The 144179-nt window shown below is 38.5% G+C and overlaps 2 protein-coding genes and 1 long non-coding RNA gene across 12 annotated transcripts; 2 read left to right on the top strand and 1 right to left on the bottom strand.

The window, feature by feature from the left end:
• The first annotated feature begins 15003 nt into the window (after positions 1-15003).
• On the top strand, positions 15004-106465 carry C1H21orf91 (chromosome 1 C21orf91 homolog). Of its 7 annotated transcripts, none has more exons than XR_001294378.2 (7): positions 15729-16226; positions 16324-16453; positions 28192-28725; positions 31907-31969; positions 37183-37315; positions 38940-39233; positions 46089-46378. XR_001294378.2 is itself a non-coding variant. In XM_067299684.1 (6 exons), the coding sequence occupies exons 2-5, from the start codon at positions 16330-16332 to the stop codon at positions 37275-37277; spliced, it is 816 nt and encodes a 271-aa protein (XP_067155785.1). In that variant the 5' UTR covers positions 15729-16226; positions 16324-16329; the 3' UTR covers positions 37278-37315; positions 106412-106465. The 7 variants fall into 7 exon arrangements, 4 of the variants coding, with proteins under 4 accessions (XP_013810797.1, XP_067155763.1, XP_067155785.1 ...); XR_001294377.2 differs by lacking the exon at positions 46089-46378 and adding an exon at positions 42447-42867; XM_067299684.1 differs by lacking the exons at positions 38940-39233; positions 46089-46378 and adding an exon at positions 106412-106465.
• LOC106494974 (uncharacterized) lies at positions 25537-26962 on the top strand. The gene is made up of 2 exons (XR_001294379.2): positions 25537-25793; positions 26213-26962. It is a non-coding gene; the product is annotated as an uncharacterized lncRNA (long non-coding RNA).
• On the bottom strand, positions 69245-107484 carry CXADR (CXADR Ig-like cell adhesion molecule). Of its 4 annotated transcripts, XM_067299626.1 has the most exons (9): positions 107377-107484; positions 88323-88492; positions 87412-87616; positions 86860-87015; positions 84625-84747; positions 84186-84324; positions 83626-83812; positions 77097-77198; positions 69245-69952 (listed from the first exon to the last, which is right to left on the bottom strand). In XM_067299626.1, the coding sequence occupies exons 1-8, from the start codon at positions 107417-107419 to the stop codon at positions 77136-77138; spliced, it is 1086 nt and encodes a 361-aa protein (XP_067155727.1). In that variant the 5' UTR covers positions 107420-107484; the 3' UTR covers positions 69245-69952; positions 77097-77135. The 4 variants fall into 4 exon arrangements, with proteins under 4 accessions (XP_067155727.1, XP_067155735.1, XP_067155720.1 ...); XM_067299634.1 differs by lacking the exon at positions 77097-77198; XM_067299619.1 differs by lacking the exons at positions 69245-69952; positions 77097-77198 and having other exon boundaries at positions 79557-83812.
• Between the last annotated feature and the right edge of the window lie 36695 nt (positions 107485-144179).

Genomic DNA, 144179 nt, shown 5'->3' on the forward strand with positions numbered 1-144179 from the left:
TAGTCCATACAGTACGTTTTTTGTTTACTGAAATACAACTTTATAGGTGACATATATTTACAGACTGCAGGTAGGTAGCATTCTCCCATAGCTCCATCTACCTTTAAGACTTCTGATAATCATGACAACACAGCATTTGCAAACCTTTATTCTTTTCTGAATGTTATACTGTACATCTTAGGATAATGGAAATTTGTTATGTTTATGATTCATCTATCTGAAATGGTTTGTCTTTTAAGTTGTGCATAGAAGAATGAAGAATCATTCAAAGAATGTGGAAAATTAGCAATGGTTTGGGATGACGATAAATATCCCTCTTGGATTGGTCACATATATAAGCTGCTGACCACAATATAGGAAGTCTAGAATACATGAAAAACACAAAAATTGGCATGCTAGTATTATGGTTTTTATCTCATCAATTATGTGGTGAAGTGACTAAATGCACTGGCCATATTTAATTAACCTTTAACAGAGAAGTCACAATTTTTCTGTTCATGACACTGACTGTTATTAGGACATCATGCATTTTTGGAAATAAGCTACTGCAATTATCCTGCTATTGCGTGGGCTATTTTGGCTGCTTGTATATGATAATGGGCTGCCCTGGCTGGAAGATTAAAAAAATAAACCAGTGGAGGATGGTGAAGACAACATCTTGGATGAAGAGGATGCCGAACTAATTGTTACTGCAAGCATTTCCTCACATGGACAGCTGTATATATAGGTAAAAAAATTTAATTAAGTCTCTGCCCATTTTAACATGTTCCATTGTATTTTAATGTATTTAAATGTATTTCTAGACTAATATGAAGATATTTTTTGGATTGAGGTTAATTTCTTCCAGGAATTCTAAAACAGACAGAAAACTGATGAGGATAGTAGTAGATGCTGAGAGAATAAGCAGTACTAGGACAACAGTTGATGTCTGTAAACATTTCAAACTACTGTCTTATAGAGAAAGGACAGGAAACTTTGTGGTATAGTAGTTCCAGGAAGGAACACAGGGTTCATTCTGCCCCATCCCTCACAATAGCTGAGAACAATCTTGTAGAAACAGCACTGTCCACTGGTCACTCCCAGGCTAGAAAGAATACATTGAAAATCCCACCCTGGCAGAGATTTAGTCATGCTTTGTTTATCTGAGGAGCATTGCTGTCGTGGAGGTGGAGCTGGGTGGCAAACATTAAAGAGCCAGCTTGGGGAAGCTGCATCACAGCAGTAGTTTGATCAGTTTAAGAACAAGCCTTGGATCAAAGTTTGCCTCAGCATAAAAATGTTTACAACTTTCTTTAACAGCAAATATGCTCATTCTCTGAAATGTCTCTTTTTCCAGCTGATGCATATATAATGGTACAATTCAGTTCTAGCAAACTGATCTTTGATTACTGCCAATGTATAAATATAGCACTTTTATGTTTATACTAATATTACATGCTTTACATACTACACAATACACTACATTAAATAATACACATTGCATAAATATATTTTTCATTTCCTCTTGTAAGCTAATGTCAATAATCAATAGAATCAGATCATGAAAATCTAATTCTTCGTTATCCTGGACTGTGTGCAAGCATTAGTATCAATGAATACAAATGTTGCCAAATTAAAGCGTCATGTTAGGCACCCACTCATTTTGCCAACATGTCCTGTGGCACAGAGTAATGATAAATGGTCCCCCACTATTGTTAATATTCATTTTTGTAGGTTGCCTACTATTTATTAATTGATTCTACTACCTTTAATTTTTATAACAAAACAAGTAAGTGTGTCATGGTGACTAAAAAAGCAGCATTCAAACACTGTTAAAGTAAGTCATGGGGATTTTGTAGTTTAGGTCCTTTTCTGAGGTTCCATGTAGGAGTGAGACAAATTATTATAATTTTTGATACACTAAATCCACCCAGCAATATCCAGAAGCAAAAACTAGGCATTTTAGGTTAGAATTAGCATATTTTTAACAGTGATGATGGTTAACCATCAGACTATTTAGTAAGTGATGCTTCTCCATAATAATGGAGAAATGAATGTCTTAATAAATATTGATGGCCTTTCTAAAATCCAGAGCTCTAGCAACTAAACTAAACCAAACTAAATCTTATTTTCCGGAGAAAATGAGACTTATGTGATCTGAAGACCTATCATTCAACCCTAACAGTTTTAGTAGCCCTAAGTATACTATTTAATATAATACAGGAAATAGGGTATAGTAACCACTAGTGACTACATGTGAATAGTACTATGGCATTTAGAGTAACTATTACAGAAGCCTTAGACAATTTAGCATTAGCTAGGCTAAGCAAAAGTTATAGGATCAGAAAACATCAGAGGTATGAGACAGTTGTGAGTTAAGGCTTCCCTTGACAGATTAGAAGCAACAGCCTGAGGGCCAAGTAGACAATAAACTTGTAGCCAATTTGCCATGTGTGAATTTACCTCATTTTGTTTAAGATGGTCTAATTGTATTGGACCACTTATGTAAACTAAGATATTTTTATACTAGTGATTAAGAAAATAAAGAACAAGTCTAGTACTCCAAGTGAAGTTAGATAAATTAGGTCATATTTCCATCCTAGCAGGTAATTTTCCTCCTAGTGTTTCACTAATATTAAAATTTTTACTTTACAAAAATTTTTACTTTACTCTTGATTTTAAACATCTACCTTTCTTCCTTCACATTTTGTTATTTTCATTCTAATTTCACATAGCCATCCTTTGATTACATTTCATAGTACTGAAGAACATCAATTTGCCATGTCATATCTGTATGACACAAATTTTTACTCTCATTATATTTCATGATTGTTAAGTAAAAATCTTTTTGTCTGTTACCATGAAAGCCAAATGTCTTCAGAGAAGATTTCCTGAACACATGTGATTTCCCAGTTAATTTCTGGGGATCAACATACCACATTACTTCATTGTATGTTTGTGTATAGTTATGTCTACATGTTCAAAAAATGCATCTGTCCATTCATCCTCCAAAACCACAATTAATAATTTTTAGATCTTTGTCCAATTTCAGTCATATTTTGCAAAGAAACAAAAATCACATTTTTTTTGCAAATTTAATGAAAATGTGCAACTAGAGCGGTGATATCATATCAGTGCCCTGATTCAGGAAAAGAGTGCAGTGTTCAGATTATTAAACATTTATTAAATACAAGAGACATATGAGAGAAGAGATGTTTTGAAGTTTGGCATGCAGTTTGGCAGTTAAGATGGTAGTCAGCAATCCATCTCAAGTCCAGTTACAGAAGCAAGTATCGTATCTGAATAGACGACACATCAAAAGTACAATGAAGAAAATAAGGCAAATTCATTTCCTTTTATTTCAGAAGTCTGTCTGTGATATGACAAGACAAGTGGGTATAGTTATCTGTCTTGAACTTTTTCTTATCTCCTAAAAGTGTTTTTAGAACTGCTGAAAAGTAGAAGTATCACTACAGACCAGATTATTAAACTAGATGTTTCTTGACTTCTTAACCCAAGATATCTTTTATTCTCTTCAATAGTCTGACTTGTACATCATTGGATATATCTGTTTGAGTATTTGTTCAACAAATAAAGATTTGTTCAACAAAAGTCGAGGGCTTTTGTAACAATTAGGGCCAGGTGTTCAAATGTAAATTTAAGTCATCATTTTAAAAAGGTTGCATCCATATGACACTCCCAAAATGTCAAGAAGAGTTGTGGGTGTCTGCTGCTACTTCTGACAGACGAATCAAATTATCTGTTTAGGAGGGCAAGACTAGGTAATACAGGAAATCCACTGGATTGCATACTTTCTTGAGGAGACATACAGTTTCAGGCTCCATAGCAATAGTTACCACAGCCCCTTTTCTATCACAAAGAATTCTAATGAATAAAAGCACAGAGAGCAGGGAACTCGGCATTTCTGGAGTCAGTATTTTCTTCCCTGAGGCTGTAACGTTCATGGTGATGAGAAGGTCAGCAAATCTCTTCCCACATGACTGTCAGACATCGCTCCTGAAGCTTCAAGGGAAAGAGTGACCACTAAGTTTAATTTCCCTACCACAGATTCTTATTTGAACTTTCTATACAGCCCTTCATCCAGTCAAATAGAAGTGATGATCAGGCCCTGCAACATTCATATCATAATGTCAGGAATCTAACTGTGGCATCTCAATAGAGAGAGAAATAGAGAAACATCCCCCAGAAAGAGGTTCAGATGAATCAGGATTTCTGTAGAAGATTTTTTTTAAAACAAAATAATAAAATCAGAGTATTTTTTTCTAAGTATTAAGGTATTTTAGGGTTAAAAAAGAACTAGACATGATGCTCATTAAATGAAACCAGCAGGCATCTGATTTGAAATGGGATTACTTCTCTGATCCTGCTGTGCTGTTTTCATGTACATGGAATAGATTAACAAAACAGGTTTTTGGTTTTTTTTACTCATTCCAGTTCAGAGCTATCAGTCACTACTTTTTCCTGACTTTGCTGACTAAAACTTTTAATGAATCCATCAACAGAAACTAGGCCACTGTCAACAATGAGCCTAATACTATCTGACACTCTTTAGAGATTAAGGCTCAGACTGCACATACAGTGATGTGTCATTTTAATTTTAATTAAGTAAAAAGACACAACTAAACACAGTCTTAACTTCTCATTAAGTTTAATAGAGAAAACACATGTATTTGGCAGCTGCATGGGCCACTGCCTACATTTTTTAGAGGCTGATAAACTGGCTTGATATAAAGTTAGTCAGAAATCTGGCATGTGCGAGGATGGAAAGCCAAAGCCCACGTGGAGTTGAATCTAGTGAGGGATATGAAGGGCAACAAGAAGGGCTTCTACAGGTAAGTCAGCAGCAAAAGGAAGAATAGAGAAAATGTGGGCCTAAAGCTGAATGGGACAGAGGACCTGGTGACAAAGGTCATGGAGAAAGCTGAGGTATTGAATGCCTTCTTTGCCTCAGTCTTTACTGGTAAGACTGGCCTTCAGGCCCCTGAGACCTGTGGATAAGTCTGGAGCAAGGAATACTTGTCCTTGGTGGAGGAGGATTAAGTTAGGGAACATTTAAACAAACTGGACAAACACAAGTTCATGGGACCTGATAGGATGCTCTCACAAGTGCTGAGGCAGCTGGCTGATGTCACACTGAGGCCACACTTGATTATCTTTGAAAGGTCATAGTGATTGAGGGAGGTTCCTGAGGACTGGCAATGGCAAATGTCATTCCAATCTTCAAGAAGGGCCAGAAGGAGGATCCAGAGAACTGCAGGCTGGTCAGCCTCACCTCAATCCCTGAGAGGGTGATGGTGCAAATCCTCCTGGAAGACATTTCCAAATACATGAAGGGCAAGAAGGTGACTGGGAGTAGTCAGGATGGATTTACAAAGGGGAAATCATGCCTGAGAAACCTTCTACAATGAAATGATTAGCTTGGTGGCTGACGGAAGAGCAGCGGATGTTGTTTATCTTGACTTTAGCAAGGCTTTTGACACTGTCTCCCATAATATCCTCCTAGATAAGCTGATAAAATATGGGCTAGATAAAGGGACAATGAAACTAGTAAAAACTAGCTGAACTGCTGGGCTCGAAGGACTGTGATCAGCAGTGCAAAGTCCAGCCAGAGCCAGTCCCTAGTGGTGCACCCCAGGGATCAATACTGTTTAACATCTTCATTAATGACAAGCATGATGGGACAGAGTGCACCTTTTGCAGGTTTGCAGCTGATAAAATCTGGCAGAAGTTGTCAATACAACAGACAGTTGTGATGCCAGTCAGAGGGACCTCAACAGGCTGCAGAAATAAGCCAACATGAATCTAATGAAGTTCAGCAAATGGAATTGCAAAGCCCTGGGAAGGAATAACCCAATGCACCAGCACAAATTGGGGCCTAACTCGCTGGAAAGCAGCTTTGCAGAAAAAGACCTGAGGATTTTGGTGGACACCAAGCTGACAATGAGCCAGTTATGTGCTCTTGCAGCAAAAAAGGCCAGCAGTGTCCTGTGCTGCATTAGGAAGAGTGTTGCCAGCAGATCGAGATCCTTCCCCTCTCCTCAGCACTGGTGAGGAGTTGGAGTGATGTGTCCAGGTGTGGGATCCCCAGTAGAAGAGAGGCAGAGACATACTGGACTGAGTCCAGCAATCTTATCAATGTGTATATATATATGGCGGGGGTGGGGAGAGGGCAGGGAGGAATGATGCCAGACTATTCTCAGTGGTGCCCAGGAGGAAAGGCAATGGGCACAAACAGAAATACAGAAAAGTGTGTTTAAACATAAGAACTTTTCTTTTATGGTAAGGGTGGTCAGACACTGAACAGGCTGCCCAGAGAGGTTGTGGAGTCTCCATCCTTCAGATGGAGACTGGAGATGGATATTCAAAACTCAGCTGGACACAGCCCTGAGCAACCTGCTTTAGGTGACCCTGCTCTAAGCAGGGGGTTGAACCAGGCTATCTCCAGATGTGCCTCCCAGCCTCAACTGTTCTGCATAATCCTGTGTTTGATTGGAAATGTTACAGAGTGTATTGTACCCAGAGGATCCAAAACTGACAGCCTGCATCTATTGTGCAAATTGTCTTGATAGGGTTTTCCTGTCTCATCTCCTATGTCTAGGCATCTAAAAGGCACTAACAAGGCTTTCTTCTAATATTGCAATATGGCACTAACTGGTTCCTGCTGATATAGGTAGTTTTGGAGTGTACAGTTAGTGTAAATGCATCAAACCATATCAATCAGAAATGGAGGAAGGCAGGGCTGAGCCATTTACCTGGCCACAGGGATCAACAGCACTGATGCTACAGTGTAACTGTATGTATATAGACAAAAAGTCTTCATAGCAGGTAACCCTAATGAAATGAATATTCTGACAGGATCCCCATGTGCATATTACTGCTAAGCGGTGCTTGCTTTTGCAAGTATATTTCCTCTGATGCCCACTGTTTTTTTTCACTGAAGCAGTTTGTGCATCTATTTATAGATCTATAGTGTATATATACAGTATATAAACTATATACTGCATATATATTAAACATGGAGATGCTGACAGCAACAAGAGGCAGGAGTAGCAGCAAACAGTGTCACTGGATGAATGAGTTTCAGATTCTGCTGCACCAGTGATTGGAATTAGTGTTGTAGTGAACTACTTGAGTATTTCAGCTTGGCTGTACATTTCTTAAGACAAGCCCTATCATCACAGAGACTCTGTACCACTTGGAGAATTATGATCTTTGGAACACAGAGTGTGGAGAAGATGTAATTCAAACAATAGCTTTTGAAAGAAAAAGTGGTTCTCATTTTTTTACAAGCTTCACTAAAACATTTAAAGTTGTATGATTTTACACACTGTACAGATATTGATTTTTTCCCCATTTTTATCTTTTTTTTTTTTTTTTTTTTTGTCCTCTTCAGTTTTAACTCTAGGAAATGAAAGGGGGAAAGTACCACTTAACAGCTCAGCCCCTACTGATAGCCTATCAGTGAGCAGTTTCAGGATTAAAAAACTGGAAGGACAGTAGCATCGAGATGTGATTCTCCTTGTGTTTTCTGCTATATAAGACTATAGTATGAAGACAGAATAGCCTGTTTTGTATTCTGATAAAACAAGTAACGTTATCAGTTCTCTAACCAAGTATAGAGCATTTGCTAAGGTCTTGAAACACCCACATACTTCAGAAGCAGTACCTCCATTTGTATTCTCCTTCATGCTACTCTTTTTTCAGGGAATGCCTGTAACTAAAGGAAATTAAATTAGGTAATTACTGTGAATAGATAGTGATATGTAATAGTAGATAGTGATATATGTCTTCCTGTTCTCTAAAATAAATAACCATCTCATTCAATATTTTGCAGGTTGATATTCCAACATGTGGAAGGCCACTCAAGTTTCATAATGCTGTAGATAGAAGGTTAGCCCTGCAGTGTTGCTGTTGTTATAATGCATTATTACAAAAACTTTCTTTATCAAAAATCAGGGCTTACTGTGCTCCTGAGTGGTCCTCACGTTTGGGAAGCCAGTGAAACTCTGGCACTTCCCCAAACTTCTTGTGTAATATTATATATCTTTATTAGCCAAACCTTTAATGAAACTTGTATTCAAACAACATGAGACTGCAGACTACTTAAGACAGCTTTTAGCAGGCCACAGTTAGGAACCACAAGGTTTTGTTAATGACTGCATACTCATTTGTAATAAAAAGAACAATGTTTATGGAATAGGTTTACAAAAATACAAGGTATAGAAGAACTGGATATTGGTATTGGCGAAAAGAATGAAGGGTATAGAAGCAAAATGATTGTATTTTACACGTTCAACTCTAGTCTCTGTGCAACAATGCACAGTTAAGTTTTGGGTGAGATAAGACCATGAACTAATTCCTTTAAAGTTTACAAGGAAATTACAATAAAGGAGGAGGTATTTTGTAAAAAGGCGAAAGGTGATTGTGTAAGAAATCCACTAATGAGGCAGTGAAGACTAGTATTACATGAGGCCTGATGGTCAATGAAACAATAAAGCTGATTCAATTTAGAGTAAATCAATCAGAAGCTTTTAAGAAGACAATATGTTTGTCTTTGATTCTGATGAAATGAAGAATACAGAAGAGAGACACAGACACATTATGTCAACATGGAAGATAATGCTCGCGGTGCAATTTTGTATGAGCTTTAGAAGAACACAGTGAAAGTAGCAGGAATTAGAGAAAGAAGCTGATAATATCTGAGGTGTGAAATGACAGGGGCCTGGAGAACAGTAGCAGCTAAGACAGTCAGCAAGGCTGAATCTTCTGACTGATAGGTAGGAAGAAACAAGATAATATAGACACAGTCTTCATGTATAGAACCAGAGAGCGCGCTATGCTGAAAGCGTTGTTCAAATTAAAGTCCTAAATGACCGGAAGGATAGTGTGGCATTCACAGTAAAAACAGGTAGAAATGGAAGTTTGTGAGAGGAAAATCAGGACCTGAACATACTGTGCTGAGTTTAAGCTGTGGTAGCTGCCCTCAAGGAGATGGCAGAAAGGCACTGATTCAGATTGAGCGTGGAAAGACAGGTCAGCAATAGAGATGAAGATCCATGAGTCGCTAGAAAAGGATGCAAGTCAATGCCAAGTTAAGAGAAGGAGAGATAGGGCTCACAGCTGGCAAGAACTTTGGCAGATGTATGAAAGTTCCAGATTAAAAGCTGATTAAAAAGAATCAGCTGCTTTAAGAGAAATAGGAAAGAAGTAGAAGGAAAACTAGACAAAAATCAAAAGCCAATGTGAAGATTTGATTTAGAAACAATGGAATTAATTATGCTATCGGATGATATTGAGAAGTAAGGAAATATTAAGGTAGAATCCTGGAATTAAGGAATCCTCTGTATTAAGGTAGAGTCACGGAATTTGGGCAGGAGGAAGGTGTGTTGAGCTTGTGAGAACACTTTCAATGATTTGTTGAAATCCAAAAATTTGTGGTTTGTGAGGATCAAAGAAGAAAACAAGGCTATTCCAGAAACAAGACTATGGCATTAGACAACACATTCAGTTAACCTGAAAAGTGTAAAAAGCTTTGTTGATCATTAAAGGGGCAAGACGCATTATAAAGGACATCATTAAATCTGTGGATGAAAAGGAATGCATAAACACCACTTAGAAATCAAGCACTATGTCATCATTATTATCAGTCACTGAAAACTTGTTTATGGGATTAGGAAATCTTGTAAGTGTGTACTTCCAAATAGAAAATCAGGATAAACCACTTACTAGCAAATTTTTTACCAGCATGTGAAGAGACAGAAGTCATTCCTCTCCTCTGTCTCCCATTCATGATTTGTTTGAACAGCCACATACAGATTTATCACATCTCTGATCCACTGTAGCCAGCAGCCTGCTACAAGCATTTGTAAGACACACACCGCTGTTGCTCCACCCTAGTTTGCTGTGACTCAGGAGTAATTTCAGGTTGGCTCAGCTTCCTCCTTTCTGTGGCCTACTAGATGCATACAATTGTAGATGTGCTTCTTTAACCTCAGATACAGGACATCACTTTTTATGGACTTTTTTTCTTTCATTCTAGTTGAATTAAATTTTCAGGGGCAATCCTGAAGCCAAAAAATGTAACATTGAGCAATCTCTGCTTTTCTAGCTTGTATACTAAGATAACATCTGTGAATAAGACCAATAGTATTGAAGTTAGCTTTTAATATTTTCCTTAGCAGTGTCTCTTCAGGTTTGGTGCTGAGATTACCTGGGGTCACAATATGACTACATCTTCTTCTGTTGCTGATTAATGAACAAAACTAAACTTCCACAGGAGCAGATCTCAGTTTAATGAAGGCACACAATTCAGTGAATGCAAGAAGGCAGCAGTATAATGATAAAGACTAGTGGCATGATAATACTTTAAAACACTTTAATGTCATAGGTAGTCTGATAAGAATCTATAGAATGAGCAGCGGAGAAATTGCATGGGTTTATATGGCAGAATCAGAAAAATACAGAGGAAAGTGACTGGAAGAAACAAGTAATAAAGGGTAGAATAAAAAAACAGAAAAAGACAGAAGACAGACTGATACCTTCCCAGGTGTTCTTGCAGTTGGTTTAAATAGTCTCTACTACTGCCTTCTACTCCTCATTCCTGCCATCTTGCCACAATCACTGTTGTGCCAAAATAAATGTCTGGGCAATCATGCAGTGAACTGGACAGGGACGTGACAGATATTGGTTACTTTTCAGCACATTTCCCAACAAAAATTAAAATAAAAGGAAACAAACAGGTAGGAGCAAGGAATACTTAAACTGGCACTGCTGCCAAAAAGAGGATCATAGGATCATAGGCTGAAGGGAGGACAGACAAAAAGGGACTGCATAAATGAGCAGAAGGACTAGGAGCAAGAGCTAAGTGCAGTGATATTCCATCTAATCTGATGTAATTTCAGAGTGCTGGTGGAAGGGCAGTCACAATTCCCACCCCAAATTCCCTTACACCAAATCTAGCAATCATGCGGCTGAAGGTATAGACATTTCAATGAGCTGATCAAGAAAAGTATTTTTTTCTATTGGATCCCCTCACTGACTCGGTTCACCTTGCAGCAGCCGTAAAATGATCAGCTACAACACAAAGGAAATGACAGGAAAGTGGGACTGCCTCTTTTGGATTAAGTTTAATACCACACACTAAGGGGGGGGGGGGTGGTTAAGAGCAGTCAACAAAGGTTTAAAATAAAATGGTACAGAAAAGGCTGAGCACTGAGTGAGATAGGAAGAGGACTGGAAGAATAGGAATAGATAATAGATTACAAAATAGGGAACTAAAGGTAGGGGGTAGAGGAAGGTATTCCCATCTCTGTATATATTCAGCCTTCCAGGGCTGAAAGATAAAATAAACTAGGAAAGGTTAGAGAATACAGAAACGAGAGAGCTGTAAAAAAGGCAGAAACAAGAAACTAAAAAAAGAAAAACAACAACAAAAAGGAAGAGGTGGGGAAGATATATCTGTGTTTATTAGCTGCAGACAAAGAATTGCCTGAGGAACACTGAGTTCTGTAGAAGTGACTGGAAAAGCCCCAGTCATCTGACCTACAGAGGAAAAAAATGGGGGGTGGGGAATAGAATGAAGAGAGCAGAGAAGAAAGAAGAATATGTCAGACTGATTTTGGAATGATACTGCTTTCACATTACAGCATGTTACTTTTTAGATATTTTCAAGGGTGCAGACCTCATCTAGATTACGAGTTTCAAATTCAAATTCTCTATAAATATTTTTCCTTTCCTGCCTCTCTTTCAATGTATACACACACACAAACCTACACAGATAGTTTCATGTGAGCAGTGCCAACACTATTCATTATCTCTATTGCAGATTTGCTGCAGTATTTTGATAAAGCCTAAGCAATCCCACCTCTCCCTTCCCTCCTGTTTAATATTGCATATTTCAGTAAAAATGTCTTTTAAGTCTAGAACTTTTAAAACTTTTAAGCCTACATCTCCACTTAGGAGGCTTGATATCAATACATCCTTGAAAGATTGACATAAGCTTTCATGTCCAATTTTTAGCTATTTAGGGCAAAGCTCCTAATGAAGACCAAGCCATGATTTCATGATACAGGAGGGACACTAATCATTTTCATCTATGCATTATCCCTTCAACTGCATTCCCACTACTGCAGTACTGACTGTACTGTGAAGCAAAGTAGGGAATCAATCTGGGTTAGAGTTAATTTTCATTCTTTTAAATCACCGATCAAGTTCATTGTGTAGTCTCATATGCACTGAACCACAGTGAGGAAATAGTGTGGGAACATGACCAAGCAGCTGGGGGAAGATGAAGCAGTGGGGATTCGTTAAACCATGATTACTGCCAGAGACTCACTATAATGAAAATATGATCTCAATGGGGGAAAAAAAAAACCACAGCTATGAAAATATTTTCCCAAGATAGTAAACCATTAGCTAGAATAATGTGCACTGACTAAGGGTCTTGGGGAAAATGTGTATATGTCTATATACACATAAACCATTTCACAGCACTAACTAAGACTGCACAATCTTCATCTTAGCATTTGCCTTTTTTTTAATTTTGCCTTTGAAACATTACTTTTATCTCACTATTTTAATACAATGTCCTCAATTATTTTAAAGTCATTTTTAAAAGGAAAGCCATTCCACTATTTAAAGCCATCCCATCTCCCACATGTAGTTTGTTAGCAAGATTCATGACTTTTTTGCCAGTGGATTTCACAGCTGATAATGCACTGTGGGGTGAGGAGACTCAATAGTCTTTGGATTTACATCAGAGTCTGGATGGAAGAATACTGCAATATTTATAGAACTTACAAGCCCATACCATTGTCTGTGAAGTCTCTCCTTCCTGTTTTTAAATCCTTTACCCCAGGCTTATGTCCTTTTTCTGTCTTAATATTGCTTTTGCAATGAAGTCAGGCTGTTTCTTCTTTGCCACTCTGTGTATATCAGAAAAGCAGACAATGAGAGCACAAAGGAAATACAACCCCTCTCTGAAGTCTTGTGTCAGCCAGCAGAAGCAGCAATTTGAGGAAGATTTCTTGAAGATCTGGAATGAAGTATGCTCACTCATCCTGCAACAGAAGCAAATCTTAAGTCTACTCATTGTTTAAGAGTGAGCTGTGAGGGAATGGAGTCTAAAACAGAGTGGGATTTCTTTTTTGAAAGAACTGAAGAAAATCCCACAAGAAAATACAGTGAAAGAGATAATAAATACTGTGGAAATAAATACTGGGTTTCAAGGGAGAAGATTCTGGAAAATTATTTAGCTCTTTCATAAATAATCCTACTTTGATATGTAGTAATGTGATATAGGTAATTTCCATGAATTGGGGAAATTCTCAAGAAGATATGATCTACCAGTTGTGGTTTATCCCACTAAGTGCAAGCACAGAGCTGACTTGGTTTTACTTTCAGTTTAGATCATACTTTCAGCCTGTACTTGGTATTTTCCATCACGTCAAATGTGTATGCATGTGGCTTTAACCTTGTTTCCCTCTCATGCATACTCTCACCTTCTGCTCCTCTTATTCCTTTTACGCACAAATAACTTTTAATCTTGTTCAACAGTAACTTTTTTATTTCCTACATCCTTAGGCACATAAAATGAAAAATAACAATCCCAATTTTTTTTTTCCTTAGAAAGCTCAAGTTAGAATACTCCCATCCTGAGCCATGAAAAAACATAGTTAAAATTCAGCATAGATTTGCCAGTTTTGTGTATGCACACGTGGCGGCAGATCTTGACTTTATTTTCTCCCTGCCATTCAGCATTCGTTGGTCTCAATTCCTATACACAAATGAATTTTTGCATTTCTAACCCAGCCTAACATGAACCCCAAATGTACTGTGTATTATATATCACCAGTTAATTAAATGTAAATGTATACTGAGATAACTGTAGGCTTTGGCCCCAAATGAGATATGAGTAGCACCAAATTGCTTATTCCCATTCTGTTTCTGTTCACTGATCAGGGCAGTGTACCATGAAAATAGCATCCAAACTGTAAATTCAAACTGTAGAGGAAAGACACCAATGCATTCACTATGCTATTCAAGGCATGGTTACCCTAAAGTAGCAAAGAACATACAATGTAGCAAAAAAAACAGGCACACAAAAAATCATTCTCCTAGAAATTTTAAAATGCTATAGAAAGTACCTTTTACTTAAAATTGTTTTCTCCTTGCAACTTAATTTTCATATTATTTCTTACATAAACAGCTTTCAAAAAGGGGATACCAGACACTGAAGGGATCAAAATGGGTAGTCATACCAACCACGCAATTACAGAAAGACATGTGGCATGAGCATGCTGATGAATACAATAAAATTTTTACTTGTCTTTCCTCTGATTTTAACCCCAGTCTTAGATGTGTGAATGCTACTAGAAACCAAGCTGCTCTGTGCTACTGTGCTTCAGCACACAGCTCACCCTGCCCTGCTTTGCAGGATACACTTTGACAAAATCTGTAATTGTAAATGAACAGCCCGATTCCAGAGATTGCTCTTTTGTACTGAAACCAACTGGCAAGGAATAGCCCTATGCTCCTTACATAGTGCTAACCTTTTAGCTTCCACAACAGGGGACTGAAAGCAGACTCCCAGCTGGAAACGGTCCCTGGCCTGTGCTAACTCCCGAACCATTCCTGGAAACTCTCTGGAAAAGTGCTAGTTGGTGACAGCCAAAAACCATACTGGGACTCTTCTAACAGTTAAACAATGCAGATGACTCAGTTTCAGCATGCTTCATTCATGGGTATAAAGGTAACCTCTCTGCATCTTTGCTAAAGTTTAATAATAGATCTGCAGAATAATTTGTTTGGCTCAACAGTACACTAGGCTGTCGCTGGACACATGAATTATTGCAAGGGTGATGAGTTTGTGGCAAGGTGTCCACTGCTCCATGGTAACAGCTCCAAAATAAGCAGCAATTACAAAGGTGTCTAGACTTAAATGAAGAGGAGGTCAACTACCTCGCACTCACCCAGGGCCACAGGGGAACTACGAGGAGTGGCCTGCAGGCGACAGCTCACAGACTTGTAGGGACTTATTTCCTAGAAGCCCCATCTTTTCGCCCCGCTGTGCGCGCTGCAGTGTTGTTATGTCCAGCCATTCACCCACGGCCTGGACCTGGCCCCTCCATTTAGTAACGCAAGCAGCGGACAAGGCGGCCTGCCGCCCTGGCCAGAGGGAATGAACTGCGTGGCCGAGCACTCAGGGAAGCCGAGGCCCCCGGGCCGGGCGTCACTGCCGCTCCTGCAGCCCGGCGCCCCCCGGGGAAGCGCTTCCCGCTGCGCCGCCGAGGCGGGGCCGCCATCAGCCACCAACGGCCGCTCACGGTGCCGCTGCTCTCCCCCACCCCCTCCCCGCAGTAATTCGCCCCGCGTGTGGGAGGCACCGTTTCAGGGCTCCGGGAGAGCCCAACTGCTGCCGGGGGGGGGGGAGTTCGCAGCCCCAGGAGCCCCGCGGAGGCGCACTAGCCCAGCCCGCCTCGCCGCCGAGCCCGGGGCAGCTTCGCGAGAAGCCGAGGCGTGGCCCAGCGCGGCCTTGCCTCGCGCCCTGCTCCTGTCGCCACCCACCCTCCCCCCGTCCCGGAGGAGCTGTGGTCTCGGCCGGAAGCGGCGGGCGGTGCCTGGCGCCCAGCTCTGGCCGCCGCGGCGCTCGCAGCCGAACAATAGTGGAGTGCGGCGGAGGGCGGACGCAGCGGTGAGGGGCTCGCCGGCCAGGGCCCGGGCCGGGGGCGCAGGGGGCGTCCCGCATTCGGGGCGGCGGCGGCGGCGAAGCGGCCGCGCCGCCAGTTCGCGGAGGGAGCGAGGGAATGAGGAGTATGAGGATGGAGCTTTGGAGCGGGACGGGACTGGGGCAGCGGCCGAGGACGGGAGGGGGCTGCGGGTGTGGCGGCGCGAGGGTCTGGGTCCGTGCCGGCGCCCCCGCCGCGTGGCGGGGCTGCCGCCTTCCCCTGCGCTTGGCTGCGCCGCTCGCTAGCTGACTGAGCCTAAAACTTTCCCGGGACACGCCCGCTCTTCCCCCCTCCCCAACCCCCCTAGGCTTGTCGGGGCGCTGCCGCGGGCGAAGGGGCAGCGGGGCGGGGGGTGCGGGCGAGCGCTGGGTGCGCGGCGGGGGCCGTTAAACGGCTGAGGCGGGGGGCGGCGGCAGCGGCGCGTTGCTCCTGCTCATACTCGCCGTGGTTGTAGTTGACGCGGCGGCTGGACGCCCGTGCTTCCGTTTGCAGCCTTAAGAGGTGCGTGGTGACTGAAAACTTGTCGGCAGGCGGTGTTCAGTGCTTCGTATTGATGGCGTTTGAAATAACGGTTTCGGTTTTTATCACCCTTCTGAAGGGCACTATGAATGAAGAGCAGTTTGTTAACATTGACTTGAATGATGATAATGTCTGCAGTGTCTGTAAACTGGGGACTGAAAGAGAAACGCTCTCGTTTTGCCACATTTGTTTTGAGCTGAACATCGAAGGTAAGATTTTAAGTAGAACTAATTCTGCATACCTTCATAGAATGCTTAGCTTCGAGCTGAATGCAAATTAAGCGTTTTCTTAAGTTTTGGTAAAGTTTTAGGTTTGAAAACTTGTATGTTTACAATTTTTCTTGCTGACCAAATTATTCTTTTAACACCTTCTAAGTAGTTCATTTCCATTAAATATGTTTTCCAAATGCTTGTTTTCGTCCAAATGAAAATATATTATTTTATAAAGATGTATGGACTTTTCAGGAGCTTCTGAAATTCTCTAGCATTAGTTTAACCTTCTGGTGTTAATCCTCTCATGTTAGTTCAGATCGAAGAGAATATATGTTTTCTCCTTGTTCAAGGTTTTGAGGGATCTGTGCGTTAACTTACTTAAATTGAAAATCTCAAAGTATAGCAAACTCTTTATTGGAAGCAGATCATTGCTTCACCTTCACTGGAAATAATCAGAGCATTGTTTTGTGCTTTCATAGGATGATGATACACATATATGATAAAGTTGTATTCATTGTCAAAGCTCCTTTAAGTTTTTTGCCCTATGAATATGTTAAGCAATACAAATTGCAAAGTAGGAATTTTGGCCATCTTTCAGTAGATGATTCCAGGAAGTATAATCTCTGGGCTCCAAAATAGTATGGGTTCAGTAAAATATGTCTGTATCTCTTTAGAATTCTAAGCCTTCTTTTGTTTTAGAATTTGTCCATCTTGTTGTCTTTTTTTTTTAATGTATAAACTAAATGCTGGGCATGAATGAATAGCTGATTTGGGGGGGTTACTTTTTTAGTCAAATAAGAATTTTAAAATTATACTGATTGTTTGGACAACCAAGTAATTTGTTTCAGTTATATAAAGTGGTATTTGCCAATTCTACATGCATGTGACTACCTAGAACAATCCAAACTGGTCCGGGAAAATTGCATGTGAAGTTCTTGAATAATGTGATTATAGTAATAGACACATTTCCTGATGATAGATAATATTTGCGTCATCACCATTTGATATATATGAAAGTAAGTTGAAGGGCTCGACATAGTCTTTCTGAGAGGGAGTACTTTGAGATGTGAGCAGTGGGTCCCTAGTGCTCTAGTTGCTCATTCTGAATCCTAGAAACATAAAACTGACTGGAAGGGAGGGAGCCATAAGGATGAGTATTAAATATACTGTTCCTATTGTGTATCACATTTTTATGCATATATAGGTAGCAAAATTTTGTTCTCATCTCACAAAAATCTGAAAATTGTATTATCAAATCAGAATCACTTTCAAATACTTGCCCAGTATTGTGTTTTGATTAAAAATTAGTGATTTCTCTTTGGTGTTCATTGCTAATAAAGAGGCAATATACATTTTAATCCAAACAGTACTTTTATACTTCAGTAGTAATTTGCATGCTTTGTTTTTGTTTTGAAAAGGCATGCTTGTGTGTTTGCATTGTCTTATAAAACTCATAGCAGCTGTCGAACATAAAACAGGTTGGTAGCCTACTTTTGGTAGCCTAATTCTTTTATTGTTTTAAAATGACAGGTTTGCAGTTCTCAATACTGAATGGAATTATGACACTCTTTTCTCTAGGCTTTAAGATTAGAAAAAAACATAATTGGAATTATGTACTCCAGTGACATTCCGAAACTAGTTTTGTATGGGTGGAAGTGTTGATACAAATAAAACAGGGTGCATTCAAAAGTTGCTGGATGGTTTCTGTGCTCTTTGAGATGAATTGTGGACTTGTCCAAGTTACCTGCAATGGGTATTACCTTTAAAAAGTGGTCACGTGTTTTAGGTGGAACAGCATATATTTATTTTAAGGAACTTTAAATAGATTTGACAGTAGCAGGGACTTAGACTGCTGCACAGTTTATTTGCATAATCTCCTAAAATTTCAGTAAATTTAAAAGAAGACTACTTGAACTGAATACTGACAAAAGCATATATGAAATTACATGAGACAACTAAAGTTTAATTTACTATCTTACTGTGCATAATAACAAATATTAATATTTTAATAATTATAGTGTCAAAAATACCTCCTTTTTTTTGATATTCTGTCCTCTGTGCACAGCTTTGAGGAAGATATACTGTTACTACTTTTGTAGGGAGAGGAGGCCAAAGTGTGGCGCAGAGGTTGTGTAAGTGACTTTAGGAAGAATCTTCATAAGGATTTTTAGCAGAACTATGCTGTGAGCCAAACCTTTACCATATTCATGGCCACGTTCTTTCATTCATCTCCTTTGTTTTCCTATGACAAAAGACTGCTCTTTGACATGTCTGTAAATCATAGTCTCTGACAGCCCTGGGTGGGGGAATGAAGTGGAAAATTCACCAACTACCTACTTCTTACACAGAATCAACTGTAAGGGGTGAATATTAATTCTATAAATGTGCTATCTCACACTTAAAAGTATGTATTGTTTTTGCTAATAGCTTGCCTTTTTATTTAAAGTTGATTTTAAAAATCCAAGCAATTAAAGCACATGCCTAAGTTTTGTTTTGTTTAGTGTTGTATTTGTAAATAATTCGGGAAGTAAAATAGGCCCTGGTTTTAGATGGATAACCTAGAAAAATATTCATGCAATGGTTAGGACAGTGTTTAAGACTCATTCATTTTTAGTGCTGATGTGCATGCATATCTTCTCAGTGAAGCAGGAAACTGCTGCTGCTTAAGAACTCACTTAAAGGACTAGTAGTCTCAGCTAAGCATCTTGCAGGATGCTTAAGTATTCCCACTATTTGCAACAGCCCATGTTAATTTCCACATATGAAATTCTGAAAGTGGATTTCTCAGTTTCTTTGTAAAAAAGGTGTATTCTAATCTTTTAATAAAACTCCTGTGAACAGGACCTTTGGTTTGTTTAAGCTTTATCATGTTTGGGCAATAGCTGATACTGATGCATAGTCAAGTTATTCTTGGAGTCCTTTTGCATAGAAGACCCCTGTACAGAAAGCTTAGTCTATGGACTGCGTTAGTTAACTAACTGTCGAGTTTCTAACAAGGAAAATAACTTATACTGTCACAAAATCACTTGTGTTTTTTATCAAAAGTTGTGCCCCATCATAATTTTTTTTGAATAGCAAAACTTTTCTTTTTTGATGAAAGACAGCTTAGCCTAAAATATAATTGTAGTTAGTACTATGTTTAGTTAATGCACAGAAACCATTGGTTTGAGTGGAGCTGGGAGTTCAGCTGTGGTGCCTGTCACAGAACTTATTCAGGAGAGATACATATGGATTATAGGGTCAATTTGATGTTCACTGAAAGCTTGGTAGCAAAATAAGGAGAAAAGGGAAAACAGGCATACAGAATTAACAGAAAGCCAAAATGCAGGTTTAAACTTTCTCCTATTATGTAGCATCAGCTTTTCTGAGGTGCAGGGAAAGAACAACTCTCTCAGAGGACAGGTTAGTAATGCTTTTGCTAATCTTCCATCTAAATGGTGTGGGGGGAGAGTTGTAAAAAGAACAGTATTTTTGTCTCTGTCACCCTTGCCCTTTCAACTCATTCAATTTGAGGGTGCAATCATTAAATTGATTTTCTGGTTCTATATTAATTCATGCTCAGAGAGACTGAATGAACTAAGCTACACATACATAATTCATTGTTTATTGCAAAGCTAACTTTTTGCATCTGAAGGATTATTATTAGGTAGTTTAGCACATCAGGATACTAACATTCTTAAACTTCATATATATGCAAAGTACTGAAAGATGAAATAAACTGATATTTTGGGAAATAAATTGATTCTGTACAGCTGTTTATCAAGGTCTAGGTAGGTTTTAGAATTTTCTGCTGGTGTGGGGCTACAGGAAATCAATATCAGCTTTTGTATGTCGTGTACAGGCAAAGTGAACATCAGAGATTGTGTACTGTTTTGCTTTTCTGAGTATGTGTGATAGTAATTTGTGGATTGAACAGGAAATGTTTTAAATTCATTTGTATATGTAAATTCATATTGCATGAGACAGGAGATCATATGTTGTGTGTTTGAGACTGATTTCTTGTCAAGAACTTTTTAAATTCATTAAGGTGTGGGAGAATGGTTAACTGAACTCTGCTAGCAAGTATATAATATTAACAACAGATCCCTGATTATAACAGAACCTGGAGAAAAAATATATGTGAAATGGGGGATGAAGGGGGAGAAACTCTCCAGTACTAAGTAGCTGGGCTGCCCCTGGTGCTGTTTAGACAATTTTACATGGCAATGTTTTGTGCCACACATCTGTAACCTTCATTACTGTGCACTTGTGATCCTCTGAACAATGTCTGTGGAAACCCCAAGCTTCAGAAATACTTGAATGCATTTGTTCGAACATCAGGTTTATTTCTGGAGGTTTCAAATGTCTGTAATAATGGCAGATACAATTTTACATTATTTGTCATAATTGTTGCATATATCTTACCCTTATCTTATGCTGGTATGACTTAATGCAGAATTATTTAGAAGTCTGAGTTTCTGAAATTCAAGGGTTCGTAACAGAAACGAAACCATAAAAGAAGGGAAAATCTGAGTGTTTTTTTCTTTTATTTTTTCCAAAAATGTGAGCTGTTTTCTCAAGAAAAATACTATTTTTTTTTTCCTGGAAGGACCTGCTCAATATATTTTAAAATAGTTTAATTTTTATTTACTCTCTTGCTTATCTGCTGCTGATAGCATTCTAAAAGACTGTCATCATAGTTAGCTGACAAGCAAGCTGGCTTGTTTCTGTTTAGAGTTGAGCAACTACTGAATAATAAATGACCAGAATTGATACCTAAAACTACTATGTTTCCTTTGTCTTGTAATATAAAAGGGAGGAGGGAAGACTAGATGCCCCAGTAGCTGCATTGATTTGTTAAGTATATTTAAATTTCTGTTGTCCTTTTTTAGTTCCTGTAGACTCATAGCATTGGAGACAGTTTCAGCATCAGATTTGGTGCATCCTGATCTCCAAGTTGAGACAAAGATGCTGTAAACAAATCTGTATTATTGCATAGCTTTTTTTTCTGTTAAGGTCTACACAGTCTTGTGTAATATCCTCATTCTGTGCACTTTGTGCTCATGTTAGAAAAATGTGGTTTATTCCTTAAAAGCTATAAGTACTAAAATTTTGCATTTTTTTCCTCTTATGTCCTATGGAAGAATCTCTCACTGAAATAAAATAGTTTGTAAGATGTAGCTGTAAAGAGTGGAAACTGCTGTTTTAATTTCATTCTGCTTCAAAATGTTACATGTCTTTAGTTTTTGCAATCTTAGTGAAAGAGTAGTAAATAAAATACTCTAGCAACAAAACTTTTTTAAAAAGTTTCGTAGTCCTTTAGGGTAGACAGATGAGGATTTGTTCTTGAGGCTGGCCTGGGGTCACAGCAGACTTCTGCTGTTGGGGAGCTTGCTGATCGAATGTGTATTCAGTTTTAAGATAGCATTTGCAGTTCAGGGGTATGACTCATTTCTGCAAACTTGAATGGACTTGTGGAACTAGCTGCAGCTTCCAGTAAACCTCTTAATTATGAATTCAAGTCTAAACATAGTTGGAGATGCTATTGTTAACCTAAACTTTTAAGTGCTGTGTAACTACTGCTCAGTAATAGTGGAGCTGTGTGGCTAGTTCTAAAAGTACATTTTTGAACTAACTATTGGAGTAATTGGGGAGGTTTGTATGTGCAAACATGTAATTTGAGCAGTTGTTATTTATTTGGCGTCACCCAAAATACAAAAATACTGTCTTATGGCTTCCAAACTCTGCTAGTTCAGCTTAGTAGACTTGTCTTACAAAATGTGAGACATCTTTAACAAAGTAGTTCCTGTAGTAAAGCTTTCATCAGAATGTATTGGCTTGTCTAATACTGTAGTAATCTCTTTTCTTAGTTAGTAGTTTACAGGGAACATGAGCTTTGAAAATATGTTTAAAAGGAGTCAATTGGATATTTATTGTGTCTTATGTAGGATGTTTTTGCAATGTAGTAAAATACAAATGAGGTAATAGAAATACAGTGGGAGTTTGTTTGTTTACCTGATGTATGGAATGCATGGGATTTCTCAAATGAAGGTGAGGAGAGAACTTCAATTTATAAACAAGGCAGTATCTGGTCTCCACCACCTGCCTTTTTTTGGAAGTTAACGGATGACACTGGGCTCTTCCTTCCAGCTAATCTAATAAATCATAAGATTTAACTGTCTAATAAAATTGCATGTATACAGTTAAAAGTAGCATTTGGCTTTAAATATTGCCAGGCAGATGTATTGGAAATACATTTCTGTAAGGATCCCGTATTTCAAAGTTGGCAGAATTGTACAGCTGAAGAATGAGAGTTCTCCTCACCCCTCCTCATTTCAGTGTGCGTGTGACTTGCAGTCACACGGTCATCATGGGCTAGTTTTATTTAATGTATTTTGAAGAGGTCTTGGGATCTGCTATTCTATTATATGAAACCTCCACTTTCAGCAGTCTGAATGATCTGACTAACATGCAGTTGTGGTTTAAAATAGGTAAAGCTGCTAGGGATATTTCATTGTCTTTTTAAGCATTTCCTGATCTGCTGCAGTTTTTAGCTCTGTGCGCTTGGTAAAGCCAAATTGGGCTTGGCTGATCTTAGTGTTTTGAGTGGAAAAGAGCAGTTGTTCAGGAGCTGTTTCACAAATGGGTTAAACATGCCTCTTTCAGAACTTACAGCTGAAGCCAGAGCTCTTAAAGAAGACACCTGCAGACTGAGTTTTTTGTTTACAGGATTGAAGGAAAAAGCATAGGTGCTCATTATAAATACTTTTAGAGATAACTGTTTAGGATGAAATGAATTGTACCTCAGAAGCATTTCTCCACTGGCTATGCAGGCAGTCTTTAGAGCTAGATAAAACTACTATTCAAATTTAAACAGATAAATTTCATCTATGGTACTAACACTATACAAATTAATGTTACAAAATGTGTTCATTCTTCTTTTTTGACAGTTAGTAACCACATGTACTTCATACATTTATGAAAGCTATATATATGTTGGGCACTAGCATTATGCTCAGAAGGAAGCCTCATCTTTTCATTCCCTTATGGTCAGGTCTAAATTTTATCCATAAATATTTGTACCTTCTTTAAAGAGACCTTAATGTGTCTTTAATTAAGGAACATTGTAATACAAACCTGTTGTTTACTGTTTCTGTGTCTGGAACTATCCTTATTAATTATTATTATACTTATCTCCAAATAAGACTATTATTCTAGCCAGGTTTTTATATAAATGTGGGCAACCATTTCAACTTAGTGTTGTATCTTTATCATGAAGAGTTGTATGTAGTTCTTCTAGATGTATCAGTTGCAAGGACAGAACTGAAGTCATTCTAGACTTCTTCCCTTCAAGAAAAAAAAAACAAAAAACCCCCAAAACCGCAACATATAATTCGATGCAGACTCTATTTTCAAGTACCAATACTTGAAAATGGAGTAGAGTTTACTGAAGTGTGATTACACACCTGGATATAAAGTAAAGATTCTCCCTATTCCTTTCTACTTGTGAATAGCTAAAAGTTACAAAAGTGTGTACGGCTTTAGAAACTGCATGATTATTTATCAGATGCAGTTTCTGAAATCTTTCTGCAGTCACTAAAAAAATTATGGAAGTTTGAAATATGTATAACTTCAAATTACACTGGATTGCTTGAAACTATTTTCTGTTTAAAGAATCACTTGGTATTATTACTTGTTTTTGTTTTTGACCTACAGCTGCTGTAGGAAAGTATTTCTTCTTTTGGGGATAACATTTAAATGTGACTTGTTTTTTTAGATGAGCACTTTAGTTTCTTATAGTGCTAATCCTTAATCCTAATGTGTTCTTTTAGTTGATACTATAAAAAGATTCTGAGTGTCAGATATGTAGCTATACATTCCTGTTAACCTCAGGGGATTGGCCTCAAAATTCTGCTGCAGATCAACTCGATTCTTTTTTTTTCTACATTCTATTTTCAGTAGAGTCCATCAGAAAATTATGTTGCAGGAATGGATTAGGACTCATTGTGTTGAGAACTGCACTAGTATAGAGAAAGTATTGCTGCCTTGCATAGCTTACAAATTGAAATACTCAAAGCTTTTTTTGCCTAAATACTAGTCTCTAAAGCTGCCCTGTTTTCAGAAGTGCTCAACATACAGTGAGTATTGCTGAGTAAGGTGATGCCATTCTTACTTCATCTAGGATACACGGGTTACCAGGGTCAGAAGCAGAGAATGGATGGTGAACATGTTCATTTATGATTTGTCTTGAGGTTTGGCATTATTGTGTGAAGCTTGCTTGCTTGAGGAGTGATCTGGTGCATGGACTTGTTGGCTAATTGCATCTGCTGGACAGCTGTTGTCTTAATTTAGTTAGATACAGTCTTTCTTCTAGATGCTGTCAAATTCGATTCACACTAACTCACGCACCTGATGAAAGGCTTCCTTGCTCTGAGTTTTGAGCTTTCCTTTCCTTTCCTGCCCCCCACCCTGACCCCTGTTCTTTTTCTCCCTCTCTTCTCTCTTTCTGTGATACAAAGTAAGTATAAAGTGTATGATCCTTGGAACCTGTTCTGTGTCTCTTAGCCACTTGTGGTTTTACTATAGAATTTCCTACACACTTGAACCTTCACCTGGAATTCCTTTAGGCTTGTCAGCACCTAATCAGAATTGGGATTCTCTGCTTTTGTCTTCTGAAGAGCCAACTTCTGAATAAATATGCTCAGTGATCTATTAAAAAGTCTGTGGAATAGGGGTTTTTAGACAAATATTGGAAAATTCAATATAGTACATGTTCAAACTTAAACCTTTTTCACAGTTGAATTTGATATTATTGGACTGCCAATCACTTGCAGAGAAGTTTCTGAAGCTTCTGTATTGTTTAGTAGCCCAGTACAATATTTAAGATTATAGAGCTTACATTTATTTGGCTTCATAAATTTGGGAATTCTTAAGGTGAGACCAGTGTAATTACTGTTAGCAGTGCTTGACTTATAAGTATATATGCATAACTTCAGGTATGCAATCTTCAATTTTCAAAAATATTTAACATTTTATTTAAAAATGCATCTCTTACCATATTCTTCTGTTTCTCACTTTGTTGCCTTTCTGCTAATTAATAAAAGATATTGTAGTGTTTACCAATCTGCTTAATATTAGTCTTTTTTTCTTTCCATGAATTCACCGTTTAATCTACATAGATCTTTGTAACCAGTAATAAAAATGAAGGTATTTAAAATACCTTTATGTGCGTGGGGTTGTTTTTTTTGTTTTGTTTTTGTTTTGGTGTTCTGTTTTGTTTCAAGTGCAGGTGCTTTCTGGACAAATAACTAGTTATTCCAACGGAAATAATTAAGCAAAAAGCTTTACAGGAATTTTGGTTAGTGAATCTGCAGTATTCTATCAGTTGTTGTGCAGGAGTTTCTTTTGTGATTGTCCCAGAAGGGATAGTGTGTATATACCAGGAAATCTAGTCTGACCCGTATTCTTCAAATATGCTAGTCAGAAGACCTAACTGCAAGAGGCCATGGCTCTAAGAGCAGTTCGGACAATATTTCATTGAATGATTTAACAAATCAATCTTAATTTTTGGAGGCTTTGAAATATTGTGAATATGTCGTAACTTTATCAACAGTTAGCTGTTCCCTGGTGACTTAAAGATTTAATGGTTCTCATCATACTTCTTGAGTTAAGCAGATTTGCTATATTTGAATTATGCTGAGAAGCCGTGAAAATGGATGACTTGCCTTTCCTTGATTCCACTAAAATGTGACTTTTTTTCTCTCTCTCTTTTTTAAGTCTCTATAGAGATACAGAAGGAAAGTAGCCTTTGAAAGTAGACAGTAGATCATCTAGAGCTTAAAAGTTAGTGGATGTTTATGTGCTGAAGAGGTGGAAAGAAACTTTAAAAGTGCTGGGTGAGAGTCCTGAGTTTACATCCATGAAGACAACATGTGTCCTTGTACTTTGCGTAGGAACTTCCTTCTTAAAAGCTGTCTCTGACTAGGATTGTTTGTTTGTTTTAATACTTAGCTCCTGGGCAGAAAGAGCATCTGTTTTCCTGACTATCTTTCTCTCCTGCTTCTAAGAGAAAAATAAAATCCAATGCTGTCCTTGTTCATTTTCCACTCTTTGTCACTCTTCCTCATAAGTTTTATGTATGCTGTTATAAGCTGGAGCAGAACACTAATGCTCTTAAGTTCACTTCTGCTCAGGGTGGAGAATCAGAAATTTACAATGGCTGATCTCAGTATCTTAACTCCTGAACTTGGAAAATCAGGAGCAACTGAGGTGCTCAGAATGAAGTCCTTGGATTGTCATTAGTTCCATGTTAACAATTCTACTTTTGTAGCTTAGTTTTGAGAATAGTTCTGGATTTTGCAGAATTTAGATTCACTTTAATCTTTTTTCCCTCAATGATTAACAAGTGAAAAAAATACTTTTAAAGTTTACTAAAAGAATTTAAGAACTTGAGTTGACTGTAACTGAGAATTGTTGTAATGTGTTCCTTTCTGTTAATTGCTCATTAAAGTCCCAATCATCAGACTTTATCAGTTGCATTTTGTTTTCTTTATCTGAATCACTTGTATATACTTTTTGATGTACTAAAAGATAAAATGGCTGCAGCTCAGTTCATGCTGCCATCTTTAAGAAATTAATTAGTTTATCACATGTTGATTTAAATATTCTGATTTCAGAAACAACACTTTCTTCTAGTGGTTCACAGATGAGCCCTATGTCATTGTTGGCAGTTAGGGACTTGCTTGACAGACTCATTTTGCATTAATACTGGGAATATCCCAAATAGTGTTTTAAAAAAAAGGGGGGAAGAGGGGTGTCAAGGAAAATCTTGAGCTGTTCAATATTCTGAACTTGGATGTTGAATCCAGAGTGTAGGTGAATCTGAGGAAAAATAAATACCCACTGAAGTTGCAGAAAGTAATTTTGCACTGAGGTTCCGTTAACTTGCAGAAATAATAATTTTTCATACCATCTGTGTTAACTTATCAACTGTAGATCTCCACAGATTGTGTTCCTTTTTAACATGTTAATCACTATCAATTACTTTGAGTTTTGAGTAACCTGCTATAGCTATATGAATAGTCTTTGAAGGAGAGCAGCAAAGAGGAGAATAAGAATCCATCTTGCATGAAACTAATTTCAGGACAGTTTAATGTTGGCAGGTGTTGATAGTATTAGAATTCAGTTCTCTAGCTAAGTTGCAGGCTTGTAGTAATGTAAAATAATAAGCTATGACTGAAGTCTAAATCATTTTGACCACTTGGATGACATAAACCCACACACTGCAGTATTTGTTGAGCAGATGGCTCATGACATTATCCATAGAAGACTGGAACATGAATGACTGGTATCAGAAGGCTCTTCAGAATCAATCTGCTTTGGAACATTGTCATATAGTTGGAATTATTTTACTTTACAGATTATGTACTTGGGTATAGGTTTGATGTATTATGCATACAGTTGGCAACTTGCATCTTTATTATCGTCTAAGAGGCACTTGCAGATAACTTTTGTCCTGCACTAGAGGTTCCTGTGTACAAAATACTTTATATGCTAAGGACTCAAAACTCTGAATGGAATTTCAAGAAACTTTAGATTCACGTTTCCTGGTTTACTTTGGTGATTAAATTGTTAATATTAAAGCATCAGTTAAGTATTCATTTTTTTTGTTGCTTGTGAGCAAAGGGTTTTGTTTGTTTGTTTTGAAAGATTAGTTGAATATTCAGTAAGTGAACTTTTTTTGTGTGTCTCTACAGGAGTACCAAAGTCAGATCTTCTACATACAAGATCATTAAGGGGGCACAGAGACTGCTTTGAAAAATTCCACTTAATAGCAAATCAGGACTGTCCACGGTCAAAGCTATCTAAAAGTACATATGCAGAAGTAAAAAATCTCTTGAGCAAAAAAATTAACTGGATCATCCAGTATGCACAAAATAAGGATTTAGATTCTGATCCTGAAAGCTCAAAAACATCCCAACACCAGTTTTTTAACTTCAGACATCAGACGGATAGAAAATTACTACCACAGTTTGACTCCCCAGTACCTAGATACTCTGCAAAATGGATAGATGGAAATTCTGGAAGCATCTCAAACTGTTCACAAAGTCTTTTGGAACAAAGAGACTCCACTGATTTCAGACTTGATATGTTACAAGAAACAGGTGCTACCTTCTGTTGCAACAGTGTTCTGTGGTCTAAACACAACCAGCCCCAGAAAACTGAAAAAGCTGAAAGTGATTCACATACCAGCGTTCACAGAAGACATCCACATTACAGCAGGGAAGAATGTAAGTATATATCTATATACATGTAATTAGTACATAGTAAGGGACATCCTCTGAAATATCTCTTCAATAGTTAATGTCTCCATATATACTAATTCACAGCTTGAAACACAGTTATTAGCAGTTCAGAGTTGCTGTAAAATCCATGAAGAAAAAGGCTACACAGCTAAGCAAATAACTCTTTCTAACCTTCCTGTTAGTTATATCCCAGTGTGACAAAGCATGTGTCTAACTTGTGTGAAGAAGTTACTAGTACAGTTAATAGTAGTTACTAGAAGTACAGTTACTAGTACAGTTACTAGAAGTTACTAGTACAGTTGACTGCAGTTAGCTTTTAATACGTCAGTCATGGCACTGGCACGGTCCTGCCTGATTACTAAACTGACGGTAACCGTCTTGCTGAACATGTGTGGTCTCTTGAATTGTGTCTTGGAGAAAGAGCTGCCTTGAGCAATAGAAGAAATTAGAGGTAAGGTGGCAAAGCAAACTTGTGAAACAATATACAAGATTAAAGTATCCGTAATAGTAGTAGACTTTTCTTGTGCATTTCATTAGATTTTTTCTTCTGTTTGAGTGTAAGAAAATATGAAGGCCCTTATGCCACCATGTCATCTGTAGTGCTGTAGCATAGGCAATTCTTTTGATATCTATGGTGATATTGAAAGCAGTGAAAAATACCTCTTCCTATAATTTCAGAAGGAGGTCACTGGAAGAAGGTTTTAGAAAAATAATTCTAGAATATTATAGTATCCTTGGAATCAACACATTTTATGTAGGCTAAGTATAAGTTCCTGGAGCTCTATGCAGTTACCATGCTGCTTTTGGAACAGTCCTTGGTTCTAAAGTTAGATTCATTCACTCTTCCTTTTGATGAGGATGGAAGTAATTGGGGAGGCCTTTTGAATTTCAAAAAACCCAAGAAGTAAAGAAGAACAACCTAGCAAAATATGTGGTAGAAAACTGAGTCATGAAAAAGAAGGTAACAATATAATTCAGAATTGAGACATACAGAGATACAGTAAAGAGTTGGAATCAGTTTCCTTAGACTTTTTTTTTAATAAACTAACAAAACCTGTCCTTGCACTGTTTGGTGTCCATTTTTCATTCTTTATAAATGGATTTTTTTTTATAATTAACTGCTATGTGAGGCTTCACATTACACTGACAGTAGATCAGTAGTCTTAAAGCCATAAATCAAAACAGATATGTGTTGCTGTTTGACCACCTGTCCTCTGGAGTCATAAAGTGGGATGAAATAAATCAGAACAGCAGTTAACAGAGGAATTATGAAAGCTTGACCTGGTTTATGGGGTTATCTAACTGAAGTTAGTCACTTGGAATTTATCTCTCTGATCTCTGATTTTGGGACAGGGGAATATAAAGCAGTTTTGAGCATGTGAACAGATTTTTTTCCTAGCTGTTATGACTGCATAATGCACTTTTAAGGCATTTTTGCTTTGAGTTATAGGTATTTGTTTAATCTTTGTAGTATTTAGCTCTTCTGGATTATAAGGTGGTCATTTGAAGATTTTCAGTGTTAATATCAGCATTTTGTAGAAAAATTTAACTAAACTTTCTCTGCCAAAACTAGGTACCTTCTCTCATTGCAGTATCTGCACTGACTGTAACAACATAGCACTCTGTTAAAAACTTGTTGTTAACGTAACTGTAAATAGCTTGGTCAGTATTTCTTTATCAGTTACCTCAGCTGTGGGATTGAATAACCTTTATATCATTTAAGTTCAGTGTTCTCTTCCTTCCCCCTTTTTCTCCTGTACCAGAATTACATGACTTAAAACAGTCTTGGGTCCATTTACACATAGGGAGGAGGAAATGTGTAAACCTGCTGCTGTTGATGCAACACTGATAAAAACAATGAAGAAACAGGCAGCAACTTCCTACCAGGGGCTATAGAAAGAGGGAACAATTCCTTGAATTTTTGGGGACTGTTGATTACCGTATTGAATCCAGGTAGGGTTTTCTTAGAGTTTAGTAAGAATTAAACTAAAGGATGGCCAGACATGAAAAAGAAATCTTCTGTTCTAATGGTAGCTGAGGGAAGGAAGGAGCACCACTGTAAATGGCTGTTGGAATAATAAGAAGAGTCTGTTTCACTGTTAAGTGGCTTCAGGTCCTGAGTAGCAAGTAAGCCATCTCAGCTCTTGCCAACTTCTTTTGTTTGGCAGTAACAGCAGAAAGTTAATATCCCATAACTGCAAGATGTGAGAAGGGTTGGGAGAGAAGGCTTAGGATAATAGTCTTTTGGGTAAATAAAATTCAGCCTCTTCAGAACTTAACAATATAGAAACTTCTTGCATTTAGAAATCTCTGAACAAAAGCTGTGCAACTGCAGCGTAGTTTTTTCTCAAGTGCGGAGCAAGAGAGCTGTGCTAAGCTGCAGCATAGTAAAAAAAACCCTGAAAGGTCTTAAAGTTTGTTTCAGTGCCCTGTATCTTCCTGTGATGATCAGGATTGTCATTTTCTCTGTGCTGCCCATGACATCTCAATAGCAAACAGGCTGCCAACCTGTACTCCTGTCCCCTTTTTGAGGGATTTCTAGAAAGTAGGCCAATGCTTAGCCTTCCCTAATTGCTACTGTTGCTTGCGGGGTTGCATAGAATACTTGAAAAATTTCCTCCTTTGGTGTTCAATATGCATTTTCTCTGAGGAGGAGCAATGTGCATATAAGCTGAAATATAGGAGGGCTTTCAAATGATGCAGAGGGTCTTCTAGTTCTCCCTGTGAAAGTAGCAAAAGAAAGTGAAAAGTAATCTTTTTTTTTTTTTTTTTTTTTTTTAATAAACTGGTGTTTGGTTGTATCAAACCAAGATTCCCCCCACCCCCCCCCACCCCAGAAGGGTAGGAACTGTTTAAAGATGACAGGCAATTTACACAAGCAATTCTGATTCTGGTGTTTTCTGTTTTTTATATCTCTTTCATGTTGAGCAAGGGACTTTTCTATGGAGTAGACAGTTGTCTTTGGAGCACTTAAAATTGAGCACTTAAAATCAACATAAGAATTTTCAAACTTCCCACAAATTACTAATAAATAGTGTTGCCAGTAATTACTTCCACACACTTGTTCATCATTAGGATGTAAATAAAACAATCTGAGAAAATGGCAGTCTGCTTAGCAATACTTATGTTGCTTTGGTGGTAGTGCTAACAGATTTTATTGTTACAGTGAATATGATGACTCCTGGAGAGTTAAAACAACTTAATGAAAAACTGCTCAAGCAAATTCAGGGTGAGAATTTTTAAATACTTTGTTTTGGGTTTGTGCCACTTTGTAATAAAGAAAATCATATTTAAAAAATACGGGGGTGACTTTTACTCTCAATGAAGTTTTGAACTGAAATCTCTATATATGCCTTATTCCCACCCAAGAGAAGACACTTGCACATGCATTTGTTTTGTAACCTCCTTGTGTGATGCAAACTTACACTTAGAATACACTATTTACTTGGTTTGCTTTTTTGACTGAATTCACCTTTATTTGAAGTTACGACCTCATCCTTAACTCACCTAAAGCTATTAACTGGTGATGTGATACGATTTAGAATGTACATACCAAGTAGTGTTGGAACAAAATACCACTGCGCATTTTGTGCATGAGCCTGCTTATATACATGTGCGTTTTTACTAGTAACATTCAGCACTGCTTCTTAATTCTGTAAAAGTACAGTGACCAAGTGGATTCACCTAATAATATTCTTGCAGATGTGTTTGAGGAGCTGACGCAGCAAGTCCAAGAAAAGGACTCTTTGGCCTCAGAACTCAATGTCCGTCACATTGCTATTGAGCAGCTACTGAAGAACTACTCCAAATTGCCATGTCTACAAATGGGGCGTGCAGGAATGAAATCAAATGTCCCCATATAAAGGGAATGCAACTTGCATCTCTAGTGTTAACTTTCCCTACCAGCTTTGTTAATGATGAATTAGAGCTGCACAGGTATTTAGAAGCTTTTGAGGAGACTTGGGCAGCCTTCTCTCCGCGTTCATAATCCATAAGTCATCTTATTGCACTTCAGTTTTAACAAAAAAGGCAAATATTTAAGTATTAAAATCTTCTGTATAAGGTTTCTTCACACTAGAATTTTTTTTTGCCCATAACTACGCATGAGCCTTGAAATGAATTTTGTGTTTTGTTGATAGTACGTTCTTTCTAACAAAGAATGGCCTGAGGCCTGTAAATCTGCCAAGTTGATACAGAGGAAGAATACAAATTTCAGTTTTGATCAGGTCTGATCATATTACATCCAAGAGAGCTTTAAGGGCAGAGCAGTGTTAAAGAAACTCATGTTTTCTTATTTATTCTGAGCAATATTTTATTATTGAAATTTTATACTAAATAAATGTTACTATTTTAGGTACTTTTCCAGATCTCTTTATAAAATGTCTGAATTATTCTGTGTAATGTTTATGCCTTGTGTATGATCGTTTATCCTTTTTCAGGTCTGTATCTTTCATGATACAATTTAAAAAAAAAAAATCTTGTTTCCCAAAGATATGTATTTCACATGTTTAAAGAAAATTGTGGTGGTGCATCACTTATTTTTTATCAACTTTATAACTAAAGAAATTGGTTCATGAGATATGGATTATATCTTGTAAAAAAAAAAAAATAATAAGCACAGCACTTCTTTTTTTTTAAAAAAAAATCCATCCTTGATTTTAATGCATAGAAATTGAAGTAAAATTTTCCGTGCTGAAAAATGACTTCAAAGAAACTAAATAAATTTGTAATGCTGCATTACTCTATCTTGTTATGAGCTTTTTTCATAATGTTGGATCGTACTGTGGTAAAGAGTGGTTTCATTTTGAAATACAAATAGTAATGATACATTGTCAAATAGAATAGTTTCTGCTTTTTTAAATCTTGCATCAAATCTACCTTACCGAGAAGTTTCAGTTTAATAATCTTTGCTGAAAAGACTGTTTGTAGAATTGTCTTTGTATAACTGAAAGTTGCTGTGTCATGCTAAATCACATTTTAAAAAGTTGGGAGTGGAAGAGAGAGTTTTCCTTCCTCCCTAAAGTCTTCATGTTGTGCTTTCTGATGTTATGATTTAAGTGAAAATATGGAGCAAATTCATACAGGTGAGCAGAATGAATGACTAACATTAATCAAGGTTTAGATTAGGTTTTAAAATAAACCTGAGAATTAAACCAAAGTTCAAATAAGGCTTTTTTTATTGCCTGCCTTATAGTGATATCTGAGCTACATGGGACAGGTGTTTTAAATCTTTTTTGCTTAATGCTTTATTGGAATGGCCCTGAAAGGATTTTGGAACAGCTTGAGAGTAGTACTCATGAGTGAGGGCTTGTCTGTCTCTGGGCATTTTGTGATTTAGGTGTGTGGAAAAAAAAATTGGTAGCATCATATTGCATGCATGCAAAAGTGGGTCTATAAATAAATGTTCATTAGCTAGTCCCTGATTATCTGTGATTGTCAGAATATGGATTGTACTCTGTATGCAAGTCTTTAAACCTTATTAATACTGTATTAACATAACTGCAAGTATGAAGTGGGAGGAGAAATACCATTGTTAGGGTAGTGATTCACATACAGTCAGAAATTTCAAAATGCAGTCAGACTGAACCCAGCATTTCTGAGGTGTCTGATTAGACTGATCGGGATCTGAATTTCACAAGTTTGATAGTGAGGAGCTCTGAAAGAATTAAGTTGTATTTCAGCTTTTGCTTTTCCCATGGGGAGGTGAGGGTTGGTTTTGTTTATTGCTTTTGTGGGAATTAGAAGCATCATATCTACACTTTAAGTCCTTCCTATTACATTTGTAAGTTTTGTTATATTAATTATGCTTTTTGATACAAGCAAGGTAGAGGGTTTTTTTTAAGATAGTTGATATAATTGGGAAGGACAACCTCTTGGGCACATATGCCATGAAAACACAATGTTTTATGCTTTGCCATAGATATATCTAGGGAGAAAGTTGGGGGGGAAAAAAAGAAGCAAGCTCCTAGCATATGTGCTTAAACAAAAATCTAACAATATAGCTTTTTTTTTTTTTTTTTTTGCCCTCCCCCCTGCTTTTTTTCCTCTCTCCCTCTCCCCCTAAGGGAAATACTCAAGATGCAAGGGGATCAGCATTTGCCCCAGCTGCCTGGCAACTCTGAATTGAAGTTGCTGCTGCACCTCTCTAACTTAGTAGGCGTTCAAGAAGATAGATATGGCTATATCCCTGGGTCCTTTGGTTTAAAAAGAATGTGCCATAAGCAAATGCTTGTACCATAACACTGTATTGTGCTATCACATTGCATCTACATTTCTTTTCTCATTTCAAAGCAAAAAAAAAAAAAAAAATCCTAACTTTCAGTGACAAGTGAGTCAGCATCAAATTTGGGCTGTTTCTGTACAGATATGAGATGCACACATTTTGTATGTGGTAAACAAGTAAAAGTGATTCTTGAAGCTATAAGCACCAATACCAGATCTTTGTTTCCCAAATAAGGTTCATTTTGAAGTCTAACAGCTTAAAAACTTACTAGTTTTTATGGGCATATAAGCTATTGCTTATTTAAAATGGTGTCAAGAACTGGCCGGAAACTAGTATGTTTATGAAAAGAATGAGTCTTATGAAGTGCTCTCTGAAAACACATACAGAATCACTATGCATTTTATTGGAATTGATAGTTGTAAAGGGCAAAAACTGAGTTCTATTTATAAAAAGGAATGTATTACCAATAAAGACATTCAGCTGAACTGACTCTTAAAATTTTTTATTACCTTATTTGTATTGCAGTGCCTAGAAACCCCAACAGTGAGAACACAGCTGGATCTAAGGCTTTGTAAGAAGATAGTAATTAAAGTCACAGGGAGGAGTCTTGCTTGAGCAAAATGAGATCGGTATGGGTATAAAAGAGCGATACCTCAAAGTTAGATCTATCTAAGAGTTCAATCTGTTATTTTCACACCAATTGTTCATTTTTAGGAGCAATTCAGTAACTGCCTTAGAAAAATGCTCTTCTGCTCTCTCTTTTTGCCGTTTTGAGGACTTACATTGGGCATGAGTATTCTCTTAGCACCCCTGAATAATAATGCATGTTCTGGTTTCCATGCCAACGAGCCCTTTCAGAAAGTGGGTGTGGGGATTTGGGAGTCGTTGCTGTTTATTAATCAAACCCTAAGAACAGAATTCATTTTTGAATTTTTGGGGTTAGAAATACTCCCTCCAGATAATGCTTTCCAGATGATAAAACTGTTTGTCAAGACTAGAAAAAATAATTTTATGTAGCAAATATGTAATAGATTACCTGTGCAATGAAATTTGTTTTGTAATTATAAGGTATTTGGATTGACTTAAACATATTTAAATATTGAGATTTTGCTTAATTTTGAGGAAAATATCAATAAAGCAAGCAATTCCCCCCCCCCCAGATTAACAGTTTGCTTGCTATATTAATTTTTTCTAGGGATGTTTGGCTTTAAGAATGAATAAATGTTAATTCTCTGTTTTTTACTGGAGATAAAATTAGTGATGTGTAACTATCTCTTGTAATAGCATTAAAGCTTAAGACTTTATCTTTAAAATAGTTGAGCCATACGTTTGTTAAGAAAACTTCTACGAATAATAACCATTTTTCTAAAATGCCTCAAAAAATCATTATGCTTCTTTCTAAAGATAGAAATGATTCAAATTCATGAAGACTAGAAGTAAATTTATTTGCATATTTTTAAAAAATCCTTTATGTTTATTATTTGATTGTGTTGTGTGAAGCAGCCCTCTATTCACTTTTGTTTTGTAATGATGAAATTTGTTAGCATCTCTTGGTTTAACATTTTTTTTAAATAATGATTTCATAAGGTTACTATATTAAGAACGTGTGTGAATTAAAGGAGGTAGGAATCCAGGTAGCAGTAGTTTTTAGGTAGATTAAATTCTGCAGTAGTGTGGAAAAAAAGAAGATGCTACTTAATTTCTATTGTTTGGTAGTGTAATAATGGCACAGAAGTCAATTGTGGATCCCACTGCGAAATCAAAGGCAGAACTTCATTGAGTTTTTCTCCTCCACTTAATTTATATCCCATACAGTGGCCATCTCCATAGACTTCTGAAACCTGCAAGAAATGTCTTGCAGTCCCTTGTTTATCTACCATCTGCTTGGACGTTTATTTAAAGGACCAGTCATCCTATTTTTCTCTGTTACTGAGAAAAGATTCATTTGCAAGTTGAAAGCCTGATTATGTAGGTGCATAATACTTTTTTACAGGCCTATTCTAAGGTAGCCACTTCTGACATCTGGTACTTGCCTGCCCAGCATTCTCCTGCTTTCGCTGTACTTTTTATTCCTTAGTTGTCGTGAAAAGTCATTGTTTTTCTGTGAATGTAAACAAAAACAGAAAAGCATAATTAACTTCACTTCAAATACCTGTGAATTTCCGCTTTGTGCCTGATACGCTTAACCATCTCCCTTTGTAACTCTGTTACTTTCCCAGCTACCCTCCTTGCAGTTTGGCTGCCTGCCTTCCAAGAATCCAAGGCCCACCTGCATAACCCTGGCTCAGATTTCAGAAGCATTGCTATGGTGTGAGACAGAGCCATGAGAAAATCTAAAGAAAGATAAGAAAGGTAAAATTCCAGATTCCAGGCAGAGGTGGGATTGTTGACAGGACAATTCTTAGCAGGTCTACGACTCGGGAGTAAAATGTAAACATGGAAAGGTTTTTTTTTGTTTGTTTGTTTTTAAAAAAAAGCTAAAAGCATGAAGTGGGGTGCCTAGTCCACAACTGGCAGTCATTTGGGTTGTTGGCGTCAACAGCATCAGTGTATTTGGTGGGCGATGGCGGTTTAGCAATTCCAAATGTCCATACTCTGGGGAGCAGCAGAGGCCAACACCCCCTCTGCTCCTGCCCCCCCTTCCTGACCGAGGTCTGCCTGGTCAGCAGAGGCTCTTCAGGGGTCTTACAGGGCGGGTTGGGGGGTGAACATGCTAACACTTACCCTAGTACCTTAGTAAGCTCTGCTGATCTTGCTGGTGTGTGAGTTTGTGTGAGACAATAATTGCTTTGTACCTGTAAGCCATATATATCTTGCTTGCAAAGTCTCTTTGTGCATGGCTACAAATGCCCTCATTTAGTGATCCGAAAGGTAAGCGGTAACACACGTCTGTATTGGTATGACGAATACAGTCTTTAGACACATGCAGGTGATAGCCTTTGTTATTATATGCTGATTGAACCTGAGATAAGTACACAGCAAATGTCATTGATACTACATGTGCATATCAATGCTACAGGTCAAATATTTTAGGAAAAATAACTGACTGCTATGTACGGGTCATATAAGTTTGCAGTGAAGTCAATCACTTAGAAAGTTGAGAAAGATTTGTTGGTGCACAAATGGAGACAAAAACATTCTAAATATGAAATATAACAGGTGGTACTAAAGGTATACTACTGGTGCATCTGAAAGAAAAGAAAAAAAAACTTTGATAATACACTTGCAACGTCATACCTGTATGCTAGATTAAAGAATTAATATGGGCATCGTTTTTGCATTTCTTAACTTGCATTCTTCTTAACTTCTTTTGAAGTTAAATGGGTATGCTTCAACTTCTTTTCTTTCCTTTTTTTTATTAAAAAGGAGGACAAAAAGGTGACTCTCACTCTCTTTCTGATGGAAGTGCCTGAAGGAAGATCAGGTCAAACAATGTGCTACCTTTTAATTAAGTGCAGCTGATAGGTGAAAAATAGCCTACCTACAAAGTAAAGAAAATGTTCAAAATATGTTATTTTCAGGAAGATACTATTTGGCACTGATAAAAATGTGTGTTTCTTAATAATCACCTAATACCTAACTAAAGAAGGCTTATGCAGTTCTATGCACATCTGCCCTGTTCTCTCTCTTTGCTCTGGTAAATCATGAATCCATTAGCTAATTTTATCCAAATTTGATAGAAAGCTAAAAATGTCAAAATCTTTGTAAGATTATGTGGTGCAGGGAGATTTTATGAAGCCCTCTACAGGTGTTCCACCTAAGAGGAAAAAAAACCCAAAGTCTGCAGTCTAAGATCACACCAAAGCATTCACACAGGTGAGAGGTGTGTTTGTGAATGCCCCAACCACAAGAAAGCTTTAATCAGTGCTTGGGAATAATGAGGAGTCATGAGGCTGTGGACAAACAGGTTTCACTCATAGACAGCTGTAACTGTGTTGACTTCTTGAGATGCTCTGATGCTTGTTTTCCCAAACAGAATTCTGCAGCATCCCATCAAGCTGTGATCAACATGTCGGGTTTCCAGTTGATTTTTCTCTTGTTGGTTAAAACCAGAACGGCTCCTACTGGGTTACCAAGACAACACTGTGATGTCATCTTTTTAGAAGGCATCAGATCTATAGATCATCATGCCATCAGAGAGAGGCGTTAAACTAACTAGTGATATTTCATTTCAACTGCTCTTTGAGCTGCAGCAGTGTTGCTGTTGAACTTGTACAGCTGCACTCAACCACATATATGGAATGGTAGAGAAACACCAACTTATTAGGAAGTAAGTTTTGCTAAAAGCTTTTCTTTTTAAAATTACTGATGTTGCACACAAGAGACAAGGCAGCAGAAGAGTCATTAGTAAATCTAATGCAATATCCCCAGGAGTTTTTGGAACCGGCTTTCTCTGTAGGATCATAATTTCTCAGCAGGTCTAAAATCAGACAGGGTCTTGTGATAAGATGCATTTTCCAATTCTTTAAAGTGTGGTTCCTGTATTAGGCTAGCATTTTAAAAATACTCTCATGGTAGGGTTTAGTTTTACTCACAACAACAACAAAAAGATTAACAAATGCAAATTCAGTTCAAACCTTGAGTATTTCTAGGGTACTGTGTTGACTCCAGCCCAGGTCAAGATGCCTGTAAGTAAAATCCTCAGGTGTAATAAGGAGTCTACCAAGACTGATTCTGGAGCAATTTGCATACAAACCTCTTAGAACAACTTCAGGATTAGGAGATGCTGAATTTGCATTGATGGCACTCTTGGACTCCTTCTGTGAGTTTAAGCCTGATTGATGGAGAAAGGAGTAGGTAGTAAAAAAGTTTTCCTTCAGAAGGATCATCATCATCATTATTTTGAAAGTAGATGGCAATGGTGGAAGACCAAGCAGAAAGAGTCTTAAGTAGGAGAGACAAAGTAGAAACAGGTTAATGGATATAGGTAGCTTTTGCAGTCTAAATTGCATGATACAGTTTAGATCTATTTGTTACATTTTTTTTTTTCTTACTTGTCACATTACTAATTTAGTTCATTTATATGACTGGGTGAAGGGGAACTGTGTGCCAGTGTCTATGTGGTTATATTCATAAAATTATTGAGATATAATCATGAATATAAAACTAGAACTTGTTTAAGATTTTTTTCTACCTTTTATTTGAAAGTGTCTAAACATTTATTGTGCTTTGTTCATTTGATCTATATGTTTTCAATACGTGCAAGTCAGTTGGTTCTGCAGCTGCCCTAGTGCATTGCATACTTCATTGACTTCTGGAAGGGAAACATGGTATATAGCATATATGGTACATGCTATTAAGTATAGCATATGTGCTCTGTGTGTGTATATATATGTGTATGAGTATATGTGTGTTTGTGTATATAATGTATATCACAGTGCATATTACAAAGCATTAATTATTGTATCCCATAGATGAAGAAAAATGGCTAAAGTTTGGGTTTGGCAGCCAGGAATAGCCTAACTTCTTTTTTCAGTAATACCAGTTTCGTACACATTCCCAGGCAGAACAGTTCCAGTAATCCCACTTATTTTTTGCTTCCTGATATAGCAGAAAAAAAAAAGTACTCTGTGAAGGCAAATGCCAGCTTTAAGTGATAAGAATTTTTTAATCCTCCTAAAGAAAGATGAGATTATTGAGAAATAGTTACATGTGTTTCACCTTTTAGATGATTTTTTGCTAATCTGCTCAAGCTAAAAAAAAATACTGGGGGATGTCAGTTTTCACTATAACCATTTTAGCTTTCTTTTTTTCTTTTTTCTTCTTTTTTTTGATAGCAGTTTATGGACTCCAGTAGATATTTTAATTAGAATTCAAAATCCAAGGCAACCAGACTTTAAAATGAAAAGAGCATGGTGTGGAAATTACTCTGTTTATAGCTGAGCACTGAAATAAACAATAGGGGACTTCTTTGCCAAGATGGTTTTAAAAAATGATCCTGAATAGATGTTTATGTAGGCTGCATTTCTGCAAAATAGTCATGCTTCTGTTTAACTATGGGTTTGTTCAAAGTCCCATTGCTTTAAGTTCTTTGTGTGGTTAACCTTGAATGAGGCTTTTGTACAGATGACAGTATTTAAGGATAGATGGCTCTTTCAGTATGGAGATAGGTAAAAGAATAAAGCAGTGTGAATTGTACTTAACTTCAGAACATGCAATATTTCACCCTCTCTCATCAAGCTAAAGCCTTCAAGGAGTTTGATAAGCAACAGCATCCTCCAAAATGTTGATGCAGAGTTGCTCAGAATAAGCACAGGTTGAACAATAGTCTTTGTCTGAGAGCTCCACTGTCCAAACGTGAGATGATTTGTAATAATCTTTTGGTAGCTACTGGTGCCACCAGTGCGCAGCAAAAGGGAATATGCAAGGCTGTATCTGCTGGCATTTGTGAGTACCACAGTTATGGATGCTGAGGCAGTGGGAGGGAAGGGAGTCATAGGGGGGGAGCCACACTCCCATGCACTCACTAAATAGCCTCTCCTCTTGCCTCTGTTGGAGACAGATGATTGGGCTAAATGGCCCATTGCTCTGACACAGTAGGGCATTTCTTACATACTTCTCTTTCCAGATCGATCAGCTGGAGCAGACCAACAGCCAAGTAATACCTATTTTTGCTGTGACTACTGCTATTTCCCTTCCCCCTCTCCTCCCTCAAGAAAAAATGTATAAATTCCCCCCCCTTCAAAAACATGCTTGAAAAAAATCATCTCTACATAGAATCATACTTACTGGGTGGGGGGAGGGGGGAAGCTTTAGAAAGTGCTGAATCCAGTCTTGGGAAAGATATGCTTATCTATCTACAGCATTAGCCAACAGACAGGTTATGCTGGTCTCCGCTAGCCTGGAATCATTCCATATTTTTTTTCCCCAGCAACAAACAGGTGCTTGCTTTTTATTATTGTATGTACTTATAAAGCATTCCCTTATAACAGCTTTATCCAAACTGCTGGGTTTTTGAAAATCGTATTTCCTCTGCATAATAACTCTTGAGAGGAATAGGAAATTCCGTTTTGAAGGCACTGCAGTGCTATCTATTGACAGGCAAGTTAATTGTTGGATTACAGAAGAAAAGGTTTTCTGTTTTGGTGTGTGTGTGTTTTTAATAAGACTTCTCATTTCAGTAACAGGCCATCATTGATTTGACCTTGGAGGAGGCTGTCAGCGTAGATCCCCAGGAAGCATAGGTTGGCCTGCAGCTAGCCTATTTCTGCATTAAACTACCTATGTAGTTAGCTCCACTCTCTATACTGAAATAAATTAGATGAATAAGAGTGAGAAGAAGCCCAGTCTTTTCTTGCCCCCCTTGCCCCAAATTAAGCCATAACTCCACATCCCTTGAGATAGGTCTGTTTAGAAGAGGAGACTTCAGTTTCTCAGTACCAGGCATGCCCACTCTCTTCAATTAAGCCTTTCCTTCTAGAAGAGAGGTGCTCACAATGACATGGTTATTAAGTGGTTTCTAATAGTTTTATCTGCATTTCAGTGGATTTGCCCATGAAGAAGGCTGGATACAAAGAAGAATGCACTGTACCAAGGACATGTTTTTCTGTTAAATGAGAGTTGCACAATAACGCTCAGAATGGGAGTTCTCAAATACACAACAATTGAGCAGTGAAAAGGAACAGCTGAAGCGCTTTGGCTATTCCACAGAGACTTTACACAAATCTGTCCTGTTGTTCATGAACAATTCTATTTGTTTTCTTATAATGTGACAAATAGCCAAGGTCATTTGCTTGTACTAGTTTATTTTTCTACTTGTTAGAATAACACAGCACTTTTGGCATGAGTCAAAGACATTGATCCAACAGGAAAAGCTGACCAGTTATTACTGCCAGTAATGTGATAGTGTCTTTTAGTGCCAGAAAAATAAAACTAATAGCCAGATGCTTTCATACTTTTTCTTAATTCTGCTCTCTCATATTTGGTCACAATAAATCTGTTAATTAAGTGCATCTATCAAAATTAAGTGCCTAATGCCTAGATTCAGTGTTTTAGTTATTTGGTGCTGCATCATGGTTAATCTAATCTTTGTTAGCTCTAGTTTTGTATATTTTCTTATACTGCACTCATTTAGCAGATGATGTTTTCCGTACAGGAAAGGTCAGGTCACAGAAGTATTAATCTAAAAGCGGATAATTTATACTCAAGAATAATTAGCATTTTATGTATAAATAGCACAATTTTATATGTATTCAAATCTCAAGTCCAAGTATATGCAATGTTTTGTCTGGCCAAGGTAATTTAAAACTGTTTCAGTAGTAACAGCAAGGTTCAGCATAATCTTCAACAAGGCATTATCAGGCCCTTTTAAGGAAGTCACTGTGGGAATGTTTTACGTTGAAGGTCAGCTCAAGGTTTTGTCAATTTAGCTTTGATATTCTGCATGTTACTATCAGAGAGGCGTATCCTAGAGACTCCAATGTGAAATACAGCTTTTTGCCCTGCTGAAAGCATACATCTTAACCATCATTTATATTATGTTAACCTTCAACTTCAGTGCATCAATCTTTCAGTGTACAGTGGCATTTTCTATAAGGTTATATGAACATTTCAGTTATACTTGTTGATCACGCACCTTTTTAAAGTGTGGCTGGGCAAGTCTAATTTTTTTTTTAACCTGTTTGTAACTGTGTATTATCTCTTGCAAAAATCTACATTTTATATACCTAATATAAGCAGGGAAAACAGCATTGTCTAGCATTACAGTTTTCAGACTAATCTCATTATAACATGCTGCCTCAGTTGCTAGTATAGCTGCTAAACGTTATCCTGTTGGCATAAACTTATCCATGCTAGATGTCCACTTCAAAGGATGTCCTTTCTTACCTCAAAATTCTGGTAACCTTAGCTCTGAAGAGCTACAGTACATTTGTACATTGGCATGAGGAATGAAATCAGTCCTGGAACCTAGCTAGAAATATGCTTTTGGGTTCTCTTGTGAGACTGCACACAAAGCTGACTAACTTAAAAGCCTCTGAGAAATCTCACATGCTCTGTACCAGCTTCTGTGAATTTGCTACTTTTAGCTTTGCTGACAGGTCTACCCATGCCAAGCTGAGACCTGCCTAAACCTGAGCAAGATTTGCTTTGCAATTTTAGTTGGAGAGTGCAAAAGTAGTTATGTAGGTCAATGCCATTTCCTGTGTGCTTAGTGCTTAGTTTTGGAAAGGTAAAGGAACCATCAGTCCATGTGGACCTTTGCCTACAGATGGGGCAGACTAAGCAACATCTGTTCCCACCCATTTATAGCCAGCCAGGAACAACAATAGTTCATGGCATTAAATAAAGTCAACATTAAATTGGCTCATCTTGAAAGAAACCAAGTTAGAGACTAGCTCATGTGAGGAGCTATCCCAGCAGAGCTGAGCCAGCACTAACCTGATGATGCTGAACAGCTGGAGATGGGCTGGGAGGAGTAGCTGCGTATTGCTGCCCAGGTAAAGCACCCCAAAACTTTCATCAGCTTGTAGTGCTATGTAGTGCTGTCCTGTTATTCTAAGCACTTGCAGCCCAACAACTGATACTGCTTTGTACATATGAGAGTGTGCTAGGTGCTGCGAGTGGTGGGGAAGGGTGTGCACAGCCCTTAAGTCTAAACAGTGGCTCCCACTCTTGTTCTTGTGCAGCCAGACTTTCCTGGGCCTCAGCAGGTTGCAGCACTGGCCCTTGCTTTGATCCCTTGCATACAGATACAGCTTTCCTGGGCTAAAATTCAGTACCACATAGGAATTGAATGCCAGGAGGCATACACTCTTAAAAACCCTTGCTCTAAGTAGCCTAGCATAATGGACTCCATGTCAGTGCAGACTGTTATCTGTTTACACCCATCACAGATCTGTCTCACATCTACAAAAACTCTTCTCCTGGAGGATGAGAGAGGGGAAAGAAGATGAATCTATGAGAGCAAGGGATTAAAAGACTGCTGCCACAGCTGCTAAGTCAAGCACACCACAGTTATGAAATGACAGTGAGATGGTTGCTCTGCTGTTACACTATGGGCTTTAATTCACTTATTCTGTGAGGGGGCAGTGCAGTGCCCTCCCTCCCCAGCCTAGCCTCCTCCCACAGTCCCCAGTGAGGTGAGCCAGGTTGAGCCAGGGACAGTGACCAGGGTCAGCCACAGCCCAGCCATCACCAGACACCACCACAGGCCCCAGGCCCAGCTGGGAAGGCAGCCTGCAGGGCAGGACAGGACAGGGACAGGTCCATGGGAAGGTACAGCCGAACCTACCACAAACCTCAGGCAAGGGCACAGGCTGGAGCTGCGGTGCCGGTTGTGACGATGGCTGGAGCGCAGTGGGTGGGCACCCAGCTGAGGCATTTCATAGCCCTTCCTCACCTATTTGATCCAAGGTTATGCAGCTGCACCATATCAGAGTTGGCCTTGAATATAGGCAGCTAAATCCTTGGTTTGATGGGATGGGGGGTGGTTTCACAGATGGGGGGATTACAGAAAAAGATGATTACAAGCTGGTCAGGGCAAACAGAGCCTGTTGGTGCACTCAGGGCCCTGACATATTCTATTTCAATACATGCAATGCTTCACTTAGTGCATAGATTGGATCAAACACCGAATAAGGGTAAAAGACAGTGTTCCTAGTTGCTCATTCAGTGAATCCAATCTGTCCTGGGAATGAGGAGGAGGAGAAGGAAACCATGTAACGAACCATGTGTGATCAACTGAGCAAAGTGTCTCATAATCACTAACCACAAAGGAGCAAACTACAGTTGCTCTGGTAACTTTAACTCCGCCACACCAAACTTCTTAATACGTGACATTGCAAACTTAACTATATGTCCTTGTTTTCTACAGTGCCTGTAAAGTGCTGTTCATAAGGCACTTTGAAATTTTGAACCAGAATAGGTGAAAAGAACAAGTTTATTCCCTCCTGGCATCATACTGTCTTGTTGATCAGATTTATCTGGAAATACTTATCACTGTAACATTTTTGCCTACATTCATGGGAAAGGGAAATTCATGGTGCTCTTACAGAGCCCTAATTCCCAAGCTGGGCTTGAGACTAGCCCAACAAACAGAGACCAAATTATAACTTGAAAATTAGTAGAATGCACTAACTCTAGGCCACTGTACAGCACTCACTCTCACTCTCTCTCTGATTCACAGAATCACACAGAACAGTTGAGGCTGGGAGGTGCCTTTGGAGATCATCTGGTCCAACCCCCTGCTTAGAGCAAGGTCACCTAGAGCAGGTTGCTCAGGGCTGTGTCCAGCCGGGTTTTGAATACCTGCAAGGATGGAGACTCCACAACCTGCCAGGGCAACCTGTTCCAATGTTTGACCACCCTCCCCATAAAAAAAAGGTTTCTTATTATGTTTAAATGAAATTTCCTGTATTTCAGTTTGTGCCCATTTCCTCTTGTCCTGTCACTGGGCACCACTGAGAAGAGTCTAGATCCGTCTTCTTTACTCTCCCCCGTCAGGTATTTGTACACATTGGTAAGATCGTCCCTGAGCCTTCTCTTCTCCAGGCTGAACAGTCCCAGCTCTCTCAACCTCTCCTCGTATGTCAGATGGTCCAATCCCTTAAACATTTTTGTGGCCCTTCACTGCACTGACTCCAGTATGTCCCTGTCTCTCTTGTACTGGGGAGCCCATATCTGGATACACCACTCCAGACAACAGCTGACCGGTTGCACTAACTTTAATGGTCCTTTGGCTCATTGAAGCCAAAGCTGGTCAGAGCAAGCCAATGCAAATTGCTCTTCAAGTATGGGCTCTCTGCCTAGCTGTTACTGGCTTTTTTTGGCATGAGCTTGTGCAAATCCCTTATCAGTAGCCTCTCTCTACCTGTTTCTTCAGCTACGAAATGGAGGCAATATTGAACTTAATTGTAAAGCTTAATCTGTTTATGTCCGAGATCCTCCACAGTTGTGTGCTGTGCAAGTAGTATCATTATTCACAACTTTTCATCCTTTCTGGAGGATGAATCTCTTCAAAAGTCTTTGAAATAGACTGCAGAGTTTGCAGGATTATTTAGAAAATGTGGAGCCCAAAACACAAAAACAGAGGTGTTTTGCGCACTACATTCTTTGCTCCAATAAAAACAAAATTGTCTGAGACCCAGTGACATCTATTTTCGTTATCTATAGTTCAAAACACAATTGCTGGACAAAAATATCGGTGAGCAAGTGTGGTGCCTGGTCACCCATAACATGCTGGCTTTTTTTCTGCCTTTAAAGAAGTAAATCTGCTTATGTTGCTCTGTAGGTTGAATCTGATACCCTTCTTTTCTCCCCTCACAGCTGCTGCATAAAATTAAATCTAAATATTCCCATAATTTTCCCTCCTTCCCTGAGATCTGAGTCAACTACTTGAAATAACCAAACTATATGCCACTTGAGTTCTGAACTGCTGCTCTTTGGATCCAGTCTTTCTCTTGTGGTATGTCTTGAGCGAAGAAGCATGCTGAAATTGGAAACCTTAGGTTAGAATAGTAATAGAAGAGTGAAAGAAAAGTAATTTTTCAGTCCTCTGCTTCAAAAATCCAGTGTAAACTCTAAACCTGGCACTGTTTGTTCTGAAAACAGGGCAAACCAGATGATAATCTACTGTGTCACTTTCCCTTTATAATCTCTGCAAAGGTACAGTGGGAAATGATGGTTGAGTCATTTGCAAGGAAAAGTGTTGAAATCTATCAAGATAGATCACATGCACTAGGGGATGACAGTGTAATTGAAAAGACGTCCTGAGAGCTGGAGTCTCTGTTGTCTTAGGGCCTTTCTGCTCTATTATGAAATGGAGGATGCTTTCTCACCCAAGTCCTGAAGCCCTCAGCAAGTAAAGATGTGAATCCATGGATACTCCTCATGAAGATACATACCACCTTCACAAACTGATAGTCTCTAGATGAGGCAGCTTTTGAAGTCTGCTGCCTTGTGATGTCATGGTGGTTTTGTAGGCAGCTGAGCCAAGTGAATGCTCCCTGCTGCCCTGCCTTCCCCTCTCCCTCGGTTCCTGAGCACCCAGTCTCCTCGGCTGAGCTGGCCCTGGCCTTTGCCAGACCGTTCTGAGAGCCACTCATTAAAGAGGCAGAAAACTCACTACAGTCTTTGCTGTGGTTCGGCTGGCTTGTGGCTGGCCTGAGATGTCCCCAAGTCAGCCCACAGGAGGCTGCAGGTGGAGTGATAGGCAGGGAGAGGTAGAATAGGCAATAGTGGTGAGTTGCTATGCTGGTGCAGCTCATCACCAAATCTCTCTGCCTGTACCATGAGGCAGGCTGAGGCATGATGTGCTGTCAGTTCACACCCTACTTACTGCACTAACTTCCCTACATAAATGTAAGCAAAGAGGTATAATGTAATTCACACAGAGGCGCATTTTACTCAATGGGTCGATGTGCATTTTCTGGCTTTTCTCCTTCCCAGGTTTCTCCACCTCTCCTTGCTTCCTCCACCCCTCCAACTAGCTCTCTCTTCCTCTTCACAGAATCACAGAATGGTTGAGGTTGGAAGGGACCTCTGGAGATCATCTAGTCCAGCCCCCCTGTTCAAGCAGGCTCACCTAGAGCACATTGCCTAGGATTGTGTCCACACAGCTTTTGAATATCTCCAGAGAAGGAGACTCCACAACCTCTCTGGGCAACCTGTTCCAGTGCTCTGTCACCCTCACAGTAAAGAAGTTTTTCCTCATGTTCAGACAGAACTTCCTGTGTTTCAGCTTGTGCCCGTTGCCTCTTGTCCTATCGCTGGGTACCCCTGAAAAGAGGCTGGCCCCATACTCTTTACACCCTCCCTTCAGATATTTATACACATTGATAAGATCTCCCCCCCCCCCCAACTGCCTATGGGACTATGTTCTGCTGGTTTATTTTTCAATTAAATCAGTTGTCTGAGCTGATCTGCAACATGGTCTGACAAGCAGTTGTGTGAACACTACTTGAAAGGGCAGCATCACACAGCCTGGCTATGGGATCCTGCAGTGTTGGGCAGAGGGAGAGGTTGTGCCTTGAGCACTATCCTTCTCCAGTATAGGACCTTACCCTTAGCATACATGAACTGGCTGTAAAGCAATTACAAAAGCTCTGAACTACATCCACAGAAATAGCTAGAAAATCAGTCTGCTGAAGTTTTGAAATGCTTTATGCACCTTTACATCACATTTAAAGAACCAGGAGCCTCTGGACACATCAACCCTGGCTCTCCCCCAGTTGTATGCCCATGTTCCACTGAATTCAGTTGCATACTGGCAGCTCCCTGGGCATCCTGGAGCTTTTCCTTGCAAGGGCTCTGCTTGGGCATGTGCTTTCTCAGCTGCAAACTTAATGGCATGAGAGAAGGAAAGATTTCTGTTTTGTCCACGCACTGACCCCTTCATGAAATTATCAGCAAGATTAAAAAAGACTGTGGAGAGATGCTAATGACAGGAGTAAAGATATCTCTAATTATCATTAATTCTGAAAATTCTGAATGATGGAAGTAGCTAACAAACAGGAGACTTTCACATATTATCAACGTGTTCAGTAGCTTGCAGATCAAAACTTCTATTATTTAAGGCAACATTTCACCTTTTCTCTAAAGCACAGTCTCGAGCTGTATCAATTCTAAAACCTCACTTGGAGCTGGTGAGTTTTTGATATGATCAGCCTCGATTACATATCTGATCAATCAAATGCTGCAGCAAAATGTCTAGCCTAATTGATGTTAAGGGCTAGAATACCAAGAATTCACAGCAAGCAGCTAATGCAACATTCATGAATAAAAAGCTCACTTTAGGGTCAAAATTGGGTTGAACTAAATTTAGGAGACACAAATTTAAATTTCTCTTAAAATACATTTTTGAAAACTACATTGGAATACATCTACTTCTGTGATTTTTTTTTTTTTTTCTCCAAGTAAGCAAAACAAATTACATCCTGCTTCTATACCAGGATATTTTTGCACAGCTGCCTATTCCTAGGAGGAACCTCTGAAGTTTGAAGTCTTGTTTACATGAAGCTCAAATCAAAATTAATAGCATAGTTTTTTTAGGATTTCACAATAATTGTTGGCTGTCAGTGTTCTGTTACTTATTTCTTTAGTGACACATAAAAAAAACCAGAAAACAGCATTAAAGACAACCTATAATTAGGTTGGCTAGCTACAACCTGTCAGAATAATTCACATGACCTGTAGTACATTCTTTTTTTGGAGGGTTTCTTGGATGTCTGCATGTGCATAGGGCTAGGTTGTGTGGATGACTGCATTTTAGGCATGTGTTTGACTCCCTTCTAAGAGGGAATATGTTGCTATTGTGGCTATTTAATATGCTGTTTGGTCTGTTTCTACTGAAAAAAAAAAAAGATATTGAGTGCCTTTGATCCTTACCAAGAGGAGTATTTAAAAGACACTGAGAAAATCCTAGATCAGGCCAAACACCACAGCTTTAATTATTCTATCTGCCATTAGAAGTATTTCTTTGTAGGCCTGAACTTACGTATTCCATAGCAGTCCCTGAAGTTTTAACATGGGAAGGAATGTGCAGTGAGGGCCAGTTAAGTGAAAGAACTGAAAAACTTTCAGTGTGGAGAGCATGACAGATTCATGTGATCATTACTAGATTAATGATAACAATCTTCATATTAGAAAAAAGACATTGCTTCATTGAAGGTTTCCATACTTTTCTGCATAGACCTCAGCAGGATCATGTGATGATAATATCAGTTACCTTCAAATACTCTTTGAGATAGAAGTGAAGAAGGGATATTGGGGGGAGAGGGGGTGAAAGAGGAGGCTACCTCATCCATGACTGCGAAGTCAGTGGAGCTGCTGGATCACAGCAAAGGTATCTTTTGCCCAGTATCCTCTTTGCGACACTGTAGGCCCAGGAAAGAAGCTGAGGACACTGCAGACATGTTGTGACACTTCCCAGAAATAGCTTCAGAACTTCTGTCAACTTGCTGTTATTCCTGAGCCAATGTTGGTATCTTTGCGACAAATGATATGAGCCATGAGGTAAAATATAGTTCAAGCTCTACCAAGCAGATAAATAAAAAACAAAAAAATGTATAAAATTATGTCCATTTTATGGAAATTTGTTTTCTATTTAAGAAATCCAAAGTGATCAAAATGAGTATTTCAAATCTAAAAGATCATGTTATTACATACATTAAAAAATATTTTGCAATTGTGTCATATGTCAGTGGTGGAAACCAAAAGCTATATCCTCAGAGCCAGCTTATCTGCATATTTTCATAACTAAGGAGAAATGTGCAGCATAGATCCTCATTCAGGCAGTTCAAGTCTGAGTGCATTTCCATGCTTCACAGAATGCCCTTCGCTCTGCTGGTAATACTGATAGACTAAATTAAAATCAAATGAAAGGGTGTCAGATCAGGACCTTCCTAGATTCTAGTCAGGCAGTTAGTACTACAGTTTGCCTCCAATTTATGTCAGTTTTACCCATTTTATAAGCTGTCCTGACAGCTGTAACACGACCAAGTGTGTAATTAAAATAATTTATATTCATGTATATATACACACACACATACACTCAGCATTTATATTTCCTATTGGTGCTGTGACTATTTGACACTTTAATTCATTATTCTCCTCCTGATACCTAGAGGAATAATTCAATACTTATAAATAAAACTAACAATACGATAATAAAAGCTATACCAGTCTTAGCACAGATTTCCATTATGACACTCACAAGAGGTGAATGAAGTACTGCTTAATGAAGTACTGCTTTTTGTAGTCTTCCTATTAATGCTAGAAAGACAAAAGCTCTCTCTGGTGGTAGATTTCAGTAATTGCGTTTTTCTTTTTCACACTTTCTAGCATGTTAAGCAGCCTAGTATCATAACTCCATTATGTAACTAACCCCAAAGTGTATTAATAAGAGCACAACTGGAAATAAAACATATGGCATTATCCCATTTAAATAGAGCAGTATATACCTGGAGTACGATGACCTAATAGATGGTGAACTGGAAACTAGGTGTAAAGGTATGACTTCAGAAGACTCACATGTATTCACATTTATGACTGTTTCACACATGTCATTAAGCCACAGAACATTTAGGATGACAGAAAATGTCTTCCAGAAACTACCCTGTGTTTTGATGACTTGCTTATTCTTACAAGTACAATTTCTTACCACAGTAAAATATGCACTAATCACATTTTCAGTCACAAGAGGAGGCTTAGAGCAGAAAACATGCTTACTTTTAAATACAATTTTTACACATATTACTGCAGAGCAGCTATCATTCTAAATTAATTTGCCAATTCCAACGGGGAACCATAACTACAAGGAAGTTAACACTCTAGGAATAAGAGGGACAGAGATATCCTTAGCTTGTATAGTTTGCTGTGACTTCTCTGAGATCAGTTTACATCAGCTGCAAATTTATGTTCAATGAGGATAGTGTTATTGAATCCAGTAATGACATGTAGAACCACATCATCTTTTATCTTTTCACATAATGTAATTAAATATCTTCTTTTGTGACTATGTTCTACAAAAAAAAAAGAAAAAAAAGAACTCAACCCTTACCTACAAGATCACAAACACATGATACCAAAAAAACCCCTTTTGTTTCTAAGGTACAAGCTAAGCCACAGGCTGTGTTGTTTCTTTGGATACATATAATATTTACTTGTCTGTCAACTATAGCCCACTTATGTCTGAACACCACAAGAGAACAGCTGCCAGACAAAGTAAGCATGCTATGAGTCTCGTTATTAGCTATTTATCAGTATCCACTGCAGGTTTGTCTTCCAGTCCCAGTGAACCATTATATTATGTGAACAAAGGATTTCACAGAATTACCTTATCATTTCACTGACCTGTATGTACCTTTTGGTGCACACATCTAAGAAACCTAGGAGATGCTGAGGCAAAATACAACTGGGTAATGTCCAAAGATTCATGTAATCGCTAGTATGTTGCCACATACATCAGCATTTTATTACAACCATATGCATTTTTTTTCTTTTCTGTATAGACAACTAACAGCTGATTAGGAAAATCACATGCATAATGTCAGACATGTGACTTCAATAGAACTATTCATACGTATAAACGAATCCTTTGCTTAACTACTTGGTTATACAGGTACCCAGACACCTTGGAATGATTTGCAGGGACAGGAAGATTTTATAAACAAAACTGTTTACTATTATTATATTAAATGATTGCACATGCCAACTTTCAGATGCCTTTAGCAGCTTGTGATGTGTTAGAGGACTTTTTCAGACAAGAAAATATATTTTATGCAAGTTCAGTGTCATTTATTTGTCATGTACACTTCTACAGGTTGGCAATCTGTTGCAAGAGGAAAACTTGTTAAGTGTTATTTATAGTTCTGATATTTGTCATAAATATTTAGTAACAATGCATTATAAATAGATCTTGGCTTACAACACTCCTAAAACAACCAAGCACTTTGAGTCTTGTATCATAGTCCTTGTATCAGTCCTTGCTAACACATTTTCATGTCTTCAGGGGAGTAGTTCTTATATTAAAAAGACAGATTTTGATGTTTGTTTTCTGACAAAATATTATTGATGTGTTGAGTAGAAACAAACTAGTGAAGCATCCCCAGATCTAACCAGTAGCAAGACTGAGCAGGTCTTCCCAGTAGGCACCCACACCAACACACATGTACAACATTATTTAAATAGATACATGGCCAGCCACACAGATCAACAGGGACAGACACTCTCAGCACTCACACAAACACAAACATCACCAATGGCTTCACCCTGTTCCTCCCTCTGGCTGATCAGGAGGGAGGTCCATCAGTGGGACACATATATATGTATGTACATTTGTACAGTGTGGATCCCTCCAGCAGCTGGCCCTGGACATGCAGCCCATCCAGTAGCTGATCCTGGATCCTTGTTCTCAGGCCTTACCCCTAGACACACACACAAGCACACACACACACATACCAGACACACATACACAAACAGCTCTCAGCCGACGCCCTGACCCCACAGTATCTCTGGCAGTTGGCTCCCTGGTCCCACTGGTAGCCACTTCCCCTTCTTATCTTGCACTTAGAGACACACACATGCACACCTGGCTCCAGGTCACTCCACCTACTTGCTGGCCAGTCTGGCCTGATGTTTGTTAGTGATCGAACATCATTTGTATATCCTCACTCGCTCCAGTTGCTGGCACTACAGACACATGGCCCTGGACTCTGGTCCCATTCCAGTCGCTGGCACTCAGACCTCCACACAGGATAGAGACCCTCACCCAGGGAAATAGTTAAAAAGGAATTTAATAAGAATATAGGACAGAATGTGCTGATCAGGTGCAGGGCATGGTCAGACATATCTGACCAGTCCCATTTACACACAACCAGCCCCTTTTTATCTCCATATCCCTCTATTTTCCCATCTTCTTTCCTCCCCAAATCACCTAGATTCCTCCCTTTTTCTGCCTTTGGTTCCTGCCTTAAACATCCCACAATAAGTCTTGAGCAAACCCAAATACTCTTCCCCTGCACCCTATATTGTGTCCCATACCCAAAGCAGTGACCTCCTCAGTCAGTGAGGGGCCCCAGAGAGCCACCTCTGTTGACTCACCGTGCTGGGTTTCACACCTGGCCCATGAAGCCGTCGGTCTCCTGGCACAGCCCTGGAGGAGCCAGGCAGGGTGTCCATTCCTCTCAGCAGGCAATGTGGGTTCCCCACGTGCAGTTGTGCCTCCATACTCCTCTGTGCTTGTGGAGACGAGCCCCTGGTGGGCTGAGCGCTCTCCTGTGATGGGCCTGGGAGTAGCTGGGCAGGGTGTTATTCAGGTTCCTCCACTTGCTGTTATCTCTCTCTGTACTCCTTTATGTGTGTGTGGAGATGAGCTTTTTACTACATAACCTAATGATATGTATTTATGCTGCCTGCACCTTTTTGTCACAGCTTCAGTGGATAAAGAGGGTTTCAGTACAAGTTTTGACCAGGAAGAGCAGAATACATACACAGTGTGGCTGCTAATAATCTCTTATTTTAAAAAAGGACTTATCCAGCTGATTTAATGCATTATGCCAAACTTGACCTCATTCCATCTCAGCAATTTGGAGGTGTAAGTCTCCCTGTCACTTTTCATATTACTTTGTTCATTGCTGAAAATGGTGTCTCACCTAGCACAGTATGCACTAGGGAAAGAATCATTTTGCCTGTTTCCAGAGTAGCTTTAAAAGTGGTTGGGATCTTGCCTTCTCATTCAGTTCTAGCCTGCTGCAGAGTCCAAAGAAGAGATCTGGGCCAATAATATTGGGGAGGAAACTTCTGACAGTCTGAGTTTGGGGACTAAATCAGAAGCAACTGACTGAACTTCATCTGGACTACGGCAAAAACTTCCCAGGGCTTATTCAGGCTTGCCCTGAACACAGCAATAATGATGCAAATTGGTTTTTAATCAGAGGGAGAGGGGTGCAGCCAGAGCTACAGTCTTGTAGCCATCACTGTCTAAACAGAGGCAGCAATAGTGCTGCTGGATCCAGACTTCCATTAATGTGAAGCTGCCTAGACCTAGAGCTTCAGCACTTGTTTATTTCCACCTTCACAGTAATTGCTAGCTAACTTCTGCTCTTCTTCCCGAGAGATTTTATACTGCACAGAATATTTGAGCTTCCCTTCAAAGTCTGTCTTCCTTGTATACCAAAATGGATACCTTTTAATACATAGAATATGCACAGATTTCTCTACTTCAGGCACACAGGGTATAAGTGAGTTCCTTCACTTCTCTTCCCATCTGTATACAGGTCCCCTGATCCCAGTTCTGGATAAACGGTACTTCTTAGGCAGGCAGGCCAACTTGTGAGATGGGGAACGCATGGAATAATGGGTTTATATCTATTAGTCAGTGGTCAAAACCTAGGTCAACAGGGAGATGGCACATCAATTTATTGGTGGCAGAGGCAACCAGTGTATTAGCAGCATAGAAGTGGGAGAGGTTGGAAGAATTATGGTGCAGAAGAGTCTCTTTGTAACATGTTTCCTTATGCTGTATTATTTGTTTAAGGAGCTCAAGTGTTCTTGTATGTGTACAATGATGACCTCACAGAAATAAGCATGGTGGAGTAAAACATTAAACTACAGAAACAGGTAATTACTGTTTATGTACGAATAGATGGTGTTTCTAAGCACCATGTTACTTATATCACAACATCCTTACCAAGTTGAAAGACAGATTAACAGAACAACATACACTATGAGTGAAATGGTAATAAAGCTCTTCTTCAAACATCACTAAAACATAAATAATCCATCAGGACTCAGCCCTGTCCAGATATCAGTTGTATTCTTGCTGTCTCAGAAACAAAACTGTAAACTGAAATGGACAATCAAGACAGAACTTACAAGAAGTAGTGTTTAAACTGACTTGAAACTGCTGTAAACCAAAACGTAGTTTAGATTACTTCCTACCACAGTTCCTGCCTCCCCTGAAATTCTGGCCATTAGTTTTCAGTTGCTTATGTGTTTGTGTGTGTATACACACACACACACACACATACCTACACACACACACACACACACACACACACACATATATACACCACATAATCTGCTTTATAGACACAAATACTGTCAAAATACTGTTAATTGGTATATGAAAATCCATTTGATGAAATCACATTTTAAATTAAAAAAAAGAAATCAAGCAATGAATTAGCTCTTGTTGGAGCTGTCTGCTGGATTATACAAAGTGCCTGCTTCACTGGACAACTAATCCAAAGTAATCCTCCTTTGAGATCACAGATTCACCATCTCATCTACACTGGGAATGTCTTCTGCTGCAAATTATTCCAAAGTGGCCGATTACTTATTTTTTGCTGCATATACTTCCATACACTTTGATCTCCAGAAACTGACAGAACAATCTTTCCACCAGCTCACTAGACAAAACCTAAAAAAATATGATCCACACCTTTCTGTAAAGTTTCCCACTGAAAATAAATTTTGGCAGTCATATCATATGTCTATGTCTATGTCTATTTCTGTGTGTGTGTGTGTGTGTGTGCGTGTGCATGTGTGTGTGTGTGTGTGTGGTATCTCTTTTAATCAATCTGTAGCTCAAGTCCCCATTTGTAAAATAAAGAAAACAGTCTGCCCTTTCCTTCCTCTCCCATCATTTGGTAGTCTTTACTATTCAGACTATAGGGACTACATGGCAGGGCTGGCTTCTTACTGTTTGCTTGTAGTGTCTAACACAGTGAGACCACCCTGTGGGTTGGAACATTTAGGCTCTACTGTACCATAAATACAGCAACTGCAGAATTATTTGCTAATGTTAAGATTAAGCATGTTTAATGGTTTAGCTAAATTAGTGTATGAAAGAACAGTAATTTGTTTCTGATTTATTACATTCCTATTCCTTACCTACATCAGAGGGTAACAATATGGCAACTGTGTGTGTATGTTTGGATTTTAAAATGCTGTGTGCCTGCATGCAAACACTACAGTATGCACTTTTTTTACTTTTGATACATCTGTTTCTTATTTTTAATTAAATATCCCTTCAATAAATTGCCCTTTCATTAAATAATTCTAGTAGTTAGAGACTAAATAGGAAAAAATATCAAATATTGTGAGATGCTATAAGATTGCAAAATCTAGCATTTTTTTCATATTTTATGTGCTTTCTCATGATCAAGAACACATAACACTGAAATAAATCAGTAAGTAGGAAAGTTTAAGTATGTGGTTAGACTTTCTTCTCTTCAGTTACATAAATTAAGTTAACAATAACTAAGTCCATAAGATAAATCAGGATAACAAACATAGAACAGGGGAGATAAAAGGAAAGAAATATTTTCAGATTTCAGAAAATTTTTAGTTCATGGCTATAACACTGCCATACATAGCACAGAACATGAGTGCTGGTCCCTGCTTGAGTTTCTGGGTGGTGTACAGTAATAGCATTAAAAGTCGTTACTAATTGGCTTGAGGCTAATTTTATAAAGCCTGACAGATTTCTTACATGCCTGTATGACAGAGCTGGTAGAACTGAATATAGACAAGATGCTGTTAGCTGCACTTCTCTCTTCAGTGTCTGCCAAAATATGTTGTAGAATCAATGGATATTCACTACAATAACTTCCAGAAAGCAGCAGTGTCCAAATGCATACAAAGAAATATAAATCAACTTCACATTTCAAGTTCTACTTCTCCTTCAGTGAAACTGGATGAAACTGATGTTTTCATAATGTATTCAAGCTGGATCTCAGAATGTGATCAATGAAGATTTGCACAGACAGCTACAGTACATCTTTGGCATTGTTTTTGATGAAGCTACAGATTTCATTGTTAGCTACATCTTGATGCCTAAGCGACAATGGTTTAAATTTGCCTTTCTTTGTTATTCACTTCCACTTGATCAAATTAAATGAAAAACAAAAATCAACATTGAGTTCAGACAAGAATTTGGTGCCTTTCTAGCCCCATCTCCCTTTGATTCAACACCTACCCTGTCCACACCTGTGCCCTGGTAGACTTATAAAAGAAATGAAATAGGTACTTGCTGCACAAAGGATGTTGAGATAGGTTTACAGGCATGGAATTTCATTAGCATGGTCTGTAGTTTATGGCATATAGAGATTCTAACAGTGAAAGCTACTTTACGAGGAAGATGAAAAAACAAAGGAGAGAAGGTGAAAAAAAAGAAAGAGAGAGGAAAGTAGCCAGCAGAGGGAGCAGAAACAGGGTCTGGGAGGCTTGGGAGGCTCTCTGCAGTGCAACAGGTGGAAGATGATGGAGACGACAATTTTTTGCCATGCTTTTCCCCAGGACTGTATACATTTCATCAGGACCCGCTCAGACTCCCTGATGATTGTTCCCATTGATGATGCTATTCACACTGATTGAAGTATGCTATTTGGGTGCAAATGTTGCACATTAGCTGTTACGCTTCTATACACACATATTGTTGAATAATATTTATTAAGTATTTAAATGACTATTAGCTAATGTGTTGTGCACTGTTTGTTTTTCTCTAATATGAACTAAAATCTACAAAACAAGTGGTAAGGCAAAGAGGGGGCAAGAGGGGGGATTTTCACTCCCGTGGTAGTTGCTTCCCATGAGAACCAGCCATAATAACAAGTAGGCAGGTACAAGGCTGCAAGACCAACAACAGCAGTGCAATAATGGAAAAATAGGGGTAGGAAGACTCTGCAAAATATATGCTCTGATAAAAGGTTACAGAGCTGCAAATTGCAGGCCTCTGGCACTACTAGGGCTAAGGCTCTGTGCAGCAATTTCTACAAATTGGCTTTAGGTAAATCTTGACTGGCTACTGTCTGTTCTAGGTAGCACCAGTATCTGAATATGCAAGTAGCTAACAAATGGTCCTAATTAAGAACACTTTCCATCTGTGACAAATCCAGAGTCATTTACCATATGACCTTTATTTCATAAAAAATAGTCACACACCTGAAAGTGTCACTACACAAGCAAGCACCTATACTCTTTATTTAACATCTTCTGCCTGTGAGATGAGCTGGTAGCCTAAAAACACATGCTACTATACGTTGTTGCCTGAGCATCATATTCAGTTCAATATTACAGCAGGAGAAAAAAAAAGCAGAAACAAAACAAACCATCAGCAGAGAAGGTCTGTGGATAGGATGATTTTTTGGGGTTCTTTTTTTTTTTTAATTAGAATGATAGCTAACATTTACTCCTGTAGTAACAGAACTTTAGTCTTGATGTGTTACTTAAAAATCAGTTTCACCAAAATCTACTGCATCTCCTACCTTGTAGAGTTTTCCATTTTGATTCTTCCTGATCCAGAACTGCAGATCAACAATCACACTGAGAGATCTGTAGTGGCTGGAATAAGGTACCTCTTTGATGAGGTTAAGTGGCCTGGGGTAACTGAGAAGAGAGTCATAAACATATTTCACCAAAGTTTCCAAGCAGTTTTCTATTGGCATTAGCACTTTTCTGTTATCAGCTTAGATAGGAGTCAAACTACAAACTAGACACAACTGTAGTGGTATCCTCTGAGCCACACCATCCCTTGACTTCTTTTTTATTTGTGGTTTTGCTTTGAAAATCTTACTTTTCAGGGTTTATATATCAGAACCATGTTGTCATGCCTGGGTTCTTCACAGTGAAGATGAGAGCTGAAATCCAAGCAGAATAACTGTTTCAAGGAATATTTATTTCCAATTGTGTTACCTTTATGTTCGTTTATTGCCATTTTTTTATGAGGAGGGACTTCACATGCAAATTTTCTGAAAGTGTCTGTTTAAAGTTAACATAGTATCCTATTTGCAAATTAGGTACATATAGTCAAATGAACAATCTTTCAGAGAAGGTTTTCTACTGAGAAATATGTTAAGCTTGATGTTCCCTTTCACTTCAGAATAAATTAGGTATATTTAGAAAGAAAATTAGCCATTCCCAAATGCAAGACTTGTTATACACTATGAATTTGCACTGAGCCTCTAAAAGATATAACAAGTCACAAATATAAAATGTATTTTCTACAGTGCTCATTGCTGGATAGAATTCATGCCAATTGTTGGGTTATGATAAAATTTCTGGGAAAGCATGAATAATATATAAATTGGGAAACTTTTATTTTGCTAAATATTAGATAATGTTAAACATTTTCAAATAAAACAAATAACAGTTTGACATCTAGTTCATGCTGTATTAATTTTAAATATCCAGCCCTACTCTGATATTACATAAGCTTTTACATTGTACTAATGCAACGTTGTGTGATAAAATTGGAAAAGCACCTCAGGGAGTGTATATTTGTTTTTTATATAAGTGTTTACTTATAAATGTATATTTTTAATATACATAAATACATATTATTTGAACTCAAAGAATGAACTGTATATCTACAACTTACATTTTAAAAAAGAATTAAGAACAGCAACTTCAACAAAAATTGTCAGACAAGCAGTCATAATTGCTTGAGATTTAAGTTGATAAAAAGTTCTTAGTTTAATTGCCTTTTATTAAATACATTTCTTCTTTGCTCAGCTATCAATTTATTCTTGATTCCTATCATAAGCTTCTCTTCAATGATTTACTCTTGAAATCTAACTCTTTCTGAATATGCACATTCTCCATACATGAATCATCTCACAGTGGGACAAGTCTAATCCTTACTCTTCTGCATGAAAGCGCAATGCCAAGCAAATACATTCAGAACACACAAAGTAAGAGCAGCCATCACCAATAACAGTGCATAAGATATAGCTTATGTTCTTCCATATATTTTCTTGCTCCAGGCAATCCACTGACATACCAAAAATTTGGCTTTTTAGTGTAATATAGTAAGACACCAATTTACTTGGGTACAATGAGTTTTATGAATAATAATAGCACTATTTTAGGTCAAATAGCAGTTTTTCTTACTCTTCAGCTAAAGAAATCAGTGGAGCTAGTCCTAAAAGTACAGAAAAAGTGTCTCTGAAAGTCTATACTTTCTGTTTGGTCTCTTGGAGCTCCATATTGGGTGAGCCACTTTCCTGCTACTAAAAGAAAAAAAGCAAAACAGAACATGAGTTTTCCATTCACCATAGCAGGAGCCAGGGAGTCTGGGAAATGTAAATAAGTACATTTATACACGACAATCTGCCACCAGAGGGTATTCAAAACCTTCCAGTCCAGACAGTCACCACTACTCTGCTCCACAGACCTGGAACACAGGGAACTCCGTACACCTGGCTGGTGCCTTTCTGCCATTTCTGGCACTTCTACAAGGCTCAAGATCAACAGGCTGGAAGGAAACTGAGATTGTCAGGTCGCAGGGTGTGTGAACATTGCTAAGAAAAAGAGGGCAAAAGTCCAATTCCTGGCAGCAGTCTAGGGCCTGTCCACTTTGATTCCTTTTTTATAGCAGAATTATCTTAGAGAGACCAACCAGAGCATCCCAAACAGCGCTAGGGAACCAACCTACCAGATGACAATCCCCCCAGACAAAGAGAGGTACAGCGCTCAGGCTCAGTTCTCTTTTACTTAGAAGCATACACGTTCTTCAGAGACTGTAGGGAAGGCCCCTCACCCTCCCTTCCAATCTCACACTGATTCCTTGTGGATGACCACTTTGCCTCAAGCTATATTATTCTTTCCACAAATGATAATAATTTGCTACAGGAGGGCCTCTCTCTTTGACACCTCACTGATAGTCGAACACTGGTCATTGAAATACAACCCTGAGAGCTGATAAAAGACTCCTTTTGCTTTCAGAAAAGAAGAAAAAGCCTAGCAAGAAAAAAAAGTTGAGCAACAAGATAAGGCACTTACTATGTCCTAGGAAAGTAACACACGTCCCCACTGCCCCCCAGCTCCATGCAGCATATAGTCCAGCTGAAAAGGTCAAGGGCTAGGAACTGTCTAGAAACTCAAACATCTTATAAAAGGACAAGATTTTGATTGGAGGGAGGGGAAAAAGAGGATAGAAGGAAGTCACCCACTTCAATTCTGGCTTCCCTGTGCAAGAACTCTCAAGCCTGATCACCTTGACCTCTGTGACTAAGACCACCAAGCACCGCAGCCATTCATGCTGCAAGGGTTGCATACACTTGGTTTCCATGTTAGAGCATGTGTGCAAACTAAGATTTATTAGATTTACCACCTACTTTTCTCAACCTCATGAGTAGGACTAACAGGACCTTTGGAAAAGTTTAGATTCTGATAACAGAGGGCTGCAAAGAAAAAAGTTCAAAGGTGAGAATGACAAATGTGAAGGGAACAGTGATGTTTCTGCATGGGCAACACATTCTTGTTGCACTGATAATGTCTCAGTCACAAGGACAAAGAGAAATGACACTGGCAAGTCAGACAATCGAAGGTAGTAAAATGCAACATGATATTGTGTTACCACAGAAGGCAGAGTAAATTCCATTATTCTTCCTTTATCAGTCAATGCTTCACAGTTCCTGTTGCAATAATTCTAATTAATGCAATTTACTCCGTTACTGGAGATTTATTTGTAATGAACACAGCACATACAGTGTTTTACAAGCATTTTTACATCTTCAGTATCACCTCAGGCACTGTTCAGGTCTAGCTGCTTCCTGAACATTAATGTAACCTGTATTATGTTCAAAATAAATTACTTGAGGTTCTTAACATATTACATTTTCCTATAAACAATAAAAGACATCTGAGGCAATATAAATAAGCTGGAATGAAGAACACTAAAGTCTCAGATATTCTTGTCAAAATCTAGTGAGCTGTGCCTGGGTATGCGAATTTATGCAAGCAGACTTTGAACATTCTACTGCATTGTAGCAAAAGATATTGTTTTTAATTAATGATTTCCCTCTTTATCCTTCCCTCTTTATGTTTCTAGAGTTTGGAGTAATTCCTTTTTTTCACTTGTATTTGATCCATTTATATTTTGGAAATAATACAGAGAAGCACACTGCCAGTATCGCATCTACACTGTCCTTGAAGCTAAAGGTGATTTGTCCACATGGATCTGTCTTACAAGATGCCTTAGGGAGAGACTTTAACTTGGATTTACTTCAGTCACTTAAAATAACTGCATACATCTTTGCAAGCTCATAGTTGAAAAAATCAGATTATCAACCACCACCTCCTTTGAGTATAAAAGAAAAGTGGCAACTATTGCCAATGTATTTTGTCCACACTGATTGTAGCAGGATATCCTGAGAACATACTTTGGATATGTACATACACTCATAAAATTTCAAACCTGTGGAAGCCAACAGAAGGCATGTGCAATGCAGTGCAAGCTGCTCATCCTATTGAGACTAGGGGGCTTCTGAGCAGGCTAGGAGGGCTGAATGTGCCTGGAAACAGCAGTGTCAAAAGCTGAAGTGTCTGTAGTCTTCCAGCATCTTCAAATTTACATGGTAGCTGAGGATCACCATTTTTGATGCAGAAAGAATTAGGGTATGTGCAACTTTTTCGCATAATCACAGAATAGTTGAGGTTGGAAGGCACCTCTCGTCCAGCCCCATTGTCTTGTCCAAGCCCCTCTTGTAAAAGGCAGAGTCAGCTACAGCAAACTGCCCAGAATCATGTCCCATCTGGTTTCAAATATCTCTAAGGATGGAGATAGACAGCCCCTCTGGGCAACCTGTTCCAGTGTTTGACCACCCTCCTCCAAAAAAGTGTTTTCTTCTGTTTTTCTATTTGTGTTCATTTGCCTCTTGTCCTGCCATTGGATACCTCTAAGAAGAGTCCATCTCTGTCTTGTTTACTCCCCCCCATTAAGTATTTATACATATTGATAAGATCCCCTCTCAGCCTTCTCTTCTCCAGGCTAAACAGTCCCAGGTCTCTCAGCTTCTCCTCATATGAGAGATGCTCCAGTTCCTTAATCATCTTTGTGGCCCTTTGCTGCACTCACTCCTGTATGCCCCTGTCTCTCTTGTACTGGGGAGCCCAGATCTGGATGTACCACTCCAGCTGTGGTCTCACCAGAGGAGAGAACAACATGTAATGAGAGGTGAACATGTAATGTTCCTGACTGGAAAACCATTGTACCTTGAGTAGCTGTGATCCACATAAGTTGGCCTGAGTAGGTGCAGATTGGTACTGTGCTGTACTGTCACTTGACCTTCAGAACTGTACTGTGCTGCACCTATTCTTTGACATAGAATGAACTTAGCCAACTAACCATAATGGAAGAGCCTGGAGTTGGCACCCACTTGCCATCAGTGATAACTCCACCAGCATGTCCTTGTCTTTATTTTGAAGAGAAGCAACAGGTTTTCATTCTTTTGCTCACAGAACTTCTAAGAAAAACCTATAAAAACTCAGAATAATGCAATACAGGTGAACCTTGCCACAGACAGGATCTGCACAGCATGCCATCACCTGACTAGAGGTCCCTCCAATGCTGTATCAACTTGAGGGTCCCAGCATCAGAAGGGATGTAAGACTTTACAACATGCCATTACCTTTTTTTAGATATTAATACAATAGTTATCTCTCTTGAGAGAGTTTGCATCTTTCTTGTGGGATTCAAAACAACCAGCGCCTCTTAGCATACAACAGGAGGATCACCACCCTTAGCCCGTTAGCCATGCTCTTCCTAATGCAGCCTGGGACTCTGTTGGCCTTCTTTGCAGCAAGGGTGCATTGCTGGCTCATGGTCAACTTAGTGTCCCAGAGCCTTTTCCACCAAGCTGCTTTCCAGCCAGTTGGCCACCAGCCTGTACTGGTACATGGGGTTATTCCTCCCCAGGTGCAGGACTTGGCACTTCCCTTTGTTGAACTTCACGAGGTTCCTGCTAGCCCATTTCTCCAACCATTCTCCAATTACTGGTTTTCTCTAAGTACCATTCTTTTTTTGTACTCTGGAGCTACAATTGAATGTTTTATTCCATTTTATTAATGTTAAGATCTGTTTTCCTAAGAAAATTATAGGCTATCTCCAGTCTAAGGCATCCATACCAACCAACTGCTCAAGCAGCATTAGAAGGAATATCACAAAGGAGTCTTGTGTGAATTACCAGACAGAATGGAATCACAGTAAATAGATGCATTACAACCAAGTGAAAACTTTGAAAAGAAATGCAATGGCTTATAAGCTCGTCAAGCTTCCCCCCCCCCATATTTGCATAACAAGGACTGTTTGTCTTAAAGGAATTTAAAATGAGGTGGAACCACATAAATCAACTTAATTCACTGCTTCATTAGAGTAGCATTACAAATCTTTCATGACACTGCACGAAATGAAATGAGAATAGCTTTTGAAAACAAGAATATAATCCAAACTGAGCCAAAGAGTATTGAGTATTGGGTGGAACTCCAGTGTTGTGGAAGGGAGCAGGACATTATTTTCTGAAGTACCACTACTGTTGCTTTTAGCTTGTTTCTCACAACTGCATTTCTATAGTGAATTTTGTGCTACAATATTTTCCAGTAGTTAAAATCTAAGAGGGATTCATCTCAGCCTTAGCAAGGTGAATACCTTCATTTGACCTTGCAGTCTAGACTTCTTTATAGTCATATGAGAGAATCAGGTACTTAAGACAGAGGTCTATATGAGATGAACTGTGCCGTAAATTGGTCAGATGAATCATGTCTAGCATAAGCTGCTGTTTCTTCATTGACTACTAAAGGACTCTAATCAACAAGCTTAGATGTTGACATCTGCATTGTAGATATTTAGAGAAAGGCAAAATGGAGAAATGCTTAAGAGCTTGAATTAAGCCTTAAGCCTTTCTTAATACTAAGCAGCAAAATTAACCCAATTGATCAGTACAGTTTTATAACACTTTAAATCAGCACAAAACAAAACATGCTTAAGCTGTAGTGCCTTGAGCATTTTTAGCACTGCTGTTGAAAGAAGTTGTCTTGCCTTTCTCTTGTACTTTGATCCTTGTTCCCACTTTCACACTGTCTCCTTCCCCGTTCGTCAGCACAAATACTGGTGCAGCTGCCTGGAAAACTGAAACGATGAACAGATCTAGGTTAAAACTAAACCCTACACTATACATAAGTAATTTTAAACTAAATCATGTCTCTGATATGGCTCTCAGCAGCTACACCAATGCTTATTCTGACAAAGGATAGGAGGTAGCCAAAATGTGAGGAATGAAAAGCCAAGAGCAAGAAAGGCAGGACCGATTCATTCTTTAGCATGCTGAGTTTCTGCTTCTTAAAATGCACATGCAAGTATAACCAGGATTAGAGTGGGGGTTTTTTGTTTTCTTTTAATGTTATGCAAATAATTACAATGATATAAATTCAGGCATGGATACCATTGTAGCAATGTGAAATGGCCTTGCACTAGCATAGTTTATTTCCATTTTTGAGCCATTTGCAGCCATATTGCCTGTAAGGTGAAGTTTGAATCTGAACCAGCCCCTAGACCATGGGGAAGTCCATCTGGTGAACTATTTGGCTCACTCCAAACTCAAGACAGTGTGTGAGCCAACAGCTAGGCAGTTTGGACTCATATTAGCAACTTTGGTAACAGATTGCAACATACATTTTCCAAAGCCTACATGAAACCTAAAAGTCTACATGACTAGAATGCTTGGTAACCACACGGAAGATGACAGAAAATGCAAGAAGAGATGAGCACAATACTATTTTCCAGATGTCTTTAATAGCTTTGGGAAACATGAAACAGAAGTGATCTGAACTAAAGTAAAAAGTCAGCTTGATCTAATGATTTGCATTTGATAAAACAACATATTATGTAGGGATTGTGGGAAAAAAAAATGTATGTCAGCTTATCCATTTTTTAGCAAAAGATTCAGCATATTGAGTATAGGCAACATTTAGGCTTTGTCCCATTAGCTAGGTCCTGGCTGGCTAGCTTGAATGTAAAACATCAGAGGAGATATTTTTGGGTGTGGACAAGAGCTCAGTTACCAAATAAGCACCTGCTTGAACTTTACTGTAAAAAGCAAGCCTTGGCAAGAATTTAAGGTATGTGAAATGCACCACTGCTTTTCCTAATTTAATAATATTGGCATGAAAGCCGGGGTGTTTTCTCCACCCACTGGCTACACAAGCCACTCTACATCTAAGATGCAAAAGATAAAGGGCTAAATATCTCACCTATAACCAAGTAAAAATGCCTACTGACATCTAAAATAAGTCATAAACAGCCACCTTGTCACAATAATCTCTCTTGGCATGATCTCCAAGCTTCATTATTGCATCTTCTGAGCATGAACAGGATGGCAGAAAGCAGAAGATGGAGAATTAGACAGAGATTTTGACCTTTCTGTGTGACACCAGACAAGTTTCAAACCCTTCTACCCTGGCTCTCCCACTGTAACATAAAATTAACATTTACTTGGTCATCTCATTGGAGCAGATTTATGGACTAAACAGTCACTATTCAGTACTTTGTGAAATACTCAGTATTGGTATCTGAAAAGCTGTTAAGAACAGCTGTTCTGTGATCAGGGTTAGCCAAGGAACTCATTAGACAGATGACAAAGCAGTTGAAACTAGTAGTTACTAGCTTCCTTGAAGAAAAAAAGAAATGTAAATTTCATTGCAAAATACACACACACAACTTCATTGACAGTATTTGTTACATACTTTTTCTTTATTTAAAAGTATAAACACATTAAAAGTTAATTTAGGTAGGAATTTGACTTCAAAAAATTTTTTCTTTCATGTATTTCTTCAAGAACACACTTCAGTAAGTCAAGCATTGCAGATTTTTCCTGAGTTCTTTTACGAAAGTCAGTTTTTAAACAACACTGTAAGCCTGCACAATAACTCCTACTTTTATCCTCCTCCTCCTAAAACAGTAGTAATTAAGCACTTAGATCGTGGTGTTTGTTGGTGGAGGGGGTGGAACCTATTCATCTTAGGTGGAAAACACTGCAACAAAAGAAGAGAAGTTCTGTCTATAAAACAAAGAATTTTATGGAACATACACTAAACAGGCAGCTGCTGCTTCTTGACCCGGTTACTTTCACGCTAATCCTAATGGAATTTTACCTTGATTAATTTCTTGCCAGTTTTGTTCACGGACAAGTTTAGGCAGCATGAACAAAGGAGAGAATGAGGAATGCAGTGTTTCGGCATAAAATAGAGCATTTCTTAAAGACAAAGTATCTTTTCTGCAATTATGATATTGAAAATAAATTAAATTTGGAATGGTTTTAATAGATTTTGGCAACTTAATCCTGTGACACTTCAAAAACTCTCCCTCTCTTTCCTTTTTCTTATGAAGATATTATTGTTTTCTCTAGATAGTCTTACGTATTTTTTTCATGTGCAATGACAGAACTAATTATATGAATCTTTTGGTCAAAAGCATCCAAGTGTGAGTTTATTCTAGAATTAGGCATGCTCCTCAAAAACAGAAGCAAAAAATAATCCAATAAGTAACCCAACTTTTCAACATTAAAGCCATCAGTTTCATCAATAAATTATATGGTAGCTTGGTATAGCAGAAATCACTGGATTAAGTTTTAAATTAGTGTCTATATATTACAACAGTAAAAAACAAACAAACAAAAAACCCCACAGCATATGCACATACACCCAGTATTTCTCAAGAGCATAGAAATATATATTCGATGAAAGACAGGTTTAAGTTTGCATATCCTTGTTATTAGCTCTTAAATGCTACATCATCCTTCAGACTGCTCTAACTTATTTGGACTGTGACAGATAACAATGAGTTATCTAAAATGCCCGAGTATCACTGGGGTATTAGACTCCCACTACTTTTATCATATAAGTTGTGGCTAAGAGAAAGTGATTTACTAAGCTCCCATTCTAAAGACTAGTCTACAGTGATCTCATCCTTACACAGCTATGGAGATAAATATTTTCATTACGAAATCAATACTCAAAGCCTCCATGGCATAGAAGACAAAGACCAGTAATGTATAACTGCTCTGCTTTAAACAGTGCACTCTTCTTTCCCCAAATCCTATAAGGTAAGTTGAGGAACAGAAACAATGAGGCTGTGTACAGACATGAATTACTACAACACCTGTATTAACAGATTATGCTAAAGCAGTCAAGTGTAAAGTTCAAGTACTTTTTATTAAGTGTTCTAAAATATATAGTCTTAAAATACACAGTGCATTTCATAGACAGGTTATAAGACTTCATTTTCTTCAGGTGCATTATTAATAGCACTACAACATTAAGTAGAAAATACACTCCCTATCAAATCAGCAGAACCAAAATACAGAGTAGTTTTGTTTGACTAATTTTACGATGACAATCTCTTTCAACGCCCCACTGCTTAAAGCTGTATTTCTATAACCTGAGTTTTGAATCTATGTTGGGGGAGAGGGGGTTGGGGGGGGTGAGCAGGTGATGGTGTCTGCTTTTCAAAGTACAGAACTAGTAAGGAAAGCGTTGGTAGTCACATTGTAATTTTTGCATTAAAAATATTCAGAAGAAAAAAATTCTGTACTTACAAAACTTAATAGTCTACTTTAGAATTTTCAGTCTAAAGTGAGGTTAAATAAAAAAAAAAAGCACTTCATTTCATAATGAACTTCAGTTTCACCATACTTGAAATTCATGCAAATAATCATGCCTGTTTCTTCATGTTTATACCACTGTTATGTCACCAATCTTGTGTGCGATGTCATACTATAAAAAAAAAGAATATCATTAAACTATATTAACAAGGGTCTAGATATTACAACATATGGTAATTAAATTTATGATTCAGCTAATCATCCAAATTATGGTCATTCAGATTAGAGTTTATACAAGTGCCTTACATAAAACCAGTGAAGTGGTGTGGCAAAGTCCACTAATAAATGGAGATAAACATAAATGATTGATAGATCATTTAGAACATGCTTTAATTCCTACTGAAGTCAATAGAGTGGGCTGCTGCTAACAGGATCACTCTCTAGGCTTTTACTAACAAATATACGTTTAAATGCATAGCAGATTTTCTAGGATTTTCACTTAGGTTATTTTAAAATTCTTCTGGATTTCCCAGCATATGCCTACCACAATCACTCATTAAAGTATTGGTGAATTTCTGCTTAGATCTTTCATCAGTTTCATGCCAGTAACTTAAATTATCAAAGAACCCCAATTTTTTGTTTACTGCTATTATTATTATTATTAATAAAAGCTCCTTATTCTGTGACTTAATACTTCAATCCTGGTATTCTAAGAAAAATGATAACTAAAACATTATTGCTACCACTCTATGCTGCAAAAATATCTTTTATGTGCTGCCCGCACTCAAGTTTTGCTGTCATCAATATTCATTTTCAAAATATGATATTCTACACAAAACAACTCTTTGCAATTAATAAACCACAAATGTATATGGATATATTGCATTACTGGAAACATCTAATTTTCTTACTCCACCATTTCAGCCTATTAAGGGCTTTAAGCCCTCACAGATGTTTAAATTATGCCTCAATTCCAAAATAGTTATGGAAGTACTGAACACGCTCTATAGTTCCTCTGTAAGACCAATTATGAAAAAAAAAAAAAAAAGATTCAGGCTATCTAATGCAACATCTCACTTTCTCCTACATACTTCTTCATAAAGTGTCACATTTTGATCAGAATTAGGTTTTGTATAAAATCATACAGCTGCACATGACAGTAAAAGTAATTGAGTACCTTCACAACACCTCGCTTGTAAACATAATTCAAAGCAGTGCCAAGCAATACTTGGCACTAAATGACCACATTTGCCTTCTCTATATTTAAAACAATCTAGTATGAGGAGTTATTCTACAACCTTCTGGTTATTGCTTATATACTTTGTCTTCATAAATTATTCTTTTAGCAGAACAACTACATTTAGCAGTGTTGTAAAGTAATTTTCAGGATTGTTTATCCAATATTCTCTTCATTTTGGAAGTTTTTGGCAGTGTATTTTTTTTCCTCCTGAAACTTTTTTCCACCCCAAGTTAATACAGCTGTCCTCATCTCTAATATCACAGGAACAAGAGCACTGCTATGAGCCTGAAATCATATTCGATCAAATTGACTGATACTCTGGAAGAGGTTAGTTAGATTGTACACTGAGGCAAGAAGTGTCTGTTCCATCTATATTCCTGTCTTTGCACCACAGCTAACACAGCACAAGTATTTGTGGCCTCTTACATAACAGCTTTCAAACAGATAACTAGTTAATAATTGGTAAACATATGCCTTCTAAAAAAAGGAGGAACTTCCATCCCACACAGTTCATCCTAGCCTACTCTATTGGAAAAGCCTGCAGAAACAAACTCTTACATGCCAAAACGTTTATAAATCTAGCTTTTCTCAAGAATAAGGCACGCATGTAAGTACTACAATCAAAGCTTTCCATCAAGCACATCCTGTTCACTCCCTTGCATGAATGAGTCTGCAGACAATTAGCATATCCTGGCTATGGGAAGGAAAAAAAAAAAAAAAAGAAGAGTCTGCTATATGGCATACAGAGACCAGCTGGAATGGGGTGATAGATTTTGACCTCCCAATTGTTTGGAAAAGCAGAAGTTAAAAATCAGATGATTAAAAGAGCTAGAAAGGAGAACAGATCATGCTGTATTTTCTTCCAGTTGTCCTGACACCTTCACCCTTGATTTTCTTTTTTTCCTCTGTTCTTATGGAAGAGAATGTCTATCCAGTAAGAGTAAAAAAAAAAATGTTTTGTCAAACAGAAAAATCAGGAGTTAACATGGGAATTGAAATCTAGCAAGTGAAAAAAAACATGCCAGTGTTGTAACTTATAAACAAGATGTGGTAATTCTTCTGAATCTCACAAGGGCAAATATCAATTAATCCCCAAATGAGAAATTACCGTCTGTCTGCTCAGGTACCTACAGTTATAACTTTATTATGTTTAGTCTGGATAAACAGATGACAGTCTAAACCAAATACACAAATATAGTATTTTAAAGTGGCCAATAGCTAAATCTGAGACAAATGAGTAAAACTGGTTAGGAACAAAAGCTATGATAGAAAGATAAATAAAATGCATGATTCCTCCAGAAAAGCTTATTCAATAGCAATATTTTATACTCAAGAAAGGGGAAAAAAATGTCTAAAAATCCAACCTGCTTCAGTGATGAAATAAATCCAGCAATCAGAAATAAAAAAAGCAGAATGCAGTAGAAAGATAGAAGAAAGTCAACTCTCAATGTAAGTGAAGAGTTGTAAATAAAGGAAAGTTGTACAAAAAGCTAAACAAAAAGAGTAATTCATGGCTAACAAAGCCAATGATGTCAGGAAGGAGCTTTATTTCTCTCTTTCCCCTCAGCCTGGCAGGGTAAGTATATATGGCTAGATACCTACAGTATCAATCATGACCACAGAAGACAAAGAGAAGTACTCACTAAATCTTGATTCTGTATTTGAAAATATATAGGATGAGCTACTTTATCTTGAGAATACTTTCCAATATACCTATAAGTGAGCAGAATGGGAAAAGTGGGGAGGGAGTGTCAAGTGACTCGGTTGACTAATGGGGGACACTGGCCTACATTAATTTTTCCTCTTACATGCATGTCAGTGGCAGAAAAGAGAAGCAGTCTTCCTTGAAGCTGATTCCAAGCAGGAATCTTAGTTGGGTTCTGTGACAAAGCCTCCAGAGAAGGGTCTCCCCTTGCACTGGCAGTGGGCTTTGGGGGAACTGCTACCCTCAAAAAGTTTCTAATGAGATCTTACTATTATTTTTAATATATCTTGAAATACCCAGGTTGTTCTAGAAAGTTAGAAGAATGAATATCAGGACAGAATTCAAAAACAGCAGACAGTAGGCAACATAGGTAACCACAATGATCTGACCAAGCTAACTACCTTGACACAGCCAACACCAGTTAATATTCACCAAAAACACGTCTTTTCAAAGATCTCAGGTTCTTATCTTCAAGAGACTAGAGATAAATATTTGATATAGATTAGCTAAAGTAGTAGTTTGGAAAAGTGTTTAGTTTTGTTTTAAACAAAAGATCATATGGTTTGGATCAAGTAGTTTGAACACTGAAACTAGTAAGGCTAGTTTCTCATTTATCATCAGGATTAACTGTAACCCAATTAAATTATTTTCTGTGGTTGGCTCACTTAAGTGGAATCTCTAGTGCATGAGAAGATGACAAATGAAGTCACACTTCTGTCTGAATGCAAATATCAGGTTTCTTTCTTCAATGAGACACTTCCCTATCATAAATTGCCAAATTTGGTCAACATTTGTCATGATTTATAAATTTGTTTCCTATACAATGAAACACATTAAATTCAGCTGACTATTCTTTGAAAAGGAACAGGCAACAGAGAATCATCACTATCTACTTATCTACATCTACTTATGCCAATGACTGTAGATTTAGTTCTTTATAACAGATAAAAAGCCAACCCCCACTCTCCTCCCCAAATCCTTTCCAGCTAGTTTTAAGTGCAGATATTTGAAAATTGTCTGTGGTAAGATAAGAAATGAAAATAAACCTTATATGGGCAGCTAATAAGACTGATAAAATTGGTCAATGATAGATTTGAAAAAAAGCATGAGAAAGACTATTTCCAGAAATCCCTAAAAGTCAACAGAACTACCACCATTTTGTCAGATGTGGAGACTGACATTTAAGCAGAAGATACCAATGTTCCAATAAAGAAAGAAAGAAAGAAGAAAAATCACATGGCTAAGTCACAACAGACCCAGGACTTCAACCCCATCGCAAGTCCTAATCCACTACTTCATTAACCAGACTTCCTGTCTTCTAAAAACACCATGTGTATTGCCTTTGAATTCTTTTGCTATTACTACAGGTGCATGAACTTCTATTAGCCATGCAGAGCATTCAGGATGTCTTAAGGTCCTTGCATTTTCAGCAGTTTTCCCCTCTCATGTACAAACCATAAAGGCAGCAGCAAGGTAACTAGTTAATATGGTTGACACAGACACAGGATGCTGTCAGAATAAAACTCACATGTGTAATATAATGATCCAATTTTGATTGTCAGTTGGATACACCATTCAGAGTACTGATTAAAATCTTAGCTTGCCCAAGTATAACCAGGGGCAGGGAAATTATGCTAATTCAGACAACAAATAGGACTGTGAAGTATAAAGACTTTAACACTCTCAGCTCTTTTATCTAGGAATAAAGTATTTTAGCAGGTTGGCTGAAATTCCTGACTGTCCACCCAGTTGATACTCTATTAAAAAAAATTCATACCAATACCCATTTCTTGTTTAAATAATACTCCCAAAATACTTCAAGTAGCAACATAATCTTGCTTTTAAAAATGTAGTTTATATTTATAAATTGAATGCCTTTCAAGTGTGCAAGATCTAACATTATACAAATAATGTACAGGTCTGATAAGAACCCCATTTTCATTTTCTTGCTTCTAAAAGGATCAACAGGTACAATTAAGGTGTGTTTGCAGCTCCTTCAGGAAAGAGATTCCTCAAATGAAAAACATTAAGAAACACTGTTAGTGACCTTAACTTCAGTCTGAGAAAAGCTATAATTTCAATGACTAAGTTCCAGGCCATATTAGCCAATCAGGTTTCAATTACTTGTTTGGTTTAAAAAAAAAAAAAAAAAAAAAAAAAAAAAAAAAAAAGGATGTAGAAGCTTATAATATTTCAGTTGCCTCACTAACTTTATATTGCTGAATATTTTATGTAGCAGTAGGCTTTGTAAAGGTAAGGTAGTGTTTCTCATCACAAATGTTAAAACCTGCTAAAAAACTACATTTATACCTCAGCTGTGCATTTCCTTTACTTATCTCTGTACAGCTTACAGCTTTTTGTCAGAGGTTATACTGAAAAATAAAGTGTCTTAATTGATACAGATTATAACAACTATTTTCTTACCTAAATTATTTTTCTGAGTAAGCAATAAGAACATATTTTTCTGGCATTTAAGATGACTACTCTTCTTAAAGTTAGAAAATCTAACTTACTTATCAGTAAATCACTGCAAACCATCAATAAAAATGGATGTTATATTCTAGTTATAGTGAGAAAAAGACTGAGGCCAAGTGTCAACCACAAGAGGGCAGTCAGTATTCTCAAGGGAAATTTGTTACTTTATTGTTTCAATTGAAAGCACTTACATTAGCCATAAAATGTTTTTCATGGGGGCTGGAGACAGTATGGGAGATGACAATATTTTTGAAGTGTTGTGTTTTACATACACTGATTTTTCCCCATCCTAAATTGGGATAACAAGGTATGTAGATTACACAGGTTACATAAAGAGTCACCTGGTCCAAAAAATCAATGAAGTTGGAAGTGAGGGGAAAAAACTCTGAAACTCTTTAGTAATTTTTTTAATATTAAATTATAGAATACAAAGATGAAACCAAAGCAACACTAAGCAGTTCACCTGAAGCTGTATCCATTTAATACACTAATCTTCCTTGTCTACCAACAAGGAACAGGGAAGAATACATTAAAATAATTACAAACTTTATTTTATATTTTACAGTTAGATGAACTGTTTCTGCTCTTGACAGTTATAGGATTACAAGTGACATGAAAGGGCATTCTATTTATTCTAATAAAAAGTACAGTGCTAGCAGCCACAACATAAGCTTTTTGACATGTTCCACAAACAACCAGCTGTGCCCCAGAGTTGTCATTTTGTTCAGAAGTTAGAAATAATTCAGGAGTTTTTTTGTTTTATACCACCAGTCGTCTTTATTTCTGGCCTAAGCATATCAGTGCCTCATCTCAGCGATTCTACTGGTAAATGGAAATCTTAAGTAATAATTCTACCTTAATCTCCTAGAGTTAAGTCAAGCATAGTGTAAGTGCTTTGACTTTGGCAGACTAGCTGTTTGTTTGAAACACCATGCATTCACATGACTAGTATGATACAACCATTAACAAAAATCAGACCTAAACACTGAGAACAGATGCTCTGCTGCATACTTTAATTTCAGCAAAGTTTTACTGGTATTTTACAAGTAAAATACTACCAAGTGATATGAATTAATGAGATTCAGATTCCTGTAGGGGATAATAGTTTCACTTATAAATTACAGAGTAGACCAAATCATTAGCTATTAAAAGATTTTACTTCACTGAGTATTTGTAACTGGCCACAACAGACTGGGAGACAGGATCTCAGTTCCTTTTCTATTCACACAGAACATAATTTGCAAAACTGACATAATTAGAAGCTATTAGAGTAGTGGTACTAGATGACATTACTTCTGTAGCTCTTTACCACCAAATTTAGTATTCATTTAAGACACTGAGTAAATTACTACATAATCTGAATGATCATTGCACCTCTAGAGCTGTCTGGGCCTAGAGTACTGAGAAGCTTATGCTGTCACTGCTTGCACTGCATGGGGCGTTCAGGAAATTTTAATCTATTGCAATTCTTACAGTTTCTGACTCTTTACATAGTGTTGTTAGCAATAATATAACCAGAAACATTACATGTGGAAAATATTCATGATATGAAGAGAACAGGATGCTGCATTTTCAAGCAACGATCATGTGTTGGCTATATAAACAACTCCAAAAAGGACAAAGCTTTTGCAGATTGTCTGAAAAAAATTACTAAACAAACAAACAAACACACATTGCTGGAAACCAGAGTTCGAAACAGTTCAATTTCTTGAAGTCAAGCCTTCCTTGTATTTCCAGAATTCAGGTCCCTCCTCTAAAATGCACCACAAAACAATCTATTTTCCTTTCCACTATTTTCCTTTTCCTCATTCTGCAATTTGGAAAAGAATTCCTGCAAAAAAAGTTCAATACCCTTCAGCTAACACTAAACTTTTATCCTGCCTGTCTGAAACTTACCAGAACCAAAGCTTCTAGCCCTCAGAAGTGGGACAACTGTCATCGCATCACAGAGTATTCTGAGTTTCCCAGTGGACATACTGCCTCAAAAAGTTTTTTCCCCTGAAGAAAAAATGAAATTACTAAAAGTAAAATGATGCGTTTTCAGATGTTAACCTCTATTTCAATATTGCTACATTTTAAAATCATTACATAATCAAGTTGCATAACCAACTTAAAAAAAAAAAGTTACCCCTCTTCCTACAACAATCTAATAATCCTGACAGTATACAAGGCTTAAGGGTGACCTGCAAAACTTTCTTAATGTTTTCTGCATGATATGGTGGAAAAGTGTCCTTTATCTGGTCATTGAAATATAAAAAAACAAAACAAAACAATTTTTTATGCCTATACTGATCAACTAAAAAGATTGACCCAGCTAACAGTTGCTGCTACTGAATTCTATTTATTTTGCTGTACAAAAACAACCTGGCCAGTCCTACACAGCTGAAGACTTAAGTCTTTGGAACTCTACACATGAGGGTCTCACTAGTATTGACCCACACAATACAGAAATAAAATCCTAAAAGATCTCCATTTTCAGAAACTTCACTGAATGGAAGTCAGACGAAGAAACAAAGAAATCCTCCTGGCCAGTTCTTTGCGGTTATTTTACAGAAGCAAAACCTCACATTCTTCTCCTGATAGCTGAGCCCGTACCATTCTGCAAAAACAAGCTTAAACAAAACAAAGCAAAACAACACTCACTGGTATAACTCAAGTACAGGTATGCAATCCCTTATGTCCTGAGCAATCATCTGTAGTTACCCCACAACTGCAAGGTAATTTTAAAACAAGCTCAGACTTGGAAATGTAAGCACCATTCATAGGCTCTTTCATTCAATTCCTGCTTTTGCTCCTTAATCAGCTGTTTTCTTCACAAGCCGTTTTGGTTTCATTTTGTGGATTTCAAAGACGAGAAAGCAAGGCTAAGTGGCTGGCAGTAAGTGTTTCCTAAAGCAGTCTAATAATTAGCTATGAACATTACTACAGTGCTTGAAAGAACCAAAGCTTCTCCATCTGAGGTAAATGTGAAACAGTAAGCTCAAAGCACCCAGTAGGTCCAAGATGTTCAGAGAAAAACCTGTGATGAAGACCTTTTAAAACAGATTTATCCAACACATTACATTGTCTAATACATATGTAAGGACCAACAAGATTCTGTAGAACTACCATATGGAGGCATCCTGTAAGAGGAGAGGACAACAGGAAAGTGTTAGTTGATTTGTCGGAATTCCCACAGACCAGCTGGCACAAACTTTGCAGTAGTCTAGAGCTGTACTGCCCCAGTCATTCATTCAGCCTCTTGCCAGTGGTTGCATACCAAGAGATGTGAGTGGGCCTCTCAGCTTCTCTAATTCACAGGCACCACCTTATCTCTAAATAAAAAGAGTTGGAGCAGCTGAGGCATGAACATTCCATTTGTGGCAAAACTGCCAAGTGAGAAAAGCACAGAAGTCTTAAAGTTAACATTAAAAAGGTGTAGAAAGGTTTTTCAGAGTCTACAAATAAGGAGATAATCTGAACCTTTATTTTTATTTATTTATTTTAATTAAATTGCCTTTTGTATTTAGGCAAAAATCTGAATTTTAGACTGAAAAAAAAAGTTTTTTCCACTAGTACTCTTACTGTTTAACTTTAAATGCTTGTGTGCACATGTATTAAGCACAGATTTCCTAGGTATACATGAAGTAATGACTGAAACATCTGGCAAAGCACAGGTATGCATTACCATATGAAGCTATGCATATATTAAGAATAAACTTAAGCTACCTAGGCTTCCAACAACTTAAGTATAAATACATGTCACTAATAACAACAGAGCCTATCCCAGGTTTTGTTTCATAAAACTAAGTATTTAAGATGACATTGGAGAGAGTGAGTTCAGGCAAGATAAAATTACAAGGACAGTAATCAGTTGGTTTGCAAGGCCAAAGGGCAGAGAATATCCCAAGAGTCAACTTAATTTGAATCAAAAAAGATCAAGTTGGCCAACAGTATAAAAAGAAGAGTTTTTAATCAACATGCTTTGAATACTGTAAACATTGCTTGAATTTTAACAGAAAAAAATATTTATCAGGACCAAGGATACTTGAATCTACCTAAAATAGAGACAAAATAACATAACCTGAAGTTCCTATGTTTTAGGATTTCCGCTGAGATTGTCTAAAATTGATCACTACATCTGTGTATTTACAATTAGAAAATTAACATTAAGTGCATGCATATTGCTAAAGAAGAACTTAAAATAACCAAAGTTTTACTTCCTTTTCCTTCTTAGAAAAGGATAGAAAAAACAAGAAATAAAGTGATTAATGCCAGTGTGGTATACACAGCTATATTTATTAATAAACTTCCAATTACAGAGAGAAAACTGAAGCCATACATAAATGCTGTTTTATAATAAAGACAGACTACTGCTTTCTCTAACAGTTTTATTTCAAAAAGTACACAAGTCTGTCACAGAATTACAGCATCTTAAAATTTTGGATTTTTTTCTTCCAAATCCACTCCTTGTATTTTAAAATACCCTCTCCCCCAAAAATGGGAATATAAAGCCTCATACTGAATTTCATACTGAATTTCATACCAATATTTAAGTCTATGCTTTGGACATGAGAAGTGTAACATAATATTATAACACTTTGGATTCCAAGAAATATTATTGCTCCAGTTTCAGTTGAGCTGTGCCTCAGTGCTAGAGGACCAAAACCCAAAGGGTTCCATTAAAGCACCTATGAAGTATATGAAACAAGGTTTAAAGTTATAGTTTCATGATGACTTCAGACTGGAACAGAGATCTAAGTGATCCAGAATACACATGGTTAAGAAAAAAAGCCTATTATGGAAACCAGTAATATACAGTTTTATTACAGAAAAACTTGCAATTATATTAAAAAGTCTCATTTGTACTATTATGCAGGAAGCAAACATCTAATATGAATATAACTATCACAGTGGATAAAGAAGTAGGCATTGTACATTTTTTCAAAAAACATTTTTTATTCCCTCTGAAAAGGCATTTCTGTGCACTATATACTTTAAAAAGAAGTACTCATTTTTGGGTAAGGAGGGTTCACACCAATACCTTTAAATATCCATTTCAGAAAATTTATGAAGTGGCTTGTAATGTATGAACAAATGTTACATCGCCTCTACAATATTACAAGTCTAACACTTTATTCACACCATGCTAAAATTAAGGGTTTTCTTCTAAACACAGGAGTCCTCAACAGGCAAGTTTACAGTCATAACACTAACTAGTGGTTTCTTCAGTTCATTTAGAATATTTACATAATAGTATCACTCCCCTCCTTTATTTATTTTATAAAATAAGACATTTAAAATGCCACCTTCTAACTGGTATATCAGCTGCCATTACTTCCTAGAAGAGTTCTGTTAGCAGGGTTATCTAAGATCTGACACTTCAAGTGTTTACCCATTTTATCTCCTACACAGCTAGAAAACATTGTTAAGCTACAGTATCTGCTTTAAGAATCATAATCCAGTGTAAGTTAGCATTCTACTCGCTAAAGAAATTGCTTCCAATAGCAGTATTATGGTTTTCATAGCAGTTTTATCCATTCAAAAAGGCATGATGTTAGGAACTTGAGGCAAAGTTTATCCCAAGTCAGAGGTTCTTTATTTCAGATAAGGACTCTGCCAGTTCTTATTTCCTTATTTTCCATGCAATTACATAAATAGACAGACACTGTCAAGGCTGCTAAGCCTAACAGCTAGGCTCTGAGGGCACATCATGCTGTCCTTCCATTCTGTCCATTTATTATTTTGTGCAAGCTGACAGAGCATTAAATGTGTAAACTCTCCTCTGTCTGCTTTTGTGTGATAAATTTCTGTTCTCAAGAGAATTAGTGCTTACCTGACTGAAAGCACAGGGTCTCAGGGCAAACCAAAAAGCTCATTTCACATGTGCCCACAGATGGGTAAAAATCGGCCTCAGTAGTTTTGGTACCTGGCTGCTTAGGTCTATAGCTATTTCTTAGTCTGTGATCCAGTTCTAGTTTTGTATATAACCTGTATTTATGATGCAAATAACCACACCCTTTCAATTAAGGAAGGTCTTAGTTTCAAGGTAAACAATCAATCAGTATATATTAAATCTCAGAAATCTCTTCTAACATAATAATTGGATGCAAAAAGGTGTCTCCTCATCTACTGTTCTTCTTCATAAGCATGTTTGGCACAGTTACTAAACTATTATTTACCACACAAGTAAGAGTCAGTCATCCATCTCACTGGTACAACAAGTGAACAGTTTTCAGGAATATAAACACTTAGCTCATATTTAGAAATTGAAGGAGTAACTGACGTTTTGAGGTACAGAATGATGGAGCGAGCCACTGAAGTCACATCCAAAAATTGGCATGAAGAGGTATAAACAGTACATAAGAATAAAGAAATCAGATCACAGTGTCATGTTTTAAAAATCTGTACCATCGTCTAAGCACCTGTCCAGACAGTAAATTTAGGCACCAGAAATTTCATAAAAATTGGAGTTACAATCAGGCAAAGTTTATTGAAAAGGCACACATGAAAGATAAAAATATCTGAACTCTAACAGTATCAGTTTACAATCTAAAAAAGTCCCAAATATGAAAAATTGTAAGTCTAGAATACTTAGTAGCCATTCAAGTCTCTGAATTCAATATGAAAGGTATTAGTAGTGCCAGCCAAAAATTGTGCACCTTACTACAGCTAGAACAAACATTAGTAATATGCCAAAGATTTTGTCACAGATCTAAGCAGCTACAAGAAAGCAGACATTGAACCTAGAAGTTCAGGGCAATTTTTTCATCTCACACTGTTGGTACATACAAATAAACCTAACATCTTTCAATAGGCTATTCAGACATTTCCTTTATCAACATCAGTGCCACATACTATATTCCTTTAGAGTTTTCCAAAACAGTCGGCAATTTAACATCTATAGCTGAAATAAGTTGAAGGGGCACTTTATTTTTTATTCTTTCACAGGACAGGATGAGGAGGCAAGCAGAAAATAGGGAGGAGGAGGGAAGAAAAAAAAATCTACAGAGATTCAATCTGCACTAAACTTTAAATTCAACTTCCACATGTACATAATATCAGTCATCAGAAGATATCAAAAGTCCTTAAGTAAGGTCTGAAACTAAGATCAGGAATCATTCTATTCCTCCTGTAACGCTTTAAGTTTTTTAAAACTGGGAAGAGCATTTTTTTTGTTTGTTTGTTTTAATCAAGTCTTGAAACATGAAGTTCATATCAACAATTCTGGACAACTACTTTCTCTGAGATTCTGGTCGCATGAAACTAATATTAAAGTCAGTATCTTTTAATATTTAGGGCTTTTGAAGAGGCAAGGAGAAGCAAACTTAAGTCCTTGCAAGTTCAAATAAAGAATGTGTTAGTGTCTTAAGGAAAGGCTAAATACTGCTTGTATGAATGTGGGAAAAGATTTTCTGAAGTGATGTTAGAATAAGAGGACACATGTCAAATACTGTTTACTTAACATCTTTCATTAAAACCCCCATGGAGCTTCTAGATAATTGTTTGGGGAAAAAAAAGCACTGCTTTAGAACCTAAACAGGCTTTAGAAAAGTTAATAGTATCTTGCATTTTAAGACCTGTATTGAGATACATATTCATTCTTAATGTGACAATAAAATATAGACTTTAAAGTTTGGATACCCTTAGTAACAACCGGATAGAACCTCTTATGCCAGAAAACATTAGTATTAAGTGATCTGACATGACCAGAACTAGTTGCTATTACACTAAAATTGAGGTTTCAAAGAGCATGCAAGGTCTCCTGACACATTTCTACTCACTGAAATTTTAAACTTAGACAGAATTAACTGAACCAGTCAAATAAAAATAAAGAAATAAGAGCCCAAGTGCTCCAAACATTATCAAGTCAAAGAACTGCATAAATACTCAAACTGAATAGAATTCCAAGTCATTCTAAGTATTTCAACCAGCTGCAACTTCATCAGAAAATGGAAAAGTTAAAATATTTCTGTTATTTCAAAATTGAAGATAAAGTTTCAGGGACTCTGAGGAACCTCATGACCTACATATGAAATGCTTTTGTTACTTCTCAAGTGTCTCATTGTTTCATATTCAGAACTGCATATTAGCTGATCCTGTCTCTTCAGCAACCTCCCTGAGTCCAAATACCTTCAGTGTCCAATATTTATATAGGAACGTCAACGTTTTTAGCAAATAGTTTGACTGTTATATACTAGTAAGATTGAAATTAAAAGTGAAAATTATTGGCTTTTCAAACTAACTTGTTCGTTTTCTTCAATGAAAATTGCATGCCGTTGTTTAAGTGAGGAATGGAACAAGGTAGTTTTTTTTCTAACACTTATAATGAACATTTAAAAACAGGACTTAAATTAATAACATTTTATACTATGGACCCATCTTTGCTTTGTGCTGGAATCATCACAGGGACAGCTCCCATTCTACTTAAATTAGGTGCAGCTACCTTTGAAGGTGCAAAGTTTGGATTTTGACCAGTAGTACGTTCAAAGTCTTCACTTGGGACTTGGCTATATGGAGTTTTAGTATATCCTTCCATGTTGGAGGGAGACATTGAACCCAGAGAAGAACGATTGCTGCCTATGTAGCTGCGGGCTGTTGAACTGCGACTTTTTGGAGGTGGAACATCTTCTCTGGAGGAAGAAAAAAAAAAAATTGGAGAACTCAACAATATTTCAGTCAATATTACTGTTTGGGTGCTTACAAAACAAGCTTTCCGTTTGTTTTTCCTTATTCTGATACAGTAGCCAGAAAAAAAGCTCACTCATTACCCTAAGTTTAAAAATATTCAAAAACTCATCACCTTCAAAATTTTTACTGAAATATTTGATACACATGACTATGCAGTATTCAAAACAAAAAGGTTCTCAGATCAGCTGTTAGTATGTTAACAGGCTTTCCAAATTAAAACAGAGTTCTCAACCACGAGTATCTTACATACTAAAAGACACACTTAAAAGTTAATTTTCCATTTATGCTGTTCAGAAATTAGAGATATGTCATTACCTAATATCATGATGTACTTCTTTCTCATATTTCTTCTCTCTATGTTTCTTACAGCAACAGAAGACGAGAAAAGCCAGTAAAAAGAGGCCCAGTAGAGTTCCTACAATAGCTCCAGCAATTATACCAGCTGTATTTATAGCTAGAATAGATAAATTACAATATCGATTGTCAAAGGTCAGATTTGTACAACTAGATAATTCTTTTCTCTTAACTCAACTTTAAAAATAGCATGTTTCCCCATGTTCCAGGCTAACAGTATCACTGAATCGTAGAGGGTATGCTTCAACCCCTGCCCTAGCATTTGGGGAGTTGAGACAAAGTGGCAACCATCAGTTGCACAGTAGAGTTTCTTTTTTTTTTTTTTAAGGAGGTTAGAGAAACAAGATTTAGCTCTTTAAGATACAAAACAATATGCGACTACTACACAGCAAACACTTACGAGGGGTGACATTCAGCTCAACAAAACATTCATCTGTGCCAACTCTGTTTGAGGCAACACAACTGTATGTACCAGAGTAGTCTTGAGAGGCATTTTTCAAGAGAAGTTCCCCTGTATTCTTATCTACAAATAATGAAAGACAAAGGTTTACCATTTTCCAAAGATTAATTTCATGTTGAATACAACAGAATTATTAATCTAGCACAAACTCTTAATTAAAAAGCCTTATTAAAAATAATATCCAAATGAAAACAGAAGTCTATCATGTTCCAAAATACCATTTTTTGTAAAAGCCTTTTACATTATTAGAAGTTTGTTCCATAGCATTTGACTTAATATTAAGCTTACAAACAGTATCTCTATCAGTGGAGAGGAATGGATACTTAAAAGGGTTGATTCTCTCACCCTAACAGAATTCTAAAACACAAAATATTAATTGCGTCCTAGAAGTACCCTTTGTATTCACTGTGTCTAAACTGATTCTACGCAACCAGCTCAGATGTAGATACTTGAAGAAACCACATCCAAAATTCCAAAAGGATCCAACCAAAACATCACACTGAGAAACCAATTAAGTCTAGCTATACTGGCAGTCTAGGAGATATGAATCAGTGATAGGAAAAATATTCTACTAGGGCTTCCAAAGCCATTGGCAGCTACCTGTGTAAGGTCTTACTATGTGAACTTCAAATGGCTCACATACGTAAATTGCTAATAGCTTTGCCATCAGCACTTGAAAGGCCAAAGCTGTTAAGATACTACACCTCCTTCAGCTGGACAAGAAGTGGGTACTTATTTAATATTTTAATTAGGTAATCTCTATATTCTTGGGTGTCCAAAACAAACATGGCTATATGAGGTTACACACCACATGCATACTTCCTCACTCACTCTTTTCCAGCACTAATATCATCAATTGATTTTTATTTACCATAAGACAAATTTGGGGTGTGGAGAAGGAAGGGGAATACAACAAGCCTAAAATCTTGAGTGGCATAGAGAAGGACATCAGGGATCAACTGTTCACCATCAAAACAAGAAATGGGGTATCAAATGGCACTACCAAGAGGCAGGATCAAAAAGAACAGTGTGAGTTTCTTCAGACATGTAGCTAAACTTTAGAGATCTATGTAATGGGATATTACAGATACTAATAGTTTACAAAAGTTCAAAGGAGAATGGGGAAGTTAACAGAAGGGAGAGGTGGGATTTTTTAATTATTATCATTATTATTAATCAAGTCTCATCTGCCTCAGGAATCTCCTGAGGCAACAATTATGGAAGAATAGGAGACTGCTATGAGGAAGCAGCAAATTCTTATTCTCTTTCCTACAGACATCCACTTTGGCTACTCTTAGAGACATGATATCACGCTATACACTCAGTCCTATACGCTGTGCACAACCTAAGTTAAGTATGTCTACTTATGAGCAGATTTTTAAACTGATCAATCTGCAAGGCAAACCCACATCAAGGGTTAAGGTTTTCGTAACTACAAAGAAGATCCAAAAGAACTGGTACTGAGAAGTACTGTTCCAGAAGAACTTTTACAAAACCAAAACTCACAAATTAAGCTTCTGAGAAGTTCTCACAAGAGAATCCAATACAACCACCATAATAATTTGGAATCCATCACTCAAAATTCGTAACATAGAACCATTTCCTGGATGTTAGCCCATTCAAGAGCAGGATAAGCCTTCTCTCCTCTTTTACCCGTGACAACTTTTGTTCCAAAGAGATGCACCCATCTTAAGCAACAAATTCAGTCACTTGCCTGGGAGGTGAAGACTTTGGTTCAACCTCTCCTTTAGCTAGTAAAAATGCAAGCTCTCAATATTGCCTTCCTGAAGGTAGCTCTAACTACTGGCCTAGAGTCTATTCTCTTTCCCACTGCTCAACTGGGCAGAAAAGCAGCCTAAGATCAGCAAGCAAGAGAAGCCACAACATTCATGCAGGAATGAGCACGATTCTGAAGCCTAATAGTAAGAATCTCTCTCAACCTAAAGCTTTACAGATTTCTTCCAGTGAATCTTTTCTTTTTTTTGAAGGAAAAAAAAAAGTTTGTCTCAAATGTCAGTTATATTATCCAGCGAAAAGACAGAGAGCAGAAGTGACATGCATCTTGACCATTCCATGCTAAAACTAAGCATGAGTTGCTCACAAGTCACAATGAGCCAAAAATAGGAATATAATCTTAAGTATTTCAGAGTAGTAAATAATAAAGTTTGACAATACTCAGCACAGAAGTGGCAGGAAGTTCTTGTGTGCCAGCTACTCTTCTCCAATCATAGGATAAAAGCGGGGATCCTTCTTGCGATGCACATTTCAAGATAATGTCATTTCCAATCTCCTGTGATCCTTCAATGGAGCATTTAGTCCTTGCCGGCTTTACTAACAAACAAAATGTTTAATTAATAACAGTCACAATCAAAATGTTTACTGTTCTAATTGGTAAGACTGTTTAGCTAAAGATGAAATCAACCTTGTGAACCTAATGCTTTCTATGCGTGGAAAGAGTTTCTTTGAAATGCAAGCCAGAACTAAACTTAAAAAACAAAGCAAGAACAAAACAAAAAGAAAACACTCATTATTTTGAATATTATTCCTTTAATTCTCCCCCTAAAAAAGAGATTTTCCTCCCCAAGAAGTGTCTCAAGAACAAAGGCATCACCATGTATTTATGATCTATGACTTTGTCCTACAGAAGTTTTCTTTTTATATATCACATCCAGGACATCATGAGTGCAAAAAAAGGTCACTGAAAATTCAAGAACACCGTCTTCTTACCAAGTACAGTCAATTGTATTTTTTGGCTTTGAACTCCAGGAGCCTTCTTCACTTTACACTGGTACGTGCCAGTGTCTGCTGATTTTAAATTCAGGATATCCAATGAACCATCACCAGATCTGGGATCAGGATTAGTAAACTGCATCCGTCCAGTCATAGCAGCATAATAATGATTGTAAATCCTGTCTACAGCATACATAATTATCTACAAAAACAGAAATAAGATTCAAAAACCTACCTGGCATGTAAATATTTGAAATAACAATTCTGTTTCTTCACATTCTTGACAGTTTCTTTCTACCGTTTTAAATAATCCCAGAAGCATGACATAACCAAATATCTCATTCTACAAGACATCACCACAAACAGTACACTAATGCATATTCTGACCAAGCACATGCCCAAACAGTAGCAGTATGTCAGCATTAACTTCTGGCTTAAAGAAAACTATTCAAAATTGCTCTAGCATTCCTTCTGTAAAACTTCTCTACTGAAGAGGTCACCTTGCCTTATTGACGAGGCTTCCAAAGAACGGAATATGAAAAAAATTATGTTTAAAACCAAATTTTCATGAATCAGCTTTCAGTCAGGAAGACAATGTGGGTACCACAGCACAGTTTGTTTTCTGTAACTGAAACATTTTTAATTTTGGGGTTCTTCCTTAGAGAGCAACAAGTTTATAGTGAGAGATTTCTTGATATTTCATACTTAACCTCTGTTATTCCAAAGCTTCCACTGTATTTCACATGACTGGTGCTTCAAAGTAATTTAAGATCACAAACATCCCATCTTGAAAAGGTGAAAGTAAAAAAATATATATATTAAAAAAAATAGAGGTCAGTAACAAAGTTCATACATTGACCTATTCTAACAACTGAATTAAAACAGTCTCCAAAAAGGTCTCTACTTACTATTTGTTCCTTCTTCTGATTATCTGCTGGTATCAAGACCCACTCAATATCTAGTGGGCCTTCATCCTCTTCCGAGAGTACAAAAGTACATGGCAGTGTAACCTTCTCTCCTTGAGCTTTTTCAAACATTGACTGGTCAGCTGAAGTTATACTTAAGCTTCTTGTTAGACCTACAAAAATTTATTTTGATTTTTTAAAACACTTCACAAGCAGTTTTCACAGTAAATGTTCTATTATATATCAGCATGTTCTTTCCAGAAAGGAATACCTAAACCCAGCCTCCATGAGAGAGTAATTGCATAGGTTCCAAATAGCCAAAGCCTCAGCTACTTAGAAGCTCAACTATTACAGGCACAATAAAAAGCTCAACTTTTTTGAAGTTCAGATGCCCACTTAGAAAACCAAGTTTATACAGTTCCTTTTTCAAATCCAATACATACATTTTCTGTGTAGAAATCATATCATTCACCAGACTATTTTATTGCCACTAAAAAAATCCTGTACAGTACTACGTTCCTAACACAAAGGAAGTTACTCTTAATTTGCAATCATATCCAACTGGCAGTTACACTTTTCAAACCATAACATACATTTTTATGCAATCCAACTCCCACAGAAAGTACACACACACACACACCTGTGTGTATACATATATACATATATGTAAGTATATACACACATACACATACAGCAGCAACTTATCACCACTTTCTCTTTGGTAAAATTAGGGCATGAAACATATTCATAAGGTCAGCCAGGGTTGACAGAACTACTGTGAAGTCTTGGGTTATATCCAATCAAGTTAGTCTGTCTTGAAGTATATGGACCGTTTTATCTACAAGAAGTGGACAGATGAAACTTTTCCAAAAATCCTAATGAGTTTTTAGATTTGCCAGTCCTTTCTGCTTGACCTCCTCCTCAAAAAATAGCTGTCATCCTTATTTGAACAGTTTGCTCAAAGGAAAACATGCTTCCAAACAACTGATTTTGCTCAATTAAGTCCTAAAAAAGAATCTGTATAATAACCCAACAGAATTTACAGACTTATTTAAAAGGCCTGAAGCAAGATTTTCCTGTATTTTACAAGGCACATAGGGTTCCCTCATCAAGCGGGTAGACCCACACACCATTATCAAGAAATGGAAAGCAGATATTCCTTTGCTTAGCATCTGTTTCCTAATGGAAACAAGTTTGGTATTTGTACATCCACTGTTTTTTCCACCTTGCTGGATGACAGGCGGGGATTTTCCACAGTCATTTTACATGTGCAGGCTGCTGCCCATTATAGCTACACCGTCATGCAGACATTACTACAGCCACAGTAGATGCAAGGTCACAAGAAGAGTGGCCAATGAGAACAGGACAGATCTTTTGGGGGTGTCTGTAAAAGCAGTCGCAGATGTAATGCAATTAAAAATTTATTACAAATGGCGCACTTACCTAACTCGCACTTTTGTGCTAGTTCTAGTTACTATCCAGCTTGTACTTTGCCTTAGCTCTAGTGCACTTCTGCAGTAGCTCAGACTGCAATATCAATCACTTTGCTTTAAGTCTTGCTCTGCATCAAGTATTTGGGATTTTTTTCCCCTGATGTTGAAAGAAAAAGGATCTTTAAAAGGTATTAAAAAAAGTCATTTGAAAAGAGAAGGTGTGTGTCACATACTAAATTCCAGACAGAAACCTCCAAGAAAAAGCTCCATAGTTATTGAAAACATAAAATTACTAATTAGATAGAATTATTTCACTTCCTACCATTCATGGTATTACTTTGTAAAGCCACACTTTCCTTCCGGGGGAGGGGGAAAAAAAAAAACCACACTCAATTTGAGGTAGAGAAGAAATTTATGTACAACATTTCCTACCAATCTATGTACATCTTCTCAAAGATAATTCCAACACAGATGTGTATCAACCTGTTTTGACCGTTGCCAAAATAGCCGAGCAACTAATTTCTCTGCTGCTGTGCTGAATTATTACTGTTTCCTAACTATCTCAATGCTGGGTGACTTGCTGTGGCTGCCATTCCCTTCCAAAAGGATTCCTTCAGATTTCCAAGTGTAAATCAGCCATTCTATACCTCTTAAAAGGTCAAATGAAGACTGAAATATATTACAGTGTAATCCTTAAAATTGGTCAGTTTTGTACATATAAACAAAGTATTATTCCTAGCCATCAACTCTAGAAATTGGTGGATTCAGAGCACAGCTTCCAGTACTTTCATGTTTCCAGAAAGCACAGTAACAAAGAACTTTAATTCCTCATCTATTTATCAGAGACATCATATTCCTTTGTTTCTCTCTCTTCCACAGCTTCCTTAGAGGACAGTAACACAATGTTTAAGTTTATCACTAAATTATATTACCATATTTTGATTTTCCTAGATTAAGAAAGTGAGACGATTTCAAATGCAGCTCAGAGACTGAGGATGAAATAAATTAAAATGTTGCTTTCATATAAGCTTCAAATCTGTAACTTGGGAAATTAAAACCCTTAATTCTGAAGTAATAATTAATCACTGCAGTGACTGAAACAGTATTTCTGCTCTGTGACAGCATTTCTAATAACAGTTACTTTGGCTTTTGAAGTTCTAGAACAGATGACTACAGAATACACATATACTTTCCCCTCCCTTTCAAGTGGACCTGCTGAGAATTTAAGAAAATTTCCAGTAGTTCAGGTAACAGGAACACAATCATGTCTGCTTCTTCAGTGGGCAGTTGGTAACAGAATTCATACTTAGGATTAGAGGTGTTAAAACACATTTGTACTACTAAAAATCAAAAATTTCTGATTTTGAGTTGACACACACTAGACTGATTATACAAGCTCCATTTGTTCAGAAAGTTAGTCAAAAATCAGCACATGAATTCTCTTCTCTCTGCAGTTCATTTTTCAGCTATATTGTGCATTAATGTTCTATTTCTCTTCCTCTTCTGCCATTACTTTTCAATCTCTTGGACAATTTCAACCAAAAACAAAAGGAGAAATAACTGTCTGAGTAAACCAACAGGCCCTTAAGTTATTTGTTTGTTCTGTCATTGCTGAGAAACATTAGATTCTTTGACTGTCTCTTGCCTCTGATTGACTGACTTGCCTGGCAATTAAGTGTAATTTCAGAGTAGACTTTACACATACTGTTTTCTTGTCCATATGGCAGAACAACGAGAAAGGGAGCAAGAACACTGGGAAAGAAAAATTCTGTTAAAAGCTTGAAGCATTGCATTTCAGAGACACAGTCCTAGGAAACCAGGCTACTATAACTCTGCCAAACACAGGGCAGTCTGCTTAAAGTGCTTTAAAAGTCACATATAAGAAGCAGTTCAAATTGAAGTTTACAGTGCTCCATGTTTCATATTCTTCAGATTAAAGAAACACAGTGACCAACAGCTATACACCAAAGAAAAGCAGAACCCAAGTACCAAAACCAACATAGTAGCCTTAAGTGACTTGCCACAAATTTATCCTACGCAGAAGATTCAGTTACAAAACTTGAAACTCTTGAAACATGAGTAGCATGTTTGTGCACACCTAACTGCATGTAAAACACATCAGTGCAAACTGAGAATTGTTCTGAGGTTTATATGCTTCAACTATCATTTCTGTATGCCAAGCTTATAACACATTACCTGATGAGAGAGAGGTAAACAAAGGCTGGCCTGAGCATTCCAACTCTGATTTTTCATGAGTCTCTACTCCCTCCTTACTGAATGTCTCCCAGTAGCTGATTCTTATTATACTAGTGTTTCACATTTTTTCCTACACAAAGAATACATGCATATAGAGCCATTTTCCACTTTGTCTCTCTCTCACATGAGCACCAAGAGGGAGTGGCAGGTAACAGTGGTTGGACACTCCCTTCTGCAGGGGACAGAGACACACGTCTGCTGCCAGATATGCTGCCAAAGGAGGTTTGGCCAGATTCAGCATGCTGGAGAGGCAGTCAAGACTTCTCTAGCCCTTGGACTATTAATCCTTGTTGCTCACCCACACAGACATCAATACTATTGCCAAGGGAGACCTAGAGCAAATCACGAGCAACTATAAAACCCTGGAGACAAAGGAGAAGGATGTGGGACTCCAGGGGGTTTTCTCCTTGGTCCTACATACGAAAGGGGAAAGGCTTAGGTAGGCACATCTTGTAAGCTAACCTGGCTACAGGATTGGTGCTGCCCATGGCCATGAGTCCCCTCTACAAGGACTAATAAGTGAGAGATGGCATCCACTTGACAAAGCGGGTTATGAACATCTTTGCCGACAGACTTGCCAATTTGGTGACAAGAGCTTTAAATGGGGGTATACCAAAGGATGGTGATAGCAGCTTGTAGTTAAGCAAAAGAATAGAGGTTCAGGAATGGTAAAGACATGGGGCAGGTTGGTGGGAGGCAAAAGAGATCTTGGGAAAGGTAAAACAGGTTGAAGGGGGATCCACCTCAGGTGCCTGTATACAGAACTATGACACTGGTGTAATTGAGACATGGTAGGATAGCTCATATGACTGGAGTTTTGTGATGGATGCATACAGGCTTTTAAGAAAGACAGAAAGGGAAGAACAGGAGGAAGTATATTGCCCTTAACATGAAGGAGCAGTTTAAACATAAGCAGCTCTTCTATGGGATGAACAACAGGCGGCTCAAAGCCTGTGGATCAGGATCAAAGGAGAGGCCAGTAAGGGTGACATTGGGCTAGGAGTTTGTTACAAACCACTTGATCGGGGTGAGAAAGCTGATGATGTCTGCTTCAGCAATTCCAGAAAGTCTCTAAATCACAGAGCCTGGTTCTTACTGAAGACTAGCTTCCCTGCCATCTATTGGAAGCACAACACAGCAAGACAAAATCCAGGAGGTTTCTGGAACTTAACAACTGATGCTAAATGGGCTAAACCCATTTTATATTCTCCTGGAATTGCTACTCACAAAGAAGGAAGAACTTGCTGTGGATGTGATTATCTATGGCAGCCTTAACTGCAGTGACCATGAAATAGTAGAGTTCAAAATGCTGAAAGGAGTGAGGAAAGAATGCACAGTATAGATCCTGGACTTCAGAAGAGCAGACTATTTTTTTCAGTAGGTAGGATCCTGTGGGACACAGCTCTGAAAAGCAAAGGAGCTCAAGAGAGCTGGCAAGTCTTTTAGGACACTTGCTTCCAAGCACACCATCAGTACATTCCAATACTCAGGAAAAAAGAGCAGATGTATCAGCAGCTGAGCCTGACTAAACAGAGAAAGTATTACCGAATTCCAATACAAAAAGGACGTATACAGGAGGTGGAACTGAGAACAGTCTACAAATGGAAGAGGACATTGCCCAAGCATGCAGGGATGTCATTAGAAAAGCCAGAGCCCAACTAAAAGTTTCTACAAGTACATTAGCAACAGAAGAATAGAAAAGGAAGATGTGGGCCCACTGCTGGGTAGGATGGGCAATTTATTGATGGCTAATATAGATAAGACCAAGGTACTCAATGTTGACTCTGCTTGGAGCAGAAAGTTGGATGATCGAGGTCCCTTTCTTTATAAGTGATTTTATAATTCCATTAAAGATTAGATGAAGCTGATGCACACTGTGATCAGATGAGGCTTGGGAGAGCTTGAAGAATATCATTTCCTCCAGTAGTTTCTACTTAAATCAGGAAGATTCAATTTCTGTTCCCTCCCCTAGAATGCTCCTCAAAATATGAGTGGATCAACTGTGGCATTTTAGGCACTGGCATGTGACAGGCAGACATTTCATCAAGCTGCATGAAGATATGTATTTGTTTTAGTTAGCAGGGTTTTATGGATATGATTTCAGACCTTTTCAGACTTGTTTTAACACACCAGAAAGATGCAAGTTCCTAAAATTAGTTATCCCGATGTTTCAAAGCTATTCAGCATTAAAATTTATCATTTTTAATGACAGCAAACTAATCATTGTAAAGTTCAAAACAGACTCAGAAGCATGCAACAGATTCTCAGAAGAACAATTGGAAGCTATCAAAATAGTGGAATTGGTCCAAATAGATGGATACTGTTCTTGTAATACTTTTACAAGGAGAAAACATGCTAAGGTTGGTTGAGGTAAACAGAAGAATAAACCTTTGACTGGATAACAATAGACAAGTACTATTCCTTGGTGCAGAATACTAAGTATAATCCCTTATAAGAGCTTTTATCAGAAGCTAAGAGGTCAATATACATTTTGGATTCTGAACATTTATATTTGAGGTTCTCAGTGTGGAATTAAATATTCTTCCTCAGGAAAATTAACCCCAAATAGCATTGCAAGCTAACATCTCTGCATGACTGAACAAGTTTTTCATATTATTTCTAAAGGAGCGCAAAATAGTATATCATTTTTGAGAAACTTCAGTCCTTTCTGAATATCTGGAAACACCTTCAAATATCACTCAAGTGGAACACAATCTAGCAAACTACATTATTAGTATTTTTAAAATAATCTAGTAAAATTAAGTGTTTGATACTATTTGATGGCAACTGTTTTCTAGTATCATTTAAAAGAATCTTCAGTACAGAAAATCAACAAAAAAAATGGAGCAACGGATTCTCCATTCGAATAAATGTACAATCAGAACTGCGATATATACTAACAAATAACAGAAAGATTAACTAACTAGATCACTTACTTCGCATTTAGAATTTTATTTTTTAATGAAAAACATGAACAGTTCAGTATGTACTGAAATTCTGGATTATTGGCTCACATAAATTTAAGTCCATGCATTAAACTTGACAGAAATGTTTCTGCCCATTAGACAGAGCTAGGTTACAGAAGCGTTAAAAATCCTATAAACGCAATCCCTCCCATTTACTATTGTAATAGCACAGGTAAACAATCAGCTGGAAGAGCAGAACATATGGCAACAGTAATACACTGAGGGGGCAGGAGTGGGGGAGATGTACTGTGAAGCCAAGACTGCCTCCAGATTCAAATCAGTATCTGAAATTGCAGTTGTACTCCCTGATGCTTGCCAAGAAGTGAGGACTGTTTCTACAGGGACTAAAAGTTGGGTTCAGTGGTTTTTGTTGATGTACTTAATGCCATCTTTGATCTATAAGCAATCGATATTTGCATAATATTTCAGCTTTATTAAGTGGCTCTCCAAAACCTATATTGTTCGTCAATACCTGCCCATAAAAAAAGAAAGGGCTGTAGTGCATAAAAGGTTTTCTTCACATAATGAGGCCTTAAGAAGTAAACAGGAATGAAAAGAAGAGATGCATATTCATGCTTTGCAAGCTACAAAAATCACTTGTAAGAGACCCTTTTGCTTGGGGTCTTCTCTCAAATACAGCTTCTAGATGTTTGCACAACTGCAATCAAGTCTTTTTGCTTGACAGACTTCCACCTCAAAAGTCAACTCCCCAGCATCATCTCTAAATATTATGTCAGGAGGAACAAGCTGTACCCATTTTGCTACAAAATTACCCCAGACAAGTCTTTAACTGGAGTATTTAAACCAGTTTTAAGCTGTATAAAATCCTCTCTAGATACAAATAATAGATTGCCATTCTTCATAATTTAACAAAAGCAGGTCAAAATTCCCATCTCAGGTTAAACTTTTTTGCAGCCCTCTCTGTAGTTGCAAAATATCAGGTTTGTCTAAGAATAGCACTTTTTCCATCAACAGATCGTGTTAATAATTAGCTATGAACAAGAGGCGATTTTTGTAAGCACGTACCTTTTTCAGCTAACTGTAATGGCATTATAAAACAAAATTCCCAACTCCTTTCCCACATTCACTCAGATAGAAAAATCTGTGTCTTATTTCAAAACTACATTTCTCAAGTAAGACACTATGGGACCCAGGGAGTCAACTTATATTAACATCCTTGTCAATTAGCAGTTACACTGAGGAGTCCCGGGGGGGAGCACACTTTCCCATGTCTCCTGGTAAAGTCTAAAACAAACATGTTGTTAGCCTTCTTCATGGCTGAAATCCCCACAAGAAGTCACCATCTGTATCAAGCTTTTCTTGCTTCCTCATTACACAAGAATTCAGTACACTCAAGTTATGCCAATAAAATTCTTTGCAAGTCAGGGTGCTACTAATGGAATAACTGGATTAAGAGTTACCAAAAAAAAAAAAAAAAAAAGAATATTTAACATTACTTACTTTAGTTATTTGATGCATCCAGTCAGGGTCACATCAACACAGCTTGCAGTGCTTTGCCACAGCATATCACAACTGACTGCACCATAAACTGAATCCTTGCTCTACCACTGGGACCCTCAAAGGCCAGAAAGCCTAGTTTCAAGGCTTGGGTTCTCAGAATTTCCAGCATCTGACCTCCAACAGCAAGAGCATGGCCCCATTGAAGCCAGAGCCTTCAGGCACTCGGGCAAAAAAAGCTAGGAAGCTTTGGCACATCTATCTTTCCATGTGTCATAAATTCTAGAACTTCTGGCAGTCTACACCGCACTGCAAAACCCTGAAAACGCCATGACTCTGGTCTTTGGGAGGTCTGATGGAGATTAAGGCAGGGTTAGTCCTACTTCAGTTTCTGCAGAAGTAGGCCAGACTTCAGAAGTTTGGGCTGAACAACAATGGGAGAGAGATTGCAGGTTGACTGAAGTTTGTCAGCCAGGTTTACTCATATTTATTTTCTCAACTTCACCATTCTTCCATGGAAGACAAGACATCGAACAACACACAATATTGGACTCTAAAGAGTCTTTAACGTAGTGAACATTACGGGAATAATGGCAAGAAAGAAGAAAAAATGAAAGTTTAATGGAAGGACACAGAAAATATTAGCTGTCTTCCCTTTAGGGTGCAAATTCATCAACAGATTTGGGGATTTTTGACATGAGAATGAAACTCTAAAATTCTATTTTACCTCCATGGTATTTAGGGATTCTCATGAAGTATTTCAGGACAGAATCTGAAAATTATATTAGGGCAATACACATCCTATGAACATTTTTATTCAGACATCTAGCAGTGAAGACCATTTAACTAACCTCACCTTATGCAAGAGGAATAAGCATGAGATGAGCAAAAGGAACAGGCAAGCAACAGGCAAGAAACTGCCAGAAGCTAAATAATTATACAGGACTAAATATAACAGGGAAAGAAGAAATGGCATAACATACTGCATCTGTCCGTATAAAGGATACAAATCTAAAGAGCAGGTTTGTTTTTAATATGCAATAATTCTAGAATTCTGCAGATAATTTAGATTTTAATAACACAGCTCTGGGAAAAGGCAAATTGCAAAGCTTTTCTAACAAAGTACAGTCTTGCTAGTTTCAGTAGTGTCAAACAGTTTATTGTTAGTTTCATTGACTGCACTTTCCCCCTGTACTGAACACTCTTGAATTGTGGTTATCATACAATGCTACAATATAAACTTCATAAATCAAGCACAGTTTCTGATAAGGAAAAAAAAAAAACATTTAAAAGATCATCTGTTGCACCTATATACTAATCGTAATCAATTATTCAAGCAAAGAACTAAAGATTTGGGGTTATCCAGAGAAGCAACTCAGTACTTAAACAGAAACTTTTAAAGTGTTTCCAGTACTATATATAGACTGCTTTGAGAAAGAAGTGTATTTTAAAAGACAAGCAGTAAGTGTTATTGCACCACTGTCAACCCTGAGTCAGAAAAAGCATTTTGCACCTAAATTCAGGAATGAGCTAGCAAATGAATTCAGGCATCTAATTTTTACTTAGGAGGTTCATCACACATCTGGAATTCTTGCTTTATGTTCATGGAACCTTCATCTTAGTAGGGAGAAGTGTCAAAACTGTTCCTAACACTTCTATCCTACTGACATTAATAAATGATGTATCCCTCCACCTAAACCCCAAAAGGGCCCAATCCAGAAAGGTGTGCTTGGACAACATCTGACAAATACTGACAGCCATGATTTCAGGATGAGACAACAGTGACAGCTACTGTCATTCAGGACTCTGAGGCACACCTTTTGAGGCAGATTTACTGGGCAAAGGTTCCCTGTTGTACCTAACTCTCAAAGTACCCAGGGTTTGTTCTTTTATCATACACGACTTGGCTAAATAATGGATTTACCTTCTCCCCATCTATTTCAGGCTTTTTCCCCCTCCGCAATTAAACAGGACTCCACCATTAAAAATAAGTCTTCTATTCCTCTCTATCTGATCCCTGCAACTCTGATTTTTTCCACAGAAACGTGGCTTTAAGCAACACAGAAACTGAAATCTGACCAGTTTCAAAAATGGTTTTGCCACTCTCCAAGCTCACAATTTCTGTGGAGCAGCTCAAGATGACCAGTCCACTTCAGAATACCACAACCACTGTCCTAAAGTGTTCCGTTTTGAACAGAAGCCAAAGTTGAAGCAATTCTGCATTGGCCTAGTCTGAGAAGTTTGATAACACACACCAATTCAACAATAACCACTAAGTTACCGAATTTGTACCAGAGTTCACCTATGGTTTATAAACTGAATCCACAAATTACTCTTTGATAAGCCCTACAAGAGGGAAGAAAAAAAAACAGAAAAAAAAACCCACTAACAAACCACAAGAAATGGACAGACTAAGCAGACTTCTGCAAAAATATGCTCCCTCAGTCTGGATGTTACTTGTAATAGAAAACTTCTCAGACAGATCAAATGAGTAACTTGCTCGAATTCATGATAAGTTGCATGCTCCAGTCCCAGTTGAAATAAGACAGATTGCACAATTAAGTCACTCCTCCTCCCAAAGTAAAAATTCACAATGGTAGGATTTAAACAGATCTACAAATAATGAAGGTCCTAATCCTGCAAATATATAGCATGAGCTTCATTTCATTCCCAACTGAACTCAGATTAGCTATGCAAGTAAGAACAAAACTAAAAATCATGGGGTAAAGCCTTGCTGACCTTTCACTTTGATTTATTTAGACAAATTTCACTTCTTCCCTTGACATTCCCTTTTGCTTTCAGATTCTCTCCAACACTCTTTTCTTTTTACAGCTATCCCTGGGCTCCCAACTCATACAGCACATTCTTCAAGTTTGTTGCTGAACCCAAAGTCACTAAACAAGTATCCTAGCAACCACAGCAGTTGATGACCTTACTCAATGGGAGCATGCTTATCAAGTTGAGAGAGGGAGCACTTCTACCTCATTGGTGAAGTAAAGGATAGGCTTATTTTGGGGGAAACCAACAAAAAGGGGCAGTGGGTGTTATAACAAAAACTTGTTATTAAGATTAAGCACAGACATACTGTCTAGCCCAACATCTACCGAAGATCACTTAATTTTGAGTTTTAGTGTTTGGTCACATTTAAATGTTCCAGCATGACCTAGCTCAGCCTGCCGTATTAAGGGAGAGACAGTTAAACTAATCTGGAGCTGCCGAGCTCCTGCCTTCTCATCCTCAGTTTTGATTCTGTCCCCTCCCTTACGCCAGTATAACACCGTGAAAAAAGGCAAAAAGTCAGAGCAAAGAGTTAACCTCATTAAAAATTACACAGCACGGGAGGGTTTGTTTTCTTTCCAGATGGAGCTCTCTGAATTGGATAGTCAGCCATGCACAAGGCAAGTGGTAGGAGCACATCGCTAGACACAGAAAAGCTGTCACACTGCAGGAGCCTTGATAAAGCCTTGCTCGTGCTGCTGTGGAATCCCACCCACAGAGAGCAACCTCGTGTTACACCTACACCAGCCAAGCCGCTGCCAGCTCTCAGAGTAAGCAGCGCTGCCCAGCCCCCCCCCCCCCCCCGGCTGCATAGCCACAGAGTGATTTGAATTAACTCATCCAATAGGAAAAAGTCCATGTCAAGAAAGTTTTCTAGTGTATCAGCTGAACAAATTTGTTCAGTAGCTGCACAACATTAGCTCTGGCACAAGGAAGGGAATGAGGAACCCAAAACGATCCCTGGCATTGGGAACAGCCTATACGAACACATGAAGTTACACCAGATGTGATCACATTACATCTGTAATGTGACTAAGCGTAACATGAAGCTGTACCTTCAGACTACACTTAATAGCCATTAAGGAACTATCTAGAAATAGTATTAGCAGAGTAAAAGAAATGGGTTCCAACCATTACAAAGACTTTTCTCAGCCAACTAAGCCAACAAACAGCAGCCCAAATCCTGACCCTACTTACAAATTCATAAAAAAGCCTGCCTCTCCTCCAATGAATCTACATCAACTGCTGGAGTTGGTTTTTGCTCTCAGTCCTGCAAGTTACATTTTTCTAATTACAATCTGATATTTGAAGGCTTACACAATCACTAAGCAAATGAAGTCACATGATACAGTCCCCCCACCCCTGCTAATTTGATGGCAAATGACGAAGGAAACTGAACGAAGCAGCCCTTTTTCATTGTGAACATGTTAGGCATATCTGTCAGTCAATGCATTAGGGAGTTAAATTACAATCAAGCACTTAACTGAGCAGCCATATTATTTTCACTTGAGTAAAGCGGTTTTGGCTCTTCTGAGCTACTGAACAATATTTTCCTAGTATGTGCAAGTTCTGCAGCAATACTGAAAACGATCTTATTCAGTAGTATATGTTTTGGGAAGTTTTTTGTTCATTTTACAAAAAAAAAAAGTGAGCAACACAATGACAGAAAAAAAAAAGTGGTTGCTTGCCTGCTTCTGTTTTTTATGATGTTAAGAAATACCTAGAAAGGAATAAGCTCAAAGAATTACAATAACTGTTGTCCCAAACCAGGAATTCGTTACCCGGTGTGCAACAAGTCAATCCACCAGATAACATAACCACCCCAAATAGCCAGAGTTAACTAGTTATTTAAAATTTGAGAGAGACTTTAAAAATATATACACACTATTCTCATGCCTTAACACAACTGAGACAAGAGGTTCCTTGCTGCTTACCCCCTCCAAAAACAAACAAACAAAATATGCCCAGGATTGGCAAGCACATGATGTTTTAACTACCTATACAATCTCAGTCTGCACAAGTTAACAGTAGTGAATTTAAAAAATCCTCATCCTTCTAAGCATCCAAAGTATTTCTTGTTCAGTAATCTTTTTTTCAACATTCTAAGTGCAAGTTACACCTATAAGGCTAGAAAGATGTACTCATAAATGTCTAGTACATGCCACATCAAATAAAAATGTGGCAGCAAGTGGAACTGAAGAACTTCTAACCATCAAGCACCTTAGATGTTTCTCAACAAGCAGCTAAAGAACAACTGCGTCACTGGTGGGGGGCTCAGGACTGGCTCCAGCCTGCAGGCCCTAAAGCTCCATATCCTGTCTACTCACACTGCAGTTTTCTACTACATGATCTAACAAGCACGTGACATAAAAAAAAAATTAATAATAATCAACAGTTACACACTCCACTCCTAACTGTTTGATGATCCCACTGACTCTCTTATACTAGAGCTGAGGCTCCTTTGATCTCAGTGAGTTGGTTCAGGTAGAAGAACAACTTTACAAACAACTACTAATTCTCTGACTTTGAAACTGGCTTACCATGGAGTCAGATGAATGCCAGCTATAACACAACGTTGGACGTAAACAAGAAAAAAACAAACAAACAAAAAACCCCCCAGTCCTTGAGGTAACATCTAGCTATTCAACTGATTGCCTGATTTAGTGATGCAGTCAGACTCCTCAGCTCAGCTCCCCCCAGGCCAAGGTTATACAGATCTCTCTCTCACGTTGGAAAATACTGATCAAGCAGAATTGGCTTTCCCCTTAACCTTCATTTGCCATCTTCCCATTGCTCATTCCTTGCCCCGTGCCACGATAAGTTGTTCGCACAACTCTTTCTTGTACCAGATTATGGAAACTAATTTAAAAATTAATAAAAAAAGTTTTAAGCAGTCTCAGCTCAGACCCATTCACTGTACACTCCCACAACTAAAGCAGTTGCACAGTAAAGGAAATGACCAGCAAGGATGCAGGGCCTACTCATGTTCAAGCTGCCAATGACTGACACTTAACTCCCATGGCAACAGGCTGAAGTGGCTTTTCTTATAACCATGCCCTGACAGATGCAAACTAGTGAGAAAGAGGAATTCCATAAAATGAAAGAAAAAGAAAAGCCAGCATAAACTAACTGTATACATAGCTAGCAGTGACTAAAACATTGATGCAATTGGTTAGGTTATGCCATTGTTACAAGCCACTGAGCCACACCACACAACTTGTTAAAAGCTCTCTTTATTAAATGCTTGTTTCAAAAAGCATCTAAAAGCTCCATGAAATGAACCAGAAGTTGTAACAAGAGCAAAAAGAGAATCCTGGCCATTAAAAGTACAAACTCACGCAAGCAACAACTGACAACTAAATTAATTAGAATTTACAATGAAACAACAGCCCCAAAAATGAGTTCCTGGTACATAGAGACCTCTGCAGATACTGATTGTGAGGTAGATTTGAAGACGTTTAGAGGAATTTCTTGAAGGATGAATGGACACAAAGACAACACACGTACTCACACAAAAATATATATTTAAAAACAGTGATGGAAGCTAAAACAACCATTTGGGAGTGGTAGTTTCATCTCTAAAATAAGCAGAATCAGCTTTGGAAGAGCCTGTGACAGGCACTGTAAGTGAAACAGGCAGTGTAAGGTTGATGCAACACAGCAGGGGAAGCCAGCAAGGGGAGACAGTGAGAGCAGACCATCCAAATTGACCAGTTAGAGTAATCTTTACAGCAGCATTCTGACTGCATAAAAGATTTTCTGATAAACAGAAGGTTAGGGCAAAATGACTGTAACTCTGTCTCTAGGTTGATGTTATAGGGGTAACTAGTTTAACCCAGCAATTTAAGTCATCTCTCGTTAACATTTTTCATGCTTCTCAAAATGTTAGGATTGTAGGAAACCCAGAAAAGGAGTCCTGAATACCAGATCTCTAGTGTCAATGGACACTTAAGAACTTGAGATTTTCCCCTCCAACTAATTCAAACAGCTGAAGCCTGCAAATTGTTAAAATTACTCCTCAACAGGCATACCAGGGTTAGAAATTGCCAGACTGGGATAAGAATGATCATTTAACTCACACGGTAGTCAAATTTCTCCTAGTTTAAGGTTTTGTGAGATCCTGTTATTCAAAACAAAGAAAAACACATTAACAGATTTAAGTTCTTTTTTATACAAATTCGAAAAAGTGTAATAACCATCAAATGCTCACTTACAATGTCTGCATTAGATTCTGCTCCTGCATGAACTTCGCTAAAAAAATGCTTTTTCAAGTTTTATGAACACCATTTAATGCTACTGCAATAACCACAGACTTTTCCTCAAAATCTATCCAGCTTTATTAATATAAAATCAATTTATTAAAATAAAGTCTCACACACTGTAGAATATCTATATAGTATAAAGGTACCTACTACTACTATTGTGAAAAGCACAAGAGCAGCAACATGAGATGACTATCACTATTGACTAAGGAAATTCCTGCCAAAAGTTATGTTATTTACCTTAAGACTGCATTTCAACTCTTATTCTTAATTTGAGGATGTATGTGCAAAGCATTACCAGTTTGTATAACGTGCCTTCTGAAGGCTATACTGATCACCACTGGCACAACCAATTTTTTCCACCTATACAAAGACTGATACTAATCTGGGTATCCTAACATTTCACGGCAATTGAAAATTTGCACTCTGCCATTACACGCTTTTAAGAATTCAGACATTGGTCACTATCTTATTTTTTAAATCAGCATCACAAGTTAGGCATCTGTATTTATTCTCAGTCTTCTGAGGGTCCACATAAACTTGAATTGCTACAAGTACAATGAAATGTTTTCTTCAGCACCATATAGCCAGGAAAAGCTTATAAACATGTATGCATGGTCACCCTAAAATCATAGCAAACACATGCTCAGTGCCACTGACACTGTGTAACAATATATTAGCTCTTGAGATGACCAAACATTCTGGAAAGCTTAGGATTAATCAAACATACAATAATTTGCACATTCATAAAACCCACCAAAACAATCTGCCAGCACCTGCATCACCACTGAACTTTCCACTTCAAACCAGAATTCTGTATTTCTCTTTGGAAAACAGTTTTTAAAAATAAAATGTCTAAGTGAAATACTTCAAGATCTGAAGAGGTACAACATTTTTATTACCTTATTCCAGGATTTGCCAATAACAGCTATGCAGTACCCATTTAAGTTAAACTGAATTTGCACACTTTGGGAATCCTCAATGACTGCTCATACTTGTCTACAATACATACAACTAGTATTGGTCCTTCAAATGGCCAACAAGTTCTCACTCACCACAGCTTTGGAGAACATTTTTAGATAGTGAAAAACTAGTACAATCACTTTAAGAAGAAATAGCAATCCAGAGGTGACTCCATGCTATTTTAAGTCTGTAAGAGAGAACAGAAGACTCCACTACATCAACCTGTTCTGTGGCCACTTTTCAGAAGCCCTAATGCAAACAGAAACTGGCACAAGTTATTTATCAGCTGTACAGCAACATAATATGACACAGGCAGTCACTAGAATTAATTCATAACTAACTATACTACTATGGGAGAATAGGACTGTTCTCCCCTCGTACCTCTTAAATGCTCAAGGATGAACTTTTCCTTTCCTGCAAGGAAAAGGAAGTTATCAATTTCATTATTTATGGCTGTGAAATTGACCTTAGCAGAGACTTAAACCCCTGAGAAGAGTTTAGGGACAACATAAACCCAAACATTTCCCTGTTTCAACAGATAAAGATACACCCTCAGCAGGCAACTAGGGTATATTTCATACAGATTAGACAAGCCTCCTTCTCTTAAATTTGAATTGAAAAAAAATCAATTATTTTGAATCCTCTACTTTTAATGATCAGGAGACAAGAAAAATTAGGCTTATGGGGGGGCGGGGGGGGGAATGAAACAGTGAAAATGGCGCACACACTGCAAATCCTAAAGTACGATGACAAACTACTCCACTATCATAAACTCAAGTAAGGACTTCAGCAATTAGACAATCCTCCACTGCCAGTGGCTTTCACACAACTGCATGGAGTGCAGATTAGCTTCCTCTAAGGTCTGGTCCATACAGAGAATGCCAGTTACTGAAATCTGTTCCCTCAGTGAAGGAAGCAATGACTGCCTGGAACACAGACCCAGAAACATTAATAACTTAGCCCAATGAAGGAAAAAAGATGAAAAAGCTCAAATGATGTATCAGCTTCTATCATATAGAGACTATTAAACTATTTCCTTCACAGGACTGTGAAGTATGTGCATCTTTCAGGGATCAGTCATTCAAGTAACTGTGCAAAAAGATATTACTAATCAAAACACAAGAAAACTCGTATATGTTATTTTCTTTAGGAAGTTATCCAATTTCAAAGTCAAGTTGAAAGACACCTGTATATTTCAGTAAAGCTAAACTGTAAAGTTTACTTCTGGTTATACCTTGCATCATACTTTAATTATTTCTAGCTTTATACATTGTATCATTTGCTACCCTTACAGTGATCCAGGTCACTCACAGCACATATTCTCAGTACACATTTTGCTAAAGACAAGCTTTGTTTGCAGCATTAGCTAGAAGTGTTTCAACACAAATCTTAATCCCTGGTCCACTCTCCAAATACTAGTAATTAATAGTTTTAACACAGCATATACCTTGTTTTTAACTCTGTTTAGAGGAAAAGAGTAAATACAGAACTACTGCTGATATCCTTTCAAACATACAGAATTTCAATCCCATGAGTAATTTCCCAAAACAGCAGTTACACCAACAATGTCACTGACATTTCAACAGGAAACAAAAAGTGTCCTCCTGACACTACTGATATGCACTTTACTGTAAACCTTAACCTCCTCAGGTGTTTTGTCATCTCCTGTAGTTTCATACAATCTTGAACCAGCTTTAGTTAAAACAATGTTTTTTTAAAAAGTTATTTTTAAGGAATATTAATATGGCACTCCAACTGGGTTCATTACAAAAACATAGCAACACTAAACGTTTGAGATGAAAAAATATCCTTACTTTCTGTTTTTAACATGCAAGGCATGTGTGGGTTTTTTTTTTAGTTTGATATTATGTATTCCTTTGTTTTCCCTCACAAAGAAAAGCAAGCTAGTGTATGTACACTTGATTCAACTACTTTCTTTTCTCCTTCCCTCAAATTCTCTCACTTTCTCTCCACAGATTTCAATCATACTCATCGAATCCAGAACAGATCAGTTGCAACCCAAACAACCCTTTCAAAGCAGGACCAACTTTGAAATTATATTCAATTATTAAATAGATGTTAAACATACACATATTAAAAAAAAAATCTAAGTTTATTTATTCGTTTCACTCGACTTCCATTCGTGGAACTTCCTTGTTCTCTCTTTTGGATTCACTAGCTAAAATACCGTCGCGGCACGTAACTGTCTGCAGAGACGATGCCGTCCCCATCTGAGAAGAGCCGAGCACAGCCACCAGCAGCCTTCTGCTGGTGTGGTTCAGGCGTGACTGAAGTGTCGCCCGCTGCGCGCTCCATAGAAAGCCCTTTACGCAAAGCGGCCGCTGCACAAACGCGAGAGCGGAGCCACTCCAACCCCCACCACTTCCCTCCCCAAAAAGCACGCCAGGAAGAAACACGAAGCCCACAGCAGAACAGGTCGCCTCCAGCCAGCATCGGGGGTCGCCCGGGAGAGAAAGGGCGAGCGGAGGCGCGCACGAAGAGGGAGGCGACCAAACGAAGCAGCGGCGCGAACAAAGCGCAGGTCCGCCCCGGAGCCCCGGCTGGGCGGCGGAGCGGCAGCACCGCACCTTTGTCCGGGAAGGCGCCGCCCCATCAGACCCCCCTCCTCGCGGGCTGCCAGGGGCTCGGCAGCAACGGCCGCCGCAGGACACGGGCTGGGAGGGACGGAGACACCGCTCAGCCCTCCCGCGCCTGCCGCGGACAGCGGCGGCTGGGCTAGCGCGAGAGGCTCCGCGTGGGGCGGGCGCCACCGCCGCTCTCCCCGGCTAGGAGCGGGGCAGGGAGCCGCCCTCCCCCCGCCGCCCTCGCTCCCAGCCCGGCAGAGCCGCCGCCGCCCCCTTCCCTCCACCTGCCCCTCGAGAGCCCCCTACTCCCTCCCACGGGCTGCGGGCTTCGCCCCCGGCGCGTCCCAGCGCCCCACCTGCGCAGCAGAGCAGCACAAGGGCCAGGAGTCGGGGCTCCATGGCGCGGGCACCGCCAACGACACCAACGGCGCTTCCTCGCCGCGACTCGCCGACGGGCGCTTCACCCTGCCCCGCCCCACGCGCACCGCCCAGCAGGTGAATCACCCGTCACTTCCGGCCGGCACTGGCCCCCCGCCAAGGCAGAGCGGGGCAGGCACCAGCCGCGCGCCACGCCCCGCGCGCCCCCTTCCCCCCTGCTCCAACGGCCGCTCCGTGACGCGCCCCCGCCGCCCCAACGGCTCCCGCGGCAGAGCTGCCCGCGTGGGCGGGCGGGGACGGAGACGGCTGCTCACACAAAGCGCCTGGGCAGGGGCGAGCCGCCCTGCCCTGGGGTCCCCGGGCGACCAGCAGCGCACACGCGCCGGCCTTGCCCGCCCCTCGAAGGGGAGGGGGGCACCTGCTTTGTGCTCCCGGTCGCGGCTTCTGTCTCTCCCTCCCCTCTCGCCTGGCCCTGTGCTGGGGCCGTCGTCCTGCCCGTTGGGGCCGCAGGAAACGTCCTGCGTGGCCACACGCCTCGGCAACGGGCCGGGGATGGGGTCGCGGAGCGAGGCAGTGCCTCAGCCAAGGCCGCTCCTACACCATGACCCCGCTGAAGTGTCCGCTCTTGTGCAGGGGTCTGTTCGGGTCCAGGACGTTTCCGACCCGCAACATAGAGCCTCGGGAGCATTGGTAGGGAGAGGGTTTTCCTGGCTTTGCCTTACCACAGCAACACCTGTTTTAGGTGGGGTTAGATAGCACAGCAACTGGTACACTTGAGCCTGGCAAACAATACTAGCTCTGCTATTTTTGCCATGCAGGAGTAGAAACTGGGTGATGTGTTAGCCAAAATGCCCTAAAATATGGATGGGCAGTTAAACTGTGTCTATATCAGCAGAAGTGAAATCTGGGATATTATTAAAAAAAAAACCTGTAGTGTGGACGGGCTGCAGTCATGGTCACAATTACAGAAGAAAGCTATGGCTTCTTTTTACTATTCATGATTTTTGGCTTTTGCTATTACAGAGAACACCAAAAAAAATGTATCTTAATCAGTCCCCATGGCAACACTATTGTAATGTGTTGTGCTTTCCCTATATAGAGCATACGTATTCTGACTGTGAATGATTTGAACTAAAACCAGAAAATAGGACAAAAGGAAGATAAAGGGGTTTGTAAAAGGAAATTATAATCTGAATTTCTTCTATAATATGATGCAGCTGCATGGCACCCAAAACAGCAGTTCCAGCTGATTGCAGAAAAACATGGTTTGTACTCCATGTACAGCAAAACCATCAGTTACGTTTATTGCAAGATACAGCACTCTCTATGAGGTTTATTCTCAAGATAATTCATTGTTCTCTAAGCATTTTTTGCTATGCTTACATTATTACATAGTGATTATATATAGTGCAATAGCAAAGCTGATAACTGACATGTTTCTGTCACTATGGTTTATTCTTGTACAAAAAGGGACAAGTTATATAGGTAGGATGTACTTTATGATGTTCACAGCTCTGTCTGTATTAAGAAAACATCCCCGAAAACAAATACACAAATGCAAAATCTATGTAGTCCAGATCTTGTATTCCACACATTTGAATTTTGGCAGGAATTGCATTAGTTACTTATTTTTCTTTGGCATTTAAAATGGATAAAGTTCAAATGTATTTTTTTCATATGATTATATTCCATGAGTATGGATCCGATGAGAGCTTAAAAGCAGAATCCTTTCTGCTCTTGTTGAAAACATTGGATCAAATGCGCAACTATTCATAAGGGTATTTTCCCAAATACCTAGCTAAAAAGGAGGTGTTATTCCTTTCATTCAGTAGAGGACTCCTAATGATGAAATCTGTAGTGTCTCCATTTCTGCTGGAATAATGAATATATGAATGTGCACTGACATCCTTTAAAATAGTTGGTTACTGTAAATAAAGCTGCAGCTTTTACCTGCCAACTCAGAATCTTTATTTCCTTGATAAGGTTACAGGGTGTAGGGTAAATGCATTGTTATTTTCTATGAAGGTATAGCTAAGTACTGCTTACATTTTGTAAAGACATGACAATTCACAGCACCTGTTAGATTTCCTTTCAATAACAAATTTACCCAATAAGATGCTAGATATTATGTACAAAGCACAGAATTTTAAATCGGGAGTTTTCAAGCATTTTATTAAATGACATGGAACAGAACTATCTTTTCATCCTATGAAAGAAAGAAAATATCATTAATGTAATATTAAGCTAAAGGAACCAGGACCTCAAAGTGGGGAAGTTCAGATTTTGTTTTCATCTGTTGTTTTATATGTGCTGCAGACTTGTGCTTTAAAGGGTAATCGGACTTGAGCATCTTAGGCTGACTGGATTAGGGAGGTTTTCTGCTGTCTATCCACATTTGTCAATCCAGAAATTATACACCATGCAAAGTATAACGAGGCAATCATTACAGAAAGAGAAAATGATTCATGATTAGAATGGAGATCCTCACCCTTCTGTGAAATAAATCCTAGCTAGTAATTAAAAGAAATGCTGTACTACATTTAGGAAACATGAAGTCCATACTTTGTCTAGCCTGGACAGACCTATTCCTGGTCTCATTTAAATCAGTAGCAACACTGATGCAGTAACATTCACGTTCCTGAAAACTGTCCTACGTTAGAAAATTAAGAGTAAGTTAAATACGATGTTTAAATAATGATTATTTTTAAAAAGCAAGAAATCCCTATTTCCCTATTAAAAACATAGTTCAGTCTAATAAGACATAAAGCTAACAGATTTTTTAGAGGATATGATATTATGTAGTTTTTGAGTTGCCTGCACTTCCTGGAAGCTCACATCTGGCCAAAATGAGTGGAAAAAAAAAAAACTGTCAAAATGACCAAAGCCATTCCATTTACAAAGAATAAGGTCAGGTTCAAAACTTTTTAAACAGACAGACTTCTACTAATTCCAGCATTTTGGATCAAGCCTGAAAAAGAATCCAGGGTGAAGGCAGAATCCATTGAGCAAGGAAGAGACAACCACTGTAGCAGAGACCTACAGTTTAGACCTACATTTTGCAAATGTATAGTTGCTTAGGACTTTTCTTCATGGAGAATGCCATCTCATGCTCAGGAATCTAAGATTTAAGTTAAATATAAAAGTTTCATTTCATGTCTTTAATAAAAATCTTAGTATGAGAACCCATACATCAGATAAATTTACAGATATCTTGAAACAAAACAATTATTAATATCAGTGAAATCTTTTAATTTTTTTAATATGTTTCTACACAGAAAAATCACACACACACACACACAAAAAGAAGCAATTTTAAAGTATGTTTAGAAAATTCTGAAGTGGGACAGGTCAGTATATCCAAAACCAAACTTTCATTTTGAAGAAGCCAAATAAAAAGCCTTGCGTATTTCTGCAGCTTCCCTCTACTTTTTCTGAGAGGAAATTATTTGCCAATTTCAACCTGAGTTTGTGAATAATTTTTTCACTGCCCCTGTAACACTTCCTTATCCCCTTGACCTTTCTATATAAATTGAATTACTATTGGTTTGTTTTTTGAGGGGAAGAGTGGAAGACAATCACTTGACATAGGCTTGACCTACAGAAGCCTGGAAATAGAAATTCCCCATCCTTGTATTACAGAGATCTAGAAAGCACACAGCACTGAGAATGTGGTTCTTCTGGTGTCAGGAAAGAAAATGGTAATTTTCTGTTTTCAATAGTATTTTATTTACTGTTTCCATCCTGACCCCTGGAAGACTTGCTATGGCCAGCCACCCAAATTCCTGAAGGAAACCTCTCTAGGGCTATACATTTCCTAATGTGGATAACAACATGTCTCAGGAAGGGAAGAAAAAAACACAGGGGCAAAAAGGAAGATAAAGAGAAGGAGCAAATAGTACTCTTGGAACTTTGGGTTCGAATTTCTACTTGTAGGAGTGAGTCCTTGCCTTTTTTTTCCTGGACATGTTTTCTTGTGGACCAACCGACTGCATCACACATTCAGGCCAGAGCCAGCCCAAGGGAGGGAACAGGGGCATATGGCTGGGAGAGGGGAAAGGAGTAGGAGGGAAAGGACTTTTTCCTTTCAACAGCTTCAGGCAGCAGCTGCTGCTGCTTGTGAATACACCTGGAGGGTGTCAGGTTAAATTGGAGGTGCCACAGTCCTGCTCTTTCCCCAACCCCAGGATTCCCACATCTGCTCTTTGCTGACACTGGAACTCATGACACCAGCTGATAAGTTAGTTCAGGAAGCTGGGCTGGCCAGAGATGAATCCCTTTTGTTTTCAGCCCTCTCAGCTCCCTGAACTGTTTTCCTGCTTATTTGCCTGAGTGCCAGCTGGCATAAAAGAGAGTGCTGGTGGAAGGCAGGGAAAGGAATACCCCAGCTGAGATCAGTTTCAGCTGCTGGGGAACCACATCCCAAGCTACAGGAGGGAAATGTCTAGCTTACACAACCATTTTCTTTTCAAAAGAATTTTCAATAGTGCTTATACAGGTTTATGTGCCCTGATTGGAAGAACAGGCACTTTTGTACAGCTAAGCTTTTTGGCTCTAGCTGTCCTTTTCAGCATTGGTTAAACCAGCTGAGGGCAAATCAGGCTGATATGCTGAAAATAGCTGCTAGAGTCAGGAGATAGTCTATGTTAAGGTCTCCTCAACATGGGGAAGTTGCAGCAAAAGATGTGCAAGGCATATTTACAGAACATTATTTCATAATAATGCTGTGAGTGCAAACTCTAATGTTACATCCCAACCGATAGAGCCAGGAGCACTGGCAAATTCCTGAGGCCAGTGTGTGCCCTGTGTTTCAGCTTCCCATGTAGGAGTGATCTAGCAGGGTGACGCTCCTCCTTTCCTCTCCTTAGCTTCCACATGGAGGGAACCAAAGTAATGTTTTGGAATGGTCACAGATTTGGATGTCTGGGGGAACAGATGATGGGGTTCTGCCTTTTTTAAAAACTTTGGGCTGTTTCCAATTAAGCCTTAATTAGATTGCTACTTTTTTAATAATGATAACAAAATACAATCCATTACTGGGATAAATAAAAAGAAATAATGGAAAAAATAGCCAACAATATCTGGGGTTTAATTAATTAATTCTTAATCCAGGAAATGTTTTTCACAGACTGTCTTGTTCAGAGTTAAAATAACAACTTTCAAATTTAACACCTCAATCAAGCGACGGTTGCTATCAGGGTATAATTCACACCTTGCTACACTCCTATTCAGGCAAGACAGTTTTTAGCAAAGATGTTTTAAGAGGGCAACAACTTACACCTTGGTGTCCCTGTGATATTAAAGTTTAGAAATATAATTTGCCTTAAATAATAATTTTTCACTCAGAGATTTCTTAAAATGTGTATGTCATTTAGAACATTTAAATAGCAGAAAGAAGGAAGAAGGAAGTAGTAATGGCGCACTAATGCTCTACTGATAGCATTTAGAATTTGACCAAATCTAAAGTTATATATTTACACTATAAAAGGGAAGCAAAATACATGTAATAGAAAATAGATGTGGTTTGTTTGAAGTCCAGAAGAGGAGCACATTGTATGGTTCATCTTTATAAAAATATTAGCACTACATATCTTTAATCTTTATTAATTATATATTAAAGGGTAACTTCTATTCAAACTTTATTTTATATGCATGTGTCAGTAAGTGAGTAATGTGCAACATCTGTTAGTTGGAGCTTGAATACTGTTGACAATACGGATCTATACTGTGACAAAGCAATTTTCTGAGCTAATATTTACCACAGGTATGCCTTGATTGAAAAAAACTTCCCTTACTCAGGAGGAAAAGTAGATGTTAAGTTATCTCCTGAAGTGAAGAGCAACTGCTTCTTTAGCAGCTGATCTGATCTGAAGATTACTGTCTCCAAAAGGAAGAGGTCACATTCACATTCTTCTCTCTCCTCTTCCCCTCTTCCCCTCTCTCACTCTCTCTCTTTCTGTCTCTCTCTTTGCACTGAGTTTCAGCTGTGAAATTTGCCGATGCCTGCATGACCTAGCAATAAAATTTCACAAAGAGTACAATCCTGGCCCCACCTCCCAGTTTTCACCTTTGCAGACTTTCCCATATGCCAGTTTTGATAGTCCTCTGACAATTTAGTGAATTAATTTAGCTCACCAAATATCCAGAAAATTATTCTCCCCTTCCACCTTTTTATCAGATTTACCTGCAGAATAGTTTTTACCTGCAGAATAGTGTACTGACCATAAAAGTAGCACAAACACATAGTTAGGAGGAGGGGAGGATGTGAGAAAGAAATGGGAGAACAGGCCCATCCTTGCTGGTTGTAGCAAGGAACTAGATGTGCTCAGCTGCCTCATGAAATTTTTCCTTCAGAGTGAAGTTAGCCTTGTCATGGGACAGTTCTGTTGAAGCAAACCTAGCTACACTGCTGAGGAAATGCTGCTATCCCATGCTTAGAATTAGCTCCTAGTGGAAGGAACTCAGCATCCACATCCAGATGGTTGTACACTTAGCATACCCTTCTCTCAGGGTTAGTGTAGGTTATGCTGCATTTGGATTGTATTTGCCAGTTGGAGATGCTCAGCACTGGGATGGAGTCTTACATGGTCAGGCATTTCACACCCAATCCCAAAATTAGCTCAGGCCAGTTTTGATACCCCAAACTAGTAGCTGATGGCTGCTTGGACTGCATCATGAACTTTCAGATTACTTTGTTTGGACAAGGCATTTTATGAACAGTGCCTTTAGCACTTACTAGCTTCTTTGATATCTGTATCTACCACTAGTGGTATCTACCACTAGTAGTATCTACTACATTAGTGACATTTTCTAAACTGCTACTCAGCTCTCAGCATCCTACTGTGCAGCACAGTTTCTCCTGGTTGACATCGCCCAGTTACTAGCAAGTTGCTCAAAGCTCTTTTCTGAAATGATATCCCAGAAGCTCTGAAGCAAGACCCTTCATAATCAGTAGAAATTACCTTTTCATACAAAGCTTGAGGCAGTACAGTGTTAAGTGGTATGAGGGAGAGCCTGGGAGCTGGACTGCCCAAGGCCTGCTGTGCAGTATACCTAGTGCCTGCATGAACAACTGTGTATCATACAACCATTAGCCAGAGGAAAAAGTAAGAAGGTACATAAGACAGGAGCTAGGTGAATGTTTCTTACTTCATTTGACGTTCATTTGCTTATTCTGCTAGTGAGACCAGATCCCACAGGCATGCTCAGATCACTCCTAACATCTGTGGCCTGCCAACTCACATGCCAAAAGGTCTGGGCACAAGCCAACAGTGGGTGGAAGAACAGGGTGTTGGTACAAAAGGCAGTGGGAGGAATAAAGAAATAGGGCAAAAGTTAGAGAAAGGGAGTGCAAGTACAGGATGGGAAAACAAACTGGTAGTAGCTAACCAGTCTTTTAAAGCAGATGTAAGGAAGGTGTTCATAGCTTAAGATCTCAAGAACGGGCAGGTGCCATTTCAGATCCATGAGCCAGTTATACTGAGTCAGTTGCTTAGGTGTCTAACAACTTTGCTCATTGCCCTACACTTTACCTTTCACTCTTCATGAGTGTGAGATACTTTGTGCTTAGCTGACTGCTTTCTGAAATATTTATTGTGTAGGTGTCTAGTATTCCCCTTCACTGTAGGGAAGTCTGATTGCTTAGCTCAGGGCTGTAAAATCTATTTGTCACAGGATTTTAGGTGTTTCAGGGTAACTGGAACAGTACTTAGCCCAGCTCCTCAAAGGTATTTCAGTGTTAACTACCATTGTTTCCAACTAAACAGTTAAATAACATTGAGGATCTGTATGTTGTGGGCAACAGTTATAAAGATTTTCACAGTACCTACCATCTAATATCTACCATCCATGTAAATGATATCATTAAGGAATGGCAATTATCTCTGATTTGTTTGAAGTCCTGTGCTATTTGGTCTTTTCCTTTCTTTTAAGGCATCAGTTTCCACAATCATGAAAGTGTAACTTTCATTAAAAAAACAAACAAATATTAAAACCCATTTCCAGCTGATAGGCTGGGAGGAAGAACTGTGGAAACCTTAAAAAAAAAAGGCAACTAAAAATAATCCTAAATTTATTTTTTAAGAAGATCCACCAATTTTTGATGCAATCTCAAGATCTAAGGATGTGGGGAGAAGAGAACTCATAAGTTTCTGGTTGGTAGTACACATAACAGGTTTTCTTGGCCTTTTCTGAGATGGATGCTACCTGCTCCTTATCATCATCATTTCCACACACTCCTGCCTCCTCTGTCTAGCCCTCAGCTTTGGGTCTTCCTTAAATCCCTTTTTTAATAACTTTTTTCTCAGGTAGACATGTAGCTATGCTACATTTAACTATGGCATTCCCCAAAAGCCATAAGATTTATAAAGCAATTCCTAGGAGCTTGAGAATGCTGAAAATTGCTGCTTTGAGTCACTTATTTTAGAGATCCCTATTCTAAGTTACACTGGATATCAAGGGGGTTCTGATTTCACTTACTGAATAGCAAACTGCCACCAGAATAGTAGTTTTACTGTTAGCCCCATATTTTTTCCACTTTCCTTACGTTATCTTTTAAGTCCCCTATGTCATCTAGCGATCACGTACCCTCAGAGCAGGTTCAGCTGACTAATATTCTGACAAGTTAATCCTCCAAAGGAAAATAAAATCCACATTTGTTTTCCAGCAGAACCATACGAAACCACATGATCACTAGATCTGTCAATAGAAACCAGTAGTTTATGTCACCCCAGTCTTCAAAAAGGGCAAGAAGGAGGACCCAGGAAACTACAGGCCAGTCAGCCTCACCTCCATCCCTGGAAAGGTGATGGAACAGCTCATCCTGGATGCCATCTCTAAGCATGTGGAGGAAAAGAAGGTGATCAGGAGTAGTCAGCATGGCTTCACCAAGGGGAAATCATGCTTAACAAACCTGACAACCTTCTATGAAGGCATGACCGGCTGGGTAGATGAGGGGAGAGCAGTGGATGTTGTCTACCTAGACTTCAGCAAGGCTTTCGACACTGTCTCCTGTAACATCTTCATAGGCCAGCTCAGGAAGTGTGGGCTAGATAAGCAGACAATGAGGTGGATTGAGAACTGGCTGAATGGCAGAGTTCAGAGAGTTGTGATCAGTGGTGCAGAGTCTAGTCAGAGGCCTCTAGCTAGCGGTGTCCCCCAGGGGTCAGTACTGGGTCCAGCCCTGTTCCTTCTTCATCAATGACCTGGATGAAGGGACAGAGTGCACCCTCAGCAAGTTTGCTGATGATACAAAACTGGGAGGAGTGGCTGATGCACCAGAGGGCTATGCTGCCATTCAGAGAGACCTGGACAGGCTGGAGGGCTGGGTGGAGAGGAACCTTGTGAAGTTCAACAAAGGGAAGTGCAGGGTCCTGTACCTAGGGAGGAATAACCCCATGCCCCAGTACAGACTGGAGGCTGACCTGCTGGAAAGCAGCTCTGCAGAAAAGGACCTGGGAGTGCTGGTGGACACCAAGTTGAGCATGAGGCAGCAATGTGCCCTTGTGGCCAAGAAGGCCAATGGTATCCTGGGCTGCATTAGGAAGAGCATTGCCAGCAGGTTGAGGGATGTGATCCTGCCCCTCTACCCAGCCCCGGTGAGGCTGCATCTGGAGTACTGTGTCCGGTGCTGGGATCCCCAGTGCAAGAGGGATGTGACACTACTGGAGCAAGTCCAGCGAAGGGCTACAAAGATGATTAGGGGACTGGAGCATTTCTCTTATGAGGAAAGACTGAGAGAGCTGGGCCTGTTTAGCCTGGAGAAGGCTGAGAGGGGATCTTATCAATGTATACAAATATCTGAAGAGAGGGTGTCAAGAGGATGGGACCAGACTCTTTTCAGTGGTGCCCAGCAACAGGACGCGAGGCAACGGGCACAAACTGAAACACAGAAAGTTACATCTGAATATGAGGAAAAACTTCTTCACTGTGAGGGTGACAGAGCACTGGAACAGGTTGCCCAGAGAGGTTGTGGAGTCTCCTTCTCTGGAGATATTCAAAACCCGCCTGGACGCAATCCTGTGCAATGTGCTCTAGGTGAGCCTGCTTGAGCAGGGGTGTTGGACTAGATGATCTCCAGAGGTCCCTTCCAACCTCAACCCTCAACCATTCTGTGATTCTGTGATTCTGTGAGACCTGGGCTTAGAGAAAGCATTCCACCCCTTCTGGCAGTGGTTTTCCTTTAAGTCAGCTTAGGCATGGGGCACAACCATACCGCCCAACCACTGAGGAACATACCAGGCACTCAGTCAACCTGTGTGCTGAGGCTGTCAGTAGTCACAGAAGTGGAACATAAATCACCCTTTGTCCTTGATTGCTTCTCTCATTGCAGCCACACCTGCTAGCTACAGCAGACTTTGGCCCAGGGAATCTACATTTATTCCTAGAGGAAAGTTTCTAATTCTCAGAGTTAGAAGTTCTAGAAGAGCTTTCTCACATGGAGCCAAAAAGAAAAGGTCTAACAACTTTTAATACAGAACTTAAACAAATTTCTGAAAGGCAGTATATGATGTGGCTGCTTGTGATAGCAATGGATGTTGTTGACTCAAAGGAGTCCTTTTTAATCTGCAGTTGTTTTTAGCTGTGATTCTTTTTTTTCCCTCCCTGTGCATTTTACCTAAATAATTTCTTATCACAAGGTAAGGTTCCAATTCTCATTCTAAGTTGACTTGGATGCATTTTTCACATTGCTGGATCAGTTAAAGTCACACCTGTAAAATCCTTAAAGTCTGACTTGAAAAATGGTGTTTTTTTTTTTTTTTTAATAGGCAGTGTTATGTAATTCTCCTTCCATACTGTGTAAACGGGTTGGGCCAGTTTCAATAGTGCCTTGTAATTATGTTAGCTCGGGAAAAAATGCTGACAGTGTAAGGAATACATATTTTTACTGATAAGAACCTTTGTAATGGCTTGCATATCTGTTTACAATGAAACCTGTTTTAAATGGCCACCCAAAGAGAAAGTGAAAAGTATCTGTCCAGTAGAAGTAGCCCCTAACTGGAAGTCTAGCACTGTTAACCTAGGGGCAAACTATGATAATGTGGTTGCTTATTGAAAGTGACTCTTATTGCAGAATTCTGATGTATTTGGGGACATTCTGCAAGTAGTCCTCTACAAGGAAATGAAATTAGTTTTCAAATTCTGTAATTTCTTTTTCTGAAACCATTTTTCCCCTTTCCTCCATAGTTCAAACTCATTGCCTCTTGTTAAGGCAGATTCCAGTGGTGAATGTCATCCTGAATTATATTTTAATCCTTCATCAATTACTGAAATGCTGCAGGAGGATGAGCAAAATGCATTCAGGAGTTCAAAACCAAATGTCATGACGTGGAGAGGAGAGTGGGAGGCAGGACAGTCAGATTCTTTGTTTTCTTGTTTGTTGAAATCTCTGGGCAATTTGCTTCATCTGTCTTTTCCTCAGTTGTTTCATCTGAATAGCTGTATAACAAAATATTTGCTTATCAGAAAGGGGCAATGTGAAAAAAAAAAATCAGCAATTTATATTTGGCTAAATACTGTGTCCTCCCTCCTCATATAGGAAATGCTACAAATGCAAGAAATGTTATAGATGCTATGATGACACCATTTCATAGGATGTTTTAATGTATTTTTTTCAGCTCGCACTAAAAGTTCAGAAATCTGTTTACATTACAGGGTGGCAAAGTCTAGGCCTGATGTTTGGCCTGCGGTGACATCAAAAGCAGTAGTCCTGGTCCTTCCCTTCCCCCCTCTGCTCAATACTGCTTCTGTGCTACTTCTTTGTGCTTGTGCCTGTGTTCATTGCCTCGCAATGACTGGGCAGAAGGGATCAGGCAAATCCCACAGCTCAGGAGGGAAAGAAGCATGAAGCCTGGATAAGTGAGATTTGGGATTTGCTTTGGGACCTTCAGCAGCAGCAAACTTTTAGATCAGCTCATCTGTCTTGGGAAACTTCATCTTGAGATGGCACAAATTAATGAAAGCTATTGGTATTTCACCTAAGCAAAGGCTGCAAGTGAAATTCTGGCACCACTGGATTGAACAGCAGAGTTCCCACTGAATTCAAAGAGGTGGGTATTTCCCTTTGCAAGGTGTGGCTTTCTAACAGTGTATGGGGCTGGGATGGCATAAGCAGTTGCCATCACAACCCTTCTTCTGGCAGTTGCTATCTTCACCTGCTTGCTGAATCAGTTCCTGAATCACCACAGGTTATGGACGTGCATATTAGGATCAAGATATGCATTTGTGATAGCATCATCAGTATTAAATGTAGTCTTTTTACTGCAGGATAATCGTTTTTATGGAAAGGTAAGCATGGCCATGTAGTTGGGATGATCACTTCAGCTAAAATGACTGTCATTTCAGCTAGATCTGCTTTTAAAATACTGTCAAAACTGTATTTACTATTGACTTTTTGTGTTACAGCAGTATCTAAAGGTCCCTGATATAAATCAGGCCTCTGTTTTGCTAATTACTCTAAATATGCATAACAAAAAGTTGGTCCTTGTACTAAATAATGTGTCTAGTTTGTTCTCTGAAGCTAGTTTCTTTTTAATGCTCCTATCAGTGTGCAATTACATTGTAATAACGAACCCAGCTATTTCAAGATACGTTCTCAGTGAAGATAAGGCTCTTTAAATTTACCACAGAGTAAAATTACTCTGATGATGACTGACCTGGTAATGTAACCTCATACCAAAACATGTTTGATTTTCAGTGTGACTTTACTTCATAATACCCCCTCTACTTATGTCTGTAGCCTCCTATCATACTTTTCTGCATTGATTTTGAATGTTACTATTCCAAATGTTTGTCTTGTCTCTCTGTCAGCGATTACTACTCCAATAGCAGAAGCATCAAAATAGCAGGTGTATCCACACTTCAGTTTCTCTAATTTACTGTTAGGAAATCCATTGCATCAAAGAGCTTAAGCTAATGTGTTCTAGATGAACTGAAGTGAGCAGAAAAAGGAAAGGGAGTACAAGCCTTCCTTTTGCCTGTGCTTTTGCTGCCTTAAGTAACTTTTGGCAGAGTGTGGGAGTATCTTAGTGGAGGGAGTGGGGCAGGATACACTATAAAATATCTTGTTAGATTTTTTAGCAGATACCTGTCATTTGCTATAGTTGTTCTGCAGATAAATATGTAATACACAGTACCTTAAGCAGTGCAGACAAATCACAAGCTAAAAACAAATATTTGTTTTCTTGACCAAAACTAAGGAGAGTACACTTCCCGCTACAAATGTACTTAATACTGTACGTTACTTCACCATCTTTGTAAAAAAATAAAACACAGTGTAACACAGACTTTTAATTTAGTCAACGTATGCAAAAGGATTAAAAGAAGTCTAGTGAGGAAAGATACTAAGTGCCTGTAATGTAAGTATGAAATGGACAGAAGGAGATGATTATGATACAAGTAGTAACACCCAGCTGTCTACTTATCAGGGAACTATTTATGTTTCCTGGTAGAGATAGATAGGCTTTAAGTGAGTATGTGAATTAAATTAAATTAGTGACCTTACATATTTTTATGGGAGGCTTCTCTGATGTCACTGAGGATCAAAAGAGAAAGCACAAAGATGATATGGGCAATAAAAGATGATACCACCTGACAAAGCAGAGGTGAAGCAGGTGAATAGATTGACAGGACATTTGAAAATACAGATAGAGTTTATCTAAACCAACAAAGGACTAAAACGAGTAGTATTTATGATGTGATGGAAAGAAGGAAAGAAAAGAAACACAAAGTCAGATGTGGCATGATCAAAGTGATAAGCCTGGAAGAAAGATGTGTTTATACTAGAATTTAGAGAGCAAGATTGTATCTGTTAAACTGGAGAAGAAGCAATTGCAGCAGCTTATCTACATGGCTGTGCTATAACATAAGAAGCAAACACTTAGTAATTTAAGAACAGCTTTCCATGAAGTTGCACAACAGTTACTTACAATGCAGATACAATTTGCCACTAGTTGAAGACAGAGGATAAACTGAGCCTCAAGTGTGGCTTGGGGGACAGAGAATCTTGTGGTGCTCTTAAGACCAGAAGAAGGCTCTGTGTGACCTCTGCTTTGTGAGTTTTTTTTTTTTTTTCTAGATGCTTTAAGTTTTGTTCTATTAAAATCTGTTGCCTTTCTCTGCAGGTATATAATTATCTTTCAGAGCATTTTAGAAGTGGCTAATATCTTTTCAGATAGTCAAAACAATCTTGGCATTTGATGAGTTTACATTTTGCTTCATGGATTTAAATTGAAGACCACACAGACTTCCCTTCACCAGTTAGTGATCAGGTATCTTTGCACCTTTTATGTTCTGCTCTTCCCTTGCTGATATACAAATATGAACTGAGTGGGCTATTACAAATATTACAATAACTGTATATTTCACCGCACACAGCAGCTACTCTCCTCACACTTCAGAAGCTCCACTGCCATTGACAGCAATCTGTTGCTTGCACAGGGACTGTTACCTTTATGCAAAAGAAACATTTTTCTCAGGACCTAGTTCAAGACTATTTCAAACCTCACCATGTTGACACAAATGTAAACTGGATTTTTTTCAATTCTTTCCTTCTTCAGTATCACAGCATAGATTCATATTTCCTAAAAAACAAACCCAAATCCCTAAATGATATATATATTTTTTCTTGACAGAGAAGAAAATGATTGTGACAGATGCTAGTTTTTATGATTCTACTGTTTATCTGTTTTATCCGTTTGTATGTTTGTTTATCATTATAAAGTGGTCATGTACCTTAGAGCAGAGAACAGAGCAATGTTACAAATATAAAAGGCTGATCAGGTTGGAAACAGGAGACTATGACATGTGTTTTAAATCTATACTGGAAACACACTATGACCTTGTGAAATTTTCCTAGATGGAAAGAGATGCCAGTTTAGCTATTGTCCCACCATTTAAGGCATGCTCTGGGAGGTAGGAAGCTCATAAATTCTGCTGACTCAGAGCAAAATTTTGTGCCTGGATTTCTGAAGTATCCAATGATTCTCCTACCCATTGAGCTACAGTATCATTCTCTCTCTCTGTCCATAGTATGGAATGGCATAGGATTTAAGAGGACATTTTAGGAGAGACTGACTGCATTATCCTGAGGTTAGGCTATAGACTTTTGACAGGGAAAGGTGCTGTTCGGCAATGCTGACTGAACACTCTCTGCTCCTCAGGCCTTAATCTGCACCATGTCTCCCTTGTCTTCAACTCCAGTCTTTTCAGGGAATTCTGATGAAAAAAAAAAAATCAAAATTTGCATCAGCACAACTGCAAGACAGTGAACTGCAGGACAGGGTCAGGAAAAAACAGACAGGAAAAAGCAGGGGATAGATGGATGAGATGCTTTTTAAATGGGCTAGGCTGGTGAATATAATGCACAGAGTATGCTGGCCTGAGCACAGGAGAAATTACAAAGAGGACAGGAAGAAATACTGTCTGAGAGACAAGTTTGTCCATGTTAAAGAAAGTGTCAGTGACATTTCTTAATAGATGCCGAGGTAGGGTATGCAATTATAATCTTTTGTGTTTGAAAATGTTCCCTGCAGTCAATACAAATGAAAGCTATATTAATAGCAAATAAAGCTAGAGTATATTTGACACTTCCCTACATCCTCTGCTCAGCTAACTCAGTACTTTTCTATATTCAGTTAACTTATTGTTAGGGATACATGGGGAACAATCTAAGCAAAAATGCTCCAGGTAAAATAGGGTGATAAAGGCAAACTGGACTGAGTTCAACAATTTAAGTGCATTTTAAACACTAATAAATTCGTAAGCACTGGTGAAGACATAATCTTTTAACATAGTGAGACAAGTAAACAAATATAAGAGCTAGGTTTGGAGTTACCCTACAGGAAGAAATAAGAATCAACCAAGTGAATAAAATAAATAACTCTCTGAGTTAAAGAGCCTGCAGGGACCATTTAAATTCAAGCCAACACAGATGCCAGCTTCAGTTTTTAAAGACCAGGAGGGATATTTAGATATGCAAACCTTTTTTTAAAGAAATATGAAAATATTCAGATTAATTCATTTAAGGACCTCCTTTTCTTGAAGGTCTTGATTCTAGCTCTGAAGTAAGTGAAGCTATTTAAGGGCAAAATAAGATACAGAAGCAGAGAAAAAGATAGTGTACAAAAAGACAGTAAACAAAAAGATAGCCTTTAAAAAGCTAAAAGAAGCCCAACCTTCCAAAAAAACCTAGCTGACACAAAAATTCCATTGCATGCAAAGCAAAGTAAAGCAGTTCTCTGATATATGACTCCAACTGTGGTGATGCTCAAGTTGTAAATGTGACTTTCAAAACAAAGGGATGTTCTAATGATTTTTTGTTTTTACTATGATAATTAACATGGCCAGAAAGGATTTTTTTTTTTAAATGTGAGTGTTCCCTTGGATTAGAAACTCACTGTCTATGGAAAAGGCTCTTCAGATTTTCAATTATATGTTAGGAGTTCACAGCAAATACTGTTTTCAAGTCTGCTGTTTTTAAGAACTAGTCAACATTCTTGTCACTTTAAAATGGCATCCTCCTTTAACTACACTATTTTATACCCCTATAACTGCATTCATATAAGAGGTTACACTGACAGAAATGCTCTTCCTCCTCCTCCTCAATTGCCTGTTTTAAAAAAATTACCTTCCGTATAAGGCAATTGGACTGTTACAGACAAGATCAAAGGTAGGAAAAAATGAACATTTAAAATAAAAGATATATTTAAAAATTTAAGCCTTAGCATCATAAAAGAAACAAAAATAAATAATTATAATATATAAATCCAGAGTATTTTTTAAGATTCTGAAATTTCTCAAAACAATGTTGCCAGTACCAGCTAGTTCTGTCACGAACTACAGGAAGAAGCGAAAGGTGAAAGCTACAACTATCTTTCAAAGTAACTTTAAAACATTTTTTTTTATAACTTTCAGAGACCTAGTGCAATGTTTTCTTCTGCTCAAAAGTGAAAGTCAGGAATTAGAATCAACCTGAAGCAAATCAAAGGTAGAAAAATGAGAGCAGGGCAGCTACAAAAAAAAAAGAATTAAAAATAATACAATAGGTGGAAAACTGGAATTAAGCATGGAAAATACCTTTGGCTGAATTGTATTTTTTTATTTTTCTGTTCTTTTTTTGTTTCTGTGTGAATTGGGTTTAGTCTAAGTATTCCATTTATTCTACCATCCAAAATCAAACACAAAGAAAAATGCAGGCCAGACAGGAATGTAGCACTTTCACACTGAAACCTGATACCACCAAGCTAGATGTATGCCCTGTAAAGCACTTTTTGGTCAAAGGAGGAATGATTAGCAAAGTGAACCCTGAGTCACATTTCATTATGCACAGTTCAGACAAAAAAGCAGTAGACAGAAAAGGCTACAAACACTTGGTGGAGAAGAAGAACAGATGGAAAATAAAATATTTAAGAGAGAACACTGGAACAGCATGTTGACTATTTGACGTTATTAAGTAATTTCTCATTTTTTCCCAGACTTTTTTGCACATAAACAAAAACAGCTACTCAAAAAGTGAGAGCTCAACACACAGTAGATATACAGAGCTCTATATACAGAGTTAAAGCTGACCAGACAAAAACTGCAACAGCCTGCCAAAACACTATCATCTTCTAGGAAAACAAATGACACAGCCTGAAACCAAAGAACTTCAGACAAATCCTTCCCCCACCCCCTCCCCTTGCTCACCCAGACACAGCCTGAGGCTTGCAATTCAGCCATTGAAAAGGTGCAATCAATAGAATAACAATGCTGCTATTTTCCTTTGCTGCTGATAATGAGGTATGGTGCTTTCTGGGAATTTTTTTCCAATCAAGGAAAACAATGATAATCCTACATCAACAATTAATTAATGTGCTATTTTATTTATAAGACAATGATTATCTCTGGCTGTATGTGCTTTTGTAAATCTACATGGACTAAAAATAGAAATAATCTGTCACAAACACATAGAGTAAATACCCCAACATATGTCACAATAAAATGGACCAGAATATCTACCTTAGTGGTAACCCAACATCTAATTACGTTATATCCAGCTATCTGTTCTTCCTTCAGATACCTAAGAAAAAGGAGGTCAGTGGTGTGACTTGAAGGTTAACAAATGCAGCCTGTCCCTGCCATCAAGGGCAACATGTGGGTACCCGCCATGCATTATTTACCATGAATTAACTATGATAACCATGTTTACAGACTGTCATTAAAGGTTTGTCTGTACAAGCACATTTTCGGCCTCTTACTGTCAATGGGAGCAGCTTTATTTGGCTTTACAAATCAGGTTTACTCTCTTGCGATTCAGCTATAATAAGCATCAGAAGAGGAGCTGCCTCTCCTATCAGCTTATTCCACTCAGCAGTCTGGCAACAGCAGGGCTGTTTGTAATAACAGGAACTCGAGGCATTTGCTCTTTACAGCATCATTAGCACCAGATAACAGGAGCAGAGCCAGGGATTTCTTTTTGTAGTGCACTGCCCAGAACATCAGTAGAGAGAAAGAGCAGAAATAAGTAAAATGTGGAGAAATAAAGAGAAAACAACAAACGATGTATAGGAGAAAACAGAAGAGAAAAAAGATAGAGGAGGAGGTGTTCTAAGCAAAAAAAAAAAAAAAAAAAAAAACACAACAAAAAACAAAAAAACCCTCTTTCATTCCTATTGTATGAGGTGTTTCTCTGTACAGCTTAAAGATATTGCATACATGCATCCATGTCTCCCAGTGTTTGGTAAACTGCTGCGTTAGAAAATATTCTTTTATTGTTTCAAGTAAAATATGAAATGTGCTTGTTAGATAGATTCATATTCCATAGTGCTATAAGCCCATTTAACAATTTTGGTTAATACATTACCATATAAATGCTGAAAGTAACCCAAGACTGGGTGTGTATACATTCATTTCATTTAACTGGTTCATCCTATGTTACTGCTTGTTTACTGTCTTTGTTGGAGTTGCATGGGTGGAGTTCTATGAGAACTGGTTCTTTCACTAACTTCTCAGTTCTGCTGCTTGTGAAACCAGCTAACTCACCTTACATAAGCATTTACTTTCTAAGTATACCTCTTAACCCTTTGTTATTTATCCTGACCCAGCAAGAACTTCCTTGATTTGTAAGACTGATAATAGGATCATTATATTTAGTAGAGATTTCTCATGTTTACAAACTTTCCCAGACAACCTTTATGAGTCATAAACTAGGGATGAAAAATAGCTGAGTAGAATTCTACTGTATTACTCATGTTAGCCCTACAAGCTAAAGACAGTAATTGCAAAAAAGAAATTAGAAAACATAAAGCAGATCAAGAGGAATATGGACCTTTCTGCATAGTGCCAACATCCTCAGGATGTTTACTAAGAGAAAAAGTGTTCTTGAATGATCAAGTAGTTCTGGATAAATTTACTGTGTTAAACAGAAATTTCTAGTGTATATTTGTAAGTACTGGAAAATGAGTCTCAGGGGAAAAAATGTGGGAATTCCAAAATCTAGTTAGTAAGAACGAGAACAGAAGTTAAGAAGAGGAGAAAATGTTATGCCCAGCCACTGGTGGGAGGCAAGCACAGAGCCTCTTTAAGGTGTAGGATCTCAAGGAGCAAAGCGAGAACATTTCCAAAGGTAGAAGGTGCAGCAAGTGAGCATTCAGGGTACTGCCTTTCTGCTCTTGGTCCTGCACGCAGGAGTTAAGGCTGACCGTTCCCCCCGGGACTCTTCCATACATTGTCTTTGAAGTATATCGTGCTGCTGATCACATTGAGCACCAGCATTCAGGGAGCGGCAGCTGCCTCTTTGCAATTGCTTATGCTGCCTTGCTTCCTACATGATCTCTTACCTGTGGGCACATGGGCTTGGCTCCTACATGTTTTGCATGTACAGGTTGCGGTGTTAGGCAACTCCCGCTTCAGCTGGAGGCTGCTGAGGTCTCCAGTTATTGCCTTAGCAGAGCAGCGTTATTAGGTTATGATTTTACATGAGTAGACACACGCCACCATTTAACACGTGGAGATCTTACAGTCTAAGGGTTCTGTACATCGAAACCAATACTACAAAGGGACTAGATGATAATATGACACATAAGGTTACAGGTTAGTTTTCTTAGCACTGCAAAATAGTCTTTTAATGTTAGAAGAAAATGCTGGAGGGAGGGTTGCTGCTGGTGGTGTTTCACAGTTCTTATTTTTTTGTGGCTTATTTGGCCAAGTGATCAAGAAGGAAGCTTACTCTTTATTCTGTCTAAATAACTTCAACTGCAAAAGGATTAGCTATAGGGAAATGAGCACTAGTGTTTGGGCAGAGATTGCCAAAAGAGCCAGCTGGCTACACACCAATTAAAATCACCTTTGTTCAAAGACCCATGTATAGGAGTTTCAGAATCCAGATAATCCCCACTCATCAGAAGGCTAACACTTTGTTTGTATTAGCAAAAGGTACAAACTTCTTGACTGACTTCTAGACATGCCCAACGTAGCTTCTGCACCATGTCATAAAAATTGACAAAAAAGTGGAAATAACTTACAATTGAACTTTGCATGAAAGGAAAGAAATACATCTTACAGTATAGACAGTATAACTTGAAGTTGTCCAACTTTCAGTTTAGCTTCTCCAATATTATTGGGTGACCCAGAAAGATTTAATAAGACACTTTGCTGGAACTCTTAACATTTTTTAACAGTTTTCTGAATCAGTTTTCAAAAATTAGAAATCTTTATTAGACAAAACAATTTAGAAATTTAGGTGATGGTGGAGTATTTTGCAAGCAGAACCAGGAAATAAGTAAATGTGGGCAATAGAAGTTAATACTGGTGGAATCAGGAAAAAAATGCATACACTTCAAAACCCTCTTACTTGTGAAAAATTATTCCTTAAGACTTAAATCCTTTGATAACCTTCAGCTAAATACCTCTATTGCTCATCTGTTGAATTATACTTCTATTCCATTCACCAAAACATCTAAGTAATTCATGAATGCATTAATGTTATCCTTTCAGACTTCTCTAGATTTGACCTATTTGACAATTGTCAAAAATCTGACAATTTTTGTCCCAGATGTTGATTAATTTGCTCATTATTCTGACTAGGATTTTTCACTATTTGCGAACACCCATATTTCTTACTTGTGTTCGCTAGTGAAGTAAGATTCCAATATATGTGTCCACACTCATTTAAAGACTTTGTATGCTTTTGACATGTTTCATTTTTTGCATCAGCTACATGAGGACTTTTCAGGAGAGTTCAGCTTTAGGCCATAATTTGCTATAATAATAAAGTTCGTGGTCAGAAAGTTAGATGTGTGTAAAGCCCAGGACTTGACGTTTTCCATGCTGAACACCAAAAAGCAAAGCTAGGGAAGGAGACCAGTGGCAGATTTGAAATCTAATGTATTGTGAAACACCAGGAGCGCAAATAAACATTTTTTATCATCAGAGACCATACCTTCCTGGACAGTTTCCTCTGCATCCTATGGTTCAGAAGCTATCTGATATTAATATCATGTCTTCCTGATTTGTCATCTTTTCTTCTGCTTCCCCATTTACATTTATATATTTTAGTACATAGATTCTTTAGAAGGGCTGATCTGGGGTGACAGTTCTCTGCAACAGTTACATCTCTGGTTAGAGCATTAATTCTCAGTGTGGACAGTTAAATGAGGAAAAGAGGATTAAATTAGTCATGCAGCAAAATGCATAACACTGCAGAAGTCAATGGAGGCACTTTGCATGTTCACCAGTGCTGCTGAGAGCAGAACTTGCACCACTATTTATAAATGATGTGGAAGATTCCCCTCCAGCAGCATATTGATTTAACAGCATACGAACACGCACAATAGAATACCTTCTGTTGTTCATAGTCCACAATCAGAGCAAGTTCAAGGACATAAACCCCAGGTATTATCAGCTAGATTACTCAAGTGAATTTACACTACACCTGTTATAAGCATTTTTATACTCAGTTTTGTGTAAGGACAAAGTAATGCTGAGAGAAGCTTAGGGTGGCATCACATAGAAAGGAAGCGGCATAATTGAGTTTATAGTCCTAGAAATGTAGTCACTGACTGTATCCACCAAACAGCAGCTAAACAAAGGCAGACCACAAAATGCAGTATTTAATCCTGTTTGATAGATATTGGTCTCTTGGCAGTGAAGAGTAACGTGTACACCTACAAGTCATTCAATAAGCACCAGAACTAGGGAAACCTGATTTTCTGCATATTTGTGTCACATGTGTGATTGACTTTGGTCCTTTTTTTGCTGTTGGAAGGTCCTGCTCTTTCTTCTTTGTCTTTCTTCTTCCTTTCACCTTTCCCAGGTAAACTCAGGTGTATTGTAAGGTATGAGCTCACATAGCACTTTAGAAGGTAATTATTGGAGTGTCTATCTGTTCTAATGATGCTTTAAGGAAATTAGTAATTTTTGAGACTCTACATATACCTGTGAAGTTAAACCAGCCATGGCCAGCATGTCTTGAGCTACTAAGGAAGAGGGAGGACCAACAGGTAGAGATACATGTAAACTGAAAGTATGATCACTAAAAGCTTGTTTCTGTAGAAAAACAGATAAAAATGGAAACTCAAGTCAGTAAGTTTCTGCACCTAGGTCTTTTTAATGGCAAAATGAAACAAAATTCACAGAACTTTCACAGTGTATATGTTGGTAGGGTCAAATAGAGGAAATGATGTTTTTGACAATTTGGGAACTTCCCATAGCATTGATACAATGGCAAACAAATCTTCATCCTTAAAATATGCTAGAATAACTTGGTCAAAACTAAGACAAACTGAAGAAAAAAATACAATTACATGTGAAATACATTCAATTTTATACACACACACACACACGTTCACACATGCACACACAGAGACATATTACCAGAAATTTCATTCTCTTGTGGTTAGCTTTCAAGAATTAATTTATCTGTGCTTACAGACTGGTTTGAGGCTATCAAGTTAAAAGCACTGGAAATGCAAAATATCTTAGTATCACTCAATTTATCAAATACATTTTCAAAATACTTTAAATCAAATTTGTTTTCTCTAGATAAGCCTATTTCTTTTGCTAAAATAATGTTTCTTATCTTTCTTTTCTACAAGAATAGTTTTAAAGGATAATATGATGCTACTTCGGCTGTTAATATTAAAATTTTAGAATCTGTCTACTTTTAAAGCTGTATTTTTATTACAGAAGGTCAGAAAAAGGAATTAGAAAAAAAGAGCTATCAATAGGTAGATTGAGTTTGAGAATCTAGTCTATAAATTCTTGGGGTAGTAACAGTAGAAAATGAAATGACAAATGCAAATGCAATCCAGAATTCCCAGAAATCCATTGTTCATTTGTTTACTTGCTTTTAAAAGAAAATGTCAAGGTCTGTTTTGCAAATGCCTCTCTCCCCCTTCCCCAGCAAAGCATTATACAGGCAGGAATAAAGGATATTGCAAGTGTCCCTAGGAAGTCAGTCTCTCTAAGCAGATGCAAACTAAGCAAGTACAATAACAATGCCATATTTATTCTTCTATGCCACAGGTAACACAGGCTCTCACAGAATTACTCAGAACTGACTGGATTTTGTGAATCAAGCTTTGTGGGTGTCAACATGGAAGCAGCAAGACATCAAGGATGAACGCCTGAGATTAGAGGAGCCAAATTTCATTTATATAGGTTACAAAAACAACAAAAAAAGAATTTGTATTTCCAACATATATACACACATATATGATTCATGAAAAAAGGAAAATAACTTCTCTTATTCCTCCCATCTATTAGGGCCTATAACCTTTCTTTTGTCTTTCAAAGTGATTTACAGGAGATAGAGTCCATGATGTTGGGGGTCTATATACCTCCTCCTGCATAAGTAGATTCCCAACCACATCCTCTATATACAGTTGGCTCTGACTGCCAGTGAGTCAGCCGTCTTTCCTGCCCAACCTGTGCCACTGGGCAGGAGGAGTTCAAGATGCACCCAACTGGGAGACAGAGGGAGGAAGTGTAACTTTGCAGCCTGGTACTCAGAGAGTGTGGCTGAGGTGAAAGCACCGCAGGTTTTGGTCCCACTGTTGATGCAGGTGTGGATTTTGGCCTGTCTCCAGCTTTCCAGAAGCATACGATAATAACTAAATTAGAGACGTCCTTTCCTCTCCCTTTCTATCTTAGGTAACTTGGATTCCTTTACAACAGCTTCAGAAACTAGAGACTGCAAAGAAGCTATACCCAAAACAGCTGATAAACTGCAGATTAAGACTCTTCCTAAAGAAGTGCAAAAGAATTTTTACCAGAAAGTCATTGTGTGGCTCTTACTGAATTGTGTAGAAGGTCCTGGTCCACAGGTTGTATAATGTGTTCTTAGAATATAACTGCAGATTGCCAGAAAGTTAGAGAGTAAGAGGAGATGTTTCTCCACTAGTTCCTAAAAGCAGACAAGACTTTGTGGTGTGTTTGACATCAGGCTGACTTGTACCTTTTGTGAAGAACAGGGTACCTGTGCTTGCAGAGAGGCAGCACTTCAGTTCCTGAGGAACCACACTTAACCCAGGACAGCAGTGGTCTCCCTGGTCAGCAATAGCTGAATGAGATTTCTGAATAGAAGGTTTCAGTACCTCAGTTTCAGATTTAGATGCCTAGCTTCTGCCACTTTAGAGTCTTATGTCAGCTATGTCCTTTTCTCAGATCTGTTTCAGGAGGCTAATATTTATGCACAAATCAATTCTTACTTTAATACAAAAATCTCAGTGTTACACATGAATAATTGCAAAGCCAAAATGAATTCTGTACAATTCTGTTGCTGTCAATAGAGCATTATCTAGATCTATACCTTTAAACCTTGGGCTGAATAGCTTTTGGCACATTCTGCACAGACTTCTTACAAAAGATTATTAAATGCAATTAATAAGACTCTGCTAGCAAATCTTTTCAGCTGTAAAATATTGGAAAAGAATTCAGTTTGTTTACTAAATGATGCAATTGTAATTTGATAATTCTGAATCAAGTTCCCAGCTAGGAATTTAAAAGCATAGGTCCCATTTACTTTTTTACTACATCCTTTTGTTGTCCATGGTGAGAACTGGTAAATTGCTAAAGGCAAATAACAGATGGTAAAACTCCATTGCCATGTGACTATGCTATTATCCCATTCCTCTGCATACCTAATCTAATAAATTCAGTGTAATTGACTATAAATGTTCACCCTACATTTGAACACATCTTAGTACATTATAGCTTTAACAAGAAGACTAAGCAGACTCTTGGAGTTGATACTGCATTTCCTGTGTCTACTTACACAGTTCAAGGTAGTCAAGCTAATTTTTATGTGAGGTTCAATAGGAAAAGTAAGTTTCTTAGAGTGCTCGCAGAACTGCACTTCCATCAGCTCCTCCAATCCAAAATTAAATAATTTATAAGATTAATTCAACCATGGCTTATAACATGGCTCCAAACACAATAAAAACCAGAAAGAGTAAACAAACTGCATGATAATATAAAAAAAATTATTTTGTGTTTAATCCATATAATTCCATTGTCATTGAATAGATCTTTGTCTGTACTATCCCTTTCACTTTGAAACATAATAACCCAGACACTTCCTCAGTTTCTGAGAGTCTCAGTTTTATTATCTTCTTTAATCCTACCTTGATAGTTTTCAAAAGAAGGTAATTTGCATGTTTTTCAGCTTCTAAATCAATGTCGCCACACTGGAAAAAAAATGTAAGCACATGTTTAGGGTTGAGCTCATACTCAAATCCTAGTGCTTTCAGCAGAATTCAAGTATGTGTTGAAATGCATTCCTGAATGAGGATACTTTCCTCAATCAAAAGTCATCTTTCACTAAAGACTAAAGAGGGAGATTCACATGTGCACCGAGGAACATGAAAGCATTTCAGGCTGATCATCATCTCGTCGTCTGCTAGCCAGCACTTATTCCCTTTAAAGCCCTTATTTATCTGATTGTTATTTAGTACTTATCTTTTAATATGGGCTTGCAGGCCTAGTCTAGATGGGGGTGCTCTTTTGTTAGATCTTGTATTAATGCAAATCATATCCTTAGACTATGGCAACTATAGCATCATTATTACTAGTACTCTGAAACATTTCCCTTTAAACTCAAATTCATAACTGAATTATCCTGGCTTAACAAGTTACTGTGGATCAACTGAGCCATGATAACAATCCACGTGAATATATTTAGTCCACAGTAAATCTGAAGTAATATGACTTGGCATAGCTTTTAATGCAAGACACTCTACTTGCATTTGCTGCAATCAGAGGACAGTTACCATAGCTCAGCTGACATCATGGAATGTGAATAAGAAGCTGATCCTTTTTTTGTGCTAGAAAAATGCAAATATCTAACTCTGTCAATATAATTCAAAATAATACAATCTTTCTAGTATATTTAGTATGGTATTTATTTGGTATATTTAATTATAGCATAATTAAAACAGTGCATGTTTCCTAGCTGAATTTACAATTAGTATAAAAAAGTTTCATACTGGTACAGCTATTTCAGCGAAAAGGCTACCTTGTGTACTTCTACCTGGAAGTGTAGCTACATTCATTCTAAATGTTGTTCCACAGTTATTATTTCAGTGTTTAAAATTTGCAAAGGAAAAACAGGCCTAATAAAAAGCTAGTGGAGAAGAATGCTGTTATGGGTAGAAGCAGGCATGGTATCTTTACCATAAGGTTATTCACAAATCCCTTCTAAGTTCCTGTTTTCAGTTGTTTCTAACTTTACCAAAAATAAGTTATTCTAGCTCCAATTTTTCCAAGCCCAATTTTTCCAGGTTAGATGTATACTTAAAATTGATTTAAAAGCAAATTAACAGAAAAGATGTTGGCAAAAATAGCCCACCTGTTCTGAGGATAGGATTAGAAGAAAATAAACTTTGTTTTCTATGTAAGAACATGATTTGTTGAGAAGTCCTACTGTTTCTTAGCCCAGACAGCCGAATTCCTCTCTCCTACAACTCAACCCAGAGACCTGGGTGCACTGCTCTGCAATGGGACATGTGAGTCTGGGACTTTGTTCAGAGGAGTGTGCCCTGGCACTACTTTTCTCCTCTAGCAGTTTGCAGACATTTCCACTGCAGATTTGGTTATTCCTGCTTTGGTGATGGCATAAGCCCAATCTTCAAATACTCTGTATTCATTTATTATTTGGTAGACTGCCAACATTTTCCTCTGTCATGCAAGCTTTAGAAGCAAAATCAAAATAGAACTTTATGAAATTGAGTTAATTAAATTGTATGCATTTAATCCAAGTTTATTAGCAGTGAGGGACACTTTTCTAGCCTTTTGTTTTTTTCTTTGTTAAATTGAAAAGAGCTGCTATACCAATGCCAGTAGAATTTTCTAAAATGGTTATAAAATATTTTTCTAGTTGAAAGTATTTTATACAAATTGAAGTATTTTATATAAATCACTAACAGCCCATATTTGGCACATTAAAGAGAAGTCACTACCAGCCACTTCTGTCATAATAAACACATTGACATTTATAAGATATTACAAATAGGTAAAGTAAGAATACCTTCTTATCTTATTCTCAGTAATTTGTTTTATAGAGGTATCTTATCAAAGGTAGGTCTTAAGGAATAATTTAAATGAGAGAACTAGGGCCTTACAAATCAGGTCAGGGAGGATTTTCTCTATACATGAGCAGTCTTCACTGAGTTCATTTAGGTAATTGGTGAGGGCAGCCACCCCACAAAGTTCTACCTGAGTTACCGTGTCAGCACTTGTTGGGATTTCTGGGGATATATCTCCTGGCTCTTTCACTCTATTAAGATGAATTGCTCTGTGATCCCAATGAACTGTGGGAAAATGTTTCCTCCTGGAAGACTCTAGAAGACTGTCTGCACTGAAGTTGTTTAGTGCTCTTCCTGCTCCCCTTCTAAAGGGGATAAATTACAATGCTTATTAAGGTTTTTCACCTAGGCCTTAGGGTAGATCACTTAGCTGTGGCTGAAAGCACCATCATTTGGGTGACAGGGAATATTGCTTGTGAAAAAAGTTTAAGGAGAACACTTTAGAAATTCTCACGTTATTTCAGTGTAGTTCACCTAAGTAATTCTCACATTGTATTTCTGTGAGGACAAATTCTAGGAGGCCCTGGCACCAGAAAGTTTAAGTCAATTTAGAGATAAACCTGACAAATGAGCAGGTGAGGCTGGCACCCATAACAGAACAGTGGAGGCTGCAGGGCATGGGATGGGGGGAAGCAGATAAGGAAAAACAACAAATGGAGGGGAACACAGTTGTTATTCTCTGAATCGAAGAAATGTCTGCCAATATTGGGCAGGGTGAAAGCTGCACCATAAGCCAATGCTCAGTAAAATACATATTTGGGTCAACCTTTCCTTGAAAATCATGAAATTGCCTACCTTTCTCCAGCAACTTTATGTTCCCATACATGTTTTCCAGAGGTCACAAATATGAGCTTGCGTCTTCTGAAGCAAAACCATTTATTTTATTTGCATCTATGCATGCCTTTGATACCATCATAAGCCCAGTTTTTACCCAAGCATTAGCAGACATTGCTTTTCAAGGAGGAGTGTAGGGCTAAGATCAGGCTAGTGTTGCTTAGTAACCTCTAATCAAAAGCCCAGCTACAAATCAGAAACTACTCTGTCTGCTTGTCTTTTTGCCTTACATGATACTTAGTGAATGGCCATTTTTTTCTAATAATAAAACAAGGAGCAGCTATTTCTTATCTAGGATATTGCAGCAATGGAGCTCATAGCACTTTTCAAGGAGGCCTGTACAATTAAAACAACTCATACAAAAATACCTTTAAATTAAACATTCGTTTGATTAGAGAGGAAGGGACAAAGGGATTTTCACATCAACAGTTTCAAGACAGCCAAAGACCACTCCTGTCTTTTTCCTTCAAGTCAGGTGATTGATCCTCTCATTCCCATCTAGGGTCCTCATTCCCACCTGGGATCTTCTATTTCTCATCTTTGTGCATGGCAACTTACTGTATCTGTGCCAGGATGAATCTCACATTTTCCCTTGCCTAGCAACTTTCAACTAAATATCCAGTCAGACCCTTTTTTTCAACTTTAGTATTTTTTTTTCCAAAATAATGGTTGCTTCCTGTCTGCCAATGGGAAACAGAGACCATTCTCAGTGAACCTCATATTTTGAATAGTTAGTAAAATAAGAGTAAGAATTTTGCAATGGCATTAAATGGCCTCTTGGCCAGCTTGGTGCTTCTTCCCCAGTCAATGAGCAAGTGTAACAATAGAGAGTAAGAGTGCAAAGAGTCTCTCTTTCCATTATAGCAGTGGCAGGATCTTGTGTCTTCAGAAGCCTAGATTTTAAAGCATATGGGTAAGGATTATTCTAACTAATCCCTGTGTAACTAACTTCTGTACAGAAGAGGACAGGAAAAATGATCAGAAAATGAGCAACCACAACCCTAACAATCCTTACATGCTGCAGCTATGCTGGATGTCATTTCAGTTGCATACATTAGGTCTGCACTCTACAACATCCCCACCAGGCAAGCCTGCTCAACACGTAGCCATGGAAGATTAAGCCAAGAGGTAGGCATCCTTTACAGAAGAAAAAGGCATGACACAGACACTATTTCATTATATGCTTTCCTAATCTGTCGCTTTTTGGGTCTATGTGTGTGTATGTGGTGGGGATGGAAAGGAAGGCTGTGTTTTTCTTCTCGGTGCACGCTATGGTAAATACAACCTTTAAAAATAAGTGTGGAAATGCAGAGCTCGGCAGTAACAGATAGTTAGGTGATTAATTTCCACAAATTTGGGTGGGAGATACACTACCTAAATACTTCAAAAAGTTTAAACCTTAGAGGGCACCCCACCTAAGCAAAACCACTGATGACAAAAAATATAAACATGATTGATGAAAATTATTTTTTTTCTAACAATGGAGTCTGGGGTAAAACTCGGGATTTATCAATGAATGATAACAAACAGGCTGGAAAGGACTTTGAGAGGGCCTGTTCTCCATCCTGCTGACCAAGGCAGGGCCAAGTCTACCAAAAACATTCCCAGCAGACATTCCCCTAACCTGTTTTTTCAAATTTCAGCACTGGAGGTTTTACAACCTCCTAGTGCATACCAATGTGACTCCCTGCTTACTGTGAGAAAGCTTTTCTAGTACATACCCTAAGTTTCACTTGCTGCAGTTCAAGCCTGTTGTTAAGCCCACGAAGAACAAAAAATTCATTTCCTCCTTTGCAGCTGTGTTTCTCCTCACTGTCGGCTCTCTAGACTAAACAATCCAGTTCATTCAACCTTTGCCTTATCAGTCATGTTTCATACATCCACTCTCACCCACATTCTTCTTCTCTGGAATTTCCACATGCTTTTTAGATTTTTTGTGTATCTATTTTTTTTACATGTCATCACCCTTGCCCAGCAAGGCTGGGACACTTGGGCGGCAGGGCTGTGTGTGCCCTCTCTCCAAGACCAGGGCCTGTCCTGCAGTCCTCAGCGAGCCGGGCCGGTCTGGGGATGGTGACCAGGGTCAGACACAGCCTGACCATCACCAGGTGCCCCTACAGGCCCTGGGTCCGGACAGGAAGGCAGCCACCAGGAGGGACAGGGCTGGGGCCTGGCTCTGCTGGGCCCCGGGCTGGGTGGAGCTATGGTGCTGCAGGGCCAGAGCTGAAGGACAGCTGTCACAGGGAGCGGATAAGCTCTGGTCGGGACTTCTCGACCAGCTCTCTGCAGGGCAGGGCAGCCACACTGACAAAGCTGACCCTCAGCTCAGGCAGCCAAACCCCCAGGGAAGGGGCAAGGAATGTGCCCTGACATTTATATTCCTTTACATATATTAGTATATGGCTATATAAGTTGAGGGGACAGTGTGCTTTTCTAGCACTTACAGAAGTAGAGGTTTCTTCTGCAATTTTTTTTCTGTTTGGCTCACAGTCCATAAGAAGCTGAAAGTTCAGATCTCTGGGGAGCCAGCCTTTGCATTTCTGATATGTCAGCCATAAGCAAGTGCAGGAGAAACAAAACAAGTACTGATAGGCACTTAGTAACCTGGATAGAAAGTAGAAAATTAGTTGTTTTAAGCATATGCAGCTTCCTCTTCCTAGGTTTGTGTTTCAGGCTTGGTTTCATTGCTGTAGGACTGCCTTGTTTACATCATTTCAGAAACTCATCTGGCTTATGAGAGAGTCTTATACCTAATGTCTTTGTATAATGGAGACCGTCATGCAAAAAGGTCTGTCTTTATTGCTCTCAGGCAGGATGATGGACATACAGTTAACCTGAAACATCCACGTTCATGTGCTGCCGGACTGTGCAGACACCTGAATTCTGTATTTGATCATAAAGGTTCTCCAGGTGCTGGAAAGCTCTGGTTTTGGTCAGATCCAGAAGCACATTGGTTTTGACAAGACTGAATATCAGTGCTGAATAGCTGATGCCTACATTCATGAAACTATGTATGAGATTTCTTTCACTTAACTTTAGACATCTGCATTTCAATAACAGTTCACCGTATATAGTTAACAGAGAAATACTTCTAGAGCCCAGGGTGAGATGAGCCATCACCTTTAAGAGTTTATTTCTTCGCTAGACAACAAAAACATTTAGATTACTCGATATAGAGTCATCTGAAAAGTACTTCTGTCACCTGAAAAGTACTTCCTCCTAAATTCTTTAAGGACCCCATCTACACACAGGACCCATCTTCCTCAATGGGAAGGTCTTCATCTCAGTATCTGCATGTGCACAGATGTCTCTGCACTGCATGTTCAGTGAGTCTGGTCTTGCAGATATGATATAGAATTACTCTTTACACATGAAGCTCAATTACAGACTAGTTCTGGGCTTTCTTCAAGCTGGAGCTGCTAGGTGTCGGTCCCACTCTTCAAACCATGAGACATTGCCACAGTGTACACAATATATGCCAATATTCTCTACAAAATGCAGTCAGTACTTTTCTTTAAAGCCTAGAGATTTCTAGGGGCTAAAGAATGCACTGTAGATTTGCCAAATCTGTTTAGCCCAATATGCAGATGATGTGAGCTGTACTCTTTGAGCTATTTTACCTATGAGCTACAAACTCTGCAGTATCGACTTTTAATGGGTTACACTGTAACCCAGACACGGATCAGAAATCTAGGCTGCCTTGCTTAAGCCCAGAAGTTTGACAAGTCTAGCTCATTTGGGTTCAGACCTCTTTTCTGCATAAAGGATTCAAACCCAACTCTCCAGTGGAGGACTCTATAGTCATGTCTCTGACTCTTTCAGGATGGAGCATGTGTATGTGTGCTTGGGGGTACTTTCCAGTTTTGAGGCAGACACTGTGCAGGAAGGAATTTCATACTGGCTAGATCAGAGAGAAAGTGCAGCTAAGAGCCTGATTCTCCAGCCGTGTATTATCCTGGAAATAAGTTTCTGGTCTCTGCTCTGAGCACTCCATTATCCCATCAATAGACAGTATCAATTATGGAAACAGTCAGGAGAAAGTACCAGGTTATAAAGTGAGACAGAGCTTCAGCTAGGCGAGGCCTGTGTGTTTTCACAGATGTTTAGGACTCTTGGGCTTCCAAATAAATGGGGAGAAATATGTAAATTGCAGCCTTCATGCATCCGTTTTGACCGAGAGAAGCTGGTGCCCGCAGCAGGCACAGGCTTTGCAGTGGCGTTGGTGAGAGCGTGGGTCTGCCTCTGTGAGACACTGACCTCTCCTGGTGACTTTCCCAATTACAAGCTAGATTTTCAGTCCTTCACACAGTTTTATGAACTATTTCAATACAGCTGAGATTCCTAATTATCTCCCTAATGTTGACTTGAAATCCCAAGAGGTCCTGGTGTACAATAGAGCAGTAACTGACATGTCCTCAGATGGAACTGGGCTTGTCACAATACCTTTGTCTTGCTTTTACAAAAGCAGCACTGGGGGGAAAAAAAATCACAAGCTATTACAAGCCCAGGCCCAAACGCTGTTTGTTTGCCTTTAATCATGATGTTACAGTAAAAAGAAATACATATATAGAGCCACATCTTATGTCTTGTTCATTAGGCAGAAAACCATAGGAAATAACTTCCTGCACTATGGGAATTTAAGTTGTGGCATGCAATGCTTTTTCTCCAAGGATTTCAGAGCACTTTATGAACATACAAAGCAACATATTAAACAAAGTCCTCTTCTCCCTCCGTCACAAACTTGCCCGTGCGTAACCCTTTATCAGCAAGAGTGTTCAAGGTAGGCAAAGAAAATAACAACAGTAGGTACTCATGCTTTTACTTTCTGCCCTTTACATAGTAAAAGCCTTAAAAGGTGGTCTCTGCCAAGACTGTGAAGTGCTAGCATGAAGCAGGAAACTCTCAGGTGCCAATTTACTCCTCTATTACTCATGCAGGCAGGTGGTTTCAGTTCATAAGTAGGACTTACTGGCACATTATCAACAGAACAAACTGAGTTGTACTGCTTGAGCTGCATGGTGATGCCCAGTGGGTAAAGATGGGTATCAACATGCTAGATTGTTAGATGTGGCTGAGAACTGCCATCAGTTACACTTTATGAGCTGCCTTTCTTGCCACTAAACTTTACCCTCTTTCTTTTTCATGTAAGGGAATAGCTGGATTGAAAGGAAAGGAAAGGAATTTATAGGCTAATTTGGGACAGGTACAAAGTCCTGCAACATCCATGGATTTCAAGAAAGAGCCTTAATGGAGAATCACGGTCGTTCAGCACACTTCTAGATTTGCCCCTATATGTGCCTGCTGTGCCATGGCTACAGGAGAACAAATGATGTTGTGAACCCTGTGGCCTTTCTATCCCCCACATGGGAATAAAGGAACAGCTGGAGTAGCTGAAATTGTCTACATGTGGCAGACTGAAAAACCGAGGCTGAACAGAGGTGCAAACATTACATATTGACAGGCTATGGCTCTTGCTAATTTTACCTGTTTTCCCTCAGCTTTTCTTCTCTTTTCCTATAAACTTTCCTAAAGCCAGAATCCTTGCTGAATACAAACTTCTTAAAAACCATCATACTACCTATGAGAAACAGAGCTGGCTCTTGGCAGAAGCAAGGTAGAGAGCTGCTAAGGAGCGTCAAATCAAGCAGGGCCCAATCACTATGTTATCCATGCCTGGTAGCATGTAGCATGCCTGCTACAACTGCAGTGAAGGTAGGGGTGCGTGGAGTGGCAGCTATTGCTGCAGGAATGGAGGTGATGGGCCCCCTCTGCAGCAGCAGTCACCATCCCCTACATATCCCATCCCTCTGCCAGCAGCAGGAACCACAACCCTGCAGCACCTGGCTCTCCCACCCCCATACATTTTCTCTTTCCCTCTCCCCTGGCAAGAACACCCTGGCCGGAGCCTCTTGTTGAACACAGAGACATTCACCTTCGTCTGCATTGCTGGAAGGCATTGAGCTGACTTTGTCCAGAAGCCTTACACATGGCGTAGCAAGGTTGTATCACTACTTCCCAATTAAAAGTCTAATCTGCAGTTACTAAAACAATACAGCTGGCAATCTAGTGAAAATGACAGGAAGAAAAAAAATAAAGCATTTGCATAAAGTCTTCAGCACACAAATATACATTAAGACTTTATTTATACAAGTGACCACTGTCTATGCCTAGAGTCCAAGGACACCTCCACTCATCTGAAATGTACTCAACTGATTTCCTTTACAGGAGGTAGTAAGGAGCTTGATCAGGTAACTCTACAGTATTTGTAAGTCCCTCAATGATAGCCTGTTATGGGGAACCTACTCTAGATCATAGTTCTGTGAGTGGCAGATGTCAGAAAGTCTGCCCTCTTCCATTTTTTTGTCCTATGTTTTCTGGATCCCCTACTGCAGCATACTTTTTTCCTCTTTTTGTCCCATATAGCTAATGCTGAAATATTCTCAGGTTGTCTTCATCTTCACAGACCATCTCTGTAACTCCATTTTCTCCTATGTTCTCATAGGCCAGCTAGCTCCCTCCTGTCGCCAAAGGCCTCCTGCTGCATTAATCTCAACTCTTATGTTTTCTATAGCTCTCTCGTAATATCCCTACTGTCTTTTCCCATCCCCTATTATTTCACATGATAGCTGAACAAGGTGTGTTACATATTGTGGCTGATTCAAAGTCTGGGACTGATTAGTGAATCAGTCAACTGTTGGCTTTCATCTGACAAGTATATCAAAAAGAGTAAGAGCTGAACTTCACTGAGCAATAGAGCACCCTCTGCTCACCAATTTTCAAGAAAACTGTGGGAATGAAGATTTCTAAAATGCTACTCTGTGATGTGTCTCTGTTAATGCTTAAAGGGTTTAAAAAGGCAGTATGGTGTGGCTGCATGAATCCCCTCTCTGTATGAAACCCGACTGAAAATAAAAGCCATTCTGCAACAGCAGACAGCAGTGGTAACAGCTGCACCAAACTGAATCTAGTATAGTCTAGGCTCTGTTGTCATTGCTGCTGGCAGTTGCTACTCTCTCTGGATTTTCTACTGCAGCAAAAGCCTTAAATTCCAAGACTGCCTGAAAGTTATACCTTGCAAGTCCTACTAATCACAGTGTAAATAACAGTAACAAAAAGTCACTAGGAGTTAGTCCACAAATGCCCAAAGCACCTCAGAGAACTTGCTGTGTCCCTTTACAGTGCATGCTTCAAAGGAAATACACTTACTCACAAATGACAGAGCATTCTCCTACCTGGGGCAGGGCAGAATTGATTCCTCTTTCTGAAAAGGTTTGGGATCCAAATGACATGGGGGCCTGAATTTTCAAAGGATATAGCAGTATAAGCGTCATTGACTTTCACTGAAACCTGGGCTCCTGAGCTCAGAAGGACCAATGTTGTATTTGAAAATGAAATTCTAAGTTAAGAACTCCTGGAAAAATTATCATGATGTCTAGGTACTTGTACTCTGCTCCACCTTGCCTAAACACATCAAGTCATGAAAGACAATTTGGTGTTTCTGCAGTTTCTTTTTTCTTTCCCTATATTTTTATATAGTCTTTAATTTTAATTTTCTAAGTCTTTCTGGGTGTTGTCACTTAGGAGGGAGAGGGGTGATTGCTCCAACTAAACATAATGTCTAAAACATTGAAACATATAATCAGAGCTAGTCTGGATTCACTTTATAGCCATAGAGAGAACTAAGCATTTTTTATACATGATCCATTCAAATGAGAGGAGTTCCAGCCCTTTCCAATAACCTACTCTCTGATCTCTGTCACTTTCCCAAGCTCACTTTTTCCTCAGACATGGTGTTCTATGACAACCGGCAAGATCTGAAATATTTTCCCCTTACTTACTTTCTCCTTTGTTTCTGAGCTAGCTTCTCTCCTGCCTTGCTTAGTTCAGGTTGTGTCTAGAGTCAGATATTGGCTCCTGATCTGGAGGCCACCAGATAAGATGCAGTGCCTCTTGTTTCTAACGAGATTCTTCTGCTCTTAGGCCTTTAAATGCTTCCAGAGATGCAAAGTGGGAAAAACAAACAAATAATATTTATGAGAGCAGCAGAGCCAATGAAGCCTGTTTTTCTGTGCATTTATGTTGCAAGGTTTGGGTTCTCTGTTGTGTAGTAATAGTGTAATAGAGATGGCTGCTGCAGCCTTTTGCTGAGATGTGGATTAGTACAGCCTTCTTCTATACCAGACAATCTTCACAAAACATGTATTTACTGAGTATCTTTGACATCTCTGACCTACTGCCTAATTTGGTCAAAATTTGACAGTGGGCAGGAGAGATAGATATATGTTTACACGTATGCATGCACAGAAGCACACAGCCTGTTCCCTTAAGCCAAATTTGCTCAGATAGCCCAGCCAAAAGCTATCATAGTAGAGTTAATTACAGCAAAAGCATAT

Source organism: Apteryx mantelli, chromosome 1 (genome assembly GCF_036417845.1).
Source record: "Apteryx mantelli isolate bAptMan1 chromosome 1, bAptMan1.hap1, whole genome shotgun sequence".
Taxonomy (NCBI): domain Eukaryota; kingdom Metazoa; phylum Chordata; class Aves; order Apterygiformes; family Apterygidae; genus Apteryx; species Apteryx mantelli.

Bases quoted from the DNA above. Each gene is read 5' to 3' on its own strand.
- C1H21orf91 (XM_013955343.2), top strand. From the start codon at position 16,330: ATGAATGAAGAGCAGTTTGTTAACATTGACTTGAATGATGATAATGTC. The intron at 16,454-28,191 runs GTAAGATTTTAA...GTGTCTCTACAG, and splicing joins TTTTGAGCTGAACATCGAAG to GAGTACCAAAGTCAGATCTT. The intron at 31,970-32,442 runs GTGAGAATTTTT...ATATTCTTGCAG, and splicing joins ACTGCTCAAGCAAATTCAGG to ATGTGTTTGAGGAGCTGACG.
- CXADR (XM_067299619.1), bottom strand. From the start codon at position 107,419: ATGGAGCCCCGACTCCTGGCCCTTGTGCTGCTCTGCTGCGCAG. The intron at 84,748-86,859 runs GTATTGTCAAAC...CATTATTTGTAG, and splicing joins TCCTGCCACTTCTGTGCTGA to ATAAGAATACAGGGGAACTT. The intron at 84,325-84,624 runs GTAAGTGTTTGC...TATCTATTCTAG, and splicing joins TGAGCTGAATGTCACCCCTC to CTATAAATACAGCTGGTATA.